Source organism: Dicentrarchus labrax, unplaced genomic scaffold, assembly GCF_905237075.1.
Source record: "Dicentrarchus labrax unplaced genomic scaffold, dlabrax2021, whole genome shotgun sequence".
Lineage (NCBI taxonomy): Eukaryota > Metazoa > Chordata > Actinopteri > Moronidae > Dicentrarchus > Dicentrarchus labrax.
In genome coordinates, this window is record NW_026136718.1 from 28882311 (window position 1) to 29026489 (window position 144179).

The 144179-nt window shown below is 40.5% G+C and overlaps 1 protein-coding gene and 1 long non-coding RNA gene across 2 annotated transcripts; one reads left to right on the plus strand and one right to left on the minus strand.

Annotated features, from left to right (window-relative positions):
- Positions 1 to 11853: 11853 nt before the first annotated feature.
- On the plus strand, positions 11854 to 104054 carry LOC127350795 (cadherin-2-like). The gene is made up of 16 exons (XM_051377791.1): positions 11854 to 12035; positions 18247 to 18388; positions 58506 to 58735; positions 61445 to 61618; positions 64230 to 64385; positions 67096 to 67240; positions 67338 to 67510; positions 68795 to 68932; positions 70675 to 70860; positions 71963 to 72216; positions 74774 to 74916; positions 77298 to 77531; positions 80674 to 80907; positions 85149 to 85288; positions 93271 to 93432; positions 99598 to 104054. Exons 1-16 carry the CDS (start codon positions 11994 to 11996, stop codon positions 99802 to 99804), a joined length of 2760 nt encoding a protein of 919 aa, XP_051233751.1. The 5' UTR covers positions 11854 to 11993; the 3' UTR covers positions 99805 to 104054.
- Positions 58704 to 60639, minus strand: LOC127350849 (uncharacterized). The gene is made up of 3 exons (XR_007880660.1): positions 60602 to 60639; positions 59404 to 59455; positions 58704 to 58782 (listed from the first exon to the last, which is right to left on the minus strand). It is a non-coding gene; the product is annotated as an uncharacterized LOC127350849 (long non-coding RNA).
- Positions 104055 to 144179: the final 40125 nt, after the last annotated feature.

Below are 144179 nucleotides of genomic sequence, written 5' to 3' on the forward strand. Positions count from 1 at the left end.
CACTGTTTATGACACAGGGTGTTAATCCTGTGCTGGAAGTATACCCACTTCTTCAGGCAGCACTACACCACTGGTGGTCACCACTAGTTGGCGCACTAGCTGGTTCAAGTTGTAATGGTGTGTTCCCACTATTGACAATATCTATAATGGACAGAGCTGTGGGTCTGTGAAGTGAAGATAACACAGAAGTGAAACTTGCATTCTATGTAAAGGCCAGCAGGAAGCAGCGCTATTGGCTGCAATAAAAAACGATACCATGCACTCTAACGAAGAATTTTTATTATCTCATTAAACAGTTTCCTAATGAGTTTATGTGATCAAGTCATTGTCAGTAAGTCAGTCCAGCTCAACGCACCAAACTTAGATCAAACTGTCAAACTAGGCAGTGCTGATCAGATAATGAATCAACATTCTGGTACTGCATTGACTATTTCTCACCTAAAACATATTTTAGTGTACTGTTTATATGGAATACAAGATCTTGTGTGACCAAGCGAGCCACCATTGAGTCCCATGCCACCAGTCATCAGAATGACCGATTTCACCTGTGCATCACCCTTATAACCCCTGTGCTCTATTCAGATCATTTGATCCTGGGCCAAATAGTGAAAAAACCAGCAGCTCTCTATAATGAAGGTATAATAGATGCTTTCGAACTGGTGCCAACTCATTAAGGGGATTAAAGTGGAACTCAAAAGTGATTTCACAATGTGATTAACATTTGGCTGGAGAAGTGTCCTTAACATGTTTAATCATGTTATCAGAGGTGGCTTTGCTGGGTTTTGTTAAATAATGTTAGAGTACCATCTGTGCTCTTATTAGATGATGGCTGCGGGTCATTACTGTGCAAATTAAAGAGTCCATTCTGCCAACTGGGTGCTCCCCTGTCATCAAAGAAACTGACTGGTCCATCTCTACGAGACATTATAATAAATGAAGATAAATTATTAATTCTTATTCAAATACTTTTTGTTTTTTACATGTTTTAGAACTAATTGTTCAAACCCTGACACAACAAATATATATTACATTTTTTATATATGTTGAATCCATATTTTAGTTTAGCTTTACAGTCTTTGTATTAGCTCACTTTTAGTAAAATCCTCACAAACCTACGGGTAATGACCTTGACCCCCTTGATCCAGCCTCTAGTGGCCATTCGAGGAACTGCAGCATTTGTTACCTTCCATGCTGGCTTCATTTTTCAGTCATGAGTTGCAAATGAGACCACCAACCAGACACACGCTATATGGAGGAAGATGATAATGTATATATAACTTACATTTATTAACCTTAAAATTACATTTAGACTGTAAAACAGGGCCTTTAGCATATTTCTTGGGCGTTTGCAGCTGCAGCCTCTCCCTCAGAGCAGTCCATGATAGTTGGGCCTCCTTAGATGCTTACACGGTTTGGCATGGTTGAATTTCACTCAGATGTAACAATGATAAATGGTCGTGCAAAAAGTTATCTCAATTCTTACATTGATTACTGTCTGGAATACTTTAAAAGTTTTAGACAGTTGGGAGGAACATGACTGGTCAACATTTTTTAATCGAACATGGCATGAGTCAGAAATCACCTTTAGCGTGTTTCTTAAAGAGGATAATTCCACTGTATGCTGAATGTTGCATGCATCCCTGCACAGGGTTATATTGTCACAGCTCACTGTCAGTAAAAATTGTCTGTATCAGTAGCAGTAGTATTAGTAGTATTAGACTGCAAGAGAGTTGCAAGCCTGTGGTGGTTGGGCTCAATATAACACCTTTTTGTGGAGCCCAAAATCCCTGGCAGCACCCCTGCTCTCAGTTAAAGCACTTTGAATTCCTGTGAAATAACACTAACTATATATATATATATATATATTGTGCAATAACATGTAAATAATGTCCTTTTAATCTGAAGTCTAAGCACTGTTTATACTGTTTAAATACTTCATTCTTTGCACTGCCATGCACTCATGCAAATAACAAACTAAAAATATTACACACTAACTTGTCATGTTTGTGACTTCAATTCAGTGTCTTAAATTTAAACTGACAAATGTCGTGAGAAATAAGGGACTAAAGGTCTGAATTTTGATTCCATGTACCGGAGGTGTACATTTAAAGTGCTGGTACCAACTGAGCTTATGACATGTTGCTATGATGTAAAAACAGCAGGAAACTTAAGCTGCCAACAGACGTGAAGGCTCAACAGTTTGATGGGTATATCTGCTGGGCCGACTGTGGAGAACTGGCCCAACTGTGGTGCAATGGATGGTTAACAACAGTGGAATAATCGGGAACTTTCCCTTGTTCACTTGTTGTGAGGAGTTTTATCAAAGACTAATTTCATCAGTGAAAGCACACAAAAGCTGGAAACTGAAAGGATCAGAAAACAATGCATGAGGTGTTTTTCCTTACTGGAAGATGACGTCCACTTCAGCTTTTAAAGTCATTAAACCTGCTAGTGATGTTCAAGTGATGTCATTTAAGTAACTTTTTAAGACTTGATAAAGCTCCTCCAAAGCCAAACAACGCATGATACATCACTTTTCACAGTCTGAATACTACTCCACGTAATTTAACTATGGCATGTAAAATTGATGAAGTGGGGTGAAGTGCCCCTTTAATCCTTAATATGATAAAGAAAAACTTAACAAAATCCTAAATTAATGCCTAGTTATATACCCAAGCTGCCATGAGAACAAGCCAATAAAGATGGGTTATGGCTCTTCTTCTCTGAAAACACACAGTACTAGGAATAGGAATCACACTTAAGTCCACAGTTCTCAGTTTTGGTTTATTTCATGCATTTTTTGACAATAAGCATATGGAACCTTGCCATACATTCCTTTGAATGGCAGACACAGTCAGCATCTGCCACTATGCATCGTACTGGAAGATTTCTGAAGCTTCTCTGCAGTGACTTCACAAAAAGACCCTAAATCTCTGATTCACTCCTCCTACTGGCTTCTTCTAACTACCAACACCAGTTGACGTTCATTGGTATTGTACTTTTTAGAGCAATCCACCATACTAAAAACATGACTTCTCTCCTGACTCCAGGGAGGATCTTTTGTTGTTGTTGTTATTATGTGCGCCTGTACAGTCCAATTTTGTGTCTCTGTGTTGAATTTTTCTTTCTCTCAGGATACCTCACACTTTCAATTCAGGGTGCTAAAAAAGACCTTTTTCATAATAGTAGTGTAAGAAGGTGTTAATGATACTAATTAAGGTTCCATTTAGTGTAGCACAGCCATTCCAGTGAGCCAGCATGCACACTAGCCGGACCCTGATGGTACTGTTGGGTCTCTGTAAATAATGTTTTAAAGAGTGTCTTTCAGAGGGTCTAGACCTGCTCTATTTGAAAAGTGTCCTGAGATAACTTCTGTTATGAATTGGCGCTATACAAATAAAATTGAATTGAATTGAATTGAATTGAAGTGAATAACACTGATTATCTGGTTATCATGGCACCTGTCTGTGGGTGGGATATATTAGGCAGCAAGTGAACATTGTGTGTGGTCCAGTCCAACAGACGAGCAACTGTAGCTCAAACTGCTGAAAGAGTTAATGCTGGTTCTGATAGAAAGGTGTCAGAACATCACAGTTTGTTGGTTTAGGGCTGCAGAACATTATGACCACCAGGGTGCCCAGGTGGTCTTAATGCCCAGGTGGTACACTGCTTTGACACACGCTCCAGGGTTCACTGCTTTCCATCAACAACAGGTTGTTTATCCTGCAACTCCAACAAACTGCAAATGACTTCTAGCTGGTAGGTTAGCTGTGTTGCTGAAATATCGGTGCATGACATCTCTCATCTCATCTTCATCAGCTTATCCAGGATTAGGTCGCGGGGATAGCAAGTCCAGCAGAGGACCCCAAACTTCCCTTTTCCTGGTCACATTGGCCAACTCTGACTGGGGGATCCCGAGGCATTCCCAGGCCAGTGTAGAGATATAATCTCTCCACCTGGTCCTTGGTCTGCCCCATGGCCTCCTCCCAGCTGGACGTGCCAGGGACACCTCTCTCGGAAAGCGCCCTGGAGGCATCCTCACCAGATGTCCAAGGCACCGAGCTTCTCACCCTATCCCTAAGGGAGACAACGGCCACCCTCCTGAGGAAACCCATTTTGGCCGATTGTACCCGCGATCTTGTTCTATGAGCCATCGCTCATGACCATAAGTGAGGGTAGGAACAAAGATGGACCAGTAGATCGAGAGCTTCGGCTTTCGGCTCAACTCTCTTTTCATGACAAAAGTCCGATAAAGGGACCGCAATACCGCCCCTGCTGCCCCCGATTCTCCGGCCAATCTCCTGCTCCAATCCTCCAGGTTTTGAGACTGCTAAATTCTTACTCAACTATTCATCATACAAATTAGTAAAGGGAACTTTATCTAAATTTCCTTCCACAATCTCAAAGCATTGTAACTGACAAATAAAATAACCATCTGTTTTTTGTTTACAGAATAGAGCCCAAATACAACTTGAATTTATTACATTGTATCATGTTCCATAACAGGGTTGGTGTTCAAGGTCCTATATTGCCAATACAGCTCAATGCTGAACAAACAAAATAATGTTTCTGTTCTCATCTCAGTTTGCAGTCTGTACAATACAAACAACTTTATTAATCCCACTAGGGGCAATTTGTTTGGACCAGCTTGACAACCATAGAAATAATACAATATACAGCAACAAAAAGCATCAAAAACACCAGTATGTGGAATACAAATCCATAAATGAGGTAAAAAAGATCAGATATATCTGTGCGGCCATATAATTAACACACCTACAAAACAGAGGCAGGGCACGGACACATACTAGTAACAAATAAAAATGGTGTTCAGTAGTCGTACTCCTGTAAGGCAGCAATATGGACAGGTGGAGGCACAGGGAGGTTGTCAATGACCTGTACTGGTGTGGTCATCAAACCTGACTCAGATGATTTGTTACACAGAACATTTTGGGAAGTTGCCACTGGAAACTGTTTGGAAAAGGGCAGTCACTCAAAATACTCAGCAGGTGATTGGATGAACCATCTGTCTATCAACAACCAACAAACTTGAACCAATCAGATCAATAAACCATATAACGTAGTCAAACTGACTGAAGTGGAGAAAAGCCTTCAGTGCTGTTCTTTGCTCTTTCAATGAAGAAACAGATAGAACTGATGCTAACAGCAGCTATGCTAACCTTTTTAGCAGCTGCCATTGTTTTGGTTGGTTTTCAAACCACTTTCGGGGCACTTTTCTCACACGTCATCACATATATTTAGAAACCGGAGGGGAATTTTATACTAAACCTGTAGCTATAGCAAATCATTTAAACAGTTATTTTATAAACAAGATAAGTTAAAAAGTTCCATTCAGCCTAAGAATACAGATTTATCACATTTATTAATAGATCATATTGTGGAGTGCAATAAGTGAGGAGACAAGAGACGGAGATGCGTCGAGTCAGCTTTACTCTCCACTTCAATATCATAACACACTGTACAGCGAGTGAGGTCAGAGAACGGCTACACTACGTTAACCCGGAACCGGCATCCCCTCACACCTCTCCCTTAAAGGTACAGTCCCCTGGTGAATGTCTCTTTCAGTCTTACTTGTGGGTCACCACAATATTATGCAAGGCAAAAATTTAACTTTGAATTCAAGGAAGTTAGTGTTGCTAAACTTGAATCAATTTAATGAGATCCAAAAATAAATGACCTGGGGTTGACGATCTTGATAGCAAATTGTTAAACCCTATAGCTTCATTGGTTGCTCCTATGGTCACACATATTATTAATCAATGCTTCAGTGAAAATGTATGCCCAAAACCATGGAAGATTTCCAAAGTGGTACCAATACCAAAAAATAAGAAGTTGCAGTTTTCAGAATCCAATAGTCGACCTATAAGTTTATTACCAATCTTGAATAAGATAATGGAAAGAATTGTATATGAGCAGATCCAATCTTATTTTTCTAATAATAACTTAATCCCTAATTTCCAACATGCATATAGAGAAAAATATTCGACAGCCACTGCCTTGACTCAAATGGTTGATGACTGGCTTGTGGAAATAGGAAAGAGAAAAATTATTAGTTTTTTAAAAAGTCACATATTTCAATGTAAGCAGATGACTCCACAATATACTTAGCAGGAACAACAATAAGTGATTTAAAGACAAATCTAGATCAGGATTTAAAGCTAGTAGTAGATTGGATAAACAGTAATAAACTTTTTTTGAATGTGTCGAAAACAACCAGTGTTGTAATAGGAACAAACTATTCTTTATGTTCAAAACCAAAGCTTGATCTCAGTATTGATTACATACTAATAAAGCAGGTGGAAGAAACCAGACTTTTAGAAGTTATCATAGATAATAAATTATTATGGGACAAACACATACAGAAATTAGTAAGTAAAATGGGAAATATTTTATCTAACAAGTAACTCAAGCCTTGGTTTTAAGTAACTTGGATTATAGTAGTTATATAGTTTGGTTCAATACTTCACTGGGTAATATCAGAAAATACAGTTGGTTCAGAATAAAGCAGCATGTGTAGCTCTTTCTTGTGGGATGAGAACAAACGTTTTAAGAATGCATGAATGTATCTCTTGGCTTAAAGTGGAAAATAGATTAATGTATTCAGTGATGATTTTTATTAGGAATGTCATAACAACAAAGACTCCATTTATGTTCTACAAAAGACTAGCTTTTAGCACGGATACACAGTTATTTTACAAGGCATGCTGCAGCATGTTGTTTTACTTTACTTTATCAGTTTAGAATGGAACTCACTTCCTAATTATATTATTCAACAAAATAATATATATATGGTTTTAAAAAAAGCTAAAACACTATTTAAAGCAAGTAAGTAAAGTAATTAATAAATACTCTTTGGTGTGAGAAGGTCTCACACGCAATCTGGTGATATGTTGATACTTATCTGTTAAATACCAATACTATTTACTTTATATATGCTCCCTTTAGGCAACATTATTAGGAATCACTCCATTAACGTTCACTGTTATGCAGATGATACGCAGTTATATCTATCAATCAAGCCCGATGAAATTAATCAATTATCTAAATTACAACATGTCTTAAGGACATAAAATCCTGGATGACCTGCAATTTTCTGATGTTAAACTCAGAAAAAAACAAAATTCTTGTTCTTGGCCCCAAAAACCTTAGAGACTCACTGTCTAAAAATATAGTTACTCTAGATGGCATTAACTTGGCCTCTAGCACCACTGTCAGGAATCTTGGAGTTATCTTTGATCAGGATTTGTCATTTAACTCCCACATGAAGCAGACCTCTAGGACTGCCTTCTTTCATTTACATAATATTACAAAAATTAGACACATACTATCACAAACAGATGCAGAAAAACTAATCCATGCATTTGTTACTTCAAGGCTGGATTACTGCAACTCTTTATTATCAGGTTGCCCCAATAAGTCCATTAAAACGCTCCTATTAATTCAGAACGCTGCAGCACGAGTACTGACAGGAACTAGAAAAAGAGATCACATCTCTCCTGTACTAGCTTCCTTGCATTGGCTCCCTGTAAAATGTAGAATAGAATTTAAAATCCTCCTCCTCACCTATAAAGCTCTTCATGGTCAGGCCCCTTCATATCTTAAAGAGCTCATAGTACCCTATTACCCCACTAGAACACTACGTTCTCTGAATGCTGGGCTACTTGTGGTTCCTATAGTCTCTAAAAGTAGAACAGGAGCCAGAGCCTTCAGTTACCAAGCTCCTCTCCTGTGGAACCAGCTTCCAGTTGTGGTTCGGGAGGCAGACACCCTGTCCACATTTAAGAGTAGGCTTAAGACATTCCTCTTTGATAAAGCTTATAGTTAGGGCTGGATCAGGTGAGTCCTGAACCATCCCTTAGTTATGCTGCTATAGGCCTAGACTATCGGGGGATTTCCCATGGTGCACTGAGCTCCTCCCTTCCTCTCTCTTTCTGCACTCATTCATGTTCCATTAATGCATGTTACTAACTTCACTTCTTCCCTGGAGTTCTTTCTCGTCTCGCAGGTTCTTATCGATCCTGGTGGAGCCTCCTGCCATGGTCCTGCTAGATTGCCATTGCCAATACTGTTGTTGCTGTGCACCTGTCTGTCTGTCTGTCTGTCTGTCTGTCTGTCTGTCTCTCTCTCTCTCTCTCTCTGTCTCTCTGTCTCTCTCTCTCTCTCTCACCCCAACTGGTCGAGGCAGAAGACCACCCACCTAGAGCCAAAGGGTCTGTCCTAGGTTTCTGCCTTTTAACAGGCAGTTTTTCCTTGCCCCCGTCGCCAAGTGCTTGCTCATGGTGGTACTGTTGGGTCTCTGTAAATAATGTTTTAAAGAGTTCGGTCTAGACCTGCTCTATTTGAAAAGTGTCCTGAGATAACTTCTGTTATGAATTGGCGCTATACAAATAAAATTGAATTGAAAATTGAATTGAAATTAAATCATGAGGAAATTTTTGTTTATTTATGATAAATTAAATCTGAGCCAGTTTTGTTTTTGTGTTTGTCTATAGAGTGAGTGAATTGTTATTGTCTTGTCTACAGTATATGTGTGTTACGATGTGTTGTGTCAGTGTATTGTGATGAATAATGTGAGTGTGTATATTTGTATAGTATTGTCACCATATAAACTGTGTGGACCCCAGGAAGAATAGCGACTGTTATACAGAAGCTAATGGGAATCTTAATAAACAAACAAACAAACAAACACACACCTAGCGTTAAACCCCCTCTGTAACTCATGCTGTAGCTGCCAGTAGTGCCTCAAAGGACACTGATTGGTCCTGTACCAATGTGGTTTGACACAAGCACATACATTGAAGCCTGGAGAGTCTCTTGCGAGTCTAGCTGACTCAAAAGGTTAAGGACCTCCAGCAGGTCTTGTTCAAAGATTAAACCTGCTTTGTACCCTCCCTTGCAGTGGCTCATGATACGGGATGATGATGGCAACTAGAGATTTCCATTCAGTAGTCCAGGCCATCGGGTCCTGGCCGGGGTTATGTTCTCAAGTGGCATGCATCAGTGCCAAACAGGATTGTTGGCCGGTAGCTGCAACCAGTGACCAACCTCATCCAGTTTCTGGGAGGCGGGAATCTAATTATGTCCTGGCACACGGCAGCAATCCTAGTCACTCCTTTGTGCCTCCTTTACCTGAGCGCACACACAGGAGTAGACGATATATGGGCACTGTTCACAACCCTCTTATGTTCCAAACACAAAAAATATTGTAATGGTGGATTTCTGCTCTAACTGCACTCATAAATCATTAGCAGTAGATATAGCAGTAGTAGTATTACTGTGATTGGCTTATTGAATGCAACTTATTTGAATGGTTAGACACCCAATCGAATAAAGTCGTGCATTGACTGTAATCATTTAGACATCTGAGAAAAATGATGTCCATTGGAATGGACCGGTGATCTGAATTGAATGTTATTGAAATGACATACCTGTAAAGAGTATAAAGGGGTACTTCAAAAGCCCAGGACACCAACCTGTAGGACAACCCATGTGCCAGCCAATACAGTTATCAATATCCGTGGCTCACACAGGAGAGGCAGGTAATCCTTCACAATGGCACTTTGCTCTTCAAAGCAGAGGGGCACCGTGAGATTTCTTTGCACATTTTCGGGCAACAAAAGATAGCAATGTAGGATTGTAGCTAGTCTGTACTGACATACAGTGAATATGTTGACTACAGAATGATTAACACACGTAACCATAATGATCACTCCTTTGTGCATGTATTTTCTGTAGGTAAAGGACTTATTTATCCAACAAGTAAACTGTATGTGTGTTAAGTGACTTTGTGAAGTGCATTTATAAATGGTTTTATTTTATTTAGACTTAGACTTCTCTTTATTGATCCTTTTGTGATGACTCCTGCAAGGAAATTGAATTTCCAGCAGCTTACAAAACAGTGTAGAAAAATAAAGAGGTATAAAAAATTCAGTACAAGATAAACAATACACTCTTTGCTAGATATGGAAAGTAGACAATAAACAGTAAACAATAAACTCTTAGCTATATATAGAAAGTAGAGATAAGAATAAACATAAAATAAGATAAAATTCACGGAAAATGAAATTAAATAAGATAAATGTAGAGAACTGTATAGAGGATAAATATAGATAAATAAAGATAAATATATAGGACTGTATATGGCATTGTGTTATTATACAGTGGGTAAATGACATTAGCAGAAATTAGCAGTTCAATTAAATTAAATTATTGCACTTAAGAGGTGGATTAAGTTATTGCACAAAAAAAATAAGTAAGAAGAGTGTCCAGGTATGTATGAGTAGATTATTATTGCACAGTGAGTGGTTACCACTCCTTCCCTTCTGTCCTCTTTACCCTATTTCCTCCTCCCCCCGAGTGAGGAGTTGTAGAGTATGATGGCATGAGGGACAAAGGAGTTCTTGAGCCTGTTGGTCCTACACTTGGGAAGGAGCAGCCTTTCACTGAACAGGCTCCTCTGGGTGCTGATGACGGTGTGCAGGGGGTGGCTGGCATTGTCAATAATATCCAGCAGTTTGTCCAGTGTCCTCCTCTCTGCCACCGTCACCAGTGAGTCCAGCTTCATGACCACAGAGCCGGCTCGCCTGATCAGTTTATCCAGTCTGGATGTGTCCTTCTTGGATATATTTGTTTTATTGTTTATAATTTATGCTGCATTTTAATGATTCAAAGTTGAATGAAAAGGACTGCACATAATGACTCATTATTACCTCCTGGAGCTCACAGCCAATCCTGACAGCACACATAGTTGCTAGGTTCCTTTTAAGACTGATCAGTCACAGTCTTGGTCAATATGATCTCCAAATGGACGACCAGTCTGTGAGCAATCAGGTCACGTGCCTCATCATTGGAATTGCATCACCTGATCCATGTGTATAGGGCTCTGCAGATAATATAATAGAACAGTTACTTGGTGAGATACAATATAATGCAACGTCACCTTGTGTGTGATAAACACTTTCGAGTTTATGCAGTCAAACACATGCACAATATTTTGCCCAGTCTCACATGTAACAGACCTGCTGATCCACTAGAGGATACCGTATCAGTGTCACGTTTTGGTCATCTAGACGTGAAAAGTACACGTGTGTATGAACGTGCAGTATAAAGAGTAGCAAAATCTGTGTAGGGAGGATGGATTGCTGGATTCTCTGGATTTGACTTAATTGATATGAACATAGAAGTTGAAACTACTCTCTGAATGCACGCTGGAACAACGGAACAAAGGCAACCTCCACAATCAATACTGCAGTGAATGAACTCAGTCAGGACATTCAAAGCACCTGTGTGAGCTACTCAGTAAGCACACCTGTGCCTGCTTCAGCTGCTTCAGGGGACTGTGTCCCTCCAATACAGCAGTCATGTGATGTCCACTTCCAACACAATGGATGGCAGTTCAAACAAAAACAGCACCTTCAAGCAGGAGACCACTGTTTGAGTCCCATATGAAGCCATAAGTCAGCTTTGACTTATTTAAGTTAACTTGTTTTTGTTTTTTTTCAAAGTTTCCTGGAACTGTGGCAGTAATTTGGCGACAGCACAGGATAAAATACAATTAAAATGTTCCAGGACAACAGAGATTATTTGGTCATTTTAATCCATTTCCAGGTGTTTCCCTGTCTGGAAAGCTAGTCTCTAAATGTCCAGGTTTTCCAGGGCGCGTGGGAACCCTGGAACTTTTATTTGTTTGGTACCATCCACACTGTCTATGTCCATCCATGAACTGTGTAAGCACACAGTATCTCTCCATCTGTGTCCGTTAGAGGGCAGCAGTGAGGTGCGGAGGGGGCCGGCGTTGAGTCAGTCCCAGGCAGGCTGGAGTGCCGCTGAGCCGGGCAGAGCAGACATACACAGAGGAGGGCTGGTGGAGGGAGGAAGGCTGCTTCATGCCGCCGGGGTTTACCGGGAATTAAAAACAAATCTGACGTCCAAACTCTGTCGCTTCTGGAAGGAGGAATTACAACACAGCAAAAATGCATCTTTTTGGGATTGGGATGCTGATGGCGGCTCTGCAGGTAAAATAATATATTTCCAATTTTACAGCGAGTCAGGCTGCAGATACACAGCGGAACAAACGGACTGGTGCCCCTTATAGGAGCTAAATGCAAAAGAGGACAATGCAATGAAATCTTATCTGCTGCTGCTTCTGTTCGCCTCATTTCACTGATTTGTCTCCCGTCCTCCGGTAAAACAAGGGCCGACTAAAGCGGCCACACGCTGGCTGCACACTCATTTATCAAACCGACGAGAGAAACGCATCCGCAGCCGACGGTTCCTCTGTCGGATGAACCACGACTTTCAGATGAAATGTGAGGGAGAGCAGAAACAATCCATCCGTCCGTCCGTCCCCGGCTGACAGGCTGCTGCCGTCTGGTCCAGCATCTCATCTGTGACACAATTCATGTTGCTTTCTGCTCAAATCACATGCCTGACTTTTGTTGAGCTGTAATCCAGTTCATCCTGACAGAACCCCCCCGATACGCAGCGTTTTCTCTTTTTTTTCCCCTTGCGGCTGATATCCATTTAAAAAGATGGCAGTTTTATGTGTCCTCTTCTAACCGGGCATACACGGTGGAGCAAGGTTTAAGACGTTTTATTTCTTCTCTTATTTGGCTTCCTGTCTCTTCCATAGCTGAATTTATTTCAGGGGTAGATTCTCAAACCCTCCTGGTCCGGTTCCCTGTAACAATTCTAAATTAAATGTGGAAATTCGGCCAAAAAAAACCCCCTTTCCCCCAGGAGGGAACATTTTGCAGCCCTAGGCGAACTATAATTGTGCACTGGCTCTTGGCCCGTGTGCGTCGTGAGAATATGAACCTATTGTTAAAGTGGACGTTGTGTGATTGAGATAAAGTGCACCGCGCCGTCTCAAATCCTGTTACCCAGTGGCTCGGCTTTAAATTGCCACATTTTTGAATGGGGTTTGGCGTGCGGGTTCTGAGAGAAAAACAGGATACACAGGGGGCTTACAGTCCAGACTGTGATGTATTTTGGGCCACCTGCTGTTCAGCCCATTCCCAGAAGTAAAGACTGTAACTTTTAAAGGACCATGCCAAAATTTGTCATGGTTTACTAAATCAGGTTTTAAATAGTAGGAGAGAACGGGGTTGGTTGTCACACGGTTTACTTTCATTTGAATCCCTCAAAAAGTGGCCTTGCTCTTCGTAAAGCTGCAGTAGGACATTTTTAGAAAAATATTTTTTTGTCATATTTGGTGAAACTTTCACTATATCCTGACAGCAGTACACGAGACAGACAATTCTGTCTCCTGCTAGTGCTCCTAATGGCATTTGAAAGAGTTGTAAAGGCCCAGTGTGTAACATTTAGGAGGAACTATTGTCAGAAATTAAGTATAATACTCCTAAGTATGTTGTCAGTAATGTAATCACTTGAAAAGAATTGTTGAATATCTACAGCTATAGCTATAACTAGCTAGCAGGTCTGAGGTCTGAGCTATTGAACCGCCATGTTTCTACAGTCTATCAGGAGGGCCACCCGGCTCTAGATGGGGGCACTCTGCCACGTTTCAGGGCCACCGTAGCTTCTCCTTCGCACTTGGAAGTAGTTTCGTTCTTCACAGCTAGAGGCCATTAAATCCTACAAAAGCTTCATTTCATTGAAATGCAACAACTTAACACATCTCCTGCCATGAGAGAACATAAATAGGACAAATCATTTCTATAAATACATTTTTTATTCTTCCAACTGGGATTTTCTTTGCTAGCGACTAAGCTAACAATCACAAGTTGTAGCCTAGCTAAATAAAACTTGAAAGCTAAACTATAGTTCTTCCTTCTTACTTTTTATTATAAACCCACTGCCTAGAATATAAACAGAAGTGCTGGATATTTACATCTTGATGTAAAAACACCAAAACTATTCTCACCTCAAGTCAAGTGCACCTGAAAAAACCCTGTAGGTGACCTCTGACCCCAATTCTGAATATTGCGAAACCCAATATTTTCTTAACAGCGCCCTCTAGGGAGTGAGAGCTAATGAATGTGACAACCAACCCCATTCTCCCCCACACTAAAACTGAAAAACCAAAATCTATTTAGTAAAATGAAAGGAAGCCTGTAGCAGAATAGAAGATAAACCATTAGAAATCTTACAGACTGCAGGTTCACCACCTCGTTGGCTGACTAAGCTTTGAATTATTACAAATGTTCATGGTTTTGTTTCCCTCATGTTTTTTCCAATGAACTAAACCTCAAACATGAACTGTTGAAGTAGTAGCTCTTTTGTGTGCAGTTCAATTTGTGCAGTATTTTAAGTATTGGTGATATAATTCCAGTTTGTTCCATTGACTCGTTTTCTTTAAATTGACTTTATATCATTACAGAAATGTGAGCCTAAAAATGAATTGGCTACCATTTTGATAAGAGATCAACTGTAAATTGTTTATGTGTCAACTGTTCTGACAGGCAATGTAATAATTTCCGTACTTAAATTGTTGGAGTTAATACATTTAAATGGTTTAAGGTGTTTGATTTGAGTGAAACTAACACAGGTTTTACAGTGAAGTAGCAGTGTAATGGGTGCATTATGTGCATTAAACCAGCAGCACACTCACACACTGCTGTCGCTGTATACGAACAGGATTCAGTGACAGCAGAAAAAGAGGTGATCCACACCATGTGGACAAATCAATAGAGAGGACAGTGCTGTGCCAAGGGGTCAAAGGTCAGGTCCTGAAATAAAGCCATCACCAATGCCTTTGCTCCAAAACAGCAGGGTCAGCACTCTCTGGGGCTTTATCTTAAATCCCCTAAAAGCCTTTTGTTACTTTTTAGCCCAAGTTTTGAGCTTTTTTGAAGACTTTCTTCATAAGTTTTCTATCATACTTGAAGGCACATGCTACTGTATGTAGCTGTGTGATGTGTGGATATCAGGTGTGGTGATTTAGTTATATAGAACCATGAATGGTTTACAGGCTTGCAGATAAAGCAGTAAAAAGCAATGGGCAGAACATTGTTAAAGTTTGCAGAGATAATGATCCCTCTGTTCCCCAGAGCCTGTAGTCAAGAGGAAGAGATGGATATTGGATGTTGATTAAGGTTTGATTTTACCAGCTGTGTCTCAAATTGTAAAATGACCCCCCCGTTGACCTTTTTGTTTCCCCTAAAGGGGGTTGGTTAATGGTTTCCATGGTTGATGGAGATTGTCATTTGTGAATCCTGTAGTTTAAAGTTATTGATTAAGGGTGTAAGAAAACATTGAAAAGTATTGTATTACAATATTTTGTTTTGTGATATTGTCTCAATTGTCAAAAAATGCTGTATGCAGACTCAGATTTTACTGCTCTGATTGTGTAACAAAAGAGCAAACTTTTTTAATCTCAGATTTAATGCATATGGTGGTGTGTTATTTATACTATGACAGTTTTCTTAAAATTTTGATTAAAATTAAAGTCGTAAAGTATATCACCTTGTTTAGAGTATTGCAATATATCACAGTATATTGAACCGTAACCCCTGTACCGTCATGCGTATTGTATGGCCAGAGTATTGCCGGTACACAGCACTAATATTGATGCAGGTTTCTTTTACTCTAGGTTTAGTGCCATTTATTCATCTCACTGATAAAGTTATACTACTTATATGTAGGGTTGAGTATTTTTTGTTTTTTCCGATACCAGCACTAAAACGATATGAACAGTATGGGTGCCTAAACAGAGCCTAAACTAAAGCACAAAATTAATTTAATTAATATTTAGAACGGCTAATTTGAACTTGAAATTGAACATATTAACTGTTCATTAACACTTTAAAGTATACTTAACATGGAGTCACACAAGCAGTCAAGCACGGTGCATCCCTCTGCTTTCACATGTATCCTGTTACCCCCTTTACACGCAGTCTCTTTAAACATTTGTTGCACACTTTTCACTATATCCTGACAATAATACATTCTTATTAAAGCACTGTTACTGGGAAAAGGAAAGGTGATGTTACAGTATCACATACTGTGACTGTAATTACTGTATAGTCAGTCCTGCAGTGTGTGTTGGGACATCAGGGCCTTGATCTTAAAAGTACTGCATAAACTCTAGGTTAAAATAAGAGAGTTTGGTTAAATTTTTTTTTTAAAAAACTATTCAAATGATAAACTGTAGACCTGTGTATTGGTAAGCATCTGCCGATATGTATCACGATACAGGGATCATGATTCTTTATACTGCAACACGTGATACTGTAAAGCAATATATTGCAATAAAATTCTTTAAAACAGTCACATTTGAGAAGCTGAAATCAGATCATTTGGACAGTTGTTCTTAACTCGACTCAAAATGATTTATCATTGATTATTTGACTAATTGTTGCAGCTGGAATTGTTATTTTAATTATTTAGTGGTACCCTTATTTAATTACAACTTAATACCAGCTATTTAGGTGGAACGTGTGTTGAGATTGTTTTCAATATTGTCAAGCTCAACAATGAAATTTCATACTAAAGTCATATTTCATATTGTCAGATCAAAGTACAAACACCAGTACTGCTGTGATTGGATAGATTCTGAGAGGGAATTTGCCCCCCCTTCCCTGGCATGACCCGCTTTTTTCCACCCGCGCTCTAAATGTCACCATTGAAACCTGCATAGCGTTGCGCAGAAACGCAGCATCACACCAGTCTTGCTACGTGTTTACATCCTTCCTCCTCATGCTAATGGAGGGAAGAGATGAAAGCCAGCCTTCCTAAATCCCCCCCTCACCCCTCTCCCCTCACCCCTCATCTTCCAACCATGCCAGAATGGGCAGTGAGGATGTGAGGACGTGAGGGTTTAAAGTTTTTGGGTTAAGTGGAAGCAAATCACAGCACCCCTCTTGGCTTCATTACTTTAATCACAGAAGAACACCCCCACACACTCTCTCACACACACACACACACACACACACACACACACACACACACACACACACACCCCCACACACACACTAACAAACCGCAACAGATGCTTTTCTGCTGCTCTTCAGAGCAGAGGAGCGGGAATATGTGCGTCTGTGTGTGCATGTGGGACAGGAGGTGGTGGGAGGGGGGTTCATGTCAGGCTGGGGCTCAAACAACAGGAGAGACAAAAGTCTAGACGCTAATTATCATCAAAATTAATTGACCCAGTTGTCTGCTGCTCCTCGTGGTGATTAATAATGGTCTCCTGGTTTGGACTGGTGCTGAACTGGATTTTATTTTCCCTTTGACACACAACATTTTTCTTCTGCTTCACCGTTACAAGTTTGAACATCAAACCCCATTAAGAAAATGTATAAAATCAAAATCACTGCTCTGTGCTAATTGCTTCAGCTTCCCATATATATATTCAGCCTTAACAATGGCAGAGAGCCAAATCACTGTCAGTCGGTTCATATGTCTTCAGTCAAAGACCTCAGCTTACTCAAGAAGAGAAGTTAAGATTTGCAAACATGTTTCATTACTGGCTTTACCCTGTCACAGCGTGCAAATGGAGTTTTGAATGAGGTTATGGATGTTGAAGAATAAACGTGCAACAATAAGTCAATTAATTGAGTAGTTGTCAACTATTAAATTAATTGCCAACTATTTTGATAATTGATTTCCTGGGGGGTAAGAAAATATAAAAAATATTGTATTGTTGTTTTGTGATATTGCATTAATTATCAAAAAGACTGTCTACAACAGCTAGTTAGCAGGGCAATGATGTTGGATGTTCTGATGATGTGATAAATACAAATGCAGATCCAAATTTTCTGGTTGCATTAACAAAATGTATCCATATGGTGGTGTGTTCTTTAGACAATGACATTTTTCCTAAAATCGGACCAAAAAAAATGCTTACCTTGCCTACAGTTTCGCAATGTGTTGCAATATATTGAATCGTAATCCCTGTAACATGATACGTATTATATCCCCAGATGCTGGCCAATACACAGCCCTTTGATTAATCGTTTTGAGTACGTTTTTCTTTAGTCCTCTATGGCAGTAAACTGAATATTGTTGTTGTGGATAAAACGAAACATTTGAGGACATCACCTTGGGCTTTGGGAAACACTGATCAACATTTTCACCATTTTATCGACTAAAAAACAAGGACTGTACTGATGAAACAGTGTCAAGGCATAAAAGAGTCAACCTTTAGTCTGAAGTAAAGTCATTAAAAAGTCACAAAAACAATTCAAGAGGTTGTGAGGCCGTCAAGATGTAATATAAGATTCATGAAAAATATTCATATTCTTTTATTCCTCCCCTCTCCAGGTTGTTGTTGTTCTGGGTGGAGAGGCTGAGCCTTCGTTGTCAGGCAAGCAGGGGTTGTTGCCATGCACGAGGGGCTTTACTCAGAAGGAATACATCATCGAAATGGACCAAGAGTTGGCAAAGGGACAGGCCATCTTCAACGGTCAGTACACACACGCACACGCACGCACACACACAGACACACACACAGACACACACAGACACACACACAGAGACAGACTTGGAGCGGGGACAGCTCCAGTAATAATCCCCTGCTGTTGGGTGGGGGTTGTTTAAGAGTCCTGCTGATATTTGAACCATAATGGAGCTCCAAGAGGACTGACCTTTTGTGACGGCTGAGTGTGGAGTAGAATGTGGTCTGGTCTGTGCGTCCTGATTACTGCGGTTTAAATATTGTGACGAAACATGAGTGTGAATGGTGAATCAAGCTTTTTCTGATTGTTTTGTAGAGGCGTCGATGAATGTTTCCGTCCACTTATCATGGAAGGGTTAGGTGTTGGATGCTGTTTCAGAGGGTGTTTATCCCGTCACTTGTGCACAATACTTGGGGAATGTCTATACAAGAAAAGACTGAGTTATTAAATATTGGTTTAATCATGGACATTATTGCTTTAGGAGAGAGAGCCCAGTGAAGTTTGAGAAGTCAAACGCTAGCTTTAATAACACAAAGACTGAGATCCCGGGAGCCAGAGTCTAAGCATAAGAAAGTGTAAGGATGCCCGCCTTATCTATATATAAAAGTAAGGTAAGGAAAATGTTACTTCCTCTTTAAAATCTTGCATAATCTGGCTTTAATTGAACACCGGGTGGAGTATAATTGCAAGTGTTTTTGGAGTCTGTGCCAAATCGAGAACATACTGTATTTAAAGGATCTGAAATGTTGCTTTTCTTTCTTCAATTCCAAAACATGACTGCGGTCCTTCAAAAACCCACATAGGTCAAACTCATGGTTCACATGGGTTACCAGGCCTGCTGATGTTTACCCAGTGAACGAACCAGGATCAATCGGCATGATAGTTCTCTATGCTGTGTGTGTCAGAGGGGTTGGAGTGATCAGTATCATTGACTGGGCCTCTGGCTATCAGCAGCAGACTCATCAATAAGCGAGTGGGTGAGCTCTGCTGAGTGTGAATGGCTGTCTGACAGAGGGCTTTCTCATTGGTGATTAGGGCTGGGTATTGTTAAGAACCTCACGATTCAATTCGATTTTGATTCTTTAGGTCACAATTCGATTCGATATTGATTTAAATGCTTCGATATCGAATCAGTAATAAGTAGAATTACACAAACAATTCATTAGAGTACCTGTTGATCATTTTAAAAGCATTGGGACGGCGCCGTCCGTCATGTGTTTGCGTGTTGGTATGGCGTATCGTGGTTCGAGTGTGTATACCATCTTCTTAAAACCCCCGTTTTCCACGACACTGTACGGTCGTAGGTCCTTACATTTGAAGACGGCCACAGACTCCATTATCTTCTGTGCGCGGGCAGAGTTTGGAGGCAGTTTGCAAAGGAAGGATCTGTCGAGTTGGGTCTGTTTTGAATCCACAGGCTGGTTAACACTGCTGCTACCTGCTTCGGTTGCCATGTTGTTGTTGTTGTGTGGTCGAGTGCGGCCTCCGTCCGTACAACGCAAATCACACACACAGGTGTTGCTCACCGCGCCCCCACTGTCCAGGGGCTTGAATCGATACAGAGGATTTAATGAATCAATATTGAATTGGGAGAAAATATATTGGAATGTATTGATGAATCGATATTTTTACCCACCCCTATTGGTGATGATATTGGTTTGGACGGAACCTTTGGATTTCAATGTCCCTGTGCCTTTTTGTCTTCTTAAATTCTCCTGCATATGTCTGAGGTTACATTAGATGTTCTTGTTGTCTGTCATTCTGATGGATAATACGGAAAATATATACATATAATGGACATATAGCCCTTTTAATAGCACTTGATTTTCAAAAACAACAATACAATAACATTTCATACACAGAACTAAGGCTAATCCTTCTTGACCTCCTTGCTGCCTCTTGCTCCTTGCTCCTATAACATAGCTGCTGCTGGCTGATAGACGTTATCAGTATTACTTGCTTGTCCACAGCATCAACTACTACACGTGGTCTACATGTGGTTATCGACAGTGTTGCATATTAATTACTTAACGTTATGATAGCTCAATGTTAATCCCTCAAAATGATGGCCGGCCTTCAGATTTTTCCGAGATTGTTAAATGAAATGTAGTCAGTGACAGAAAACATTCAGTTCAAGGTCCAGTGTGTAGGATTAAGTGGCATCTAGTGGTGTACGGCTGTGGCTCAGAGGCAGAGCGGGTCGTCCATTTATCGGAAGGTTGTTGGTTCGACACCAGGCTCCTCCCCCCACGTTTTGAAGTGTGCTTGAGCAAGATACTGAACCCCCAATTGCCACAGTGAATGTGGCACGTAGTGTAAAAGCGCTTTGAGTGGTCGGAAGATTAGAAAGGCGCTATACAAGTCCATACAGGTCCATTTACCATTTACCATTCATTTGCAGATTACAACCCCCTTGCCTCACCCTTCCATTATCACAGCTGGAAACTTGCAACCACCCCCTGTGTATGTTGTTTTACAGTCTTTTGGAACCTCCCTGTACTGATTTAATTTAACTAAAATTGTCTTGTATATAGTTTAAAACCTGTTCTACAGAGCACAAGCAATAATTGGACTCACTACTGGCGTGTTTTTCTCAGCGTTGTGTCTACATGTGTCTGTACTGGCAGAGGCCTGCGCTGATGGTGAATATCTCCACACAAATGTCTTTGCTGCCTCTGCTTATTCTCTCCATACAGGAAGTGCCCAGGCCCTTTGATGTCTCTAAATTAGCATGTCAGTGTTGAGAGCATTTTGCCTTTTTTATATCAGTGAATGGGAATTGTAGGCACTCTGTGATAGTTCAGCTTCATTCTGCTCTAACAAGAGTTGTGTCATGGGTTTTGGTGGGGACTGTTGCCAGTTTCAACCCCTGGACTGTAAAATGTGCCTCACCGTCTACTGCTGGGATGCCCTTCAGCTGAACAGAAGAAGCCTGTGGTTATACAGAGCAGCTCCCAGTGTGAACATGTGCAAGTGTGAATGTGAAGCAGGGCTTTTGCTGTGTATTTTCCCCTGGAGAAATAAAGGTCAGAGGGACTCTCCTCTGCCGGAGTGAAATCAGTTTTTGTGTTGTGTTTTTGGTGATTTTATTCTGAGGGAATGTATGAAACAGAGCCGGCCAGCCATACAGGCTTTGTATAACCACATCGAAGCACCAGGCAAAAACCCAACAATAACTCTGAGAGTGTGTGTCAGTGTGTGATCACATGTTTGTGTGCTTCAGTGGACTTGTATGGGAGCTGTGGAGTGTAACACTGCAACAGTGACTGAAGCTGACGGAGCGGCTAGAGAAACAAGAAGAGAGAGTGTTTCTAGTGCGTTCGTCTGCGGCGATGCTGGTGGGGTGTAGGTGAGTGAGTGTGTGAGTGAGTGTGTGAGTGAGTGTGTGTGTGTGTGTGTGTGTAGGTGAAAGGGGTTAGGAAACAAATTACAAGGTCGTGTTGTTTATCCAGTGTAACAAATACTAATTGCTACATCATATGCAGCCAGGCTGCTGGAGAGATGAAGAGAGGAAGATGTTTGTGTTGTTGTCTCTCCAACGGTCTGACTTCCCACATCTTGTACTGTTCACCATAAACATCTCTTCAAATACAACAGTTACTCTACTCATGTGAAGCCACAAATTAATAACGAGGTATCCTGGAAATGATTGAATGAGGCAGAGGCAAAGAACTCTTCGTGTTGTTCTGCTGCGCTGTATACCACGCTACTTACTTAATGCATGGTTGAGTGGACACTATTAGTATACTTTCCTAATCGAAAATATATTCAAATATTAATAAGATACCGTAATAAAAACATATCAATGCTGTCTTACCAACTTTGCAGTCCCGCTGCATTAGCATTGGTCTATTTACAGTAGTTCTCATATTAATTAAGCTTTTTAATGATCTCTCTACTGGCATTAAACCGACATTACAAACAGTCTTACATGTTTCCTACACTTGTGAGTTAACATTAGTGCATTAGCATTAACTTATTAGGAGTGGTGCAAAAGTGGTTTATTGGCTTAAGTCTACTCAATGCAATATTATTGGGAACAAACAAACTCTCATTAGCCCAGAAAACACTAAGTCATGTTCACAAAACACCAACGTAGCTAAAACACGTGGATACTTAAACTTACAGCTGCTCATTCACAGGACAGTTCAATCATGACCAGTCCTACTCTGACTCTGACAACCTGAGCCAGGCCATACATCAATGATAGCAATCATACAGGCTTAGGAGTATATCCTTGTTAAAAAGTAACACAATATTGTATTGTATTGGAAAAGGAAAAATGGTATGGGAAATGAAAAGTTGCCTGATCAGAAATGAGTCAGCAGTTGTCACAGCACAAGGTCAGTTATTAGACAATTCACAAAACTCTTCTTTTTGTTCTTGTCTTTACATTTCTTGTAAGATATACTTTCAAATTAAATATTTCATTTTCATTTCAATTTCATTTTCTCTCCATGAGTACTCAGTAAGACTGGATAATGTATTTAGATAGTTGAGCTCTGTTGGTAGCAGGATATAACGGACTCTTTGAAGATCATTTAAGGACCAGTGCAGGGTGTCTTTGCTGGGTTACAATCTGATGGCTCTGGGCGCTGTTAATTATTTAATTGGAACAGAGGAAGACTGAATTATTAATGAGAAGATGGAGGGGGGTGGGGGGCATAATTATAAACAGACAGGCAGACAGTGTCTCGGGGATGGGTTATGAAGGAAAGGTGGTGAGAGGTGGGTCAGCAGCAGAGACTTGGTCAGACTGAGAGAGAAGACAGGCAGTGAGAGGAAACAGCAAGTAGCAGTGAAGATATGATACAGTCTATTTTTACTGACTTCGCCTTGAACTGAAAACAGATCAGGTTTTAATATGTAGCTGCACAGTTTATCCAAATATTACCAAAATTGCAGTATGGCCATGGTGACAAACAGCGGTATAATGAAGTACTGTAGTGCTGCAGAGATACTCTGGCCTCCAAATCTACTTCTCCAGATCTTTATATTTCTCAAAGTAAGATACTAAAAAAGTTTGAGTTGGTATCAGTAGCAAACTCAGGTATCTTATCGCCACTACTCTTTTAAATGACACCCAGTCCTACTGTTATAATGAATAGGTTCTGGTCTTACTGAGTGATATACGCTTGGCATTAAAGCTAACATTGGCCTGTGAACAAAAGAAACCAGCAAAAAAGTATTCAACACTTACAGGAAACTGCCCAAAAGCAGCCATGGCTGAGTCAGATTTCTGTGGAACGGAAACCAAAATAAATAGGGGAATGGAAAGTTGATTCAGATGCTGTCAGACCAGTGTTTTACTCAGTGGACAGTCCCTCTGTGCTCGTGTGTGTGTGTGTGTGTGTGTGTGTGTGTGTGTGTGTGTGTGTGTGTGTCTGTGTCTGTGTGTGTCTCTGTGTGTGTGTCTGTGTCTGTGTCTGTGTGTTGACTACCTGTCTGTAAAGTAAAAAAATGGATGTGGGAGTTTTGGTTTGCTTTTATAGCCACAATGGAGGTGTTGTCCACTTCCACTTTTGACATCTTGGTTATATGTGTGTGTATTTTTGTATTTGCACACATGCGTATGTGTTTATCACTGCAGTGTGTGCTGTTTTTTCCCTTCTTTTGTGTGTGCACTGTACATTTGAGCTCCAGTGCTGAGTGTGCTGTGTTTGCACATAATCTGGGTGTGTGTGTGTGTGTACAGTATCGTGTGTGTGTGTGTGTGTGTGTGTGTGTGTGTGTGTGTGTGTGTGTGTGTGTGTGTGTGTGTGTGTGTGTGTGTGTGTGTGTGTGTGTGTGTGTGTGTGTGAGAGTCAGGCCGAGGTCAGTGGCTATCCTGTACTTCCTGTGGAGAGCGGGGGGGCTGACTGCTCTGACCTTCCCATTTTCCCATCCATCCTTCCTATTAAGGCAGTGAGTGTTATTCAGCGATGCGGCCTCACAGAACCGGCTGCTGGTCAGCGCTGCCATACACAGCCGTGGAAACCCCCCCCATCCCACAAGCCAGCAGACACTGAGTACATTCATCTCTCCACATCCTCCTCCCTCTAACACACCCCCACCCCCAGCTCCCCCAACCTCGTTCCTCTCCTGTTCTTTTCCCGTTTCTTTCGCTTCTCTCGTCATGCAGGGGATTGCCCTACTTTATTCTAGCCTCATATATCACTGTCTCCCCTCACAGCCGGATTTGGGAAGGGCGGCCGAGATATAGAATGAGAGCTCTCTTTCTCTCTCTCTTTTGCCCCTCTCTCTACCTGAATCAGTCCCACTCATCTTTTTTTCCCACTCAATTGATTCCTGCTTTTGCCCTTGTTTTGTCTCTTAGGGGCTTGTTAACGTCTTAGTGATGAGATGTTCATTGCTCTTATGTGTTTTCACTGAATGTAATGTAGTAGCAGTGTTTGTTACTTGGATTTTGTAGTAGAACGTACTCAGTTTGTACCATTCCAATTTATACATTATTCATTGTAGTTTCAGGATGGCTGGACAGATTCTGTCTCATTAGGTGGCAGTATGGATCAAATCTTTTCATGTTGAATTGTTATTGTGTTATTGTGATACATTTTCTGAAAATTCAGTTGATTCATATATAAAATAACTGCACTGGAATATCTATCTTTGGCCAGTACAGTGAATTAAATCACAATGCTTCATCACATTGATGCCATTAGTATCTCATGAAACCCATTCTCATTGATTTGTTACATTGCAATGGCTGAAAAGATATTACAGGGAAAGCAACCTCAGCAGAAATAGTGTAAATCTTAATCGTTTAACAGATTTCTATCATCTGCCTATCACAGGTGAACTTGAACCAATCAGATCAATAAACCATATAACGTAGTCACACTGACTGAAGTGGAGAAAAGCCTTCAGTGGTGTTCTTTGCTCTTTCAATAAAGAAACAGATAGAACTGATGCTAACAGCAGCTACGCTAACCTCTTTAGCAGCTGCCATTGTTTAACAAACATTGTCTTCTTGCTTCATCATACCTACCTTCCAGTTGTCCCTCAGAGGACGCTGACTGGTCTGGTAGTTTGGCCACAAACGCAGAGATGGAAGCCTGGTCCAGCTGGGTCCATCAGGGCAAGGTTAGAGCTTCTGCACTGATGGTTTCAAATCAGCCTTCTTTGTGGTAACCAGTGGGATATCACAAGGGTCTTTGTTAGTTCATTTGTGTTGGAGTAATAATGTTAGGCTGTATATAACATAATTGTGTTAAATTGTGTTTTCAACAACTCAAGCAATGTGTAGATTAGTCTGATTTCTAAGTTCTTGCAAAAAAGATCTCAAACTTATTGAGATATATATTGCAAAGGGATCAGTACAGTATAGTCGATGTATTGAACATTCTTATGAATTATGCTACATTATAGAGCGGTGTGTAAAATCTTTTGCCTATTTTCAGGTGATATATGATCTGTATTCTATCATCATTTGCTCATGTTCTAACCAACCCTTTGCATCAAGTTGAGCACGTAGTTCTTTTCTATATCTGGTGATCTAGGAAGAAAGCTTATCTTACTGGTGCACTCATTGGAAATGCCTCTAGATCAGAGAGTCAGTTAAATTACTTAAATGTAATAAAGGGGACTGCTGACAGGGAGGTGGGAGGCTTCTGTCGGCACCAATCTGGAGCAGTTTTGCCATTTATTTCAGTGCCAGTGGTCAGCGAGGAGGGAGGAGGGCGCCTTCTGTCACAGCCAATCAGGGGTTCATTCATGTCCTCACTGGCTAAAACCAATCTGTCCTCTCCCATCATCGTCATTATCGTCAGTAAAAAAACACCTACAGTCAGAGAGCAGAAACATATGAAGCATAAACAGCACAGAACTTCATTTCCACACTTGTGGTTGCCAGGGGGGGTTGTTTAAAAAGCACCAAGACTGTAGTGTGGTTGGGGAGTGAACATAAGGTCATGGACCCATCATTACAAGTCATGTTGCTGTCCACAAGGATATGATCTTAACGTATTGCTCTAAACATAAACATGAAAATGTTTTGGGTTCACACTGAACAGTTTGCACATTAGTTCAATATAAACCAGCTGTGGTACATGGATCTGGTCTTGGTCTCGGGGTCTCAGCACGTTCTTTCTGTTATCTCAAGGGAACGTAACCCTACGAACCCCACGCGGTCCTAAAAAACGTTTTGGTCCGCTGAAATGTTAGAGCGTTTTTAATTTGAAAAAGATACAGGAAGTGTTTAGTTAGCATAATGTAGGAACTTTATCAGAGCAAACGGGAGTGGATCAAAACCAGGTTTCATACTTACTTTTACATCTGCATGATCTGTGTGGTCAAACTATAGCTCGCTAGCTACCTCACTAACATAGCAAACAGAAATGATAAGCAGGACGTGTTGTCAGGGACAGGGTTATCGAAGAGTCAGCTACACTAAAGGTTTGGCATCTCTGAGAGCTGCTCCCTGTCTCTTTTTAATTAGCCAGAACATAATTCCACATGAAATCAAACCGGATTGAGCTTGTGCACCGGACCGGACCAGCAGAACCTCAGGTCTAACAAACATGTTGAGCGCATTCTAAGTAAAACATTTGCAAAGCCAATTTTTTGGAATGTGTTGAAACCTGCAAAAAACATTTGTTGAAACTGATTACATCAAAAATTCAGATTCATTATGTATCTTTCCACACTGTAATTAAGAATTAATTTTAAATGCAAATTTGAAAAATATAAGTGTTGTCAAACATCATAATAGTAGCTTGTAAATGAGGAAGAGTATTTTCCTCCTCGGCGATTGTTTCTGTGGTGTCCGAGCTGGACCGCTGGAATGCAGATGTTGTAATTACAACCTAGCTGCAGGAGTTACTGACATCCCAATCTGAAAGGAACACAGACACTTTTTTTCACTTCGCTGTTCATTTATTTGCATGGGGGCAAGAGATTGATACCACCACTAAAATGTGAAGATTTAAGACGACACAGTTTATGACTTCTGCCAAACCATGATGAGATTACACAGTCCCCTCTGAGTTCCCTGGCTGTTGGAAACCACCGTGTGAGGAGTGAATGAGGGGTCAGTCAGGGTCGTGTACGGTGGAACAGGAGGAGTGTTAGCACTGTTGCCGTGCAACCATTAAGCTAATTTTAAAGTTGTTGTTTTTTTTATATCAGCATGCCACTGTCAAATGAACTATAATGAAGTCACAATAAACAAATGAGACCATAGTAGAAATGTCCAAATGAATCTTTCTCATAACAACATTACCTACTTGAATAGCATAAAGCTGTTGGAAGTAATATTGCCGTCTGCCTTAACAAAAACCTGTGCTGTAAAAGGTGTGTTCAGACTTGACTGGGGAGGAAATTAAAGAGAAATTCAATACAAAAACGGGATGTAAATTTGCCCAGGGCTGTGCGAATTGATCCAAGAGATAAAAACGTTTCAACTCGAGTGAAAAATCTGCACTCAGCTCCGGGCTCGTCTCTGTGAAGGTATGGAGAGAAGAGAAAGAAGAGGAATAACTAAGGCTAAACTGCCACCCAACACACTCCACACACACACAGTATATGCATTAGTTACTAACTAATTGACTACACTGACTGTTAGGACAGAATAAACACAGACTGCAAAAACAACCCAGCAGTCAAATTAATCAGAATAATCCAAGGTGAGCGTTTGCTTCACGTTCAGTCTAGACACACCTTTAGTGCAGCACACACTTCAAGTTTACATTAATAAAGCATAATAAAGCCGCCATAAAGCACTGTCCTCTGGTGAGAGCACGCAATTGAGATGATTTCCTGCCTAATATATTCTGGGTTGCATCAAGGACTGTCGAAATGGAGAAAACTGCACAGGTTTAAGTGCGTGTACTGCTTCAGCAGATACTTTTAAATTGAACCTGGTTGGTTTATTTTCTTCCAACCACTTACCGCCAACTGCTTGCTCATGGTGGGAACGGCTGGGTCTGTAAATAATATAAAGAGTACAGTCTATCCCTGCGCTATATGAACAGTGAATTTAATCATTTCTGTTATGATTATTGCTATATGAATAAAACTGAATTTAAAAAAAGTATATTAAATTAGGGGTAGGGATAGAGTTACACAATATGAGGAAAATCTGATATGTGCAAAAACATTGTTCAATATTGTGATTACAATATGGCTTGCATTAAATAAATACATATTAAAGCATATTAGTTATACAGTCCCTATGTCAGCCAAGCTTAGAATTTATTATTTTAAATATAACTAAATGTTGTTCCTAGAGCAGAACAGAACAGCAAAGTCACTATATAAACTCAATAATATCTCACTGGAAACATCTAAAATGTCATGTAAATACTGGGTTTTGGTACAAATTCCTAAATCAAATGATTTTTCTTTTTCGTCGCATCAGTCCTTTGTGATGGGTTTATCACGCATGATCGTACCGTAATGATGATGAAAATATGATTTATTTATTTATTCACATTTGTGCATTAAGTTAACATTAAGATGAAAGGAATTTGTACAAGGGTTAATTTAATAACTGCTGATCTGTATTGATGGTGCTAAAGTTGATTTCATTTAAAGCTGCACTATTACATTTTTAACAATGGATCAAATGACTATGGCTGCGTTCAGACTGCAGGCCAAAGTGGTTTTTGCTCATATGTCTCAGATCAGATTTTTCATGATAGTGTGAACAGAACAAATCACATATAATCTGTTCTTCTCAATTCTGATTCACGCCACTTCCATATGTGGTCCAAATCAGATACAGGTCTGAATTTCTGCAGTGGGACCTGTGTGGACAGTCATATCAGAATTCATGTGGTCTGACATTCATCAGGACAAAATGTTCACTTGCTGCCTGATATATCCCACCTACTGTCAGGAGCCATGATAACCAGATAATTAGTTTTATTCACTTCACCTGTCAGTGCTCACAATAATATGGCTGATCAGTGTGTATGATAGTATAATAATATAATGCTTAGTTGTACAACCACAGTGGAACATGTGTAAGCTTGAGTTTCTGAGTCCTGCACATGTTATATTCCTGCAACTCAGACAGACATATCAAACAGTCTTTAACTTCTTTCCCATGAGACTAAACCACGTCTATATCATAATCCGCTTAACAAATACCATATATTAACAGATTTCCTCAATGATAAATGCCTTTTTTTCTCTCAAGTTGTAAACCCCTTTTTCTGCTGATGCTGAGGAAACCAGATCAGTTTTTCACTCTGCTTTACTAATTCTATTCATCATAACTTACATAAAAATACCCAAAAGCCAGCTAGAGACAGTTATGGACCACAGACTGACCGCACAGTGTAGACAGAGAGAGGCCCACTTTCTCCAAAAGTTGCTTTGTGTGTGTTTATGTACTGTATTTGTGTGTGTGTGGAGGCAGAGATTCCGGGTCTGGTTCTCATTATAACGTCTGTATGTTGAACTGACAAAACCCAGGCAGTGCCACTCTCAGCTCCACAGATATGGCTGGAATGTGTGCGCTGTGTGTGTAAGTGTGTGTACTCCCACGGGTGCTTTTCCAGTTGTGGTTGTTCATGTTCCACTAAATCCTGTCCTCCCATTTGTCTTTCTCTGCTTCCCTCCCATTTCCCTCTCCATCTCTGTCTCTCAGCCATTTTCTGCTAAATGAATGATGGCTGCATGCCTGACCTCACATCTGACTAATGTGTGTGTGTGTGTGTGAGAGAGTGTGTGTGTGTGTGTGAGTGCTAGAGCTCATGGGTTGTGTGGGTACCTCAGCGTTAGTATGAAGGGAAATGCTGTTCATCTGCTATTTCTACATTTGCAGAATAGATTGTGCTTATACAGTTTACACACACGTTGAATGGAATTATGGGATTATAGAATAACTTCAGAACAGTGTCACTGATGACCTCACTGGTGTCTTTTCTTAATTAATATATCAAACAGCAGCAACTGATGTGCTATGCTTGTCAGGATAATACACCCTCTAGACAGCTTCCATTTTGACAGGAAATGGTAGGGTAAACACAGGTGTTACCAGTGTTACTAATTAAGGCACTGTTCCATTTAGTGTAGCCAACATGCACAATAGTAGCACCCTAACCATAGACTGTATAATTAAATATGGATGTAGTCTCCCTGACGTCCCCCATAGGTTTCTGAAGAGCCGTTGTGAAGCTCGGTGTTGACACATGTGAAGGCACCCACCTGTCACTCAAAGCGTCCACACTCTTCATTATGCAAACTTTAAGCCGTAATATAATTTAAACAGGTGAGTTCTATACAAATTCAACCCCTGTAAATTAGCTATAGAGACCAAAACTGTTTACCAGGCTGTAAACATGTTTATTTCTGCTGTAAAGTTGGGCATTTTAATATGGAGATTGACTCACTGCTGGAGCCAGCCTCAAGTGGCCGTTAGAGGAGCTGCAGCTTTTGTTACTTCAGTGTTGGCTTCATTTGCAGCCACAGAGGTTGCTGCTAGACCCTAACGCTTAATTAGTGTCAACACCTGTGTTTACTCTACTATTTCATGTCAAAATGGCTGCTGTGAAAAAGGTCTATTACTTACCTTGACTTATTAATTATGGCCTATCATTTTATCCACTTATCGTTAGATATGTGGACATATAATGGTCATTTTTGCTGAAGTCAATATTGCATGTGTGTTTGTTTACATAATAACCAACATTTTAGCCAACATGATGCTAGAATAAACAGCAGACTTTCCCTACCATTATAGGCCGAATGAACAGGAAAAACTAGACACATTTCAATGTCTGAATATTCTTAGGAATTACAAGTTCATTGTTCATAACAGTTACAAAAACTTTTTACAAAAAAGCTACAACAGTTCAAACTAAGCCAGATGGAAATGTCTCTTTTTGGCGAAACCAGCATTTAAAATACTCAACAAATTAAAATACTTTATCACACTGATTGAGAGATGATATACAAGTCCTTTGTCACAACCAATGTCACATTGCGACATTGGAACAATTGTCTATCTGTATTAAGAGTGTGGTAATATATCTGATGGTTGAATTTATATTGTCTCATGGCCCAACCTGTCCTGTACTGTAGATGACTGCATGTTTCACCAGTCATCTCTCAGCAACGAATATTTCAAGTGACCTAATGATGGATGATAATCCCAGTTTTGCACATTAAGGACCCCCATGAGCCCATCCATCAGAGGCCTAACATTGAGCACTCTGAGCCTTTTATTCTTCACCTCTGACAGAGATGGACAGCCAGATACAAAACAGATCTCCAAATATATTCCTAAATTTAAAAAAAAAAAAGTTTCCTGCTGAATTTTCAATACAGTTTTTGTCCAATTATTTTCTCAGTGAAACCTGAGAGTATGCTGGGATTAAGAGCTTTGATTGTGCTCTCTGGAAAGTAACTCATAAAAATAAGCACAATGAAGTGAAAGACTAGCGTCTATGCCCTGCAGATAAACTCTGGAAATTATTGTTTTCATTGAGCTCAATGTTACTGCACTCACCTTTCAACACAATGACACAAAGCAGAGCAGAGTGTCCTCTGCCAGTGTGTCAGGGCACCGCAGACTGCAGTACCAAACTTTAACAATGGCCACTTAACAAAGCAAACCAAGGAAGGACAGTTTTTTACCTCAGAGTAGTAGTTTAAAAAAATACGAACGCAAGGTCCACTTACTAGATAAAAAGAATAAATAATCTGAAAATATTTTTTATTTCTCTGAGTGACCTGTTTTCTCACTACTAGTGCTCCCTCTCTTCTTTTACTGTATCATAGTTTGGTCAATGAACTCGCCTGGATAGCGCCTAATGTCAGAGATTCAGGCTTTGGAGCAGATGACTGGTCCAATCTGATCTGTATTGTAAAGTCGCTTTGTGTTTCTCTTAAAATGTTTGATTCTGTTTCAGCTGTCCAGCAGCATCTCCTGTGGCCCCCACCAACAGACTAAACTGACTATGGTTGCCTGCAGTTTAATGTACCTGGTGCAATTTGCTACGAGAACTAAACTGTTGACTCTGCCTTTGAGTTGTTCTTACATTAGAGTTTGGTGGACACCTGCCAGCCAATAAGGGACCAATAACCGCATGTAAAGGTCTTGATTGTGTGGAGCCTCTGTGTCCACTGTGTGGCCAAGAACTGATCCATTTTTCTGCCTTGTTTAGATTTACTGTGTCTTTGGGAGGAACTTCATGGTTGTTCCTTATAAAACCCAACCTTCTGTGAAGAATACACTGGCATTGAGGAAACACACTCCTCAATGCTTCACTGACTCTGCCAACACTCCCCATCACAACCCTCTGTTGTTTACTGTTCTGCTACGTTGCCTTTTGTCACCTGAAATTTTCGGTGATGCCAGGCAGCAGGTTTCCCTGCCTGGGTTGCTAGAGAAAGATCTTAGGCAGATTCAGATATGTGTAACCGACTGTAGCTAACAAAACCAAGGATAGTCAGAACAACTCTTCCTCCAGAAAATAGCTGCTCAGACAGCAACCGGTTATGCTGCAACCAGTTGCGTGTCACATGTCTTAAATGTGAGCGTTCTCTGCTTTTTTTTATGTTTCATATAACTGTAAATTTATATCTGTGGGTTTGGGTCAGGAAAAGTAAGCAATTTAATCCCCCCAGGACGTGAAAATGTTTCATTGTTTCTGACATTTCATTATTAAACAAGTATTTGCAAAAATGATCAACAGATTAGTCAGTGATGAAAATAGCCTTTGGACAGCCTTTCTTCAGCCGCAGAATGAACAACCTGAGTTCAACTGCAGCACCCTGTCATGTTATTAACTAAAGCCGTCAACTTGAGTTTGAAGCACTCTGCGGTTCAGGTTTCGTTGACACATTCACAACACGTTCCATTTTTTTAAGGCTGTGCGATGGGGTATTTTGACAGCTACCCTACCTGAAGCAAACAAACACAGATCACCTGGATTGTGCCTGATTCTGAACCTGGGGATTGGCTCGGGACATAGTCTGGACAGTGGATCTGGATCAGCATTATTACAGATACAATGTCAAGCAATTTGGTATAAGCGGTAAACCTGAGTATGTGTTGGTAGCATTGGAAAGGTGTCTCTAATGATTTATTTTCATTATTAGGAATTCTGCCCATTCTCGATAAATTGATTGTTTTGTCAATAAAATGCCCATCACAGTTTCCTAGAGCCAAAGATGTCATCAAATGTCAGTTCAAACCCCAAAGATGTTCTGTCTCATAGTTGGGGGGTGTAAGAAAATATATTGATTTTTGGTGTTGTTGAGAGTGGCTTAGTGGTCCAATGTTATATTTATTTGCAATTTCTTTGATAATTAGCTGTTTTTAGGTACTTTTCAAAGGTAAAGGAGGTAATTGTCTGATTCCAGCTTCTCAAATGTGAATATTTCTGCTTTCTTTAGACTTAACAGGAAACTGAATACCTTTGGGTTGTTGAGAAAACAAAACATTTAAACAGGTCACCTTGGGATTATTTTATGGACCATAACAGCTAATTGTTTGACAGACGAATCGATAAAGTACAAAAACTTAGTTGCGGCCATGTTCTGGTTCCATGAAAAAAGTAAACTAAACTCAGATTTTGCATATAGTGGTGTGTTCCTTATAACATTTATTCTGTTTTTCTAGAATTAGATTTTTTTTAAACAAGCAATTTATCCTCCCTTACAGTATTGCAATATATTGAATCATAACCTCTGTATGGTGATACGTATCTTATCGCCAGATTCTATATTAGATTCAATACACAGCCCTGCCCAGAGTCTACGTCAGCTACTACTTGTATACTCATACCGTATATTCAGCATACAATGATATAAAATAGATAAAAGGAAAAGAAGCTGACGATGTTTGCTATTTTTGCTTGAAAAATGATTTAAAGGGTCAATCTGTTTACAAAACCAGTGCACATTAATTCTATGTTGACTGGTTAGTTGATTGATAGAAGAATTGCTTCAGCTCTAGTTCGCAACATCGAGTATCAAACATTTGCCAAAGGAGGCATTAAATGTGTGGTTTGAATTGTAGCTCATATGACTGGGTTTAGACAACATGCCCCATTTGGAAATAGAGTTTTCCCGATACTGATGACCTGACCTGAGTCAGGCCAAACAAAAACAATAGCAATCATACAAGCCTTGTAATATAGTTTGTTAAAAAATAATTTTATGTATACATGTATTTTGTGACACACATGGTATCAGTAATCGGCAAAGTTTGTATTGGAATCCGTATCGGGAAGGAAAAGATGGTACTGGAACATATCTACTAGAGAACTGTCTTCTTTTTTCAAAAGGAATAAATTAGTGCTGTCAAACATTCAAATATTTAATCGCGATTGATCGCATTAATGTCATAGTTAACTCGCAATTATTTGCAATTAATCGCACATTTTTATCTATTCTAAATGTCCCTTGATTTCTTTTTGGCCCATTATTTTTTTCTCATTTTAATGCTCTTATCAACATGGAACAGTGGATCGGCTTGCTTTGTGCAAATGTTGTTTTTATTGAAAAGTTTGTTCTTAGTTGTGGTATCCATGTGCTTCTGTCTGAAGTCATCCATTGTCGCCTGGCTTTGACGAGGGGGCGGAGAATTCGGATCAGCTGTGTGCTTGGCCATCAAGTGGTATTTCAGACTGGACGTGCTGCGATGATGGCTCAGTTCACAACGGCAAAACACACAGATCACTTTGGTCTTGTCAATGGAACCATTAGGCAACTTTTTAAAAGTAAACTTTCCATTCAGAATATTATTGGCATCCATTTCGGCGTCTCGCGCTCGCCATCCACTCAAAACGTAACGTCTACTACTCTTAAACAAGTGTGTGCGGCGTGCCTGTTGTTTTGTTTCCGGTCTAGCTAGATCCGGTGTGGTGTTGTAGTTTTTCTAATGTTACTAGTTGTTGCAACAGTATGTGAAAAAAACTACAAAGTGTGCTAGGCCATAAAGAACGTTAATCTCGCGATAAAAAAATTTACACCGTTAAAATGGGTTTGCGTTAACGCTGTTAATAACGCGTTTAACTGACAGCACTAGAATAAATGTCTTTAAAGTATCATCCTTTAAGGTAAAAACAGCATTATATTTGTTGTTGCTTAAGAGGACACTAACTGCCCATGATAAAGGCACTGACTGCAATAGTGGGATGACTCTATGTGCGGTGGCGTGTTAGAGCCAGAGAGGGGAACAGAAGGAGACAAACTCCATCAGTCCCTTCTGACGTGTTTATTCAGTTCTGGATGTGTTTAGAGTCAGACAGGTCCGTCTCTGTGCTGCTGTGACTGACAGCCGCACTGTCCGCCTGAGCCCGCTGGCCTCAGGGCTCATAATACCATTTACCCGCGTGTGTGTGTGTGTAATACATTGTGTGCTCCCTTGTAAGCTCCAGAGAACTCTGTGCGCACTGTCCGTGTGTATGTGTGCGCTGCTGAATGTAAGTGAGTGTGTTCCTGTCTAATGTGGGGTAATATAATCAGTAGGGCCTGTCACGGTCTATTAGGGCTCTGCTGCCATCACCCTAGTCATTGTCCTGCCTTAGAAACATCAGCACGCACACACACGCAGGCAGGCAGACAGACAGACAGACAGACAGACATTCCCTCACACAGACTTACACTTGATATGATTAGACAGTAGTCAGATGTGTATAGGAATAATGCTCACATCAGTTAATATTAAGAAACTGTGAGTGTCCTTAGAGATATGGATACAGGAAGTGTTGTCTTTACTACAATTTGGGAAATAAGATATAAGCTGCAGCTTCATAAGTTAGTTGACATGGACACTGTTGCTGTTGCTAATTTGAAATAACTGACACTCCATACATGTCATACATGGAAAAGACTATAACTAATTCCTGACCATGGAAACAGTAGATAACAAAACGTTCTCAATATAAGGTCCATGTACTAGATAGATGTACTACATGGACCTTATGAGTTGCCATGTCATACCTAGACTGTTAGAAGAATATAATACGAAATATTTTCACATACCACATGGGGTGTTTGTGGGACGGGTGGGTTGGGGAGGGTTTGGTGGGTCAGAGTTCAGAGCTACAACCGAGGCTCACCAAGGTTTTTTTTTTATCTGGGATGACAGTTTCCCCCAGCTCTCCACCAAAACACACTCCCAGCCAGGGACAGGCTGTTTGTGTGCGTGTGCTGGGTGGTTAGATCAGTGTGTGGGTGGCTGTGTGTTTGATTCACGCCACATTATCATGTGGCTTTCCCCTCATTATGTTCCTCCAGTTTTTTTCTCCTTTAACCCCCCCCTGAACTTTTGTGAGAGGTTCATTCTGAGTTACAGCAGTATTTCTGTAAGCAAGCAGCCAACCTCTGTTACCAACGGTCAGTGTCTTAGAGTTGGACTTAAACAAGGAAGTACAAACAGGACAAACAGACAGTAATCTAAAAAGTCTGAATAATCTTATAGGTTTGGTCTGTTGGGGGTATTTGAAGGCCAATACTGCTAATGTAACTGAAGGTACCAATGACTGATCTCTTAAGAAAGTCCAAAAGAGTGCTTATTTAGTTGTTGTTTGGTTCATGAACTTCGGTTGAATTAAGTAATATGGAACTTTGGTTGCATAATGATATGTGAGCAAGTTCCATTTAGCACTCCATTCAACCTACCTTTAACACTCCATTCAAAAACTTGGAAGAGAACTCATCTCTTGGAAATTTTGGTAATCCGACCCAGTCCAAATTTTCAAATTTCAGAACAGGATCCCTAGCCCTATAACAAGTCAGAGCCTTCCCCTCGTCTGTACCTTCACACATCTGAATATACCAAACCAGGAGGATCATGTTGGTCAAAGTACTGCCCCACATGTTGTAAAATCAATATCGGCTCCAACCAGAGATTTGTAGTTATGCTGTATCAGATCCACCCTCTACCAACCCCAAAAGAACAACAGAGATATGTTATCCACCCTAAAAGCAACGTATTGCTTTGATTTGATGTGATGCATTGCTTTGACATGCGATTTTGCTGGTGGAGGTTTATTGCTGTATCAAATACCCAAATATTTTGCCCCAGTGTCCAGAGAAGCAGGGTGTGGTCCCATCTCTGGAGGGAAGGCCTGGCTCAGGGAGGATTATGGGATTGTGTGTGAGGAAGAGGAGGAAGAGGCGAGTGATGGGTGTGGGGATGCGGGGGGCTTGTTGATTTTAAGATGATGCAATTTTAAAGCCAGCATTCATTACATCCATAATCCAACTGTGTGGTATATGGCTGGAAACAGCCACATTGTTTTTTGTGGTGTGTGCGTGTGTGCGTGTGTGCGTGTGTGCGTGTGTGTGTGTGTGTGTGTGTGTGTGTGTCGGATCAATCAGGACAGGGCGACAGCTGTCCTATGAAGATTAGCAGTGTGTGTCAGCACTTTGGTCAACTTTGGTTGTTTTAAAGTGCTTAACAAATAAAGTTGGATTGGATTGGATATAGTGTGCACGTCCTGTCATTCTGAGTTTAGTCTGTCCCTCATATACAGACACAGCAACAGGCTGACTGTAATCTTACCCTTCCAGTTTTCAGTCATAATTACTCACATGCACTCACTCAAATGTTTACCATAAACCTTCAGTCTTACAGTCTAGCTTTGGAGTGTGACTCCTAACCTGTCATTAAAGCAAAACTATAGCTCCAAACATAGAAACAGTCTCCAATAAAAACAAGTGTTTCTACAGCAGTACAGTGAGGTGGAGAGCTCTTAAACACATATTTTAGTCATTTTAGACGGCTTTGAAGATGTTGACTCTTTTTGTTTTGTTTTTTGTCTCTGGCTATATTCATGGGTTATGTTTTTCACAAAAGTCTCAGACTCAGAGTTTGTGGGTCGAGTCTTCCTGCTCTCTTTTTTGTCTTCTTCCATCGAGGAACCCTTGGATAATGTGTGCTCAGTAATACCTGCCACAGTGCATTCTTGTGTAAATCTTGTGTTGGACAGATAGGAGGCAACGTGAAAGGTGTTTTCATATGTTGCATGTGTTTCCTGCTGTCCTATAATGCTTGTGACCTCTTAAAAGGAACAACGTCTTGTTGGTACTCCTCATCACAGATTGCATATGTCTACCAACAGTTAGCAAAGAGCAACCTTTACTTCTCACTTTCCCCCCTCAGACTGATGCATTGATTTATTCAGTGATCTTTAGAGGCCTGAAGAAGTAAATTGTTCCCATAATTCAAAAGAAAACAAAGATTACAGTCTGAAAATATAAGTATTTTGTGTTGCAGAAATAGATTTCTGTCTGTGTTGCTATTGTGTTTGTCACCTCGCAACCCCTGACATTTATTTTACAACCCTCTCCCTTGGAGATGACCCCTGGGTTAGCAATTGCTGCAAAAATGCATGTTTTCAGCAAAGGGTGCATTATGCTGTGATAGGGTTGGGCGATATGATGACACATACTGTGAGGTTACAGAAATGTTTCAACTGTCAGTTTTCTATACTCTGTTCAGCCTGAGGTAGTCTTCCCTTTAATATCTCCTTGCTTATACTTTGATTTGTCTGGTATTTAATTTACTGAATAAGCAAAACATTTGAATCTTGTTATTTTATTTATGAAATATCTTACAATTATCTTACAAAAAGGAAATATGCATTGTTTTACACAGTTTATACCTGCCTCAGAAATAAAAATGATTCTAGAATTGGATAAAGAAAAAAAATATGAGGCAAATATTTTTTTGAATTTTGTCTGAGAAATAAAGGAATTTCTTTTAGTTATAATTCAGTTTTTCTTACATCTAATTTTGTAAGCAAGTAAACGTTGCAGCGTTGTGAACTGGTTGTCCCTGACTGGCTGATGGCATTGGCTGGTTTTCCAGCGTAAGGCACATCACCTGTTTCAACAGCCAATCAGCTCATTGTGAAGTCAGCTGGTTGAGTCATTTATAAACTGTCAGCTGGTGGAAATGGCAGAGTTTTGGACAGAGTAAACAGAGAATCACTTCATCAATTAGTTTAACAAAAGCCTTAGAATGTCGCATGCAGCCTTGCATGGTTCTCTACCCTCTCATTGTATTGAGAGTTTTCATCGTTTCATCAATAAAATACAACTGTAACAAGAAACTCACTGTCCTCATTTTATATTTTAGGATGCTACAAATTATATCCAGCTACAAAAAAGCTCTTTAAAGCTGGCAGTGAGAACGGATGTACAGAGATTTGCTGTGGAGATGATACACTGTTTTGTTTTGTTGCATTGGTGTGGACTGGCAGGGATTCACAATGTTGCAGACCTGTGCATTGCAATTTGCAAGTTGATCTTGTTGTGAATCTTTGCTCTGAACTGGACTGGATTACAGTCTTGTACTGCATATACACCATGTGACCAGAGTGACAGCATCCACTGCATTGCGATCAAATCAACATATTGCATATGAGATTTTTATAGTCTCACCTGGTCTGACTAGTACCCCATTTTGTTTTATGAGTTTAATAAAAGTCAGAAGACAGTGCCAAAAACAAGACAGATGGATTTTTGGCTCATTAGCTCATTAATAGTTTGTTGAGGGTGACAAGCTCACTCTTCTTGAGCTCCAACTCAAGAATTCTGGAGTAGATATTGAAGACAGTGTGTTACTATAACCTAGATTTGGGAATAAATCTGCTTTACTTTGATTTAAGCCATGCCAGCACAAAGTACACAAATCAGATCAGATGAAAAGTAGACCATAAGTAAAGTCAGTCAGTAAAAAGACTGCTTTAACATTCTGGGACAGAACTAATTACAGTATACTTTAGATCAGGCCTCAACTTGTATAATAAAAGAACAGCAACCTGTTGTTTGACACCTAGCAGTGAATAAGAAACAATAGCTGATTTGATTTAGAAAGGGTCTGAACTGAGGCATGGATTATGATGGATTATGGATTATGGCTCTGACCAGAGTATAAATGGAAGAAAAAAAAATGTTCACCAAAACACAAGTAGTGTTGGAGTGTATTCCATCCACCAGAAGAAACAATAAAATATCAAATGGAGCCTAGACAAGACAAGTAGACAACAAGAAATCATCATGGCTGGGACAACTGGTAACCATAGCAATCTGAAACTGTGCAGTGACCGGTGCATCAGACTGGTGCTGACTGACGGTAGATGTAGGCAGCGCCGGGGTAGGTCTGATAGGTATGACATTATTTTATGTATATCATGACTCAAATCTGATATATCAGCGATAGAACTGGTGTTAAATGTCAGTTTTGTCAGCTGTCACCTCTCCAGTCAGTCAGACCAAAAAAAAACAAAAAGCCAAAAATGTACCACAAAGAGTATCTCTCTGGCCTACTTGGAAATATATCCGTATGTTTGGTAGATGCATTTCCTGTGTCAGCCACAAGGGGTGAGAACCAGAGAGGCGTAATTGACATGTGACCAACTTTACATTAAAGCCAAAAACAAAAAGATTTTTTGAGCATAGTTTTTCCTGACTTTAGCCCCAAATAGTTTAAGTTATTAGGAGTCTTCTGCACAGGACCCCTTAGGTAAATGTGTCGATTAATCAAGAAATGGATTTCAGGTCATATCGCCCATCTTTAACATGCACTGCCTGAAGGAACTGGGGCCCTCTGGTACTGTCACACTGTTTATCACTGTGATGAATCCCAGGGTCTCAGCCCCTTCCGCAGCAATCGATTTCCCCCAGAAACTATGTCATTTACTCCTCCAGGCTCACAGTCAGTACATAAACACACAGCCATCATACTTTTTGCATCCTACAGTATAACCTGATACCAACCGCCTAAACATCTCAGGTTACTACCTCAAAGATTTCCCTGAAGCGTTCTCCTCGGGGATCTCTCCGTTGCAGCGTGGCTCTCCCCCAGAGGAAAATGGAGATGTGTGCGTCTCTAAATGCCTATTCCTGAGCTGGATAAAAGGTTGATTTCCCACGAAAACTCCTTTTAGTCCACAGATTGGCGCTCTTTATCCAGGGCTATTTCAGGAGATGGTTATGGAGGATTTTGTGTGGGAGCAGAGGAGCAGGAGGAGGGAGCAGACCTGTGAATGGCTTCATTAACACGGAGGAGATGGGTTCATTAACACCCAGCAGCCCTGCCGAAGAGGAGAGCTCCACTGGTAGACTGGGGAGGAACAAGGCATGCTACGCGGGGGGGGGCAGGTGCAGGAGGTGATAATTGGTAGTAGTCTCATGTTTGCTCAGGCACAGATCTAAAAGTAGAGATCTTCACTGTCTCATTGGCTTTGAGAACCCAGATTCCCCCGTGGCTGTCTGCGTGTGTCTTTGTCTCTCCTCTCTTTTCTTTCGTTTCCTTTTTTCTCTCCATCTCTCTTTTGCTCTCGTGTGTCCAAGCCTCTTTTTCTCTCTGATGGGGACTAGGCAGACTTGTGTGCTGAATTTTAACCTGCACTGGCCCTCAAGCATGGTCGCATGGAAATAGAAGAATGCCTGCTGGTATACAGTATGTGGCAGTCTCACAAAACCACACTTCTCTGCCAAAAATGGGCTCCACCATAGTGCAAAGCTGAACAGTTGATGTATCTGTCCAGTCCATTAACAAAAGAAAATGCATTTTTTATTAATTATTTAATTTCAGCCTGGTTTTAACTTCACATATGTAGAGTTTTGCTGCTTTTCTGTGTTTTATTTCAAGTAAGTAAGTTGAATATCTTTGGGTTCATACAAAACTAAACAAAACAAAACAGCAACTCTGGGAAGTTGTGATGTACATTTTGTATTCTTTAGTTTTTTATAAATACATAATTACTCAGTTAAGTGAAAAACATTAAGTTAAATGGATTTAGGATTTAGAGGAATCTGGTGTATTTGAAAACCTGGGAATGGGAAGTGTGTACGATAAACTACGGTGGCCGTAAAACTCAAAGTGTTTGGTTTGTCCATTCTGGCGAGCTGTAGAAACTTGGCAATTCAACATGGTAGACTCCATGGAAGGCGACCCGCGGTGCCTGTAGATAAAATAACTCATTCTAAGCAAAACACGATTCTTATATTCAGCTGATTATACACTAATGAAAACATGAACACCTATGAATATTACATTCCATTTCTGACAATAGATCCTCCTAAATGTTACATGCTATATATTCAGTAGTGCATTAAAATATTTAATCGCATTAATGTCATAGTTAACTCGCAATTAATCGCACATTTTTATCTATTCTAAATGTCCCTTGATTTCTTTTTGTCCCATTATTTTTTCTCATTGTAATGCTCTTATCAGCATGGAAAAGTGGATCAGCTTGCTTTGTGCAAATGTTGTTTTTATTGAAAAGTCATCCATTGTCGCCTGGCTTTGACGAGGGGGCGGAGAATTCGGATCAGCTGTGTGCTTGGCCATCAAGTGGTATTTCAGACTGGACGTGCTGCGATGATAGCTCAGTTCACAACGGCAAAACACACAGATCACTTTGGTCTTGTCAATGGAACCATTTGGCAACTTTTTAAAAGTAAACTTTCCATTCAGAATATTATCGGCATCCATTTTGGCGTCTCGCGCTCGCCATCCACTCAAAACGTAACGTCTACTACTCTTAAACAAGTGTGTGCGGCGTGCCTGTTGTTTTGTTTCCGGTCTAGCTAGATCCGGTGTGGTGTTGTAGTTTTTCTAACGTTATTAGTTGTTGCAACAGCATGTGAAAAAAACTACAAAGTGTGCTAGGCCAAAAAGAACGTTAATCTCGCGATAAAAAAATGAATGCCGTTAAAATGGGTTTGCATTAACGCCGTTAATAACGCGTTTTAACTGACAGCACTAGTTAGTGATTAATAGATTAACTGATGATGAAAATAATTGTTAGTTGTGCCCTAGTTAGATTGAAATGCAGTTGAAAGTGTACTGATTATAAAAGAGGTTAGCATAATATAGCTGATACAAGTGGCTAGGAAAGTAGCTGTAGCTACAAATACTGTGATAAATTGCATTGGTACTGTAAAGCATTTTTCTATGCAAACTGTATCTGTCCCTGTCAAATAAACAATAAATGAAATGACTATGTAGGGCTAGTATGTGAAATGTTGCATAACTAATGCCAATGTAGAGTAAAGGGGCTTAGAGTGGTCGGAGGACTAGAAAGGCGCTATACAAGTACAGTCCATTTACCATTTACCAAGACGCCAGTTTACAGCAACAAGAAAAAACAAGCATACAAATGTGATCAGAAACTTGAATTGAAACTTTTGGCACTTGAAGAGGTTGATGCTACTGTAGACACATTTCAGTCGGTACCAAAAAGTATTGATGCTTGATACCAAGCCTTAATTGTTTATGTTAATTTAGATCCAATACGTAGATTAGTAATGTCCCATGGCGATCCCCATTATCAGAATCTGGACTGATACAGGCATTCATTTCTGGAACAGATTGGATTTTATATGCCCTACAGAATGCTGATCACTGTGTGTGGGTTCCAAATACACCAACTGTCAAAAAAAAAAAAGTATATCTAAATCAGGAAACTATCTTATCAAAGAGTTAGACAAAGATATGACCAGATGTTTGATGAATCTCTGTCCATATTGTAATAGTATTGCGGTGTGATATCCAGCCCTCCAGACATAATGTTTTTTGTATTTTATTACTTAATTCAAGTGTCACATCTCTGCAGGTCTTTTCAAAATGAATGGAAATCAGTATTTACCTGGACGGCAGGAAAAACTAGAGACCTTTTTTCCAATTCTGATCAAACACATAGCTAGCTTAACCGAGAGACAACAGCGCTGAAAATTTCCTTAAAATGGATAGAAAACGAAAAGAATTGGGGCTATGGTTATTTAGGTTTCTGAATTAGGGTACAAGCACTTTTTTGATCCATAATACCATCAGACTATGGAATCTGGATGAGTATGTGGATCTGTGACGTCGGTCCGATATCTGATATGTGAATTAGGTCAGTATCAGCACCGTATACCAAACCAGTATCGGGAATCTAACACACTGTAGCATGCTTTGCTTTGGCAAGCTGAAACATGCAAAAACACAAGTATAGTGCTATAATAGTATGTGTTGGTATATGTTGTGTCCTTGCTGTCCCCGGAGACCCTTTGGTGTTTGTTCCGAAGCACCTCCTCAGGCGCGCTTTAGCTTACCAGCGAGTGATGTTGGGCGGGAGGATCAGCATCAACATGGCTGCCGCACGCTCCTCTAAGCCACTCGGCTAATCTGTCTGTCTGTTTGCATGTCTAATGCGTGTGTGTAGTGTGATTAGAGGCAGATCAATTCAGGGATTGATCAGAGCCTTAACAAACACAACATTAAGAATTGATAATGAGTGGATGTGAATGCTGGTTGTTGCAGTTTGTTTGCTCAGACTGGCTCAGAAAGGCCTTCCATTCTGTCAGACCCACAATACAGTACGTTGGTAAGATGTTCAGGGCCCTTACATAAATAACTGAATTACCAGTAAAATTATTTGTAAAATATACAGAGTACTTCACAAATATTATTTACCTTCAGAGTAATTGCCTTACTCTATTGTGTAGTTATAAAGGGACGGTTTCTGGGATGGCTCTAGTAGAAATGAATTGGAAACATACTTTGTGACCACAGTTCCAGTGGCCATGTTTGATTTCTCCAGGGGCTATTTTGTGGTTCCGTACTGGCGCTGCTACAATTAGATAAAGCAGTATAATGAAGTAAATCTCATTTAGCTGTGAGAGTCCACCAAGACAATCAGCAGTTGTCGCAGATCTGCGCTACTGATATCGATTGTCTGTCCAACACTGTAGGTATAACAGATGGGAGCTCTGGTTAAGATGAGGCTTTCCTTAAACCACTTCACTATGCACTCTGCCTGCAAGCTCACAGGCATCCTGATCTCACTGTGTGTGTGAGCATGTGTGCTAAATGGAAAATCCACCGTAATGCAGATTTATATCACATACATAAAGCAGATTTATATCCCTGAGCAAGTCAGCGATTCGGTGTGATTGTGTTAATTTATGCTGATGCACCACAACATGATGCAGATACAATATAGTATGATACAAAAAATTGTACGGTGCAAAACAGTATGATGTGATACAATACAATACAATATAACACTTAGCAAGCATGCTTTAGATGTAATATAATGCACATGCAGACTTAAGCTCTTTGGGGGCACTGGGCCAAAGTTTGCCTTGGGCCCCTATTGAACCCCCATCACCTCCCAGCCTCAGTGCATTGTTTATGTACCCTTTCACCAGCAGGTTCCAATCAGGAGTGCACAGAGTAGACTGTACATGGCAGCTTCAATGTACGCCCAGAGGCCAACAGTACTCCAGTACTGACATAATATTGTCTGCTAAAATAATAATTAAAGCTACATTTTGATACATCTAACAACCCTATCACCAGATGTTGATATTGGACGATTCTGTGAAACCCAGGCTTGCACCTACTAATAACGTCTTAAAGTAATTTCTTTCCACAATATCTGGCAAGTACAATATGGTTAAGGTTAGGGGAGATATCATGGTTATGGCAAATAAACTATAGTTAGGTCAACCTGTTCTCACTCCCAAGTCATCAAATATGGTATATTGGTTAGTGGCCCGACTCGTAGGTACCCCTCTAGGTACCTTGTAGATACCCCTCTAGCGTAATTTCTGGAAGCATCTCATTTTGATTTTACGTACATTTTGTACTTATTTTAACCCAAACCGCGATCTAACCAAGTCTTGCAAGAGCAAAACTGATGCAAGAGGGTACCTACAGCATCCTAGTTTGAAGCATAGGGCCAGTGACCAAGTAACCATGTTTGATGAGTTGGGAGTGAGAATATGTTGTTGTGGTTAGGGTCTGGCAACTACAACACTTGGTAAAGGTTATAGGGAAAAATCATGGTTAAAAAAAGTAGACAGGCCTTTGATGGCATGCAAAAAAATCTCACTGTAGTCTACATGGACCCACCTTTTCCTGCATTGGCGCTCAACACTGGCATTAGACGTAAATCACGAAGCACAGAATTGTCATAATTTCTAGGGATAATGTGCTGCTCTACAAGACGGGGAATAGCAGGCATTGGTAAATTGTTCTGGGCCCATCTTGGTTGGAACAATACTTTAGTAGTGCAAAGTACTCAATAAATGCTAACCATAATTATTCAATTAAATAAAAATGTGATGTTTTTTTGGGGCCCCTAGGGTCTAGTCCCTCAGGGCAATTGCTTTGCCCAGTTGGCAATCCTGATAAAGTTGAACAGTATTGCGTTGGTGCTATATTGACTCACACTGGGTATGTTTTTAACCCAGGGATTTTTAGTGTGTATGATTAATGACAGTATGACTATATATGATTTAATACACAATTCAATATAATGACACAATATAATAAGACGAGCGATACAATCCACTGAAATTTGAAACTATATTCTGATGGTAAGTGACACATTAAACAGTATGTAGTAAAAGAGTAAAGTGAGTAAATATACGTGCTGCCACATTATCACTCTATTAATTGGTTCTAGTCCCAGTCTGTAGCAATCACTGCAGTAGTCTTTTGCCTTTCAAGACAACATCAAGCAAAGACAGGATGTGATTTTTAACAAAACAAAGACACATCAGTGTCATCATACAGGAACCAACTACTATGCAGACATTTCAAGAGTTGTATGTTAACTTCATTGTTAGAAATTATTTCTTTAATATATTATTTCATTGTCAATATACATTTCCCACTATTTAAAGCAATAGGGGAAAGCTAGTAATATGAAAATCTTTCCTTCAGCTGTGCCAAAAAGGGAAAAAGGAAAACCTCTAGCCACTCAGTTTTTTTAAATTAAACATATTGCAGTCGTTATACAGTTTCTACAGTGATTAAAAATGTATGAACAGCAGCAGTGGAAAACAACCCAGTGTCTTTGTAAATCTGCCTGTGTGTTGGACAGCAACCATGTGTGAAGTGTGTTTAAGGAGAGACTTTTCCCTTCAGCACATATCCGAGCGCATTAAGGCCGCCAGCTGTGGAGCAGGAAGGCATGGCGGGTCAGTAAATGGACAGACCTGTGAACAGCAGGCGATGATAGTGGTAGCCTCTCGGAGGCTGCAAGCTCTTATTGCCTGTGATTCATCTATCAGCCCTGTACCGTCTTCACATGGATATACCCTGACACAGTGTGTAATGCAGGCACAGGAGCTGCAGAGCCCTGACTCCAGACTACCAGCCCGACATTCACTCTGCCTCTGTGTGTGTTTATTAGCAACATATTGGCCTTTCAGGGCCGCGGCTGATTGATTTTGCATGCTTCCCCAGTGTTATCTCTCTCAGGAGGGGCGGGGGTGAGCGATGCAGCTCCGCCCACTGAGGCCAGAGGAAAACACTGGCTTTCTGAGCTGGGGCAGTTGCTAGGAGAAAGCGGGGCAGTTGCCAAGGGAAACCAGGGTTACGCTCAGAAATCATGTGCATTCCACTAGTGAGAGAGTATTTTTTTTGACAAAGAGGTTTTAAATTCAGGGTGGGGGAACACCACATAGTTCATCTTTTAGGTAATTTCTGTTGGAGCAGTTGGAAATATATTGACCTTCCATGGTGTTGTTCCAATACCAGAGCTCAGAGAAAAAGATTAAGACAAAAACAAGTGGGATATACGGGAAAGACGAAGGGGACCTCTAGCACAGAATTTAGGTTCTTCAAAGGCCTCCCAATTCTATTGTTAGCTCATAAGTAACACAAAGACTGGGTGCAAGGGGGGGACTTGAAACCTAGCCTCTCCCCCATTTCCATAATGTTCAAATGTCTTGTTTTGTCTGACCAATCCTCTAAAGATATTCAGTTTACTGTGATATAAATCAGAGGATAACAATTGACGTTGGAACTAATTAGGGCCGAATACAAATCGTGCAAAGGCCCTATTGTAATGATGGTAGGAATTATTATTATTCAGACATTTCAAATGCCTTGTTGGAGGCTTTATCATATTCGAAATGTCCTGAAAATCTGCGCACATGTCAGTCGTGGTGAAACTTGGCGAATTTCATCTATGAGTATGAAAAGTGGTACACATGTAGATCACCTCCTGATGTACAAAAAATCCTCTTGAAGCCATATCCCAAACCAAACAGGGAGTCGGCTTTAGCGGCCATTTTTGGCAATGTATTTTAACAGACTCCTCCTACGGAATTGATCGGATCGACTTCACATTTGTACACTGCAATCTAAAGACATTCACATTTAAAAAGTTCTGTTGTTTGTGACTGTGCGTCAAACAGTGTGGCGCCAAAATTGTATGTTTTTCCATGAAACAGGAAGTTCTCACAAGTTCAGCGTACATGATCTAATCTCAACGAACTTTAACATCCAATCAATTTTCGGGGGCTAAACATGAAAACTCATGAAACTTTGCACAAAATTCAGTCGTGGCGAACATTTACGTGATGTCTTGGTCCCTCCATGGGCGTCGCAAAATGGCTTAGCCACGCACCCCAGAATCAGCCCCCAAGACACGTGTGACCGACATGTACAAAAATTGGTACATGTGTATCATGATCAGACAAGCAAAAAAGCCTCTTAGAGCCATACTCCAAACCCGACAGGAAGTCGGCCATTTTGAATTCTGTGGTCATTTTTGGTGAGGTTTTTTGCCCTTTATTTGAACAAACTCCTCCTAGGGAATTGATCGGATCTACTTCAAAATTGGTCAGTACAGTTAAAAGCTGATTAAAAGCTGTGCTATTTGTGACTGTAGGTTGAAGGCTGTGTCCGTGGCGTGCCATCAAATTCGGCCATTATGAATTTCGCAGTGATTTTCAGCATTTTTTTGCATTGTATTTGAACAAACTCCTCCTAGGGTATTTATCGGATCTACTTCATAATTGTTCAGTACAGTCACAAAATATTGCTGATTAAAGGTTGGGTTGACTGTACATTGAAGGGCGTGCCCGTGGCATGCCGTCAAATTCAGCCATTTTGAATCAAATGTCAAACTGTGTCGCATTTCTGGCCATTTCAGGGCTTCTGTTTTAACAAACTCCTCCTAGAGAATTTATCAGAACAACTCAAATTTGGGAAGCACATTCTAAACACCTCCAGGATTTAAGGTTGTCCTCCTCATAAATATTCATTGAACTGCATGTCTGTGGCGTGCTGTCAAAAATCAGCCTTGACATGACATTGGAAACCCTATCCCTACTGCTAGACCTAACTACAGTACAGATTCTCCATTTGGAACCAAACTTAACAAGTTTGTTAAGAGCCCTGGCCTTAACAGAACCAAGTGCTAATTTTCAGTCGCTGTAATAGCACCAACTACTGGCAACAGGAAGTAAGCCTTGTGTGGCGATTGTGATGTTATTTCTGTGAAATTTGTAGCTTGGTGTTAACCAGGCACACCCCGATGTGCAACGAGTGCAAGGGCCCGATCATCACTGCATGCAGTTTTAATTAGTCTAGATTAGAGTGTTTAGGCTAGATCATGTCAAGGGCCCCCACAAAAGATGCACATTAGACCACAGATCCCCAATTTGGGAGAATTTTGTGTTAAGGACAGAAGAGGAGGAGGCCAAACATTAATTTTTAGGTTTAAAAAATTAGTAGTATTCATCGGCCAATCAGCGGCTGACTATAAATTACAATCAATTAAAGCAGCTAACCTATTTCTTTCCTTGTTCCAACTTCTGTAAGTATGTACACTACTCACAAAAAGTTAGGGATATTCCACTTTCGGGTGAAATTTAATGAAAATGTAAAAAGTTGATGCTACAGTGATATTATATCATAAAAGTAGGGCATTTAAGTAGAGAAGTTCAAATTAAGATCACCTGGAAAGGTTATAGTGCATTTTATGTACATTGTGAAATTTCATCCGAAAGCCGAATATCCCCAACTTTTTGTGAGTAGTGTATACATAGAAATGTTCCTTGCTTCAAGGACCAGCTAGCGTTAGCAGTTTTGTCTTGCTTCCAGTCTTTGTGCCATTCTAGGCTCAGACTGTATTGATATCAGTCCCCATTGGTTTGACAGCAAATATTAACATAAAATGCGATGTCATTGGTTGATGTCTTTGTTCGTGGAGCAAAAGCTCAGAAAAATCAACTTCAATTAGAAAAAAATGATAGTGCTTTTTCACTGTAACATTCACAAAGTACTCATGACAAAAACAAGAGTTAGAAAAAATATATTGATGTCTGAATTAATCACACAAAGAATGGCCCCTGCTGTGTAAAAGCCTTCAGTCAAATTGAGGCCTCACGTCAGCCAGTCCATCGTTCAAGGTGAATAAACCCAAACGTAATAGATCAACACACTGTTTGCTTTCCTCTCATGGCCTCAGTTGATGTTTTTAATCATCAACATTGGTTAATATAAGCAGCCAGCTCCATTATTTATGCAGCATGATTAACTGCAACTGGATTTTATGCTGAAGAGCCTTCTGAAAACATCAATTTAAGTCTAGCAATCAATGGTTGCTTTGCAGCATGGACCGTGATATAGCATGACTGGTTGGTTGGTCCACCATATTGGTCCTCACTTAAATATCTCAACGTTCATGCTCACCTCAGGATGAATTGTAGTTGTTTCCTCTGACTTTTCATATAAAAATCTGTCGATACAACGATTCAATATCTTGCGAAACTATAAGCAAACCAATATATTGCAATGTCTTTTAAATCTAATTTTAGGAAAACTGTTATAGTATACAGAACAAAACACCATATGCATAAATATTTTATGAAACCAGAACAGTGGTCCCTGTAACATCCAACATCATTGCCCTCAGTTTATAACACTGCTATCTAATGGTTGGGGGTTTTAAGAACCAGAATATCACAAAACAAAATATTGCAATACTTGTATATTTAGATATGTTTTCTTACACGTCTAGTCAACATACAGTATATTTAACCCTCACATGGCTTATTCTGCATACATACATACAACCACCAACATCTTGACTTGTGTGGTGACACAAAAAAGGGAATGTTTCCCATCACTAACATCCATTCCATATAATGTGAACACAGCAGTAGATACCCTGAGGGAAAAACAATGCGAGCTGACATAAAATAATAACCCACAGCCGAAATGCTTAAGTATAATGACCAGGATAAGGGCACAAACCTGTTAAAATTAAAATTGTTCCTGCTAACCATGCTGCATACATTGGCCATTTGAATCACTTCCAAAAGCACTGCCCATTTCTACTGCTGAGAAAACCAGCAGTCTGTACAAAATGTCAGTTTCTTACGTCTTAGATAAGTCGTCCTTCTAAATGACAGGGCAAGACCTGGCGGTAGCCTCTTAATTTAATTTAAATTCATGAAATATTATTCTCTCTGTATTCTCTGTCTGCATGGGTTGGGTTGACAGAGAGAAGACGGAAGTTGGCCTCTGGCTTTGCTCCTAGACAGAGTTTATCTAGCAACACCCAGATGTCCCTGCGACACACACACACACACATTAAGAATGCCGGCAGCCTCAAAGTTCAGCAGTGTTTGTGAGTATTTAGCTGACAGAAAATTGTTTAGAAAGATTCACTAGTGAGGCTTTAATCCTGTTTAGTTCTCTTTGTTGTCTTTTAATCTTTGCTCAAGTGTGTGTGTGTGTGTGTTCGTGTGTGTGTGTGTGTGCGCGCACGCGCAGGTTCACATGTGCCTTCATTTGGGTGTCTTCATTTATGTAAATGTGTGTGTCCTTTTATCTGCGTGTGTGTTAAGCCTATCACAGAGCTGCTGCAGCTGGGCCTCCACAGCGTGTCACAGGATTGTGGGGTTGACTGTTAGCCGCTTGTCTGTTTTACCTTTCATGCTTTAATACTGAGTTTAGAATATGGGCTCATATATGCTGATCATTCTGTGAAGCTCACAAGGTGAGCCACAGCAGGTTTAGTGATTCATGCGTTTTCTTGATCAGCAGTCACAGCGCTCTTCCTAAATCTGTCAGATTAGACAGATAAATCCCCTCAGGTCAAAGTCTACGTCCATCCCACTCTAATCACATCAAGTTGACCCTCAGTGTCCTGCAGACACAAGATCAACAAACTGTTTGCTTTCCTCTCATGGCCTCAGTTGATGTTTTTAATCATTAACGTTAGTTCATTTGCAGCCAGCTCCATTATGTATGCAGCATGATTAAAAACCTTCTGAAAACATTCATTTAAGGCTAGCAATCAATCTTTGGTTGGTAGGTTGGTCCACCATATTGGTCCTTACTCATATATCTCAACATTCATGCTCACCTCAAGATGAATTGTAATTTGGTGGATCTGACTTTTCATATAGCGCCATCATCAGGTCAACATCTTAATGTTTCCCATACTTTGGTTTATGACCACCGTTGCTGTTGACGACAACAAGTAAACTCAACTTGTTAGCATTTAGCATCTTCTTTGTATCTCGTTAGCGCCTGTAGAGAGCAGGAAAACTCTTGTGAGCCATTTGACAGTTTCAAGTAGAACACAAACTTCCAAATACATGAATCATTGTTCCCTTGGTTGTTTACAGTGATACAAATAACCTTCAGTAAATACTAAATCAATGTTTTGCTTATAACTTGAATGACTTGACCTTGTCAGAATTTTTCTGGTGCTATTAAATGTCAGACCAGTGAAATCATTCCAGTGTGCTGTGGAAGGATTTTCAGTCAGTAATGAATCGGTCCTCTCCTGCTCGAGGCGCTGCTAACCATCCAAACTGTTTCATTAGCCTGGGTGTCAGTGGAGAGTTTTGGTAGTCCACTGTGGCAAAAATGTGATTTTCGAGGCCTTTATTCTGACATGACTAACAATCTAAGGAAAGCACTGAGCTTTTGTATCCCTTTTGAGGCATGAAAAGGTTATTATTTAAGAATATTGATGCTCCAGTCCAAACAAATCTGTAACCCTCGTATCGGTTGTTATTATCTATGGTGCTGTCCTGTTCTCCATCCCTGTATCTTTAATCTTTTCTGTAAACACTTTCTTCTCCGTCTTTCTTATCATGATGTAAGGCTCATAGCGTGGAGATGTGTGTGTGTCCGCTGGGCTTTTCAGAGTGGAAATACTGTTATGAGCCTTTTTTTCCAGTGAGGATATTGATCAGATCCCGGTAGTGCATTGATCAAGCTGCACTATTGTGGCACATTCAGGTTGGAAAATACTCCACCACCATTACCGAAGCAGTACAGACAGTACTCCATTTACTTGATTGCACTGCCCTTCTTCTGCTTTGTCTGAAAATATAAACTTAATAATTGATAATATCTTTATAAAATACTTACCATTAACGATATGTTGTTATAGGTCAAAGCTCCCTCTGTTGATGTTGTTGAGCTTCATGTGACCCTTATCTCAGCGCCTGTTGTTGTGTTGTTCTGTCTGAAATGAGAGGTTGACTAGGAACCACCCACTGCTGCCCAGCAACATCTAAGCGCCATGCTTAGTTCTGCCCCAGTTCCCCCTATACATTATGGGTGGGGGTGGGGGTTCTTAAACCAGACAGTCCTAACATCATGTAGCAGTATGAGTGTTTTTGAACATGTCCATGGATAATGTATGAGCTTTTACGCCGAGCTTTTACGCCGAGCTGGAGACCCCATCAGAGAGGGTGGAGGATGTTAAAGCTGGAGGGAGGGCTGCCCACTGGGGGCGTGTTTTTCTTTTTTTATGGCACTCCATCATGAGCACTGAGACCATCGACATATAACAGATGGATGTTGTGTCTGCGCTTCCTGCCTATGTACAAAAATGAAGCTGAAATATTCTGGAAAAAGGATGCCAGAGTCTGCGCAGTAGTGATCGGGGTTGGAGCTGCGGTATTACGGTCCCACCAATACACCCAGTCAATTAAATCCCAAGCAGGGCGTGATAAGAGCTACCTAAAATGACAGAAACCAATTTTGGGAAAAATGTATTAACATAAAGGAAGCAGGCTTTATGATCTATACTGCAGTCAGCCACCAGGGGTTGATCAAGATTTTTTGGCTTCACTTGGGGAGCTGTCATGCTGTTCATCTTCTATATGCCAATGTTTTTTGGGGTTTTTTGGTATCGAAATTAGGGCTGCAACTAACAGTTTCATTATCAATTAATCTGTCGATCATTTCCTCGATTAATCGATTTCTTGTTTGGTTCAGAAAATGGTGGGAAATGTTAATCAGTGTTTCACAAAGGCCAATGTGACGTCCTCAGATGTCTTTGGTTTTTCCACAACCCAAAGATATTCTGTTTACTGTACACTGTTTACTTCTACATGGGGACTAAAAGTCAGGATATCTCAAGCCACTACTGCTTTGATTTAGACCATTTTCTTTCAGGTTCCCCAACTTAATGGAAATGCAGGAAATACTTGATTGCAAGAGTATCCCTTTAAATGATGTTTCTAACAGGCTGTGACATTAACTGAGCAAATTCATTGAACCCTTTCCATTTTAGACTCTCCAGAATCGTTCCTGCTAACACCACCTCCAAGCCAAATTGTCAACTTTATACACAAAATATAGTGAGAATAAAAATAAAATAGCCATGTAATGTGCTGAGCACATTCCTGCGTGATAAACCTTTTTGATTTTAATAAAGCCATCCCATTTCCTGTCACCCTCAGTAGAAACATAATATTTTAGCCACTGTTGCTGGTAAGGATCCCAGAATAGCATAATAGTTTGAATGTCACGACAAACACTTGAAAATTGTGAGTAAAGAATATTTTAAGATCAATGGTCAGCTAATGCTTTAGTCTCTTTGTCTATGTCATTATTAAGCAGCTTTGAAATATTTCTGTGCATTTGGAACCAAGACTTGACTAATATACAAAAAAGTGTCATATATATACATTCACAAGTTGTCAACAGAAATAAAAAGCAAAGTGACTTTTTTACATGAAATATGGGATTAAAGAATGATCCTCCTAATCCTCACTTCTAAATGATGATCATGCCCTCATTACGCCTCTACGATATAGTCACACAAAATTGTCCTTCAAATTGAGTCTGATGCGCTTTGTTCTGATGGATGAGATAGAGTTTGATAGATTTTTACTGCAGAGCGCTGCAATGTCAGTGGTTCTCAAACTTTTTTTTGGCTTGCAATGCCTTAAAACAAAGTGACTTCCACACTGTCAAGGCGTACATATGGTGAACAGCTCAACCAGAAAATGATTTTGCCTTTTCAGCTTGTTTGATTTGATTCATCATCACAGGAGGCCCAGAGGCTGAAAACTCTTTAATATTTCACAAGACAAAACAGACATGATGTGAATTTCTAAAGTAGAAGTTTATTTTTCTGTCTTATACATTAACCCATAGAGAGCTTAGGGCTCAGACTATGATCTAAAGTGTGTTGTATCTTGTGCTCAGGCTGCGACTAAGTCAACTAATTTCTTTGGCTGAATGGTGGTTAAATGTAAAGTAAAAAGTTAAATATTGCCTATAAAAACCAACATGTTCTCACTCCCAATTTGGCAAATACTTCCTCTTCGTCAGTTGCCCTTCACTTCAAAATATGACGTACCCCTCTAGTGTCATTTCGGGAGGCACAGGACAGGACTGCAGTCAAGTTAGTAAAAATGAGTATGCAGTGTCCGGTTATACTTTCAAAATAAAGCTGGTGTGGTCAACATTGTGAAACAGTCGCCGTTTGTTTAGGTTTATGCACAAAAAATACTTGTTTTGGGTCAGGAAAAGATTGTAAGTTACATAACATAACTTAAACACATGAATAAAACGTAACCTGACATAACTTAAGTGTATTATGTAAGTTAAACATACAATATGTGATTTCTGCCGTTAGGGGGTCTCTCACATCAAAACAGTAACAAAAGATGAAGTTTGATGAGGTGGTGAAGTAGTGTGGGAATATGGGAGTTGTTGTCTTTACCACCATTGCCGTCACTGCAGTCAGCTTCTCCAGTTAAGATTCCTTCAGTGTTGATGGTTCAGGAGGTTTCTACCGGGAGCCCCATTATCCACAGAGGTCTCCTCCTCTCCAACACAAACAGACCCGCTGATTAAAACTGCTAAGCCGAGCTGCTGCTAACGTTAGCTCAGCTTGTGACCACCACGTCCGTATGGGCTTTCTTGCTCTTTATTTGACAATAAAGCTGACTTTTTTAACTTTATACTACGTCACCTGACTTCAATGGCGAACACATCCAGAATGACACTAGAGGGATACAACATCATATTTCGAAGCGGAGGGCCACAGCAGTAATAATATTGAAAACACATGCATTCACACGTACACATTTAGGGAATCACAGCAGCTCTTATCGCTTTCCCACAGTCACCCGCTCTCGGTTTCCCTTTCTCTGTCTGTCTCTCTTCCTGTCTTGCAAGTGCTATTTCCATCCAGCCATCAAGCACATTTCAAATAAACTTTTTTAACACCACTAAAAATAAACTGTGAATAAGGTGTGTTTCTATCAGCTGAGGAGACGTGAATAAATTAGCATCCTGAATGTGAAAAAGCATTAAAGAGACAACTATGTGCTGGAGAGTATTGTACAATTGTACAATGTATGGATATTTGCATGTTTTTGTTTTAGATCTTAGTGCTGAGTTGGGTTGGATTATGATATCTGGTTCCATTTTGGATCTGGTTCCTGGTTGACTTAAGGCTGTTGAACCCCATAATATTATTGCATAAATGTAATTTATGATAGATATTTCATCAGTTCTATAATGAAATGGATGCATAGCTGCAACCCTATATACAGCTGTAATGCAGAAATCATAATGGAGACTTATGTGAGGCTGTTTCGGACAGACATTCTGAAGACTTTTCAGAATATGTAAGCTTGCCTTTGTAGTTTCTGCATGAAGAACGTATCAAAACATTTTGTATTACTGTGGAAATCTTATCCTCATTTCCATCCTCCCTTTTTCTGGTTTTGTACTCCATGACTTGTCAAAAGAAGTACTTGGACAGAAACCAAATGTGCAGCCTTCATCCATCTCTCTCTCCTCCAGCTGAGGTGAAAGAAGCCATTCTGGATGCACTGACTTGTTGGTAATGTGCCGACTGTGATGAGCTGACATTTGCCGTTGACAGCTTTGTTCTGCATGAGTGTGCTGTGTCTGCTCGAATCACACTGCGGACAAACTTGCGATGATTTCCGGCGAAATGCAGTCACAGTGCTGTGTACCTCCCCCTGGGCATCACAAAAGCTATTTCCTCTCCGAAGGTAGGCTATACTTGGCAAACAAATAAAGAAGAGAAAATTGCAGGGAGAGAAAACCTGCTGTTCATGCTGAAAGCCTGTCCCATTTCTGCCCGTTTATGGTTTTACTTCTGCAAATCCCGCTTCAGCTTTGGAATTTACACGCAGGCTAAACTCTCTTTGGCCAGCTCCATCGATCTTTCCCCTAATGCTCATCTAAAAGCAAGTCAGGTTTTACATGACTTTTTTTCTTCACTCTGCTACTCGAGCATCCTTTTTTTCTTCTTCTTCAACCTCTTAAAAGCCTTTTTATCCCTTACATTTTCCCTTAAGCAGCTTCGAAAGAAAGAAAATGCACTCTGAGAGCTTCACAGCCTATATATTCTGCATCTGCTTTTTAGGTGTGTTTTTTAAGGCTCAGATGGAAATATTCTAGATGTTTTGAGCATCATTTAGTGCACTTTTTTCCCAAAAAATGAGTCTGACATATTTGGTATTTGGGGAAATTGTTGGGGCTTGAAAAGACATTTCCATTGCAGGAATGGTGCATAATTGGTTGACTACTCCCTGTGGAGGGGTTCCAGGCACGTCTAACTAGGAGGAGACCCTCGAGCACACCCAGAACATGCTGGAGAGATTACATATCCCATCTGGCCTGGGAACACTTCAGGGTCACCCAGAAGGAAGAATTGTGGGACGTCTGGGCTACCTTGCTTAGCCTGCTGGGGCTGTTTTTCATGTTTGGGTGTGGTTTCCTAGTTCCAATGAAAATATTAATGTTCAATGTATAGAGAAGTCCAAGGCAAAATTCTTAAAGACATTTCAAGTCTCATTCGAAAGACTTCAGTTCTAACGGACTGGCAGGTAATGAAAGGTCCTTGTGGAGTTTTTGACAAAAAATCTAGCAGCACTGTGGAACTTGTTTTTGTGAGTGGGTCCCCATTTTGTTTGACTTGAGTGAAAGAATATGTAAACATGAACATACTGGTGGTTTCAGTAGGGATGTGAAACAACCTGTGAATAGGCTGCTGGGTGTATTCATCTAACCTTATCGCAATACAGCACACACCACTCACCGCACGTCACGCAGGTGATCGATGGGTTTTCCCACTCCGTCTGATGTGTGTCTCAATCTGTCTCCCTTAGTGAGCTTCGTGGACTGCAGCGAAGGGAAGGTGTGGCTTGAGGTCGGAGATTCTTCTGACTTCAGGGTGAGCGAGGATGGCGTGGTCTACACCCTGCGGCACCTCAGCCTTGCGGCAAAGGAAAAAGCCCTGCTGGTGGTCTATGCTCGAGACCTGCAGTCCAAACAGGTCTGGAAGACCAGAGTGCACATCCACGTCCGTCCAAACGGCAACAGCGCACAACCTCAACAGGTAACGCAGAAGCAATTGTATTCCCACTGGAACAGGTTGTTTTCAATCTTTAATGAATTACAAAAAAAAAAAAAACCTGAAGGGAGTGATTGGTCATTTAATTCAGTGGTACCCTACCTTTTGTAAAATGTAACCCTGTAGTACAGTCCAGTGAACTCAAGTGCCCCTTCATCAACATTACAAATTATGTTCCAAATCAGAGTTAATTAAATTAGTTATTTAACTAATTTTATTTCTTATTTCTTATCTAGTTATTTCTGCAACAGCAGAAGCACCTCCTAGGGTACAATCACTTTAACAGTTTGTGTTTCTTTACATTATTGAATACTTTGAACACAATGTAAAGATGTAACATTAAATTACTGATAAATTATTAAACAATATAATAGATTAATAAATAATAAAAATCATTTTTGGTTTCAGCCCTAATTTGCTCATTAATGCATTTGTTAGCTTGGATTATAGGGTCTGGTTAAGAATACGTGGTATAATATTCATGTTTTATCAGTTCCAAGGTCACAGTTATTCATCCACTATAAGAATGTAATCCTCACTGATTCAAAATGAATGTAGAGTGCACCCAGATCTGCTGTCTCTGAGCCATTAGATATATTTGAATAATAGTGAGTTCATTAATGCATACAGAACCTGACAGCAATAACACATACCTGGATCTCAGTCTGATGATGCCAGCATGTGTGAAGCCTTTCTGAGAGAGAACTGCAATTTTTGACAAGCAGAATCATTAAACAGTCATGATGGGCTGTTATTCCCCCCCCAAGCCTTCAGTAATGTTGGGTGAACTATGTACAGATATAAAATCAGCTTTTCCAGCCCAGCAGGCGTCTGAGGTTGGCCAAGTGCTGATTGCAGAGACAAAGCGAGTCAAACAGCCATCTGTTAGTGTGTTTCATGTACAACAGCGATAATAAGGCCCTCTGCATGTATTTAGACAAGACACTGGCCTTGATTGGCTGTTCTTCTAAACACAGCCGAGAATTAGCCGGCTGCCATATGCTTTAGCTGCTATCGGCGCCGCTTGCTGCAGTCGGTGAGGAGAATCACAGAGAGTGAAAGAAGCTGTCAACAATCCCTCATAAGGAGAACTGGTGAGGAGCAGCCATGGCAGTTAACAGCCAGTCATTTGCCAGGGGAGCAGTGTCAGCACTGTACCCTTTAGCGCAGAGGCAGGACCAGGGATGTTATCAAATGAAACTGAAGAGTGAGACAAACAGGCATCACATTTACAGCCCACCAAGCTCCAAATGTCAGTAAAATCAGTCTTTGGTTGACAGATCAGACTGGGTGACCTTACAACAACACCTTAGTTATATGAAGTATATGAGTCAGTGTCCTTTATGCTGGCCAGCTAATTTTTTGATATGCAAAATATACCTTTGACTGAACTAATATTCCCCTAAATTGTTCTGAGAGCTTTAATTTTCCACTGCATAAAGCTCAACTGCAGAGAGAAACAGGCTTTTGTTTAAATGAGGCATGTCACGATATAATTACAGCTACGATTCAATATATTGTGAAACTGTAAGCCGGGTGATATATTGCAATTTTTTAATTTTAAGAAAACTATTCTAGTATAAAGACACACACTACTGTATGTATGTATGTATGTATGTATGTATGTATGTATTTGAGAATTCATGCAATATCACAAAACTAAATACTGCAACACGATATTTTCTGTATTTTCATACACTCCTAGTTAGAAGCCTCCCTTTATCTGATCTGCTTCTGTTTTAATTTGCTGTTGAACTTATATGATTTATGGAGGACCATGTTTACATGCTGATTAAGTATAATGTATATAATTTTGACATAATTATAAAACAAGCGTCACATCATCCTTACCTCTTAGCTGCTCTGTTTCACCATTTAGCAGAGTTGGTTTCATTCAGTGAGTGGGGATGACTATACAGATCATTTAGTTGGTTAAACAGATACAGATAATGGTGTACTCGCTTATCCCTACTAATACAGATGCACTACATTCACTTTGAGCCTAGATAACACATATTCATATTTGGAAAAGTCATTAAAATAAGAATACAATAAGAATATTTATCACAAAAACTAGAAAGTCTTTGAATTCTGTTTACTCTTTGACTTTGCTTTCATGTAATGACTCAGAACTCTTGTTTATCCTCATTTTGTGTGTATTTTTACAATGTATTCTATAAAGTCTTTCAATGATGGACAATGTGAGATTTATTGTAAATAAATGCAGTATAATGGAATCCAAGACCTATAAATCCTGCTGAAAATACCCATCCCTACCTGCAAGGTCATGGGCTGAACCCCCCATGAGAAGCAGGTGAATTGTGGGTGGGCAGAATAAATTAGACGCTCTTCCTTTTCCTTATTATCTTCTGTGAAGCCTGCAGTGTAGCTGCTCACTGACCAGTCACGCAGATCTGCGGTCGCATAGGACACACCCACAGACACACACACACACACACACACACACACACACACACACACACACACAGTGACAGGTGGTGGTCATTTATCAGACGGACTATAATGAGAGCATTAATCCAAGCCTCTGGAATGAGGTCAGAAATACCCTGAGTCACCAAGCCTTCCCAGCAGGCTGTCTTTGCAACAGCCATGGGGTGTGTGTGTGTGTGTGTGTGTGTGGCGCGTGCGCGTGTGTGTAGCCCAATACACGATGCTTGTTTACTGTCTCTGCAGGTAAAGCCCAGTGATGCAACACTGACTCAGCGGGTACCAGAGATCTTGTTTCCATGGCACAGCGTGGTTGTCAGGGGTGATGGCACTCTGAGGCGGGTGAAGAGGGACTGGGTCATTCCGCCTATCAACGTCCCTGAGAACTCACGAGGACAGTTCCCTGAGGACCTAGTCAGAGTAAGACAAACACACACACACACACACACACACACACACACACACACACACACACACACAGTCTTACAGAAGCTGTGAGGACATAAGGAAATGAGCAAAACAACAGTGATATAGCACATTCATTCCAAAGGAAATAAAGTGTACTTCAGAAAAAAAGCAAAGAACATTAAAGGCACATACACATACAGTCCAATTAATTACAAGTGTAATTAAAATGATCAAATGCAATTTCAAAAAGGCAACCACAGCAGAATAAAGCTAATCAAATGCACAGGAAATAAGGGAATGATATTAGTCTGCTTCCAAATGTTAACAGCGAGCCAGACCTAATACAATCTGACAGAGTATCTAGCAGCTGGGAGCCTAAAAAACTAAAAGCAGCTTCACCAACTTTGCATTTAACCCTTGCAACACCCGAAAGGCCTGCACCAGATGACCTCAGGTCTGACGAGCCTGTCAGAGATACGCTGTGCAGCCAGGCGATGCAGGGTGTTTCAGACAAGAAATCAAATTTAAGCATGAATTCTAGAATTAACTGGAGACTTGCAGACTTCTGAGTGTGGTGTAACATGATGAAATCTTTTTTCTTAAAACTGACAACATTGTGAATGAACTGTAGTCAGCCCACAGTCTTTGTAGGTAGAACAGAAGAAGGGCATTGCAATACACAACTGTATATAAAAAAATTTACTAGTTTGCATCCAGCTGTGACAAGAACCCCTTCTTTTAAAACATTAAAAGCAGTTTTATTTTGCTGACATGGCCTGGAAAGTAAGATCACCTTTAGCAATGACACCTAGGTTTCCAACTGTCTTTACAGGCACCTTGAACAACAGGGGTTTCTGTTTTGTCAGTGTTCAGTTGCGGTAAAACCAATTATTTATGTCTTTAAGGCAGGGACAGGAATGTTTAACTGCACAATTGTGCAACATAAACAAACTGAACAGCAGCAGACCAAGAACTGAGCCGTGAGGGACGCCACATTTAATGTTTAACTCTCTGGACATAAAGTTCTTATGCAAGTGATGTAGAAATATGTTGTCTACTTTAGTAGGATGTAACCCAAGCAAGTATTGACCCGGACAAGCCTACACCCACTTCTCAGGCTTTTCAACTACTAAGCTCTGTCATAGCCACTGAACCCCTTGCTTTCTGCGTTTTATCATGCATCCAGCTTGCTATGTAGCTGTGACTGCTACATTACACACAAATTAACTACGTGATGCTTGATGATTCAATTTCGTTCTTGACGTGGTGAGCAGGTAACAAAATAATCAGCTCAGCTAAAATGTTTTGTCAACTAGTTTTTGGAGCTTTTAACTGCAACTCACGGTGTTTAATCAGCGGATGTAGCTGGCTCAGGTATCATCAGCTAGGCCTAGCTGCTATGCCTAACTCTCAATTTAGATTGATTCCTTTAATTTCAGTGTAAGCTTGTTTTGTTCTAAAGAAAACAGCTATTGGTTAACTAAAGTGGTTCTCAAACTTTTTCTGTCATGCACCCCTTCAGAAGTCGAAAAAGGTCACATCCCACCAACCCGCAATTTTTAGCAATCATTAATAATGAAAGAGGAACCAAAACCAAAGCAAACTTGTGTTTCCCCTGCATAAATCATATTAATTCAACTTTGTTCTACTCTATATTTTTCACCTTGTCATCCACGTCCCATCTGTAGTGGCTCTGACTTAGGCTAATTGTTGTACTTTGGGAGCCTTTGTTCCTGTAGCACGACATGCCAATTTTAGCTTCAGGAAAAGACTACTGGTTGTGCTAACTAGGATGTGCAGCCTTGAAAGCAATGTGTCACTCACATCCTGTCATCCTGAATACATGTCATTAAATCAGCACTTGATCTACTAATGTGTTGTGTAGATCATTTGTGAACGTTTAGTGCTTCTGTTAGCATTAGTACAGGAGTATTATGAATGGTACTTCCATTCTTTCCCACCAAGCCCCACTCAACCTGCACAGAACACTCAATTACACAGTTGCACTTAAACCTGAAATTATCGTTTTAGTTAAAAAATGTATTTGATTTGAATTTGCAGCTCCATATCTCCATAATTCATCCTGCCTTTTTTTGTGTTATGTAAACATGGTTGTGTACATGTCGAGAACTGTCTTTGCTGTGCTGCCTTTCTCTCCTTTGTTTTAATCATATGGACAGCACGCAGGATATTAATGGAGCACCAGGCATCACAGTTTATTTGACTTGAGCTCAAATCTGATTTTCTGTAGTTATGTAGCAGCAGCCTCAAGCATTTGCTGAGTGTTGCCTGTGCAAGCCTAAAGTTATACTGACATGCAAGACACATCCAGGTCAAACTCCGAAAGTTTAGCTTCACTTGAATATTATTATATTTTTACCTTTTAAACAGGCTTACTTGGGAGAAATATCTCCCAAAATAAACTGACAGCAGCAGATGCCACAAACAAGTGAAAATGTTTTTATTTTGTGCGGGCACTTTTACATAGGATATGCTTTTATCCATTTACACTATTATTTACTACATTGTTCCAGCTCCATCTTTTCCTGTGTATAGTAAATTAACTGTAAATAAGTTTCCGCCATTCCCTTTCCTTCTCTTCCCCTGTCTGCCTGTGCTTCAGATCCGCTCAGACCGGGATAAGAACCGGATGCTTCGTTACAGTGTGACGGGCCCTGGGGCCGACCAGCCTCCGACCGGCATCTTCATAATCAACCCAATCTCAGGCCAGCTGTCCGTCACCAAGCCTCTGGACAGAGAGCACATCTCCAACTTCCATGTAAGACTCTCCACACGTCAGTCCAGGTCACTGTACATTTTGGATTCTGGTTGTCTTTTCAGTTCTTACTATTTGCACATCTCACTTTTAGTGCATATTAAACCCAAAACACTATGTTGTGTGTGCTAAAATTCCAAATTGTGCCAAGCACATATATACAAAGAAATCATATTGGAAGGTTATAGGATAAAATTTGGTCCTAAAATTGGGTCTAAAAATGAAATGAGCTGAGCTGCAATAGTAAAAGTGTGGTTACAGCTTAGTTTCACAGAGTGACCAATGGACTCTTGTTAGAAAAAACACCTTGGAGATCAGCAACAGCACAAAACCTGGATGACACACTGTTCCACACTGTAGTTTATTCTCTTCAAGAAAGTTTAGCATAAAGACTGGAAACTGGGGGAAACCAGTCTGCCACTCTGGCTTTGTCCAAAGACCAAAAATACCCCCAGTGGTTCGGACCAATTCATGTCCTATGAGGAACTACTGGCAGCTACAGTATGAGCTATGGGCGTGGTTTAATGCTAGGCGTATGTGTTTTTATTTTCATCTTTGCCATCACTCTGCTGGATATATTCTCTCTCATGCACAGAGATGAAGAAGAAATTCTTTTAAAAAAAAAGACTCTTGGTGTTTGCGCACTATATCTAATATAGTCGCATACACCTCTGAGAGCAGAGTCTAACCTTTTGATCTGTAGGAATGCACACACACAGCTTACACAGGGGAGTGGAAATCTGGAGTCGCAGCAGGGTGATTTGCATTTAAGCCGCCTGATGAATATTCATGTGATTGGATGTAGTTGTCAGAGCTGGGAGGTGGGATTGGCCAGCATGTTTATTCATGAGGGAGGCTTTGGCTCTTTGAGAGCCTCATACAGATGCTTCATTTGCTGTAAAGGAATGGCTTATCGAGGGTCCAAGGCCAATCAATAGTTATATTCAGCATTTTTAACCATTTTATGCTAAATACATAAATCGTACAGGCCTGCTGTTTAAATTAGGGACATCACAGTCTGTTAAAGTTACATTATGTTCACTGAAGTTCTATAAAAGCTGGATATGCTTTGTTCTTATACATGTTTTCATTGCATTGTAAAGATTGCTCTTTTGCTCTTTTTCTGTAGTTTTCATGATTTTGATATTCCATCTATGAGCTGATTGTAAAGGCTAATGATCACAATATTTTCCATCAAGCTTCCATACTCAAACCTGCAGGCTCTACTACAAAACACATCCCGAGCACCTGGCTGCAAACAAGTATAACTTGACAAAGAATGGGGAGCACTTAAGAAGAGGGATGGGAATTGATGAGATTGATACCAATGCCATTGTCAATTCTAAAAATCTGTTCAATTCTTAATCGATTCCGTCATTGATTCTTTATATCGGACCTGAATATCGTGTAGAATTGAGTAGAAAGCGGACTGCAGCCTGAGAGCTAACTGTAGCATTAAGAAATTAAAGAATATTTGTACAGCATTCGGTTTCCTTTAGGTTTTCTTATCCCCCAAAAAATCTGCTACACCTACTAGTGTCCAGCAGCATAGATGCATGATTTTGACTTTGAATTGCAATACACAACTGAAGAAAAACATCCCGGCACTGATAAAGCGATTGATGAGCTCGGAGCCGTACAATTCCTTGGGATCAGACAATTTCTCAACTGGATCTGGTTCTCGATTCCCACCCCTATTTAGAATGAAGTGTATCTGCTAGAGGTGTGAATCTTCTGGCTTCACAATTTGATTCTCCTGTCAACAATTCAAATGTACAATGATACTAGATCTCAACATATCACATTCTCAAAGTTGTCAGATTAATCTGAACTTCCTATTTATTTAGAAAGATCTTTCAAAAATCAGACTACAATAATTATTTATTTATATTTATTATATTGTTGTTATTGTTGTATATGTTATTGGTACAAATCCATTGTGAAGGAGTCCAGGAATCACATCTAATGGCTACTCGACTGCTCTTTGGTTTTGCTGTGGAGTATAGTTTCTGCGTTGTAATTTCACAACACAACTTTACAACTCGCAACCCTTAGTAGGTTCCAATGTTCTGTAGGCTGCAAACTCCAGATTATGTTCTGTCACTCTATCGATGCAGAATCTTCCACATCTGTATCACGATGCATCGTAGAATCGAGATATTTCCACGCCTATTTATATATATATATATATATATATATATAGTATATAGCTCTGAAGAAGGAACACTGATGATCAAACATCAGCTCAAGAAATAAACTTTATGCTGCAAATCTGTAATTCTAACACACTCTTTCTTCCTATGCTATAGTTGCAGCTAAATATTGATAACAACATCCTTTAACCAATAATTTCTACGATCCACAAATATTTGTTAGTTAAATCTTCTTAATGAAGACTTTATCTTCAAACCAAATCAAATCCTCTCAAATTCGGGATGGTCTGATGTACATCTATTGTGAGGGTATTTTATATCAAAATGTTTTGGATCTTTTCTATGTTAAACAAGTAATAACAAAACAGACTTGTGTGGGTGATTAAGAAATACTAAATTAGTACTCTACATTTGTGTCAATAGTGGCCTTACCTCAGCCATTTAACCTAATGGTGTGTGTGTGTGTGTGTGTGTGTGTGTGTGTGTGTGTGTGTGTGTGTGTGTGTGTGTGTGTGCGTGTGCGTGTGCGTGTGCGTGTGCGTGTGCGTGTGCGTGTGCAGTTACGAGCCCATGCTGTGGACCTGAATGGGAATCAGGTGGAGAACCCCATCGACATCGTCATCAATGTCATCGACCAGAACGACAACAGACCAGAGTTCACGCACACCATCTTTAACGGCTCTGTGCCGGAGGGATCCAAGCCTGGTACCAGCACACACACACACACACACAATTAAAACTTATGAATTTAATCCTTCTTCACTGACATATCCATGCTGACTTGCTGTGTGTTTTCCTGCAGGATCCTTTGTGATGACAGTGACAGCAGTCGACAAGGATGATCCAAAAACTGCCAATGGGATGCTTCGATACAAGATCCTCTCCCAGAATCCCCAGAGCCCCTCCTCCAACATGTTCACCATTAACAACAAGACTGGTGACATCATCACCGTGGCAGCAGGCCTCGATCGGGAGGTGTGTGTGGACATTTTGTGAGGCTCGCCCATAAACCCATAAGGAGCAGCTGCTCCTCAGCCTGTGTGTGTGTGTGTGTGTGTGTGTGTGTGTGTGTGTGTGTGTGTGTGTGTGTGTGTGTGTGTGTGTGTGTGTGTGTGTGTGTGTGTGTGTGTGTGTCCAGCCTGCAGTGTTTCCTGCAGTTTGTTGCTTTTTTCTAATCAGATATCAGGTCATCCTACAGATTGCGTCTTCATCTGTGGATGGATTTTGCTCAGTTGTCATCATGTGACCTAAATATGAGACTACTTATTATATAAACAGCCACAGTAGCTAGAGTTCAGACCATTTTGTCAACTGTTTCCAAGGTCAGAAATGACCTTTCATGCTGAGCTTTGTTGTAATTTGTATAGTTTTGGCCATCATTTCAATCAGTCATGGTAACATATGACCACACCTCCACACAACCACACAAGGAGCCACATTGGCAGATTTTCTGTGAATGCACCCGAAGGGCACACTCTCGGTCAGACAGACACACAGACCTGCATCTCTTTATACATTCATAGTGCAGACAGGTAGCAGAGGAGAGGGATAGAGACAGCAATGTAAGCTGGTCGCCCAAAGGTTGATGTCCAGAAACGTCCCGATTGCAGCAAAATATTGAGAAAAAAAAGAAATACAAGCAGAGGACAGGGTCTCTGCAGGTACCACACACTTCCAGTGGGTCATATCTGATGATTCCATACATTGTTTTATAGGAAAATCCAACTCAGTATGCCTTTAAACTGTAATATTGACAATGACTTGTTGTAATTAAGTTCTAACAAATTAAAACTTAGTCATTTTGGAAAAGTAAGCATTACATTTGAGACACTCTGAATGAATGTTAAAGTCTACTTTTACAGGTAGAGCTTTGCAATGGAAATTATATTTTCCTTTTTACAGTTATTAAAAAGGTAATTACATTTGAGCAGGAGGTGTGCAGAACCCTCGTTAAATCTAGCAGTCATTAGCTCTCTGAACACTATTGTTAAGAAGCACTGATGGAGTCATCAGCTGTAATGGTGCTTTGACACAAAGTCATTACACCTTTGTCAAATGCTTTTAATTAGATTTATATCTATGATCTGCGTAGCAATATTTGAACTGTGGCTCATTTAATATATGTTTTACATCTGTCCAAAAAGAATGGGTTGTGGGTCCACGGTATATGTGAACTAAAGCATCTAAAGAAGTCTACAGAATAATTTGAGGTCTTATCTTTCCAGTGGTTGACCCTCTATGTTCTCTGTGTGTTTCCAGAAAGTCACACAGTACACCTTGATCATCCAGGCTACAGACATGGAGGGAAACCCCACCTACGGCCTGTCCAATACAGCCACCACTGTCATCAGGATCACCGATGTTAACGACAATCCCCCTGAATTCACCACGGACACAGTAGGTCCACACGCACTCACACACAATGTAATGGCTCTAAAACAGCAAACGGCTTCTTCTAAACGGCACTGAGGCTCTGCAAGTTTTTATTGGTGGTGGCAGATGGCGGAGGACTGAAAAGCCAATGAAACGTCCAATACGTTTATCTTCCTCGTTGAAGCCAGGCAGGTTAGACGGGAAGGAGCCGTGTTTGTGGGGAAATGTGGTTTTATTCTGGGACACAGAAGCTTTGGTGTGAGACAGAAGCAATCATCTCCACTTCGGTCTCAGTTGTTTAGTCATTTTACCAATCTATAGACAGCTAGAAAAACAAAAACAATAGTGGGGGAGTTTTAAATAAAACTTAATGTAAAAAGTGACAAAATGCTTTGTTGCTGTTTGCAATATTCACTTCTGATAGCTGGAGAACCTCAATACTAAGCCAGTTAGCATTGTTCATAGAGTGCTGCAGAACCTAAAAACTGGAACTGAGTTAGCATTTTAGCCCCTCTGGTTCCCTCTCCTCTTGAAGATTTTTATGTGATTTTAAAAAAAGGCGGTAGCTAACAAGTGGCTTAATGAGACTGCAGTGGTCGTCTACTCTCTAGTCCGCCTTTACAGCCTTGTTGTGTTTATACTCGCTCTCTTGCAAACTATTGTAAAGTAAATTTAACAACTTGGAGATTTTTATTAATTACAAGTTGGAAGCCAGGGTATTACAGTTAACGGAAACTAAATAAAAAACAAAAAAAACATTTTGGTTAATATAAAAATGATTTATTTATTTATAGTTTATTTGATAGGGACAGATACAATAAACATAGACAGACTGAAAGATATGATAGTGTTTTATAGCGGATGCTAATTCGCAACACCTGTCCCTAGAAGGGCTTTTATGAAAATAACAGGTTAAAACAGGAAGCAACAGAATAAAACCCATAAAACACAGAATTAAAGCTAAAGTCACATTTCAAAACTATACAAGAGTGCAGGTTTGTACATAAAAACTAGAAAAAAAAAACACTGAAAACTTACAAACTTACAAAACGAACTAAAATTAAATAAAAATATACAGAAAAGGTCTTGACTTTTGGTCAAGTCTGCCAACACAATAAGCATGAGGAGGTGTTGGTGCATTATCATGCCAACCTGACTGTGAGTCAGTGTGTTTGTATTGTAAAACCTATTCTGAACACTAATACTGAAACTAATGAAAAGGAAACGAAAACTAAACATTTTAAAACATTAAAAACTAAACTGAAATGAGCAACCCCACTCTGGAAACTACCTAAAACTAGACTGAATTTAAAATCAAAATCAAAATAAGTTTAGCTTTTAGTAGAGCTTATTTTCTGCAATAATTCAAAATCCACTGGATAAATCCCATTGGCTTTTTGTCGAAGGAATAAAGGGTGATGCTAACTTCTGGGCTGGCCTATAAAATAAAACCATCATCCCTGCAGTACTCTACAGTCACTGCCATGGTAACATACAACAGTTTCATCCACTCAGGAGGATTCAAAACATCTTTTTTAAACAGCTACTAAGGCTTACCATCTACTGGTAGGAACTGCATTTCATTTATTCAGTCTGACCAGAAGCAGGAAATACACTTATCCCCATGTATAAAAAATGAATGACCACAGGGGGAGATATCAAAAGCAAATCACCACCATCCCCCTCGGGCAGCTCTCACCCAGCATATTGGTGTCAGAAATTCTGCAGAGCGTTAACAAATGTGTCTTTTTGTCCGTGTCTGTCAGTTCTTCGGGGAGGTTCATGAGAACAGAGTGAATGTGATCGTTGCTAACCTGACGGTGACGGACAAAGACCAGCCTCACACTCAAGCCTGGAGTGCTGTGTACCGCATCATTGCCGGAGACCCCACCGGACGCTTCTCCATCCCCACCGACCCCACCACCAACGAGGGCCTGCTCACTGTGGTCAAGGTGGGACTCTACAACACACTCACACAAGCACACATACACTAAAATGAACGAAAAAGAAACGTAAAGGCCTAATTTTATAATACTCTCTCTCCATGCTGTGCGTTTTTACTGATTTTCTTTCTCTGATGTGCACATCCTGTGCATCAGCACTTCTCAACCTGGGGTCTGGGCACCACTAGGGGTCCTTGGGGGTGTTCCCCAGAAAAATATTCTAATTTCACTATTATTTAATTGACTACAAGTTAGCCTAGTGAGAGAATTTATATGAATTATTATTCTATTCAAAGGTTTGACTTCTGCTACTGGCTTACCAGTATGTCTGAACTGCAGCAAGAAATTAGCATCATAATTACAGGCTCAAATATATTTTACGGCTCCAAATTATTTTCTTTTCCAAAAATGTCTCTTTTGATAGTAAAGGTTGCTGACCTCTGGGTTAAGCCATAAGAGGGGAAATAAAAGAAAAAGTACAATCAACCTTACACTTTAACATGAACCGTGGAATGGAGAGAAGTAATTAGGCTAAAGATCTGTGGAGCCTGTAGGTGGAGCAGATCAGAGACATTAGTCCATGCCGGACTTTAGAAACCAATGAAAGAGCCTGAGAATAAATTCCAAATTTAAAGGGAGGCAAGCTGTGATCTCTCTTCTTGCCAGTCAGGAGCCTTACAGCTTATTTTGGATAACTAAAGGTGAGATGAGACTGACTGAGTGAGTCCCAGATTCTATCAAGACAGAAAGAGATAAAACTCCCCAGATCCCTACCACAGAGAAATTTCATTTTGCAGTTGATGGAAAATGGAAGAAGTTAATGCATGTTTTTTTGCTTGTACAAATGGAGAACCTTGATGTCTAAGAAGGTTTAGACTACACACTACGGTGGTCATTGTCCTCACAACCAATATGAGAAAATCAATGGATGAAGAGTTTTCAAGTTGGTCCTAGGAGGAGTCTGATGGAAGAAAACAGCAATATTATTGAGTGCTACGGTTCACTCTTGACCTTGGAAAAATAAATAGTGAAAAAAATGCCTGTGTTGAATTTCGTGGACATCGGATGCGTCATGTCACTAATTATCTTATCCCTCCCTTCTTCTGTGCAGCCCATAGATTTTGAGCTGACGCGTTCCTTCATGCTGACGGTGGAGGCAGAGAATGAGGTAACACTGGCTCGCGGCATTCACCTGCCCCGTCAGTCCACCGCAACTGTCTCCATTCGAATCCTGGACATCAACGAGAGTCCAGAGTTCAGTCCCAACCCCAAGTCTATCAAACTGGAGGAGGGTCTGCCCGCTGGGTCTTTACTCACCACCTTCACTGCCCAGGACCCAGACCGCTTCATGAGACAAACTGTCCGGTAAGACACCCACTGGAAGCTATGACTTGTTTCATTTTGTGATAGTGAGTTCACACAGTTTCAGTCACACTTCAAGCTAAAATAAAAATAAAAAAGTATCAATAAAACGTGTAGTTGAACTAACTTTTTTGATAAGAAGAACCTTTGAATATCTATATGCCTTTCCATCCTTTAACTTAGCCTTGCAGTTATTAGAATTAATTCTGAAATCCCTTTCATTGACAAGGTATGTAAGGAAATTTGCTTATTAGTATGTATTTAATGCAACCTTGGACTCAATATTGTTTTTATCTATTCATACAATGCATAGCATTGACATAGCTGGAACAAATCAAATTAAAGGCAGAATTAACATAAAGCCCTTCTCTGTGACTGCAAGAGTTGTCAGATCACTACGACCCTGCAAGGGATAAGAGGGTATAGAACAGTCGGTTGGTTGCTTGGTTGGTTGGATGATTGGATTAACTGTGGGGGTCTCGGGTCGGGCTCGGGTCGGGTTCGCCCATAAAAATCAGAATGCTTCTCGGATTCAGCTCGGATTTGGACAGAAATACAGGTCCTGAGTTGCACTCTAATGTGAACATACTCAAAGACCCTCAAAGCTGAAAGTCAGCACTTTAACTTACAGTTATAGTTTAATGTCAAATACATTGAACCAGAGCTGACAAAGTGAAACACACACAACTGCCTATATGCTCATATACACATCGTAAAAATGTGATTTTAAAGAGATTATATGGTGATCTTTAAAGGAAAGATAAACATAAAATAATGTTCCCAGTCTCAGGGTTCCTATGCGGTATGGAACAGTATGGTATTTAATTGATTTTGATTTTCCAGGTCTGGAAAAGTATGCAAAACAGAAAAGAGACGTAAAAATGTTTTTCAGACTATTCAGAATTTCTAAAAATGAATTGATCGTGACTATTGTTTAAGTTGAGTAGTGTTTGGAGCCGGCAGTCAGGAAATGTTTACCACTGCCGTCCCTCTCGCCTTACCAAAAGAAAGAAAGAGGTACGTGCCACTGAACGCACACTACTTCAGAGCTGCCTCTACTGCTGAACGTCACAGCCTGCAAAACAGCTCTGCCCCAAGCATCTGATAACTGAACCACATCCAGACATCTGCGGACACATTGGTTTGAAAGAAAATGCAGCAAGATTTTATGCTTATGAGTTCTACAGTGATGTAGTTATTAGAGAAGTAAACAGCCTATCTTTTCTGCGTAAGGACACCCTTACGGCTGCGTTCATTGTTTCCATGGACACAGTGTATAAACGAGCACAGCCATGAAAATTTAATTATTTTTCCAACTAATTTAACCAGTTAGTTTCTGCCCACTGTGGGTAAATGTGTGTTTTCTGCTTAACAATCCCAAATCTATTAGCAATTATTAGTTAGAATGTAACATACATGTTAAACAGTTAATAAATGTACAATAAACATCTATCTCAGATGTCATATATTATCTGAACAATCTACTCTTAATGGAGAGGAGGACTTTGAATTTGTCTTTTCCTTTGTTCAGAATTTCCCTTCACTGATCAAGTTCAACAACACAATTTAATTTTCTCAGCAGAAGTGAACGTTTGCCTTCTCAATTAGCGAGGGCAGCGTGCTGCTCTCTGTTGCAGCCCCATTTTGCGATAAAAGCTGATAAGATGGCTGGATTTATTTATTTTATGTCTAAAAACATCTTGTCTGGGGGAAATGTATATCTCTGCACATCCTGCAGCACTGTGCTTAACAGCAACCAGACCAGAGCGCAGAGAGCCTGCAGGACCGCTGCTTCTTGTCCCCATCCTTCTTTCTTTTACATCCCACTATTTGTTTCTAAATGTGGTGCTGAAGTCTTTGTAGCCTAGCAACAGCCAATGGTGGACGCACACTGTGTTCACAAAAACATGCTCACACACACACACGCTCACACACATAAAGCGAGTGTATTGTGCGCTATAGAGCAGGCCAGGGAGAGCATTTTGGTTTCTGATTTTTCTTTTTTGTTGCGTTGTCAGTGCTGCTCCCACATTAATTCAGAACTGTGCCTTTCTACTCTTTATCTCACAAATTAAAATTATACCAAATAGACAATAATCCCTATTCATGGGTGGTTTACGGTGGCTTTCTGGCAGCGCTGCTCGCCTTTGTTTAAAGCTGTGCTATTTTCCTGTTTATTCACATAATTTCTCAACTGCGTGCTCCGTTTGAAACATGACTTCTGCAGTTACACCAGTGCAGATACAAGAGTAAATTCTGTTAGATAAACACATTTAATCAGCAAGTCACAGGGCAAGCTTCATTCTTTTTATGGGTTGTTTCCAATGACTTACAACAAATTTACACTGACAAATATATTTTTTGAGGTAATTTTCAAATCTGTTAAAGGTGGAATCATTTCCAGTGCGAATAAACGAATGAGTTGTGGTTGCTTCATGAGAGTGCTGCAGCCTCCATATATCAGCTCTGCAGTAGCTGCTTGGCCTGTAGCCAGGGAGGCAGATAAAGAAGCCTCTCTGTGGCAGTTTCTCATGCTGTCTTTCTCACTGGCTGAATCCAGGTACTCCAAGATGTACGATCCTGCCAACTGGCTGGAGATAGACCCGGTTAACGGTCGGATTTCCACCATTGCCATCCTTGACCGGGAGTCTCCCTACGTCAAGAACAACCTCTACAACGTCACCTTCATGGCTTCTGATAACGGTGAGGGCAGTGCCGCCGGTGTCCTGTGGTAACCCCATCCCCCCACATACAGAGGTGGATTGTGTTCACTGTGCCTCCGTGCTCTTTCAGTAATTGCAGTGGTGCTGGTTTTACTTTGGAGTCAGTGTCCTAGTCTGGCTTCTGCAGACTCTCTGCAGTGCTGGGAAAGCAGCTTGAAAACAGACTCAACAATCAACTATCTTTCTCTGCTCTGATTGGTTGTTTTTGTTCAGGCCCAGTGGATTCTTGTAAATATCATCAGGAGCACTAGGAGGAGCCAGAGGAACCGGATTTTTTCACAGATTATCTGTCTCATGTACAATTCAGGATAAAGTGAAAGTTTCAGCAAATATGACAAAAAATATTCTTATACAAATTACGTACTTCAGCTTTAAAGACAAAACAAAATATAGTAATATAGCATTTAGTCATGCTATCTACTAAAAACAGCTCACTACTGATTTTGAAAATAGCTTCCCTACCTGAACACTACTGGGAAATGTTAAACTAGTAACATCTCTACATGTAGCAATAGAACACCCTGTCGGTACCCTAGCAATAGCTCCTGCCTTATTTGTACTGCCCATGTGCAACTCTCAACAGAGATGCGAAGGAAGCAAGATGGCTCACACATGTACTTCAGCTCCGGACAAAACGACATCCTCTATTTCTCTGTATTAACTAACTAGCATTAATAACTTAACAAAACGTTGGCACCACCTCTGCTAACATTAGCTAAGTTATCTGAAGTTTGAAAAACAAAATGTCTGCCTGCAAAAAACAATCGCTTTTGCGATTGAAGGTGGACTTCAAGTGGACTTTAAATCAATTAGTAGAGAGATCTTATTTTATTTTACCCCGCGTATGTTAAGACCTGCTATCTGCTCCACACAAGCCAGTGGTGTAGAGTGGCCACTGGCCAGATTTGATGTGCATTCTTCAGTGAGAAACTCATTGGTTCTCTTTTGTTTTAAAGTGGATTTCTGAATTGATTTTAAATTCGATTCATCATTAAGATTTGTAAAATTGGTTTAAAATATTGTCTTCCCTCAAAACTGCCTAATGATGCTGTGTCACACACAAGCTTTCTGATTAAAATAATTGGTTTGACACATCGCTGTTGAATATAGCAAATTTAGGCTTAGTGTGGGTACCCACATGTCCTGCTTCCTGACTGAAATTAAGCTTAAATTTCACAGAATGGGAAGAGGAAGAATTCTTCCTGTGGACAACAGATTGTACTATCCACCTTTAATTACATTTCAGTTCTTTATTCCCGTAATCAAATATCCTGATCGGGGAGGCTTGTAGGATTAAGCTTGTATCTTTTGGACACAGTGCTCCCATTGATTTCTAATAGAGATGTTTTTCCGCCTATTTAGTGCGTGATTCCCAAAGTCTTTCTCTTGTTCTGATCACAACTGCGCTTTATAGCCATGGAAAAGAGGATTCTCTGTTCAAAGTGGAAAATTGTTCAAGAGGAATGTCATTCAGCAGCAGCTCGGTCCATCCACTCTACCCTGTGCCCTCCTCATACAGAGACCCCGCTGTGCTCGCCAGCTTCCTGCTAACTCACTGTCTTGGCACATTCTCTGCCCTTGCACACATGCACTGCAAGGAGCCCACTGATAAAAAAACAGACACAAGGACAAGCACACGCAAGCTTGTGCAAGAGGTTACATGTCTGCAGTTCCTCAGCGGTCGCCATATGTGCACCGGTCACTGACTATTACTGAGCATACTGCAGTTTATAGTGTCCAAGAAGAATAAGTTTATGATTTGCATTCATTTTGAAATCCACATGAATCCACGTAAGGTGCTATAGTGAGTATTTAGGGCAGCTAACGCTTTTTATTTTGGACTCTGCAATAGCTGCTGTGCCTCTCCCAGGCCAAAATATTAACTTTGTACATGGTATGCCATTGCCTGTTGCATTACATTAATCATCCCAAGGGAATAAACCTTTTTGGTTTTAATGACCCCTTCTCTACCACAATCCACAGGAGAAATGTTATTATGGGATGTAATGAGCAGCTTTTACCTAGGTTTTAGACTTGTACTTATTTTCTTAAGGCTAATAGAAGAAAACAATTTCTACCATGTTTATCTTTAGTAGCCAGTGATGTCGTGGGAAGGGAAATGGGCAGGAGATTTTGGTGTAAAAAGAGTCTTCCAATCATAGTTATAATTCACTCCGTTTAATATACCTGAACTGACTGCTGTCTTTTATATCATAAACCTGCAGTTGAATCAGTTGTGACCTCCACCCAGTGACTTATTGTAATTAGCTATATTGGGTGCAATAACTGTATTGTGCGTAGTCATTGCTAAAGTAGTAAATAGAACAAAATGTTGAACATGTTTCCCCTCTGTGTGTCCAGGTATCCCACCTGCCAGCGGGACAGGCACTCTACAGATGTACCTGATGGACATAAACGACAATGCACCTCACGTGTTCCCCCCTGAGGTGGAAATGTGTGAAAAGCCAGATCCCAATGCCATCAACATCACAGCCAGTGACCCAGACCTGACCCCAAACGCTGGACCCTTCGCCTTCGAGCTGGCCAGTCGTCCATCAGACGTGCGCCGCAACTGGACACTGAATCGCGTTAATGGTCAGTAGGCGATAATTAGGGTTGGGTATCGGTTGGGTTTTATCCGATACCGGTGCCTACACAGTATTCTCAGTTCCGGTGCTTAAACGGTTCTCGAACCGGTACTTAAAAAAACGAAACCACACACACTTTGTCAAAAAACAATACCCTTTTATTTCCACGGCCAAATTGAACACAATATTAAGTTAACGACATAGCACACGTTGTCACTCACGCTGTTGAATGGCAACGGTGTTTGCTAGCCTACTTGACACGCATGATTTGCGGTTGGCATTAAATTACTAGATTTACCCGAAGAGGAAAGGCTGCTGTCATCATCATCATCTGTGATGTCCACCACCACACTGGCAGGGCTGGGAGTCTCTTCAATTTGTCCGGCGAGGCCGACACTGGCTGCAGCTGCTGAAGTGCTTGGCCTTGCGTGATGTAGGTTATCAAACACAGTGCATTATTCGGCTTTAAATAAACTCCATGTGTCACCAGATGTTTCATCAAATTCAACGTGTTACCTCCCTTGCATGCAATTGTTTTTTGGCATCTGTTGCATGTCGCAGAGTCTGCATCCTTAGACGTGAAATGCAGCCAAACCTTGGAGCGGTTTGCCTTCGGCATCTTCATTGATCCTCTCACTATCAGTTCTGATAAACAAGTGTGCTGAGTAGCGGCACTGACGTCACGCAAGTTGACTCCGGAACACCGGGTGGCGGTAAAAAAAAAAAAATCAGGCACCGAAATGTTCGTTCATATTCGGTCTGGTTACTACCGTTTACGTTGGAACCGGGGCCCTATTGGTACCGCGTTTCGGTACCCAACCCTAGCGATAATGTGTCTGATATACATCATCATTCATTAATTCCCTCTCATAGCTTAAGTACCTGATTAAATGGAAGAATACAACAAAACTAGTTATTTACATAGTCACCCAATATCGATGGAAAACTTTGTCTTGCAATGTCCTGAGGGTCCAAAAAGGCGTGATTGACCTCAGTATGTACTGTAACTCCAAGTCTCAGAGTAAATCATTTCTTAAGCTGCACTTACTTACACTAGTGCAGTGCCCGTAGGAAGTATGTATTGCTATAGAAAGTGGGAGGTTAAGTAGCTTTTTCATGGATGGCCAAATGAGGTTGTGTTTGAAGGTGGGACGTCAGGGACATTTAGGTTTGTTGCGAAATGTGCAGATTGATAACTATTGTGTTTTCATATAATTTGTCTTTTAGCAAGGACACTGTAGGGAGATGAACCCCATTCCACTAATGTGAAAGTACCACACCTCATGGTCAGCGCATATAAATTCTGAAAGAAGAAAGTGAACTACATCTGAAATGGGATGAAACCTGGCAGCATAAACAGACTAACTTGTAGCATAGCCTAGTAAATGAACTGGACAGGACATATTATTTAGCCCTGTCACTCAACTTAATAAAGAGAAATGTCCCACAAAGCAACGTTACAGGACCAAACAACAGTAACGTAGTAACTGTAACTGTCTTTGGAAACTTATATGAGGAAAAAAAATACCACAACTGTACGTGGAGAAGCGTCTGTCCTCCTGTCTGTCCTCCCACCTGTCCTACCGACTCTTCGTCACATTTCTGCCCGAAAAACAGCGTCTGTCACCGGCGAAAAGTGTTTGTGATCAAAAATCACCGCGACCGCCAGCCCTCCGGACCGAGACATCAGTTTACTTTCCACCGGAAAACATTCTCTGTCTTGCGAGTGAGGGAGCCAGACAGTGTCCAGTTTACTGCTGGTGATTATGTAGAATTATGTCATTTAGAGTGAAAAACGTAACTTCGTCACTTTCCAGGATGTTTGGTGGGTCAGGATCTCAATTACTACACATTAGGGCTCTGCAGTGATTGGCTCTGGTGTGCACGTGGCTATGGTGGCTATGGTAATGCTAGCAGAATTCTAAATAATTTATGAAATAATTTATTAACTGTATCTTTGTAGTCCAAACAAAGCTGATGTTGCACACCCTTAAACCACACAGCAGCCATGTTGAAACTCTCAGGTCAGTCTGATCCTGATCTGCAGAGATATTTGAGCCACACACACACAGACAGACAGAGATTCCTTGCTTTATAGATAGACAGATAGATAGACGGCTGTGCGATAGAGGTAGAGCGGGTCGTCCACTAACCGGAAGGTTGGCGGTTCGATCCCCGGCTCCTCTTGCTGCATGTCGAAGTGTCCTTGAGCAAGATACTGAACCCTAAATTAATCCCTGTGTATCTGTGCATCGGTGTATGTGTGGGAATGCTTAGTTTCCGTTCTGGTGAGCAGTTGGCATGGTATGAATCTACGCGAATGGCGTACAGCGCATTGAGTGGTCGAAAAGAAAAAGGCAGTATATAAGTACAGTCTATTTACCATTTACATACTACTATTTAATATGGTAAATGGACTGTACTTGTATAGCAATTTGGGGTTCAGTATCTTGCCATATATCCATACTTCGACATGGAGAACCAACAATGTTCTGATTAGTGAGACTCTACCTCTGAGCCACAGGCTCCCTCTGATAGAGGACTCGTTGTCTGAGACTAGACTGACCTCAAACTGATTAATCTTTGAAATAATTTGCAGAGGCCTGTGGACCAGTGGACATGTAACGGTGGTGACCAGCTTGCTGGTTGAAGAACCTCAACTGGGCCGCAATGACTGATGCCACTGTGCCACTGTGTTTTAGTAGCCTTATTGAACAGCCAAGGTTGATTTAGTTCCAAATTTAAACAGGAAACTGTTTTCTCTACCTCTTTATTTTCCTCAGCACATTTCCATTTATAACACAAGAGAGAGAAATGATCCACTTTCTCTGCTTATAATAAAGCTACATAACAGAGATAAATCTGGGTCTGGTTGCATTTTGTTTAGAAAGAAACATTTTATTCTACTTTCCACTTCAGTATTTTGGAAGTACTTTATCTATTCAAGCCTGGTGTAAGGTTTGGGTAAAGTTTCTATTTCCATTTCAATTTTTGTTGGTATTTTAGTAAGAACCCCCAGCTACTCTAGCTGACCGCCATTAGAAGACTCTAGCAGTACTGGGCAGCTGTCGTGAGTGGTGAGGAATTAAAATGCTTGCTTTTGTTTTAATTTCTCCATCTGTCTATCCTTCCATCTAATCATACTCTAGGTGAGTACGCCCAGCTTCGACTACGAATCTCCTCCCTGGCCAGCGGGATCTACGAGATTCCCATCATGATCACAGACTCTGGCAACCTGCCCATGTCCAACACGTCCTACCTGAGGGTCAAGGTCTGCCAGTGTGATCACCATGGAGACTGCGTGGACATGGAGCGGATCATTGCTGCAGGACTGGGCACCGGTGCCATCATCGCCATCCTCATCTGTATCATCATACTATTAGGTAAGCCTCCCACAAACACACACACATACATGTTGCTGTAGCACTTGGTAGACCTCAAAGAATACACAGACATTTGTGTTCCAGTGAAGATGAGTAAGAAAAATTAGCATGCTAACACACTAAACAAAGATGAACATACCTGCAAAACATTAGCATCTTAGTATTATCATTGTGAACATGTTAACGTGCTGATTTTTGCATTCAGCTCAAAGATTTTCAGATTTTGATTCCATACCAATTGTCTGTGTGGAATAAAGTAGCTCTACACAGGTTTTCAGCGTCAACACAGCTGTTTCTGTTTTTTGATGTTTCTTTTTCTTGCCCCTTTGGACCTATTTTTAGCAATGTTGCTGTAGCGATGAACTTCGGTGTGTTGTCATGACTGGTTGAACCAATGGGCCGAGCTATAAAAACACAGCCAAAGTTGAAATAAACCCACATTGATGTTTAACTTGATATGGGCTCACATGGTTCCTAAATAAAGTTGTGTTCAATCGAATACACCACAAACTAATTAAAACGGAGAAAACCTTGGGCCAGATATTGGCTTAGGAGTACTGATGCATTTCTGGGTCTTTGGGTTTGTAATGAAGCTACCATGGTCTATGTCTGTTCTGTGCACCGAGGCAGCAAGGTATGCACACAAGGCACATAGGCTGGTAAGGGGGTTTGGGGGTAGGGGTTTGATAGGGAGCAGCAAAGCTTTGCCTTAGGGCCCCTGACTACTTCAATTTGGCGATGTCCACATCTAGCACCATGGGAAGAAAAGGTATAATTTTACTCATCTATTATTTGCACTGAAAGGCAAAGAATTTATCACTTTTGTTCCATTTGTTGCTGCAAGCACCAGCTAGAATCAGTCACTGTGAGTGAAGCTCCTCTACTAAAGCATAGGTTTACCATGGCAGAGATCCCAGGCTCTAATCCCAAGTGAGAGTGTCAAGCTGGTTGCAGTATTTCATGAATTATGTGCTTGTGAACAAGTAGCACTTCATGTGCTTGGACACTGTGCGTAGCCCTTTTGAGCTGCTTCCTCACCAAAATGCTACAAGGTGACAACAAGGGCTGAGACAAGGAACTCGGCTCTCACTGAGTGCTCAGCTGCAGCAATAATACATGATTATGAACAAGTAGTAATTCACTGGGATTTACTGCACCAGACATCAAAGTGCATCAGCAATGAACTTTGTTTAGCGGTCGAGGAGTGTTCAGATATGTGTACAAATGCAATGATTGCACCACACTTTTAAAACGGAGGGAGCGCAATCAAGATGGTGCTCTGACTCATGCCAACTCACCTGGTGGGTGCTTTTTTCAAAGTTTGCTTTCGACAGCTAGAATAAAAGCACCATGGCTAACCAGGCTTTTTTGAAAACTAACCCAGAGTGAGAGCTTTGCAAGCTGTGATGGAAAAAGGATCAGAGCAACAGGCAGGATTTGGAACTAGAGAAGTCATAGGGAATTCTACAGTTCTCTATTTTAATAACTTCCAATTTCATTGGAAATTGTAATGGCACCTCAAGTTGTACAATAAGAAATGTCTAAAGCATTGAAAAATCATTTTGATGGCTATTTTTGAGGACAAATGGTCCAACAGTGCCTACAGAGGGCAAATGGAATGAAAGAAAAACAGCGCAGTAAGGGCTGCCGTCTGTTAGTATGGGTGTATTCTCATGTTTTCCAGTCAAAGTAGAATATTGATGTATTTCATTACTAAATTGTGATTTAATTACTATTGTTGTTTAAATATTTGTTCTGCATTTTTAATTTTCCATGCATATCTGTTATACAGTGAGGGAAGCTAAACCACTTCACTCTTTAGGACTAGAGAAGAATAAATACAGTACAGACAAAAGTTAAAATTACATTTTAAATGGAAGTGCAGATAGGAGTTGAAGTGTCAATTTAAGGTCTGAATGAAGTCGAGGTGTCAATTGAAAGCTCCAGTATGTAACATTTAGGAGGATCTATTGTCTGAAAGTGAATATAATATTCATAGGTATGTTTTTCATTAGTGTATAATCACCTGAAAATAAGAATTATTGTTTTTTCATTACCTTAGAATGAGCCGTTTATATCTACAGACACCACAGGTCGCTTCCATGGAGTCCGCCATGTTGAACCGACATGTTTGTACAGGAGCCCAGAAGGGACAAACCAAACACTGACTGTAAATAGGACCGTTTACATTTTTTGCATGTTTTTCCACAACAATTCAATTAAATTCAGTTCAATTACATTTTATTTATAGCGCCAATTCATAACGAAAGTTATCTCACTTTTCAAATAGAGCAGGTCTAGACCGAACTCCATATAATATTATTTACAGAGACCCAACAGCCGGTAAATTCTATGACTTTGTTAGCAAGTGCTGTCCTGTATTGTCAAGAAAATATTCTTTCTCTTTCTTAAAGAGTGGGAACCCTGACAGTGTTTGAAAGATACCTCTTAGTGGGGGCCTACATTTTAGTAAAAGCTGCAAAGATGCATGTTTCTTTAATGAGTGAATTTTCAGTTCAAATCTTGACAGTTGCTATGGCACCGCCATTAGGAGCAGTGAAAAAAATTGGCCGTTTTTTAGTTCAAGGAAAGACAGCTTGTGAAGAGGAGAGAAAGAAAGGACAGCAGAAGTAATAGGCTGATGGCCCTTGGGCCTGGTCACCTAAAGACAGAAAAGTTTATTTATGTGGCACATTGACCACATCATGGAATGTGGCCAATTCTTGAGTCGGGCACTGACTCTTCTTATTTTAAACAGACTAGATGTGCTGTCTGTTGTCTCGTTGAAAGGCTGCAAGCAGCCAGCCTTCCCTGTTGGTTTCACAGAGAAATGTTACTAATGGTGACAAGCCATTTTTCAGATGGCCTCTCTGGGGTTTAAATTGTCCTCACTTAGAGTTTCACTCTGCGTCCTAATGTATTTTGGCCCTTGCAGGTAGAGCAGTGCAGGTTTACAAACAGATGCACACACTGAGCTCCTCTGTCTCATGAATCCACCCAGATTAATATGATCAAAAGGAGAAAGATTCACATCAAGTTTTAAAACCCTCCACTTTCTCAAAATAGAGAGTTCTGTCATTCCTTCAAATACTCAGTCCCATATGACGGGATTTCAGTTGTTGCTTGGTATTTAACTAGGACTGTGTGCTGTGTAAGGTAGGCTGAGGAGATAACAGAGGCTTTGCAGTTGTGATACAGATCTTGCATTAATCATAATGAACCAGGACTACTGGAGAACTGGCTTTGCACTGATACAGTACTATAGTTGAAGAAAGAGTGTTGCAATGTGGGTGTAAAAATCACTAACATGATTTCATAAGGAAGCCATGCTTCTAAATGTTGAGAAGGGTAAGCACACTGATTTGTCCAGTAGTATTTTAGAGCAGTGCCTCCCATCCTTTTTGGCCCATCACCTCTTAAAATCAAACACTGTCTACTTGCAGTCCCTTGTCACAGTTTATGGCTTTAGTGTAAAGTGAAGTTTGGATCGGTTCCATCAATGTGTGATTATCCCCTCTCAGATTGTTTAATTTCAATTTGTGTTTTCCGAGGCATGACTTATAATGATCCATTAATGTGTACCTACCCCCGTCAGATTGTCGTAGTTTTGCTGTTGATAACCATGGGCCAAGACGATGATTTCCTCTTTTTTTCACATTTCGGCCTTTGCATTAGCATCCATTTAGAACCACTATTAGGACACATTTTCAACTGTGTTGAATTAGATGATTCCATGGCATGTCCTGTAGTGCCACCCTGCACTATCCTGAGGTGTAAAGAAATATCAATACACTTATTATACACTTAATATCGAGTATTGCGATATTATGTATTGTGATACAGTATCAATTCTCACAAACACTGCAGTCGTTCCTTTTGTGTTACCACTATAGCAGTATTTTCAGTCTCTTCAACTCCAACATAACAAAGTAAACTGAGACAGAAAACACTATTATTTGTCATTAATTGTCATTATTATAAGAGATGGGCAGAGTGTGTTCTTTATACTATGGCAGGTTTTTTCTGAAACACGTGGACTATTGACATGGGGCCATTATGGAACCCGCAGACAATCTCATATAGGGCCCATTTTTTCGAATACCCACATACAGATGTTGGCTGGGTAGTGGAGTTGTAGAATGCTGGTTTTGAGTCTTTCAGACTGTTCTGGAAGCCTTTTATGAACTTGAATTGTCCCTAATATTAAACAATGTCCTTATCTTGTGTTGTCACACGTGCAGTGCTGGTGCTGCTGTTTGTGATGTGGATGAAGAGGAGAGATAAGGAGCGACAGGCCAAGCAGCTCCTCATTGACCCAGAGGACGACGTCCGAGACAACATCCTCAAATATGACGAGGAGGGAGGTGGAGAGGAGGACCAGGTACGCACATGTGCCATCTGCACAGATTACTCAATCTACCTTTATTTTCTTTCTCATTGTTGTTGTGTTGGTATGTTGTTTCTTATTGGGCAAGCTCAATATAGGTTAGTGTTACATTACCTGTGATTGGTGGTTTTGACTCCTGGTTTACCTTAGTTCCACTGATGTTTGACAGAAATCGCCCTCAAGCTGCACTTAGGTTTATCAGCACTAAATATATGCACATCCTCTTAACAATTCACACTCGCCTCATTCTTTCACACCCACACTCCCACCTAGTCACATACACACACAGTCTCAGAAATGAACCATAAAAGACACATAATGTTGCCACACAGACACACACTCTGCTTCTCTACAGTTTTCAATCATCTGTCCTCCAGCTAAGATTAAGTGTACTACAAAAGAGGACCTCGAAACAGGATTAATTGCTTTCTGTTGGAGAACAATTTCCTGTGTCCCTCCACACAACTCGTCTGCTGGTGCCAAGCACATAAGCTGCTCTGCACTTCTGCTGGGAAAAATGTTTAACCCTCATTTACCCAGCCAACTTGACTGAGCATGCTTTTCTTTTTACAGCAGTAGCTCATTAGAGTGGCTGTAAAGGGAAGGAAGTTACACGGTATAGGTACAAACATACATGCACTATTTTTCCTGTTTCCAGATTTTTAACAAACAAATCTTTTGTAAAAGTTGTGTGACAGGTTCATACTGCTTTCAGGATACAGCCACAGCCTTGCACCTCGGACAAAGGCTCACACCTTCACCTGCCTACTTGGCTTTTATCACAAGTAACCGCCGGCATTCACAATGGAAGTATTACAAACTCACTGGCAAAGTTTAACTAGCAGTGCGGGTGATGACTGACTGATTCACGTTTAACCCTCAGGGCTTACTGTAGCTGTTCAGTCCTACAAAACCTCGACATTTCCTGTACACGCTAAACCGCAGCCTGCATGCCGAAAAATACAGAAGAAGCCACTTGGGGACTTCCGGGCTTGCCAGCATACACCAGAGGCAGACAGTAGATTTGATGGGCAGACAGATTCTTTTCACAGAACCAGTTCCTTCAAGTTGACACATGTAAATGTATCAAACCTTTCAAACCTTTCGAGTTTTGATTTAGGGTCAGTTTCTCCATGACATTCTCATAGTGCTGCCTGCCTCACAAAGCTTTTTTTCACAGGTGGTCTTTAATCCTCACTTATAATAAATACTTGTTTAACCTTAAATGTTAAAGGTTAAAGGTAACATAATGCAGTTGTCCTGGAGCAGAATATGACCGGTAAATATCAGCAAAGGTTTCTGATTGGTGGAGAGTGAAACAAAGTAAATACTCCCAGAGAACTTTCAGCAGTGAATGCTGTATTTCAGAGAACAGGCAGGCAGAGGGTGTGCTTCAGTTGTTGTTCAAAGGTCATCCCACCCAAAGGCCTCTACACATTTTGTGATAACAGTGTTCTTGCGGATCATGTCATGTCACGCTGTGTGAGATGAGTCTGATAATATTTTGGTCTCAGGACTGTCAGGATTTCGATACAAACTGACTTTGGTCACCGAAGCTCTACAGAAACATTCCACCACAGTTATCTGATGTTTTTCAACCTTGGCCTGGTACAGTGTGTTTAGACCTTGAGTTGGGTAGCCTTCTGTGGCCATGGAATGAATACTCTCAAAAAACAAGCTCACACTCAGTTATCAAAAAAATATGCAAAGTATGTATATGTTGGCCTGGTAGCTACCTAATTAGGCTTCTAACTTCCAACGATTTTCTTTCGCTTTATTTCCGAATGGGAGGCCTTTCCAAACGCTGGTGCGCAAAAGTCTTCCCATCTTCTTGTAACCCAGACTAACCCCCCATTCACATTTGTGGACTCAAATACAGTAGAAGAGGCAGGCGGGCAGTAGTTGTGAATTGAATCTGAATACAAATGCTGTCGCCAGCCGCAGAGACTCAAAAGATGCCCAGTGGCATGATGTGAAGGTGTTAATAGAAAGTTTAAACTTAATGTTCGCTGACATGTGGGAGAGGCTGCCTGCATAGTGCTCGTTTTGATCCCCGACAACGCTGCAGAGACCAGCTCGAGTGCAGATACAGGGCCGCAGTGCCAATCAATCTTACCTGCTCTTGTGTCATGACTGTACAGTGTGTGCACAGTTTCAATAACACATATTACAAAGCACATATAGCCTGCTGCAAAGGTGGCAGCTGTTCTGTATGTTAAAGTGAACTACTTTGTGACAAAACAGCCGCTCAATTAAAGCTAAGTATGTTAATGAAATTCTAAATGCTAAACATGTCGGACAGCCTGGCATTTATTTATGTGTTTGTGTCAATAATTGTGTCGTGGTTGTGGAAATCTTGTGAAAGTGCAGTAGGAGTAGGTTTACTCTATGGCTCACCAAAATGTGAGTTTTGAAAGCCAAGAAATGAATCGTGTGCTTCAAACACAATGCATAGGAAGATATATTATATTATATATGTATATGTACATTTTATGTATATGCAAATATATGTGTATATATGTGTGTGTATATATATAGTGTTTATATGGGTGTTGTTTTTTTTTTTTTTTTTTTTTTTTTTTTTTTTTTTTTTTTTTTTTGTTTTTTTTTTTTTTTATTTTTTTTTTTTTTTTTTTTTTTTTTATATTTTTTTTTTTTTTTTTTTTTTTAAAATTTTTTTTTTTTTTTTTTTAAAAAGGAATGCCTTTTTTTAAATTTTTTTTTTATATGAAATTTGAATATAAAGCAGGAAACCTTGTCTTGAGTAAACTTTATAAAATATAAAATCAGTCATTGATCTATGAATGAATGTGGGTGATAATTTACAACCTGGTGAATGTGGGCCAATATTCACTAGCAGTAGTTCAAACACAAATGCATAGGAAAGGTAGGGTTAAAGCAGGAAAGTCAGTAAATCAGTCATTGATCTATGAATGAATGTGGGTGATTCTTACAGTATCTGCTGTCCACAAAGGCTGTATATTGTATGAAAAGCTTCTCCTTCCTTCTCGCCGGATATGCTAAGTTGTTTTAAGTGCAGAGCCCGAGCACAGTGTCTTTACACACGACCGTTCGCTAAGTTTACCTTCATTAAATCGCCTGAAAACAACAGCAGGTTGCTACAATATAACCATACAGAGCTCTACACACACCAAACTTGTCTGATGGAACTCGATATTCTGCTTTTTATGAAGGAGACATCCGGTTACCAGGGCTTATCAAACCTTCATCCAACTTTATGTTTTGGCATTCTTAGCGTCTCATGTTTTATCTGTGAAGCACACTGCAATGCAAACGCTGTTGTGTAACATTAATTACTGAACTATATGACCATGTACCAGGTGAGATACATGATAATTATTACTAAAAGAGCATCAGTCAGATAGATTATAATAATACAAATCAGGGTCTTTATTTTGATACAATTTTCAATAATCACCACCTATGATCTATATCCACCTTCACCCAGCCCTTTTGCAGGTTGCACTGCTGAACATACATGGACCAAATTAGAAGGTGCGCACAGAGACGCCATACAGCCTATGAGATCACCTTGCACTTGGCATTAAGGGTGCAAAAGTATTAAACTCACGGTGCAATGCAAGTTTGCACCCTGTTAGAACCGGGCCTGAATATAAAGCGACTCTAATTACACGTTACAAAAAACATTCATTCATTCCATATATTCATTCAATTTCCTAAAGGGCATGCAATATATAAACATATGTGTGTATTTTTTATGAAGTAAATTGTAATTTCTGTTTTTTCACATTAGTTGAGTTACTACACAATCTTTTTGTACCCCTTGGCAACTACCCCCTGGGGTAACAAGTAACCCTGGTTGGGAATCACTGCTTGCTGAGAGTACATCAGTCTATCGTTGGTCCTTACGAGAAGCAAACCGCATTTCCTTTCTCCCTGTCAGGTTATTGCAGGGCTCTCAGCTGCTCTTCAGTGAAAAGTATTCTGTTGGTCGACCATTATTGTGAACAAAGCCCAAGGTCAGTCCAGAGCATGCTGTTATTGTCCTGAAAAGGCTGCTTTAGTCGATTTCCCTGGAGACCAGAGAGCACGAAATGGTTTCTGGATGGTTGCTGCAGTGACTCAGACAATACCATTCAACATGAACAGATCAGAGGCTGTGACACACACACTTCCCCTCTGCCCGCTGACTGTGCTAATGTTGTGTAAGAGAAGGTGAAAGAGAGACTGCGTTTCTCTAAGTGGATGCTAATTAAATAACAAGAGTAGGGTTCACTCCTCCCTCAGGACAGAGGATGCAGGAGAAATGGTTGCATTAGAGGAACTCATCATGCCCATTTGACTCATTGAAATTCTCTCTGCATCAAGTGTTAAATACAGCTGGAACATAAAGGTAGTGATAGGTCAATGTATTGTAAGTGTATGTATATGTTCTTGAAAGTCTGCTACTTTCATGAATCAGTCAAGTTTATTATGAGCACCTGTGCTATTTTTATAGCCAGAGGTAGGGCTGGGCGATAAATCGATTTTATCAATTAATTCGAATTTGTAGTTAAACACGATTTATTTTTAGTTAAAATCAGTTTTCTCTTGAACTTCCACATCACCGGCGCTCCCTTTGGGCTCCCGTAGGTCAGAGTGCGCTGACCCCTCCCCCGCCTCTCCACAGATAAACACAACACGGCAGCAAGCCAGGATGAGATCGTCCCCAAAAAAGGCACAGTGTCGTCAGTTGTTTGGAACTGGTTTGGTTTTGTGGCGTCCGACAGCGAACAAACCACGACCCACTGCAAAATTTGTTTGAAAGCTGTTGCAACCAAAGGTAGCAGTACAACAAATTTATTCCAGCACCTCAAGCAGAGGCATGCAGCCGAGTGGGAGAAATGTTGCTCTCTGCCAGATATACAGGACCGCAGCCCACAAACACCCGCTTAAAAACAGTCTACAAAAAAATCGATTAAATCGTAAATCGGGTTTGGTGTGAAAAAATTGGAGATTTTATTTTTAAGCCATATCGCCCAGCCCTAGCCAGAGGCATGCAGTGCACCTGGCATTAGGAAGAAGGCATTATTGTATATTTGTAGGTAGGTTAGTTAGGGTTTGGTAATATGGTTCGAGCCAAGAACTTATTTTCTCATTTAGCTTGAAGGGTTAGGGTTTTTATCTACAGGTCCTCTTCTTTGGAGTCATGTTGAACTGGCGTGTTTCTACAGTAGCCCAGAATGGACAAACCAAACACTATGATTTTGTCCAAGACTTGCTGAACTTGTTGACTTTCCTAAAACCACTAAAATATTGCTTTACCTGACCTGTTATTAGAATTAATGCTAATAAATACCTTTTCTAACTAAGAAAGGTCACTCTCTGTGCTTCTATTCAATTCAATTCAATTAAATTTTATTTGTGTAGCGCCAATTCATAACAGAAGTTATCTCAGGACACTTTTCAAATAGAGCAGGTCTAGACCGAACTCTTTAAAACATTATTTACAGAGACCCAACAGTACCACCATGAGAAAGCACTTGGCGACAAGGGCAAGGAAAAACTGCCTGTTAAAAGGCAGAAACCTAGGACAGATCCTCCGGCTCTAGGTGGGTGGTCGTCTGTCTCGACCAGTTGGGGTGAAAGAGAGACAGAGAGAGAGACAGACAGAGAGAGAGAGAGCGAGAGACAGACAAACAGACAGACAGACAGGTGCACAGCAACAACAGTATTGGCAATGGCAATCTAGCAGGACCATGGCAGGAGGCTCCACCAGGATCGACAAGAACCTGCGAGACGAGAAAGCACAAGAACTCCGGGGAAGAAGTGAAGTTAGTAACATGCATTAATGGGAAATGAATGAGTGCAGAAAGAGAGAGGAAGAGAGGAGCTCAGTGCACCATGGGAAATCCCCCGATAGTCTAGGCCCATAGCAGCATAACTAAGGGATGGTTCAGGACTCACCTGATCCAGCCCTAACTATAAGCTTTATCAAAGAGGAATGTCTTAAGCCTACTCTTGAATGTGGTGAGGGTGTCTGCCTCCAGAACCACAACTGGAAGCTGGTTCCACAGGAGAGGAGCTTGGTAACTGAAGGTTCTGGCTCCTGTTCTACTTTTAGAGACTATAGGAACCACAAGTAGCCCAGCATTCAGAGAACGTAGTGTTCTAGTGGGGTAATAGGGTACTATGAGCTTTTTAAGATATGAAGGGGCCTGACCATGAAGAGCTTTATAGGTGAGGAGGAGGATTTTAAATTAAATTCTACATTTTACAGGGAGCCAATGCAGAGTAGCTAGTACAGGAGAGATGTGATCTCTTTTTCTAGTTCCTGTCAGTACTCGTGCTGCAGCGTTCTGAATTAATTGGAGCGTTTTAATGGACTTATTGGGGCAACCTGATAATAAAGAGTTGCAGTAATCCAGCCTAGAAGTAACAAATGCATGGATTAGTTTTTCTGCATCTGTCTGTGATAGGATGTGTCTAATTTTTGTAATATTACGTAAATGAAAGAAGGCAGTCCTAGAGGTCTGCTTTATGTGAGAATTAAATGACAAATCCTGATCAAAGATAACTCCAAGATTCCTGACAGTGGTGCTAGAGGCCAAGTTAATGCCATCTAGAGTAACTATATCTTTAGACAGTGAGTCTCTAAGGTTTTTGGGGCCAAGAACAAGAATTTCGTTTTTTTCTGAGTTTAACATCAGAAAATTGCAGGTCATCCAGGATTTTATGTCCTTAAGACATGTTTGTAATTTAGATAATTGATTACTTCTAAAACCTTTTGCATTAATGCTCCCCCTTTGACTGTTTTTGCCAAATACCTTCTGACCAAAAGCTTATATAAAAAGGTACAGTACAGGTCTGCACTATCAGTGTCTGATTTATTAAGGAAAGCACAAATGCTACATTTCACTGTTTAGAATGTAGCAAATGGCAAATGTTTTTTTTTTTGGTCATGATGCAAAAACACTAAGACAACATTGAAATTGCATTTACTGCATTTTGATAAGTTGCAGTTAAAATGTAGTGAGATTCATGAACTTGTACTTTACCGAGGATCTTTTTCTTTCTTTTAATGTGGCAATCAGTGCCATTAAATCAGTGAACTCTTTTCCGGATTTTACTGCAGTTTACGGGTTTACAGCATGTGCATTGAAAATGGAAACATTCAATATAAAATGTGCATTTTTATTTTATTTTTATTAAACTTAGAGTATGCATTTTTTTTTAAATGTCAAGTATCCCCTGCAGTACTCCAAAGTTCCCCTAGGGGTACCACCATTTGAGAAACCTGAACATGAACAACAACTAATAGTAACAAACTAATACCATATTACAAATTAAATGTGGGCAAAATCAATCAATAAATCCAACACTTACTTTCATCCACTATGTTTCCGTGTAATCTATCGACAACTCAACAAGTTGTGTAACAAAACTTTTGTTTTAAACATTTGAATGACATTCCTATCAGCCTCCGCTCTACCTTGTGTTTAGTGCTCATTAGCTAAAGCTAACATGGTGAACATGGTAAATATGTTCTAAACATCAGCATGCTACCATTGTTACTGTGAGCATGTTGGCTGTAAGTGCATTGCGCAGAAGTACAGTCACAGAGCTGTTAGTGTGGCTGTAGACTCTTAATATTGTTTGTGTGCTTCACCTAAAATATATTAACCAGAAATCATTTGTTTTTTCACAATCATTATTATTAATTCTTTTTCACACCAACAGGAAGAGTGTTTTTATACCATTCCCTTCAGAAAACATCATGATCTGAGATCCGGGTCCTGGCGGTCATGTGATTTAAGAACAGTGTTGTGGATTTGTAGTCAATGGAATGTCTTTACAATTAATTGAGGGTGTAAGGATAGAGGGCGTGCTGTACAGACTGTTAAGCCTCTTTGAGGGAGATTTGTGATTTGTGATATTGGACCATATAAATAAAACTGACTTACAGTGTGTGTGTGTGTGTGTGTGTGTGTGTGTGTGTGTGTGTGTGTGTGTAGGACTACGATCTGAGTCAGCTACAGCAGCCTGACGCCCTGGAGCCAGAGTGTGTCAAGGTGGGGATCAGACGACTGGATGAGAGGCCCCTCCATCATGACCACCAGTACCCCCTCCGCTCTGCCGCCCCCCACCCAGGAGACATAGGAGACTTCATCCACGAGGTACGGCAACACACTGTTTCCGTTGGACAAAAACATCTGGGATCAATGAATCTCAGCGTCTCTTACCAATTTAAATGGGAACATCTTTGTGTAAAACGTCTAAACCAGTGAGTGTGAGCACAGCAGAAGAGGGTGTCCCGTCCTCACTAACCGACATTCAATGTGTTTGCCCAGATTAAATTTTGGTGTCGGGCACAGGCAGTTCTCAGCACACAGGAAGTGATGAATCACAACTTGAGTGAAATACAAACTGTGTGTCGACAGCAGTAAGCTAACAGTGTGTCCAGAAAAAGCTGGATTTGACAACTTTTAGATCTTTTGCTTCTCTCATCTCTTTTCTATCCTTTCGTATAAAGCATCAAAGACTGGCAGGGATGTGTGCAGTTTACCTCATCACCTCACAGGATTTAGGAATATTGAAGTTCAAGCTGTTTTTTTAAACAGTTGCTTTTTGTTGCTATCCAGAGCTGCCAGTAGATGAACTAACCCACTGTAACATTCAAAGACTTTGATTCCTGCCAATTAAAACATAACCCAATACGTATGTTCAAACAATGAAGTACACATGCAGATTTAAAATGTATTTAGCTCTAGGCTCAGTTGTACAGCCTGTTCTCCTAGTATATATAGCTTAGACGAGTGTCAGTGCTGTATCGGTGATATGTGATGATGTGTGGTTGGCAGGAGGATGCACACTAACAGCCAACACTAGTTTGTTTAAGAAAAGGACAGAAAAGTAGAGAAACACAGTACAGTGCAGTGTCTGTGTAATTCTTAATTAGCTTTGCTAATGGTCAGGATTAGCTGGCCTCAGACATGGCCACAGCCTGGCTACATAATTGGAGGTAAATCCATTGAGTTTAGTTAATCCTACAGGCTGGCTGCAGGCCATCCTCACTTCCTTAAAAAGTAACTAAAGCCCTAAACCACTATTTTCACTTGAAAATTAATGTATATTGAGTAGTGTTGTTGATGGAATCACGTATAAATATTCAGTGCAAGTATTTAAACTCTACATATTGTGCTGTGCACAGCACCCCTACTGGCCGGTTGGTACTGCAATTGAATTTCCCTATTGGCTGATCTGGTGGAAGGTGGTGTATATAAACCATCTTGGTCATGAACCAAGAACAAAAATAGTAGGGCTGCCCCTTAATAGTCGACATAACTGTTAGTCAAAGAAGAGTCTTAATCGAGCCACTATTCATTAGTCAGATAGTCGCCGAAAAACAAAAGCAACGTTAAAACCTGTTCTGGAGCTGCACCTTGTCCCTGGGACCAAAGTATCAGGGTATTGTTGCAACATGGACCTTTTCTTTTGTAACACAGGGAGTCACTTACCGGTGCACTGTTGCATATGCTATCTGTACTAGCTGCTGCCACTAGCTAGTTAGCGGCCCTATTAGCTGACCCCATCATTAACTACTGGTCGACTAGGAAAATCTTTAGTTAGGGACAGCCCTAGAAGAAAGGAACCGAGGTTGCCTGTTAACAAACAGGAAAGGAACGCTGGCGTCCAGTGTCAACGTCATGCTTTGTTGACCCCTCAGTTACACATCAACATAGGCTGTATCAGGTATTGAAACAAATGATTGACACTATCAGTTACATTGGGAGGCCGGTCTCGCCAAGAGTATTCAGTCTGTTCATAGAAGGGTTTGCATCAGTGGGCGCCCGGTTAGCTCAGTGGGTAGAGCTGGTGACCCATGTATCGAGGCTGAGTCCTTGCTGCAGCGACCCAGGGTTCAAATCCGACCTGCGGCCCTTTGCTGCGTGTCATCCCCTCTTTCTGCCCCCCTTTCCTGTCTATCTTCAGCTGTCACTATAATAAAGGCAATAAAAGCCCCAAAAGAAATACTTAAAAAAAAAAAAAAAGAGGGTTTGCATCAGTACTTTGGTTGCTGATACGCATTACTAGTAGCAAAAAATCCTAAAATGTGTTGCCACTATCTATTTAAATACTTCCAGTTACAAATACTGTAACATCTGCCAACAGACGTCTGTATGAAAAAAGATAATGAACAGCAAATTAAGCGAAGGAGCTTCAAATGAACTAGTTCGTAAGACATGTGGCCTCACCACATCACAAGGCTTCCTAAGGCGAAGCGGCCACCCTGATCTCTTAACAATTCTTTTGTTTGTCTCTGACGCAGTGAATTGTTGAACAGAGGACAGTCTCTCCTCAAAGAAACTTGGGGTGTTGCACTCAATTTTACACATAAAAGGGGACAGAAGTGGTTGTGTGAAAAATGTTGAAAGCTGGCTTACTTTCACACCTCCGCACACCTGGCCAGTTATTGCGGAATGTGGGCGAGATTGTCGGATTGTCTTTCTGAGAATGTTAAAGAACAGCACCGACTACACCGACTGGTCTTGAACATTATAATGTTTAACTTGTTTAAAACCCACCTGCCTTCCGGTGCCGAGCTTAGGGTTATGCAAGCGTGGTTGGGTTAGGGTTTAGGGGTAGTGGGGGATGTCTAAAACTGTTATATTTCACAAAGAAGAGTGGAAAGCACTATACAGGCAAGCATGAAAGAGTATGAAGCAGGCCAGTCCACACTGCCTGCGTCTCATGACAGAACGTCTTGCCTTTTAATTCGGTGCCCATGTTAACAGGTTAGAGCAGCCACACTGCCCACATGAGCCATGCTTCTATTTTTTCCCAGCTAAAATACAATGAGAATGAACTTTTTCATATAGACATTATACAAGCAACATGCACACTACTACTTCCACTAGAGTTCCAATGCCTATATCTGAACAAGTCACAGGCATGACTCAACACCTCCTGTATCAGTTTAATACTAAAGATTTTTGAGCCTGTGGACACAGTCCATTCATTTGTTAACAAGGCTTTTAACTCTGTGTAGAAAGATGGGGCTGGCAGCAACAGTGCAGCAGCAGAAGTGTCTCTGTGTGCCACCACCGGCGTGCGAGCCACAGCCGTTCAGCGAGGTAACTGTCACACTCTGCTCACATGGGCAGTGTGGACCTACACTCTGTGCAATGTCACTAGCACGCCCACTCGCTTGCTCCAGACAACGACCTGCTCTATTCACACATGGGCTCACTCGGACATTACACAGACTCTGTACTGGGGAGCCGGCAGGCCTTTTAATGTCCCGTGCAACTGATTCAGACATTTGCTCCTGCGGGTTGTAGTGCCTGTGTGAAAGGGACCCAGTACTGCCCCTGTACTTGGGTTCAGCCCCAGTGAGAAGGTGGACATACTGTATTTGAATATATATCACTGGTTTACATCAGCGCTTTCAGAGCTTTAAGCCCTCCTAAAAGTGTTATACTCTCTCAGATGGATTAACGTGACTCTCAGAGTTAATCAGATAGGCTTCTTGAAGAGACTGAACTCTTCCTTTAACACAGCTGATAACTGTCATCACATCCCGAGCACACGGCGCCACGGCAGCGGGGCATCTCGGGCATGAAGAGTCATCATTGTCAATGCAGCCGATGCGCGCTGCTCTCTGGGTGCTTCTGTATTGTTTGTGCGTGCGCAGGTGTGTGTGTGTGTGTGTGTGTGTGTGTGTGTGTGTGTGTGTGTCTTTCGGTCGGGCTGCATAAAGACATCTGCCAAGCAGAGCTATGAATAATGAGTGGGAGCTGTCAGACATGGCAAGCTGATCTAGACAGCTTAATCCGGCAGACATGACAAGCTGATGCTTCTCGGCCTGCCTCTCCCTCTCTCCCTCTCTCTCTGTTAATTCTCTCCTCCCATTGAGCTTTAGAGTGACAGGAGTGTCTTGAGTCAGACGACAGACGTGGCCCACAAAACATTTCCGCAGCTTATCAGATTTACTGCTTTCATTTTAACCATTCTGAACGGCGGTGGGAGGCAAAAACCAGCCATTTTCCAGACTGTTAGTTTAAGCACCCTTTTTGAGATGTTAATTTTAGATGGTACTTGTATTCTTCATAAAAGCCAGTTTGTAGAAAATAAAAATTGCCTACGTGTTAAAAACGTGTGTGTGTGTGTGTGTGTGTGTGTGTGTGTGTGTGCAGGAGGGAAGGGGGTGGTTTTAAGTTCAGACTATGCTGGGTAATCTGCTGAATCTCCTCCTGGAGATAGAGGCAGCATCTGTCCAGCCTGACCCAAATCCTCCTCTCTTCTACGCTCCTCAATAATCCCCCCCCCCACTCCCTACTGTCCATCTCAACCCCACCGCGTGCACACACGCACAAATAAACACATACTTAACACTCCCTCCCTCGTGCTCTGCCTACTTTGATCTCCATGTCCCACTCACTCTGTAGGGGCTGAAGTGGTTTTGGTGGTAGGGTGTGAGGTAGAGGTTAGAGAGGCTGGCTTGTGATTGGAAGGTTTGAGTCCCAGTCCTTTGAGAAAGTGAGCTCCTTTCAGATGGGTCAACGAGGGTCATCAGACGTGGTTTTAGGGGCTTAACATGGGTCTTACACTGCTTTGCTTTAGTATGACAGCATGAACACAGGTTCCCTTAATACCCTTAGTATATACTCTACAGTTGCTATAGAAATATTACAGGATTACTATAATCCCGCACTAGATATCGTCAGAGTCTTGTAACTCTCTCAACCATAAATTCTGCTTTTCTCAGTGTCGGAGATGCTGGCAGTGCAGTTTGGGTTGTCGCACTGTTGTGTGGAAAATCCGGTGCATTGTTCACTTTTAATGAACCAAAAGTTGACAGCTCTGCTTAGCAAACACTTCATACACCATTCCCCGATTTAGAAGCGATGCGTATGGAACTCCGAGGAATAACCTGTGACACAAGCCTGGTATGAATGTGCAGCATATTCTTTATCCCACATCAAACACAGGCTCTGTGTGTGAAGGTGTATCAGTGATATTACTCCTCTGCCTCAGCAGCCGCTGATAAGGTGACATCAAGCAACAAATTGAACCCCCAGCTGATCCAGCTACTCAGTCAGTCATAATGTATGAACTAGGGATAGACTGATTATCCGCCTGGTCCATGATGGTTTTTTGTTGCTCATAAAATAAATAGAAAATGAGGAAAGCCCCCAATAAAAATGTGTACATTATTTACTTCATAAAACTTTGGGAGGCTATATTTATTTCTCTAAATTTCCAGGTAACTTTCTTCACTTTTTTTAAATATAATGTTGAAAAGTTCAATTCTGAAGCATTTAAATATATTCTTAAAGTACCCAGATCTTTTACTCAAAGGTCCAGCATTTAGTATTTAGTTGTGTAGGTGCAGATTGCAGCCCCAGTTCACCCTCCTCTTCCAAGCACAAAGGAGCAACTACAGTGAGCACAAAATGTCCATTCTGGGTTACTGTAGAAACATGCCGGTTCAACATGGCAGACTCTGTAGAAGAGGACCTGCTCCTTCTGTAGATAACGGCTTATTACGAAAACAACCTAAAAAGATTCCCTTTTTTAGGTGATTCTATGCCAATGAAAACATTGAAGAATATTATATTCCATGTCTGACAATAGATCCTCCTCAATGTTAGTTTCTCCTTAAGGCAAGGGTGAAGCGAGGGAGTTGTGATCTGCAATTAAACTGCTAGATGCTGCTAAACCCTACACACTGGACCTACAAAAGTATTAGCATCAAAATATACTTAAAGTATAATTTATACTTTTGGATTATAATCATTAATGCATTATGTGTTCATCACTAATGTTGCAGCTGATTAGGGCAGAGCTCATTTAAATGAATATGTAATAATAAATCAGTTGATTTTTATTGTGTATTAACAATGTGAATCTGCAGATTTAGTTCAAGTACCTTCAAATTGTATTTAAGTACAGTACTTAGTAATGTAAATGTACTTAGTTACACTTACAACTGGTTATTTTCATTTTTACTGCAAATGTGTATCTGTTCCAAATATCTGTTATCAGTCTCCTTGGTTACTAATACTCGGAATCGGCCCTAGTATGAATGAGCAGTCTTCTCTTTGCTTACCTTCCTGTCTCCTCCATATTTATTTCCAGTAAACAAGGTTCATAGGAGAGCGCCAATCTTTATTCAATATTCGCTGCCTGTGTAAATGAATGTACACTCCTCCGCACTCTGGCAGTCTAAATAGTCATTTTATATTCACCATGGAGCTAAGGATGCCCTCTCTGTCACTATTATTTGCGACTGCACCTGTCTTTTCTAACCCTTCTGTCTCCTCCATCTTTCTTTCCAGGGCCTGAAGGCAGCAGACAACGACCCCACCGCCCCCCCTTACGACTCCCTGCTCGTGTTCGACTACGAGGGCAGCGGCTCCACCGCCGGCTCCCTCAGCTCCCTGCACTCCTCCTCGAGCTGTGGAGACCAGGACTACGACTACCTCGGCGACTGGGGGCCGCGCTTCCGCAAGCTGGCCGACCTGTACGGCGGAGGGGACGATTAGCATCCCGAGCCCCCACCGACAAGACCCACCCTCCCCACCCTACCCTTGCTCCAAGGCTCAGGTGTTGGGCGGGGGTTGTAAGGAAAGAGGATGCGGGGTAAACATGGGGTATGGATCGGCACTTCTGTATTACCAACGGGACAGCTTGTAAAGAGACTCGCTGCCCCTTGACGACGGTTGATGACACTAGGGACCATTCTGACTCCTGGCCTAGCAAGGCCTGGCACCGGCTAGCATTCAGGCTAATGGACATTATCATCTGAGCGTTAGCCCCTGTGCTAACAAAATGTGAGCAGCCAGGACAGTGCGCTCAGAGGGGATGTTGTCTCTTTGATGGTTAAGAGCTACGACAGCCATGCTACAGACGCTCATTTACACTTGAATCTCACAGTACAGGAGCACTGGGGTCAAATGTGCCTTTTTGTACATTCTTTTTGATTGTGTTAAGTCTCAATTCTGTACATTGCTTTAAACCTCCCAGTGTTGTTCATTGGCAACTGGAGGAGCACTTCGCCATGATAATGAGTGTGTGTGTGTGTGTGTGTGTTTGGGTTATACGTCATTACCTTGTATGTGTGTGTGAGTGTGTGAGTCATTTCCACAGAGACACACTGGATGGCAAAGCCTGCTCTGAGACGCTTTGGAGGATCCTACCAGCAAAAACACGGTTTTACTGTATAGCTCTGGGTGTTAAAGGTTTTCTCATCTGATTCAGTCAGAGAATGACAACTACAGTCCCGACACATGACGGTGTGTAGATCTCAATCAATCACAGAGGTTAGCAGAGTCAAATATGTATATTTCGGTTTACCTACAGTAACCACACGTCCCAGTTTGTCCCAGTTTTAAGCTAAGTGTCCCAAGTCAGTTTTCACCATAATTAGTATAATAATAATAATGATCATATTATACTTGTTTTTTTGCACTTGCATAGACATTTATAATGTTCTATCCCTCTCCTAACCCAATCTAATACTATAAACAATGCACAATTCAACACTGATTTGTCTCTATGGTGTGCTATGCTAGCTCTTTCTAATAGAACATGTCAGTATGCTAACGGTTAGCTATCATGCTATAGAGAGAGTCTAAAGAGCCCTCGGAGGCTAACTCCTACGTCAAGTACCCGGCAACAAAAATGCTGCGTTCACGACATCCGTGGTTTGGAAAGGTTCGCTCGTTAGGAGTTCTAAGCACTGAAAAAATTGTCCCCTATACTAATGGAAATGCCTATGGTGCATACATGTGCACGTGTGGGACACTTTTAGCAGTGCAATATGTAATTTCTGCCACTAGTGGGCCTCTCACATTAAAACAATAACAAAAGATGAAGTTTGATGGCATTGTGAAGTAGCATGGGATCATGGGAGTTGTTGTCTTCACCACCATTACCGTCATTGTCGTCAGCTTCTCCCGGTTAGGATTCCTTCAGTCTGCCGGGAGCTCAATTATCCACAGAGGTCTCCTCCTCTCCAAAACAAACTGACCTGCTGATTAAAATCACTAAAAACACTGAATAAAGCAGTTCCACCTTAAAAATCCCTGTTTCTCCCACGCTGGACAGACAAAGGACGTCCCGGAGGGGCTGCGAGCCGAGCTGCTGCAAACGTTAAAATCCTTCATCCGGTTCAAATCTAGAGTTAAAAAGCACCAAGATCTAAACAGTGGATGGTAACAATGTGGCTTCAGACTGGATCAACAGTCAATGTATGACAGCTTCTGGCAGACAACCACAACGCTGACGCAGGCACAAAGGGGATATGACGCCATCGACAGGCGCAGCGTTACCTGAATAAAATGACACTGATCTCTCTAAGGTTTGAAAATATGGTTCACCCTAAGCACCAGAAGCTCACTCACATCTGTGGTTATTACGTATATAAGGCAGTGGAACATATTTCCTTGTGATACAACAGACACTTGTTACATGGTTTCTGTGTTTCCCAAGTGTTTGTCTACTTGCATAAACAGCAGGCTCATTTCACCACACTGCTCTGGCATTAATATGACTGACTGCCCACGTTAACAAAGCTGCCCGAGATCAGAAGTTTAATTTCCTCTCTGCTCTCCCACCCTGCAAACTCTGATCATTCAACATCACATCACGTCAAAGCTTTGATTGAATTGCTATAAAGAATTGCTGCCTCCCCTGGCTTTTCAACACCGTTAGATAGTCGAGGACATTTAGTTGCACAATGAATTTAAATAACTTCTTTTTCTGAAGGTTTTTACAAGCAGAAAATGTTATTTGTTGTGCTGTATAAATATTGTGGTTATGTCCTTGCTGCACTTTCAGAAATGGGAACTTTAAATGGGATGTAGTTTAGCTTATTTGCAGGATGACAAAATGCAGACGCAAAGACACAAAATATAATTTCCATGTATGTGTTTGTGCAGATGAAAGAAAACTGAAAGCAAAAACAGCAACAAGGAATTAAGGCCAGAAATCAAAAAACATCTGAAACACTTTAGGTTACGGAGCAACAGTACGATCTATGAAATGAAATAAAATATGTCCATCATGAAGGCAATTCATTGAGTAATGAAATATGTAATGAATATGACAGAGTGGATATTTGTCCGGTGTACGTAGAGCACACACGTTCTGGATGGACTCCGTATTTACAGATGAATATGAACAGCTTGTGAACGGAATATAAAGCGAGGGGTAACTAATATTCAGGTCGGTTGCTTAAACTGACCAATCCATCACCCCTCCTTTGTTGTGTCTGGGTCTGCAGCAGAATATGAAACAGAGGCACAACAGCCATTTAACCAAACCACTATCTTTACTCCTGCTGATGCATCTTCCTAACAGTTAGGGGTGGCATACATGAATTTTAGGAATTAAGCTGATGTTACGTCACTAATTTTGCTTATTGCAGTGGAACAGTTGCATATGTTGCAGCTTTTCTCTATTGCTTTTTTTTTTGAGCCATCTGGAGATATTTTTGCCATGGCAGGAGAAAAATCCAATAGTTTGTTCTAGAGCGAGTTCTTTTGACAACTTCGGGCCATTTCATGACACATTTTAATGGATATTTGAGGTCCCTGCAGGGTAAACCTGAAGATGAAAAGTTCCACTTTTACATAAAAAAATTAACATTACATTATTTTAAATCTAGGTATACTGAATGTACAGTACACAGCATCTGAAGTTACACAAATTTTTAAATACCAGTTAAAGTGGGTTGCTATAGCAATACACAAAAATGGCACAGTGTAAGGTAACAGGAATCGCACAGCCATAAGCTTTATATCTGAGCCAGAGGGGTTTTCAACGACTAGAACTGAAAATATCAGATCTAAACCCTGTCGTCCCTAACAATAAAACCAAAGGGGAAAATCTCTTTGTATTGAACTCTGATAGACTCAGTATACCTGACAGGAATAGACCGGCTTTATACAGGCTGAAACAAAACACTAATATCTATAAACAGATACGTGTATATGAATACAGAATCACCTGAAACCTATCACCAATTACTTATCTTATCTACAGAGGGATCAGGTTTAACCATGTTGAACCCCCAGTGTTTCTACAGTAGCCCTGAATGGACAAACCAAACACTGGCTCTATTAAGGGGCTTTTGCGTTTTTTCCACAGGTTTTGCAGCCACCGTAGTTTCTCCTAACTGCTTGGATGGAGAGAGGTATTCAAATGGTTGCCATCTGCCACGTCACTGCTAGATGTCACTTAATCCTACACACCTCTCCTTAAAGGCTTATATACAATATCAGTGTTACTTAGTAGTAAGGCTGTATCAGTGATTGTGGGAGGTTTCTGTTAGTGGGAGGCAGACGTTGGTTAAACCCAGAGCTGTACAAAAGAGCCGCATATTTTTGCTGGTTTGGTGTTCCAAAGCTAGTAAGAAGACATGTACAGTAATGCTAGACTTTAGATAGATACCTTCTGTTTATTTGTTTTGCTTTTATCACAATGTAACTTATGCAGCTGATTGCTAATAAAGGGAGACACCAGTCCTTGTTTTGTAGCAAAGATACTTCTTGATACTCTGCTGTGGTGGATTAAATACAAAAAAGGCAATGTTTCTTCTGTCTGCTGATGATTTGCCTTAGTGTTCTCTGGTACTCTTCAACTGGCTACTCACTGTAAACTGAAATATGTACAGATTGTTTTTTTTTCTCTTGTTGTTCTTTTGGCTGTGGTCTCTGAAAATGACATGCTAATATCCTGAATCCTTGTATATGTGTAATTTGGATTACAAATTAAAACGTTTTTGCATGTTTTTATCTTTTCATTATGGGAAAACCGTATTTTTCAGATCTCTCGCCAACACCAATCACACACACACTCATTTGGCTCAGTAGGGCGAATTCTAAAGCAGCATTATTAAATTTTTTGGCCACCTGAGGGCAGCAGCTATAAACTATATAATAACTATATTAAAATTGACATATTACAACATAATAAAGCCATTATGGCTAACATGTTAGCAAACAGTTGTTTGATTTACTCATCACAGAGCAACATTATCGCTTATTTAGAGTTGTGTCCACTTAAAGAACTTGTTTAGCTGTATTTTTGGTTTCTTCCAACTCCTGATGGAATTATCTGCCTCTTTAGCTGCTCATAAATGCTCCAATATATTTACTAGCTAGTCTCTAACTGTGTCTGTCAGCTGTTTGGTGCTGAGCAGGTCGAGTACAGTGGATTTATCTGAACTTTTTCACTGAAAACAGCTGCCTGCTGCAGCTGGAAACCAGGTTGGGGAGAGTGATGACACTGAGTCAGAACAGTAGTTGCAGGACAGGAAGACAAGTTTGATATTGCTGCAGGAAACTAGAGTAAATGCAGAAAAATACACTACTATTTAAGTTGGTGATATGTTAAAGGAAAGATAATGTGTATATCTATCTGTAGATTACAGACTTGATCTCTGACAGATTTTACTTTTATTTTTATATGATTTCTATATGACTTACATATACATACCTACATTTCCAGGCTATCTAGATCGACATTCGACATGCAGATCACTTTAGGACCTTGACCTGTCACTCTGGAATCTGATATGAGCCACATTCAAAAAGTAATGTGTACAGCCAAATAGAAAATATCAGGTCTGAGCAATAAATCAAATTGAGCGTTAGGCTTGCAGTGTGAACATAGCCTATATGACCTACATAAAGACAAACAGAGAGAAGATTCTATATAGGTATTCTTAATGCCTGTCACTGGGTCAGATTCCCTTTGAAAATAAGGAGGTAGAAACACTACTGCTTTTGTCTAGAGGGGCTGCCAGAATCATTACAAAATGAAAGTTCCTATAGTGGCTTTAATATAACAATAATAATAACTGCTTAATAACCTAAATTGCCATGTCAAAGTGCATTTATAACATTTTTTTTCCCAGCTGCAAATGAGTAACACTCATGAAGAGTGAACTGATGTTGGTGTATAATCTTTAAAAATGCAGATTCACACTAATCCTTTCTGGAAAGCTGTTGGGAGCATTGATTTTCACTCAGGGATCAATACATGTGGTCATCACATAGAGGTCAGATCACTCACTGTACGATATTATTTTGGTGTTGAAATGACTCAGGAGTATTTGGATCTGCCTGCTCTTCATCCATTTCAGGTGGTTTGTACTCAGATCAAAGTCATTTTTAGAATTCAGTCTGCTCAACTCTGTATATTATATAATTTATAAGCACAGCCTCCAGCAGGCATTCAAATATAAATGAGCGGGAAGTATCTGATGTACAGGCCAGAGACCTTCAGTCAACTGACACAACTTTGATTACCTTATTGTAGCATTTATTGTTTACAGTGAGCTAAGGCTGTGTATTGGCAAGAATCTGGCAACAATAATACATATATACAATATATATAAAGAACACACCACCAAATCCATAAAAAAGAGTTAAAAAACTTTTTTATGCAACCATAAAAGTGGGATCTGCATTTGTATTTATCAGTCCTTGTAACAGCCAACACCATAGCTCTCAGTTTACATTTACAACACTGCTATTTAGCGTAGATATTTTCTTAAACCCTATTCATACACAATTCAGGGACAATGCATTTAATATGGATATAATGTGTGCAATTTGATTCAATACAATCTGCTACAGTTCTTAACATTTGTTTAATGTAAACATTTATTTTACATTCTAAATTAAAATTGTGTAACATGGATTACATTCAAACACATATTTTATAAAATACCAAAGAATCCCAAGTATTTATTTCTTTATGGGAAAAACATGGAAGACAAATGTTGTGAAATATAAATCTTAATCTGTTTATACTCATTGACAAAGGTTCTTCTTTAGGAAAATCAACTAGTCAACATGATGATGACAGAGTACGCTGTGGTGCATGGAAACAATATCTTCTGCAGTGCTGAAAACTCCTTCTGATGCCACACTGGTGGCGGGTATACAGAGGGATTACAACATTGGTATGTCCACCTGTGCTTTCCAACACTGTAGTGGGTTATCATTGAGGGGCAAAGGATTCTGTTCTTTGTCCGTTATGACTTCCTCACCGGCCTTCTCCCTTGAAGATCTTCCTGCTACTCTCACTTCGAAGGTCTCTCTGAACAGAGAGAGCTGGTCCAGTGCTGCACTTTTTTTCTTTGTTGCGGTCATCATCTGAAATACAAAACAATTTCTGTATATGACTGGTTGTTTGCTCTGGACACTCTTGAGCTTTTCTTTCACCTTACTATAATGTTTACCGGTTCTCCAAGTCACTGTTAAACACCTTCTCCATCTCAGTAAGGAGTGCAGTGTCAACTGATGGCCCAAAGTCCTTTTAATGTTTTGCTATGAGGGGGGCAATCACTGAAATTGTGGGCTGCTAGTCCTCACACCCTGCTCCTCTGGCTGGATGTCGAGGTGTCCTTGAGCAAGATACTGAACCCCAAACTGCTCCCGATGCATGGGTGAATGTGACATGTAATATAAAAGCACTTTGAGTGGTTGGAAAGACTACAAAGGCGCTATACAAGTACAGTCCATTTACTATTTACCATACTTGTCCCAACTCGGACAGGTGCCATCACCCTGACGATGTTCTTCAGCGGTGCAGATGTAATTCTCATTAAGAGTGTTCACCTCCTCTCCTTTTCTGAGCCCCAAGGGGAGCCTTGTGTTGCGATGCAAAAGCCCAACAACCTTTCTCACTCTTCCCTGCAACTTTGCAGCAGTGTTCACTTGAAAAGCTTTCTGTGAAGCCAGATTTAATGTGTGAGCAAAGCATCCAAGATGAGGGGCCATCTCTGCTCTGTTTCTGGCATCAGTCACCAGGGCTGTTTCTGTACCAGCAATGTTCCAGTCAACACATGCTCCATTCAATAAAACACCCATATTCTTTCCAGTGTGTGATTCATTGAATACTCTTGTCTGTAAGACAGGACTCTTTAATTCCCAGTCTGGAGAGATGTGATGGTCACATAGTTGAACATGACGGCCAGGCATCAGTTGTTATTGCTACTTGCTCTGCACCTGCTAGTTCTTGTTTAACTTTGTGCTTTACTTTAATATACAGCACAGGCAGCCATTTGTTGGTGAAATGCTGCTCTTCTACCCCTACTGTATTTATCATAAAAGCCATCATCCTCAACTACACTGTAAGGTCCTGAGCAATTAAACGGGCTATAGATGCCATGATAACCTTAGACCTCACCCAGTTGGAGCTAAGTAATATCTTGCGTGTTCTTCTTGCGTGTTCTTGCTTGTGCTAACTGTATTAGCTTCCACAGACTCCTTGTCGCCTGCATAGGTCACCATGCCATCTCATCAGATGAGTGTTAAGATTTGTCGGTCTGCCACTGTACTTGTCCGACAGATCTTACAAGTAGCTAGACTTTTTTCCAACTTTCCTTAATTTTTGTAGAATCCAAATGTCTTCCAAACTTAAAATTTTAGATTTGATGGCGCACTGATAATCAGATGGGCGTTCTCGGTTTGTGTATGGACCAACCTCGCAAGCCACACTTGTTGCGAGACCCTCGACTTAACCAAGTGTGAACCTATCATGACGTCACTCATTGGTTTGTGGAGTATTGTTTTGAAGCCTTGAGTTTGGCGTTATGGTCATCGCCAAGACAGTTTGTTGGAGTCAGCAGAGGTGACGTACTGCGAGTTGAGCTGCTCTCATTGGCTGCACAGTAAAGATACGAAGCAGAAATTGGTACATGAATCAGTTGATGGTCTGATTCTTAAGTTATGAATCAGTTGATTGAAGCTTTGCTACTAACAGCGTCTCCACTCTCGTGAAGGGTAACAGGCCAACGCCATTGACAGTATATATAATGGACACAGCAGCAATAAAATTGGCTGCAATAAAAACTGATACTATGTAGTCTTATGGAGAAATTACTCTACTTCAGACTTGATTTATGAGCTTAGTAAACAGTTTGCTAATGAGTTTATGGTCTTAGTCTCTAGTTTCAGTCTTCTTCCATACAGCATGATGTTCATTTAGTAAATTATGGTCCCATTTAGAGTAAAATAGACAATAAAGCATACATTTTCAACTCATCTGTACCCGGAAACAATGGCGGCTCGCCTGGTCACACACAATCTTGTATTCCTCTTAACTGTACACTAAAATATGTTTGTGAAAAGATTTGAGGAGAGAAATAGTCAACGCAGTAACATAATCTGGATTCATATTTGATCAGCACTGGCTAGTTTGACAGTTTGATCTGAGTTTTGTGTGTTGAGCTGGAAGGATTCCCTGAGAATGACCTGTCAATCACAAGGTAGCCATGCCCTAAAGCATACCCTGCTTTATTGTGTATTTTACTCTAAATGGGACCATAAATGTATATTTATGACAGTCCTGCACCACAATATTTACAGCAATTATCAGTCTTTAACCTGGCAGAAAATGACGTATAACCTTAGAAAGGTGATGATTATATATATAATACTAAATACTAACTATAAGGAATTATACAAGGTAAGATAAGTTACCTTAGTAGGGGATATTCAAATTTGGCAAAGCAGCACAGGGGAAATGTGGTGCAAGAGTAGAGAAAGAATAAAATACAATAAAATATAATAAAAATATCTATAAAAAATATATACAGAATATACAATAAAATGGAAACCTGAGGCAGATAAACAGCCCTCTGAAAATAAACATGTGTGTCACACCTTCAGCATGGAAAAATAAGGGACACCTTGGCAGTGGCCTCATGCCTGGGGGACACTAATCACAAATCATCCATGGAGCAAAGCCTGCGTCGTTAGTTCAGGCAGTCAACTCGAGCTGCGCTGTTATACACATGACCAGCCTCACTCCATAACCACTAACCAAGCGCACCTTTCCAATCTGGCGGTCTATTTAAACTGCACAATTTCCCAACTCTCCCTCTGCTCTGTCAATGCAGTTGTTGCCCTGCATCCGTATTGCTGCTGCTGCTCTGTAAGCTATTGCTGCCTGCTGCGCTGTAAGCCCCACCACCACCCCAGCATCCACCTGTAGGCTCTGGGCTAGGGGTTAAGGTATTTGCTCATCCCGCCCCACTATCTCTATGAAAACATATCTGATACATATATAAAGCATACATTTATTATAGCAGTATATCATATTTAGATTTTGGCGTCCAGGCTCCGACCTCATCATTCGTCAGAGTATATATTTATATATATATATATATATATATATATATAAATAAATAAATCTAAATATGATATACTGCTATAATAAACATTTCAAACATGAGTTGTCTGACTCTTCATTTCCTGCATTCTGGTGAAATGCCACTAATTCCTACATACCGGACCTTTAACACAGAGACATGATATTAATCTTTCCATTTTACACTCTTAGAATGTATTTCCAAGCATCTTTCTCAAGTGTTCCTATAAAGATAAAGGTTGTATGCAGCCCTGGATGGCTTATGTACGTATTCAAAGCAGATAGAAAGGAAATGTTCAGTGAAAAGCATCTACTTTCAACTCACAGTTAACAAATTATTTAAATGAACTGTTCTGCTCATAAGTCGCGATGAAAGTGGTTGGATATGATTATTAACAAAGAGAACAATTTAAGATAGGAGAAAAAAGGGACAGTTGGAGAAGAATGACTAGACCAGATGTATTTTTTTAGGAGGACAATATCAATATTATATATTAGGAAATCCTTCTATTATTCTAATCCTTGTGTTTGTGTGTGTGTGTGTGACAAGTTTTGTCCACATTATGGGCCAGGAATGTAGGCCAAGCAGAGCTATTTGAGCCAATTACAGGCAGAGGTGCTGCTAATTGCTGCTGGCTGCAGATGAGTTTAACGTTTTTTTTTAAGTTTTCGTCTGCAGCAAACCTTTTAAGGGCAAGAGACGAGATGAAGGAGAGTGAGCCAGCATGAAAGTCTTTAAAAATCATTAGCAGGCCAAGTGACTGTGGGAATCTCCTTTCTTAATTATCCACTAAGACAGGCTTGTGTTTTTTGGCCACTAATGAGATGCAAAGCCCTTGTTTTGGAAGTCACAGCTGAGCTGCTTTACTGAGCTACGAGGTGGAAAATGACAATAAAGTTGATTAGTTTCTCACTTATTCGGACTCAACTTTACTCAGGTGCATTTCAGTTGATATTATATCAGTGCAGCAGGAAACAGGAAACACTTTCTGCAAGGTCATCAAAATCCATGTACAACTGGCTGCGCATTTGTGACATGTACTTTGACATTTTAATTTGTCCCATCTGCTAACATGGAGACAGTGGGCTATATGAGCTGTACTGCAGTCAGCCAGCAGTGGACGATCGTGATGTTTTGGCTTCACTTTTGGAGAGTTGTCATGTCATCCATCTTTATACATGTACCAGTGTGTCAAATACGGCAGCTTGGTCAGCAGCCCTACAGGTACCCCTTTTGTCTCATTTGTGGATGTGTGTCTGGCGTAACGTTTTGATGTGCTGTTGAATTCAAGTGACGTAGACTTCTATAGACTGAGAAAGTTTGCATATGGAGGTGGTCAGGGTGGATTAGAGTAAAGTTAATTTACGTTACATATGTAGCTAATGTAACATGTTTTAACCCAAACAACGATCTTTTCTTAAATGACCCGAAATGCAACCGTTTAAACTTATAAAATGTGAAATGTCTCTCAGCAAGCTTTATTTTGACCAATTTGGAGTGAGGACGTGTAGTGTGTACCATCATCTCACACAGCTTATAGTGGCTAAATACAAACGAAAAGTTAACCACAGCATCTCCACCATCTGCTGCTGTTTCATTATAAGCTGGTAGAGATACAGCATCATACCTGCTGCCTCACATGTCACCTGCACTCACTCGAACTGCCATTGCCACAATGTAACAGGTGGCATGACAACACGTCCAAACAGAGCAAGCCACTAACACTGGAATAAATGCACAAAAATATGTTACTATCTAAGGTGATGATACATTTGCATTCTCCCTTTATCTGGACAGGACACACAGATTGACAATGTAATATCACACTGATACCACATGAGAGATACAAACATACCCTATATAGATATACAGTATGCTAAAATGAAGATAATTCGAATTAAGTCCCAAGGTGAATACTGGCTGATTAATCTTGGTAGAATTGTGTTAAACTGATGATGTCAGTAGCTGAGATGGATGGTAGAGGGACAACACACAGTTCATTATTTTTAATGAGCGCCACCTTTTTAGTCTTGTTACTGCCACTTTGTACAGACCACTGCTGCTCTTTCTTTATGACCGATTTCTAACCTCCCCTTCTTTTCTAAGATTCTGGAGAAAGTAGCCGCCAAACAGTTGTGTGACTTTCTACATAACAATAGCTTATTTAAGGATTTTCAACAGGATTTAGAGTTCATCACAGCACAGACGCAGCTCTGGTTAAAGTTAATAATGACCTTTTGATTGCTTCCGACAATGGACTTGTCTCTGTACTTGTATTATTAGATCTTAGTGCTGCATTTGACATGGTCAACCATGATATTCTTTTACAGAAACCGAGACTTCTCAGTTTATACACGTTAACGATGAATCCTCCATAAATACTACAGTTAGTCATGGAGTTCCGCCAATACTATTTACTTTATATATGCTTCCTTTAGGCAACATTATTAGGAATCACTCCATTAACTTTCATTGCTATGCAGATGATACACAGTTTTATCTATCAATCAAGCCCGATGAAATTAATCAATTATCTAAATTACAAACATGTCTTAAGGACATAAAATCCTGGATGAGCTGCAAATTTCTCATGTTAAATTCTTGTACTTGGCCCCAAAAACCTCAGAGACTCACTTTCTAAAGATATAGTTACTCTAGATGGCATTACCTTGGCCTCTAGCACCACTGTCAGGAATCTTGGAGTTATCCTTGATCAGGACATGTCATTTATTCCCATATAAAGCAGACCTCTAGGATTGCCTTCTTTAATTTACCTAATAATACAAAAATTAGACACATCCTATCACAGACAGATGCAGAAAAAACTAATCTATGCATTTGTTACTTCAAGGCTGGATTACTGCAACTCTTTATTATCAGGCTGCCCCAATAAGTCCATTAAGATGCTCCAATTAATTCAAAACGCTGCAATACGAGTACTGACAGGAACTAGGAAAAGAGATCACATCTCGGGCGGCTGTGGCTCAGAAGCAGAGCGGGTTGTTCCTTAATCGGAAGGTTGTGGGTTCAATCCCCAGCTCCTGGTGCCACATGTCGAAGTATCCTTGAGCAAGATATTGAACCCCAAATTGCTCCCGATACCGTGCATCGGTGTGTGAATGTGTATGAATGTTAGTTTCTGTTCGATGGACTTTGCCATCACTGTGTGAAGGTGTGTGAAAGGGTGAATGTGGCACGTAGTGTAAAAGTGCTTTGAGTGGTCGGAAGACGAGAAAGGCGCTATACAAGTACAGGTCCATTTACCATCTCTCCTGTACTAGCTTCTCGGCAAAACTCTCCCTGTAAAATTTAGAATAGAATTCAAAATCCTCTTCCTCACCTACAAAGCTCTTCATGGTCAGGCCCCTTCATATCTTAAAGAGCTCATAGCACCCTATTACCCCTCTAGAACACTACGTTCTCTGAATGTAGGGCTACTTGTGGTTCCTATAGTCTCTAAAAGTAGAACAGGAGCCAGAGCCTTCAGTTACCAAGCTCCTCTCCTGTGGAACCAGCTTCCAGTTGTGGTTCGGGAGGCAGACACCATCTCCACATTCAAGAGTAGGCTTAAGACGTTCCTCTTTGATAAAGCTTATAGTTAGGGCTGGATCAGGTGAGTCCGAACCATCCCTTAGTTATGCCATAGGCCTAGACTATCGGGGGATTTCCCATGGTGCACTGAGCTCCTCTCTTCCTCTCTCTTTCTTTCTGCACTCATTCATGTCCCATTAATGCATGTTACTAACTTCACTTCTTTGCCGGAGTTCTTGTGCTTTCTCGTCTCGCAGGTTCTCATGGATCCTGGTGGAGCCTCCTGCCATGGTCCTGCCTGACTGCCATTGCTAATATCACTGATATTATTGTTATTATTATTATTACTATTTATTACTATTGGCACTGCTCACTGTCCCCCATCGTTGTTGTAGTCGTCGTCATCATCTTCTTCATGTTCATCATCATCAGTCACTACTATTAGTATAGTTGTTGCTACTGTTGTTGCTGTGCGTCTGTCTGTCTGTCTGTCTGTCTGTCTTCTCGCTCTCTCACCCCAACTGGTCGAGGCAGACGACCACCCACCTAGAGCCGAAGGGGCTGTCCTAGGTTTCTGCCTCTTAAAAGGCAGTTTTTCCTTGCCCTTGTCGCCAAGTGCTTGCTCATGGTGGTACTGTTGTGTCTCTGTAAATAATGTTATAAGGACCTGCTCTATTTGAAAAGTGTCCTGAGATAACTTCTGTTATGAATTGGCGCTATACAAATAAAATTGAATTGAATTAACTGAATTTCCACCAGCACTTAATGCCATCATATACAGTGAAACTGGAGGCCGGGGAGTCTTAATGGCTCAACAAGCCTTTATTTCGTCATCAGACTAGTACACCTGTACCTCTATAGGTTCGGCTCACTACTATTGCCCTCTTGGAAGACCACAAATTAAAGCTACTGTACAACCCACTATCAAGGTACCAAACAACAGTCTGTCATTATAAAATAGTTTACAAACTGTGTAGCTGGAAATAGATCAAACCTTTTTTTTTCAAACTAATTATTTTGACTGTGGCCTAAGAAAATAGTGTATATTGTACATATGTGCTGCTGACTTGCAGATGTTCCTTTCTAATTAGTGTTTGCAGAGAGGGCTGTTTTCTTAGTTTGTGTTTTTAAGGCTGCATTCGCACCACCTGGTAAAAATGCTATTCATTGCAAACGTGTGGCACTGACCAGATCTACATTACGAAGATGAGAACTGGAGGGGAAAAAAGCATGTAATATAGCATGTATATATGGAAATAAATCTAAAAAGGTATTATTTATTTGCTCATAGAGCCCCATTGATACAGACTTTCCAAGTACCAACACCCCCACTCACAGGCTCCACCTATAGACTGTATGAATAAAAATGGATGTATAGTTATCATGAACAGGTAAATTAGCTTTAGAGACAAAAAGCGTTTTTTTGTACCAGGCTGAAAACATGTTTATTTTTGCTGCAAAATTGGGCATTTTAACATGGGGCCTTATGGAGATTGACTCACTGCTGGAGCCAGCCTCAAGTGGCCGTTAGAGGAACTGTAGTTTTTGTTTTCTTACTTCCAGCTTCATTCCTGTCTCTGAATCCATTGCAAAGTGTGGTAACCTCACAATTTGTGTCCACTACCAGTGCAGCAGTGTTCCCTGTATATAGTTCCCCCACTGTATATAGTGAGGCTGAAGGCAATAGTGTGGATGCAGTGGCCTGGCTTTTTATTAACCATAACCACAGCCTTTTCCTCACCTTAACCAAGGGTTGTAGTTGCTTTGACCTATCCATACGTTAAACACAGTATATTTGACATAAGCACAATCCTTCCCTCACCATAACCATACAGTAGTTGCTATGCATGCATTAAACGTAATCTGTGCTTTTTCAGAATCATCCAATATGTTGTTGTCTGGTGATACGGTTGAACCTGGGTAATCCGGGTAAACACTTTGAAATGTAGTCAGTGACTGAATACAAATTTCATGGCAATTTTTGTAATTAGTAACTTAATCCATTGGAATAATAAAAAAAATATATATATATATATTCTTGCATGATTTCAAAATCAAACAACCTCTATACTAAAGAAATGGACGCAGCCACAAATATTCTTTGTCTTCTTTAAACAACCCAGAACATTTTCAATGCTCAGAGGCAGAGCGGGTCGTCCACTAATCAGAAGGTTGTTGGTTTGAGCCATCCGTCAAAGTATCCTTGAGCAAGATACTGAACCCCAAATTGCTCCCGATGCTGTGGATTGGTGTATGAATGCGTTAGTTTCTGTTCCATGGGCTTTGCCATCACTGAGTGAACATGTGTGAAAGGGTGAATGTGGCATGTAGTGTAAAAGCACTTTGAGTGGTCACAGTACTAGAGAGGCGCTATACAATTACAGGTCCATTTGCCATTTACCATCTATACCACCAAATATAACATTCTGCCTTTGGAAATAAAAGTTCTTTTGACAAAAATGGTCCTGACTGAACTATAGAAGTGTAACTGCAGTGGAAGTCTTATACAGTCTGCACATTAAGGCCAATAAAAATGGACTGCATAAACCATTCACAGATAAAATAAATTGAGGTAAAAATTCACTTCAGTCAAAACCTTAACAAAGCCTTAGCCTTAGAGTTTTGGATGACACTGCACAACAGTGTGAAAACACTAAATTCAAAGGGCTCATCCTCTGGAAAGAATGAATGACCACAGTAGATTTATTGGCAAATCTTTTCACATTTCTCAGCTATAAGTGGACATTTTGCAGCAAGCGTGTTGAACGGAACGTCAGACAGACTATGAATATGACACTATTAGCAATAAATATTTGCCAAAAAGCTGTAAAGATGAAATGCTTGTATCTGTGTGACTGCATTGAGGCATTTTAATCTCACTTTCACTTATCTTGGCAATTGGAGGGAGGTGGAAATGCTTCAGCAGGTCACCAACATTACATGCTACCTCAGAAATTTATTAAAAGAAAAGGTCATGTAGTGACCAACACAGACGAGTGAAGTGCTGAGGAAAAAAATAGAATGAGCTGGAAGGGATTTTTTTCCCTTAGATTGAAGCATAGCGGCCAAGGACGGATTCCCAGCTTAGCATGCTAATGAGTGTGTTTCTTAAACCTTCCTCCAGATAGTGGAGAGAGTGGCCCAAATCCCAAACAGCAGCCCCTGCACGTCCTGTTATCAGCCTCCTACTTCACAGGCAGCAGAGGAGCAGTGATGAGATGAAGCGTCTGTTTCATCTCTTGCTGAATTACTTTCTTTGCTTTGCATGAGGAGCGAAGAGCTGCTGCCCTGCTGTGAGTGGGAGTTGATCGTGGATGTGCCAGGGGTCAAACATTTATCTCCAGGACAGGAGACCAGCCTCCAGCATGCATGTATACACATTGTTGTTGACAGATGGGCTCAATATGGTTGTTCCATGGAAAGACAGGGCAAAATGATGAAATGTGTTCTATGATAGAAAGTACAAAGTACAACATAAACCATGGTCAGGCCTGACAAAACCACAACTTTATAATTTTATTAATTTGGTGAAACTAGTGACATGGTTCACTGAATTTGATGAATTCACTAACGCTCTGACCACCTGTCAGACCACAAATGATACAGGAATTAGGCTGGCCACTGATCTAGAAGGCAATAATGATAAAGGTTATTTGGCCTGAAGTGGACAAATTGCAGAAGGAATAAATGACCTGGAGTTAATCAGGTAAAACATACTGACACCTAAGATGTGCTCTGGGAGACTGAGTATGAACACCACTGTTCTTATTTGCTGGTCATGAAAATATCCCATATCCCTGTGTTTCTTACCCCAATAATCTTGGAACATATGTTGCTCAGGTTTTTTCTGGGCTGCACCAATGAGTTATGAAACCAGGAGATCAAGAGAAGGTCAAAGACTTTGAATAAAAGAATGAACCAATAACTGTGCTTAAAACCGTTTTCAAAGCAGGGAAACTCTCTGCCAGCCACACAGTAATCATGTCAGTGTTTACGTACTACGTTAGCTGAGTGTGACAGTGTACCCGAGTCCTTACAAGAATCAATTGATCATTACAGCACTTTACAAAAGCAAGTAGAGCACAGCTATGGTGTTGTGGACCCTGAAGGAGAGACGGCAGTGCAGTATCATCAAAAAATTTAACAAGGTAGCTGCCTGCTTTACAGCTCCTGCAGCTGTCACGCCACATAATAACAAGTAAAGGAGGTAAAACACTTCCTGGAGGGGAACCCATGAATCTGACTACAGTTTCAGAAAAGATGCCACTCACAGGAACACTCTGCTTTTTGTCAGTTTAAAAAAAGTATAAATTGATTAAATGTGCCAACAAGGTACTTTAATATCAGAACAGTGGTGAGCACAGACTGTCTAAGGGGCAGGGGTAAAAATGTTACGTGGGGACCACTTTAAAGCAACACCATGTAAGATTTGGCAGCCCACTTTGGTGCAATTTTACAGGGGTGAATATGGAAATTTTTTATGATTACATGTCTTAGGGTCAAAAACTAACTTTTCTAACACAGACAAACACTTGCTAATTACTCACAAAAAACATATATGACCATTGGTCAGTAAGAACCAGGGACAGAGCACTGACTTATATGGCGGTTTGGTTGGTGAACAAAACAGCAACGATCCTAATGCATGAAACCGTCAGAAAGCAACCTTTTAAAGGTCCAGTGTGTAGGATTTAGTAGCATCTAGCGGTATAGTTGCATTATGTGCAATAAACCATTTTAATTCCATATCCTCATTGCCGTGGCCTTTGTTGATAAATTATCAATATTCTGAATCAACCTCTTTGGCTTTCACCATTATGATGTAATTTTCACTCATGGCCACAGTGGTTGCTGCTTAGCAAAAGTTGCATAGCCTGGAAATGCTCTAAAGCAAACGGCTGTCTGAAGACATGTCAAGCGTGCAGTTGGCACGTGCAGTCAGACATATGTCACATTTACGTCACACTGACAGCTTTACAACTATGCAGACACAGATGTATAATTTGAGCTATACTCTTTCATGATTGGGTTGAACATGAAAAACGGAAAGCTGAACAATATTGAGCTGCAGGAAAAAGTTGCAGGAATAGGCAGTTTCTATCTAGAGACAGCAATATTTGAACAAAGTCCCAAAAACAAAGCAGTCAGGGAAAGAAGAGCACAAAAATTGAGAATCTCAGAGTTAACGGGAAATAAAGAAATAATCCACGTAATTCATTTAAAACCAGCATATCAGTTAGAGAAGCAGCAGTGGGACGCAGCTCATTTGTCACTTAATAATCTGAGGATTACTGCAGTCGATGCTCACATTTAAAACATCAAGTTACAAAATTCTTCCTTGTTCAGACAAAAGATATTGAATATTGCAAGATATCATGTACCAGCTGTTTGACTTAAAAAACATCAGCATCTGTTTTCAACAACCCACATCAGTCAAACCTTTACACACACACACACACACACACACACACACACACACACACACAAAGAAGAGAGGGAGACAACAACAGAGAAAAGGAGAGAGGATTAAGATAGGAGCTGTGTTGTATGTTCATCCCCTCAGGAGTTCATTCTGTTGGGTTTTCTCTGTGGACACAGCCAGCACTCAGAGCCGAGGGGTTTATTTGGACCCTATCTGTACTGCAACACCTTCAGACACCATTGTACATGCAGGAAATGACACAGGAATTGCAAACAGCATGGAAATGTTACCACATACATCTGCAAAAGGACAGCACGTAATTAGCTTATATTCTTAACGGAGGAAAGGAAAATCTTGAGTATCATAAAGTAATCCAAATGTTCAGGGACACTCTGACTTGGCTGGCTTGCTTGCTCTCTTGTTCTTGCTTTTCTATAAGGCTGGAATAACTATACCTAGCCATGTCATGAGCAACTTGAATGAGATATTGGGTTTTCCCCTGCCATCTACCAACTCTTCTGTTGTCTTAGAGGCGATTATGCGATCGCATAATTCAATGCATAATCAGCCAAAGTCTGCATATCTATGCAGGGGCTGCATTTTTTCATATACGCCGCACTTTTGCCGCATAAATTGTCGATTTCCGCGCAAAATATGCGGGGCTTGCATGATTTCATAATCCCCACATTTTCGTTGCAAAAAAGTCACATATATCTTAGCAGAAAGTTGAAAAATGTTGCGTTTACTTCACACAAGAGCAGCCATTTTCCCCTGTTGCCATGGGAATGTTATGAACTGACGTAATTACGTGACGTGAACATCATCGAAAAGCTGCAAACCCTGCGATGAAGCCATGATGAAGCCCGCAAATCAGTCTCATTTGCCAACAAAAATAAGTGCAAAAGACCGCGCAAAGCAGTTTCCCGGTGTGTTGCATGACAGTGGGGGCAAATTATTTATTATTTTTCACAGAAGTTGTAGCATATTCCTTTTGTAAAGCTACAGAACTTGTTTGACTCATCAATGTTTTGTAAGTTTGAGCCATGTGTTTATTAAGGTCTGAAATAAAACAAGATGAGAACTTAAATATTCCCAGCACTTTCTGTGATGTAGTATGCTTGCTTATCATAGAAAGTAATAAGAAATGACTTTTTACATTAAGGTAGTAGCCTAGTGAGAACAGGGTGTTGGGGGAATCACTTTTATTTCTCTTTTTCATCAAAGCGTAGTTTTTGCATAAAATTGCATAAATATCCCGCATATTCCATCACATTTTTTAAGCAAACGTGCCGCATAATCAAGGATTTTTGCCCGCAACAATAAAAAAAAACCTCCGCATTTTTCTGGAAGGACTGTCTACAGTTATGTGTGTTCCTGCCATTCCCTGTTAGCTGACTTCCCCCGCCCGCCTGTATACCTGTTCCCACTGTCCCATCAGCCTAGTAATATACATACTGTCACTGTAGAAAGTAAGTAGAATTGTCCTTTTCTGTATGATGCATATTATAACGGACTGTCAGATTTTTGTAAATTGTTTGGGGGATGTTATCTTAAAGGGTTAAAAAGGCATTTTTCATTTCAGATCAATTTCTTTGTATTTTTAAATTGAAATCAAATCTTAGTAAATGGATGTACCTGTACTTATATAGCGCCTTTATAGTCTTCCGACTACTCAAAGCGCTGTTACACTACATGCCACATTTGCCCTTTCACACACAAAGGTGAGACAAAGCCCATTGAACAGAAACTAACTCATTCTTACACAGTCACCCACCGATGCACAGCATCGGGAGCAATTCGGGTTCAGTATCTTGCTCAAGGATACTTCGAGCTGCGGATCGAACCAACAACCTTCTTATTAGCAGACGACCCGCTCCGCCTCTGAGCCACAGCCACCCACAGTCTTTTTTCTTCTAAAACAAAATGGGCTGCCTGCTTTCGTAAGCATGAACCAATCAGTTTCAACCAATAATATCACGGCATCCACCTATCAATCATTCAACTTTTAGTGACACAGGCTAAGATAAATTAGTTATTTAGCTAGCAACAGTATGGCTTTCTATCAGTGATTCTGGTGTACAGGAACACAACTTTACCAGTGATTTGGATGAAACTGGATCATATTTTATGGAGAAAATATTGTCTGGTTTTCCCTCTGATGTTCTCCGGCTGCTCTGCCTCAGCCTCGCTAACTGCTGCTGCAGCTTCTGTTGCAAGCGTGCAAGAGACCAGTTTGACGACTGTGGTATTTTGGGGCTTTCCTGACGGACTTGTTGCTTAAAGTAGCCAAGTGTCACTAATGGTAATCTCTTAGCTACTGTTGATTACAATTGTCCATCACTGCCGGAGAGTTAAGAATATCAACACTCAGGTCTTCCACCCTTTGCAAGACCAAACCAGTGGCTATCCTGACTAAGGAAAAAAGTTAATTGAGGAGGGGTACGCAGCAGGCTGAGAAGTTGATCTTTCAGACCTCCTCTTTCCTCTATCATTCTGTCAAATGTACTACAAGATAAATGCATGGTAGAAAAGGACTAAAGGGGCACCTGCATCAGTGCTCTGGCACGATGAGGCTCTCTCAGATGCTGAAGTCAGCCTCAACACCTTTATTATCTTCAAGGCGGACAGAACAAAGCAGTCACGTCAAGTAAAGAAAGGGGTGGCGAAGTCTATATTTACGTTAATCCTTCAAACCCAGGGTTTTATGAAAAGTAGAAGACTGTAGTTGGAGCAGCAGTTACAGGAAATGAAAGACTCAACTGCAAATCTACAGGTAGAACTAGCCAGCACAGACAGGGATATTAATCAAAGAGATTTATCTTCAGGCTACAACAGTTCTGAGAGCATGCTGCCCACATGACCACATGTGTTGAAACAAACAGTGAGTGCAAGACATGTATTGGGGAGTAGAGGAGATGACCAAGGTTTGGCCCTACTACATTGCTCTGGTGTGCTATACCTGGTCTGTGGAAAGAGACAATAAGCGGGATGCTTCCTTCGGGACGTTTAAAAGAGGTTCCTATAGAATGAAAATGAGTTCAATTTGGGCATTGATTTGATTAACTAGAAATATCAAGTAATTGAGACTAACTTGGCCAGACCGGCTGCACTGGCACAGCAGTGGAACAAACGATGGGTTATTCATTTCTCTTAAACCAAGAGCACACTTCAGGGGCAGCACTTAAATAGATAGATTGCTTTTTGGGGGAAATTATATAGCAGAAGGGCCATAAGGTTGGTAATGCAGGTGGGTCAGTCAGTTTGTTCTCTCCCTGTCCAACACTTTGGTCTAGGGCAAGATACAGTACCTTAACAACTACTGGCCCAATTGTGATGACATTTGTGGATATTCTCGGTCCCCAGAGGATTACTGTAATCACTTTGGTGGCCCTGTTACGGCTTTTCCGCTTGCTCCATTAAAGGTAAAAATTTCCACCTGCAGACAACATATTGCCATAAGTTTGATTTATTCAAGTGAACGCTGTCTATTCAAGTATGCCGTTTGAAATGACTGAATTGAGTTCAGACTAGTTACATGTGCATGACCGTCAAAGACATAAAAATTAACCATGTTCTGGCCCTGGAAATATGGTACAGTTCCCTTGTTCCCTTACTCCTGTGGATGGGAAATTGTGTGGTGTAATGTAGTGCTGGGTCAGCAATTGGCTTTTGTAGGTAGATAGCATATTAGATGGAGTAATATCCCCTACAGCCTAATAACTTTATATAGTAATTTAAAACTATAATATAAAACTCTACTACAACAGTCGATTTGGGCATGAAATGACACCTTTGCAGCTCTCCCACAGTACAGGTAATGAAGTGGGAGAGCAGTTATTACAACTGGATTTCCTTCTACAGATCATTGCAAGTGTCAATCATACATAAGACTATTTGTTTTAAAAACCTATTGATCTCTGAATGGTGATGCATAACTTCATATTAGTGACAGTATTATTAGCTTCAATTGAGACTAACATGGGCATTATAGTTTTGATAACTGAAGAAACGCAAAAAAAACCACAAATACACTCCTGAACAAAATTTTAAGACCGGGAGAAAAATTACAAGTATTCGCATTTTGCTTTGGTGGAACATAACAAGGTTGTAAGTAGAGCTTCAAACTGCAAAAAGAAGAAACAGGAGCAAGAGACAAAAAAATAGAGAAGGCAATTTATTGAAAAATGCATTTAAACTCAAATAGGCTGTTCATCAGCTGATCAAAAGTTTAAGACCATAGCCTTAAAAAGTCCAAATCTGTGCAAAAATCTGGCTTCTTAAAAGGTCCTGAGGGTTATGGGACAAAAATGTCAAGTGGTAGACACAAAATAATTTCACCTGCGCTGAGCCGGAGGATCCAGCGGGCTTTCTGTGAAGACACAAACCGATCCTCGACCCAGATTAAGGCCCTTACTGATGCTGACTGTAGCCCAATAACCATCAGACAGCGTCTGTGACAGAAGAGCTTAAAGAACATAAAACGTCTTCAAAGGCCACATCTCCTCCCACACCACAAACCTGCCCGTATGCACTTTACAAGGTAGCACCAAACATGGGACACTGAAAGGTGGAAGAAAGTTTTATTCTCTGATGAGAAAAAAAATTTAACCTGGACGGTCCTGATGGCTTCCAACGTTACTGGCATGACAAAGGAGATCCCACTGGAGATGTTTTCTACACAACACAGTGGAGGAGGCTCCATCATGATCTGGGGTGCTTTTTCCTTCAAGGGAACAATGGAGCTTCAGGTTGTGCAGGGGAGTCAAACCGCGGCTGGCTATGTGGAGATGTCTCAGTGGGCATCCCTCTTGACTGAGGGCCCTCGTCTCTGGGGTTGATGATGGTCTTTCAACAGGTCATCACTGCCAACGTGAAATGCGAATACTTGCAATTTTCCCCCCGATCTTAAGATTTTGTTCAGGAGTGTATTTGGTTAAGCAAGTTTTGTTTTTTAGATTATTTTTGGGGGGCTTTTATTGCCATTATTTTGAGAGAAAGAGAGTCTGAAAAGTGGGAAAAGGTAGTCAACGACATGCAGCAAAGGACCGCAGGTTAGAATCGAACCTGGACCGCTGTTTTAAGAACCTTAGAACATGGGGCGCAGGCCTTAACCAAGTCACATAAAATAAATTAATAATATTATTTTCATGTTATCAGATTTTCACTGGTTCAAAGCACATGTTATTCAAATTTAAAATTGACGATTGATGATATAACACTAAAATTCCACTGTGGACATTAATAGGTTAAGTTAAATATCTGAGGACTTCTTTTACCACTGCCTGCCTGACATACCAGTAAAAGTCAAGAACAAGATGAAAAGTAAAACAAGCTTTTAAGGTGGGACCTGCATGCAAGAACATGATTTATACAGTATAATGATGACAAATAAAGGTAACATTTTGGTTAAAATAGGTTTGTTCTTACTGGGACTAACCTCTTGCAAATATACAAACTACACAAAATAGTGTAAGCTGATTTATAAGTGTAGCCGACTACATTCAATTCAATTCAATTTTATTTGTATAGCGCCAATTCAAGTTATCTCAGGACATTTTCAAATAGAGCAGCTCTAGACCGAACTCCTTACAACATTATTTACAGAGACCCAACGGTACCACCATGAGCAAGCACTTGGCGACGACGGCAAGGAAAACTTCCTTTTAAGAGGCAGAAACCTTGGACAGACCCCGACTCTAGGTGGGTGGTCGTCTGCCTCCACCAGTTGGGGTTAGAGAGAGAGAGAGAGAGAGAGAGAGAGAGAGAGAGAAGATGCAACATACTGATATTATAATTTGTTATAATATCAAATATTATTGTTGTCTACCAGAATAGATCACTTACTCTGTCAACCTCACCTAAGTTTGGAATTAAATCTAATTTATCACACAATACCTTTTGGCTGATTTCGGCTCTCCAGCTGTGGATCTCCATGTTTCATAGTTTTTGATGCATCTGCAAAAGCTCTGCATGCAGACAGACACACACAGTGTGCTCTGATAATTGCACATGCACAGACAGAGCAGTGCAGCAGACATTTTGTCTAATTGTGTGTGATATCAGGAGAGGGACTGGGTTTTTTTCTGTTTCCTTTGCCTTCATCGCTGTTGCTGTGCCTGTGTGGATGGCTGGCTGCTGGGGAAAGATACTGCTGACGTACCCTTGGGCCTGGACACCACAGACACTCTGTTCGTTTCATGTCGGATTGGCGATAAAAGGCCAGAGGAGGAAGAAGAGGATTTAAAGTAGCCAGAGAGAAGCAAGACGCTGCTGAGGACTGGACTTGAATGAACAATGCTGGGATCTGTGTTGGTCTGTAGTTTGGTCCAGTGTAAGACCTGGTATAAACCCACTCATATGTGAGTCAGTCTCTCATGCTATCACTTAAAAACAATGAAACTATTGAAATGAAGCCAGTTTATGATCAGAGTTAGCATTCAACCTATCCCAGAATGCATTTGCAACGGGCGGCTGTGGCTCAGAGGCAGAGCGGGTCATCCACTAATTGGAAGGTTGTTGGTTCGATCCCCGGCTCCTCCCGCCACGTGTCGAAGTGTCCTTGAGCAAGATACTGAACCCCGAATTGCTCCCGATGCTGTGCATAGGTGTGTGAATGTATATGAATGAGTTAGTTTCTGTTCGATGGACTTTGCCATCGCTGTGTGAAAGGGTGAATGTGGCATGTAGTGTAAAAGCACTTTGAGTGATCGGAAGACTAGAAAGATGCTATACAAGTACAGGTCCATTTACAATTTACTATTAACCATTTGGTAAGGGACTGGCTAAACCCTAGATAGGTGCCCGTCTATCATAGTGCTAAAACATACAGACACAGTTACACCTACAGGCAATGTAAACTCCAAATTCAGAGGCTGGGTTCTCTGAAGGATGTGGGCCATGAAAGACCTGAAGGCCAGGCTGAGATCTCTTACCCAAATAAGACTCACAGAGACCAGAACTAATGGTGCATTAAAGCTGCAGTATGTAACTTTTATAAAAATAACTTTTTGTCATATTTGCTGAAACTTTCACTATAGCCTGACAGTAGAACATGAGACAGGTAATCTATGAAAAACGATACAATTTAAACAACTAATCAAAGCCGAGGAAGATAAAGAGACACTTTGAGTTGGAGTCTGTTCTTTAGTGTTGTGTTTTGCTCATTTTTCCTTGTTTTTGCAGCATGGATTAATGCAGTAGGAGTGTTGGGTGGAGTAGGCGTGCAACACCCCTGTCCCACGTTCCTATTAGTTTTATACTGCAGGGTCCATGCCTGAAATACAATCTCTTGATGAACCATGATGGAGGCTTGACGAAGCCGGGGTGCAACCAGAAAAGCTTGCTGCTCAGTAGTCTAGATTCCTAAATAATCTGTCCCATCCCAGAAAGAGTGACCACAACCCGTGGATGTCATAGGGTTGATTTTCTGTATTGTTGGAAAATGAGCACCAGGATTTAATCTATCACCTCTGTGTGAATGACCACAACTAAGTCTCAAACTGAACAACTAAAATCCGAAGGTCTACTGGTAGGGCTGCCACCCATCCCATATAATACGGGATATTAAAAAATGTGAAATGCACTGTCCTTTATTGAATCAATACAGGAAACAATCTGTCCTGCATTCACCACCTACAGTGCAAACTTTAAGTATTGCACTGAGTCGTATCATCTGCAGAAATACTCTGATGACACGGCTATTGTGGAGTGTCTGGAGGGCAGAGGGGAGTACAGGGACCTGGTCGACCGCTTTGTGAAGTGGTGTGGGGAGAACCACCTGCAGCTGAACGTGGCAAAGACAAAGGAGATGGTGGTGGACTTCAGGAGGAACAAGCCCCTGCCCTCTCCTGTCAACATCGGTGGGACAACAAACTGGACTGGTCCACTAACTCAGAGGCCATCTACAAGAAGGGCCTGAGCCGGCTTTACTTCCTGAGGAGGCTCAGGTCTTTCAATGTCTGCAACAGGATGTTGCAGATGTTCTATCAGTCTGTTGTGGCGCGCACCATCTTCTTTGTTGCGGTGTCCTGGGGTGCGGGCATCAAGGCAAAGGAAGCCAACAGACTGAACAAACTCATTAAGAAGGCCGAGTCTGTTGTTGGCTTGAAGCTTGTCACCCTAGAGGAGAGGATGCTGGCAAAACTGCTGGCAATCATGGACAATCCCTCCCACCCTCTCCACACAACACTGGACAAGCTAAAGAGCAGCTTCGGCAACAGACTCATTCATCCCCGCTGCTCCAAGGAACGATATAGAAAATCGTTCCTCCCCACTGCAATAAGACTTTCTAATAATAATTTACTCTTAATCAGCAGCTATAACATTATAATTTGCCTTCAGGGATAAATAAAGTATTTCTATCTATCTATATCCAAACAGAACCTCTTTGATTGTGTTCAGGGCTGTTGTGTACTGCTCTGTTACACACTCTGACCTCTTTCACCTTTTTGTGCTTCCAGTCTATTTTTCAAGTTTAAAAATGGACCTGAAGTACATAAGCACCATTAAAACTCTATGGAAACTAATTTCACACTTGGTTACACACATACCTTTAGAACAACAGTGTGATGAAGCACACAAAAGTTCTCAGCCATGAAGCAACAACTTCGAGACTCTGTGTGTTCATGATGCATTGACAAATTTAACTGTAGCTCCTGTGTAAATTAACTTGACTGCCAGGTGTTTTGTTACACAGAACCATCTGGGAAGTTGTCATTGGAAACTAGCCAACCTAATGAACCATTTTTCTATCACGTCTATAATGGGCAAACTTTAACAAATCAGATCAAGACCTGACTGTCCAGAAAGGTGGTGCTGTCTTGTCACATGTCAAGAGTGTCAATAAGTCTAATACCCAAATGGATCCAAGCTGACTCATATCAGTTATCATCATGAGGTGTGTCTTCATCCCAGTAGAAAAATTAGTTTTTTGAGGCAAACACAGAGTGTGAACTGCTGGGAAAGTACTACTAGCTACTCTTTTGGACTGCTGTGAATTGGTGGAGAATCATGCTGCTACCAGTGCTGGTATTCTCTCTCTGTTTGGGTCTGTTATCAGACCACTGAATCAATTCAATTCAATTCAATTCAATTCAATTTTATTTGTATAGCGTCAATTCATAACAGAAGTTATCTCAGGACACTTTTCAAATAGAGCAGGTCTAGACCGAACTCTTTATAACATTATTTAATCACCACCCATATCTCAGATTTGCTTAGTGATACAAACAGGCCTGATGTTATGCCCACCAACAGTGTATTTAGAAAGCTGTGCAAGTTATAGAAATATCTCTAATGAACACATTGATCAATGTAAAAAGCATTGAGTTCACTGACTGACTACTACCCCTACCAACAGGAAAATTGCTAACATGAACAAAAACATTCCACAGACCTGCAGGGAGTATAGGTGACTTGTGACTTCCAGCATCTGCCAGGTGTACAGTATAAACTGAAACTATGTCTGACACTAACACCATGGGTGGCATATGAAAACAGGTAACAAAAGGGCAGGATCCATTAAGCTCAATGAACTCAGAGAACTCCAGTAATCCAGCCTACTCACAGCAGAAGCCATGTTTTATAAATGGTTTTGTCAGAGTCAGATGAGATAGAAAGGCTATGGCTCTTGAAGTGTTTCTCAGAAGGGCCATAACTCCAAGCACCCATAGTTTTGTACCTAGTTATTGCTTAAAATAAGAAAAAGTATGAATAGGAACATAGTTTGAATAGAAATTGGGATGTAAGCCATCATCCGCTCTGACTGACAGGCGGTCGGCTGGCTCCAGTACTCTCCTCTGGGATATGATTTTGCTTTTTTGACTGCTGGAGGATTTGTTTGGACACGGCACCACTGTCTCTGAGGCAGCAAGGCACCATAATCTGTTTTGCATACCATACAGCAGAGAGTGTCAGGAATGATGCGAAAGAGGGGGCAATCTAGGGACAGCTTTGCATTTTTTTTCATGAAAGACACCAGAAGACTGTGAGGATTTATTGGAATCAGTGAACCATACTTAACAATAAAGCTGTTGTTTTAATATTTCTCTTTTTTTTCTTACACACATTAATCAGGATGGCTAAGTGATTGATGTTGTATTGATTTTATGATGTCTGAAGAAACATCAAGAGTTTGAATTCCACATTTTGGATACTTTTTCATGAATAGTTAGTGGTCTGTTTGGTTTTGAGTTCAATATTTGGCTAGTGTACCTTCGATTAGTGGCTCTAGGCATAGCAATGCCAGTCAGTCTTATCTTAAACATTATACCTGCCAAACATCAGCATGTTAACATTGTCATGAGCATGTTAGCGTGGTGTTCTTAGCATTTAAGACACACACCTCTGCTTAAGTTCAGATATTTGGCAATTGTTATATATTTGATTAGTAGCTCTAGGGATAGCAAAACCAGCGTCTCTTCTTTATGAGCAGACTCAATAAGGCCCACCTGTCTCCTCAGATTCTGGTGAACCACTGCACTATCGAAAGCATTCTTACCAACTGCATCACAGTCTGGTATGGAAACTGCTCTGCCTCGGACTGGAAAACTCTGCACAGGGTGGTGAAAACTGCCCAGCGCATCACCAGTTCACCTCTCATCACCATTGAGGCTTTCCAGAGCAAGCGGTGTCTGTAGAAGGTGCGCAGCATTGCTAGGGACACCTCCCACCCAGGACACAGTACATATATCTATAATGTTTTTATTTTTTGTATCATATTTTTGTACATTATGCACATTACTCTGAACTTTACTGCTTTGCACTTCTGGTTAGATGCTTAACTGCATTTCGTTGCCTAGTACCTGTACTTGTGCAATGACAAGTTGAATCTAATCTAATCTAATCAATATTCATTGATGCAAAATGTATAGCTGTATCATCTGCAAAAAGGGTAGCACTGGACTCATCCAAAACATAAGGCATGGCATTGGTATATATTGAAAAGAGTAATGGCCCAAGGCAACTCCCCTGGGGTACACCGCACGTATTTCTGGGAAGAAAAATTACCATTATTACTGGACTAAACCCATATGCAGTTAGTTTTGTTAATAAATGGGCTACAATATCAAATGCTGCACTAAAGTCAAGTAATACAACTCTTCTTGTCAATATAAGATAGCCATTGATCTGTCATCACTGTAAGTGCACGTAGAGTGATCAGCCTTACAGGCATGCTGGAAATCTGGAGCTTAATTAATTAATTGAAAAATAGTCTAATATCTGTTCAAGAAGAACTTTTTCCATTAGCTTGTTCAACACTGGAAGAATACTAATGGGTCTGCTATTGGCAGCTGAAATACTTTTCTGTTCTCTTTGGCAGATTTCCAAATTACCCCCTTCAGACTCAAGTTGAAAGGCGATGAGTGGAAATGATATGATGATATACTGTAAAAAATTATATGTAACTTTACAGGGTTGTGTTTTTATTTCATGGAAATATTAAGAAAATTATAAAAATAGCCTGTGAATTGACATGTCTAATGTAAAATAATGTGAAATGTGTGTTAAAGAAAACTCCATCAAAGAAGTTGGACGCATTAGCCCTATTATAGCATCATGCACCTGCTACTATTCTTTGCTCAAAATGTCTTATTCAAATCAGTGTCGATTAATACCAACCAGTGTATTATTGATCAACTCTACAATAAATATGTCTTGTGTAAACTAAATGATATATAACAATAGATTTTTATTATAAAAGGAAACATTGGCTTCACCGATAAAGCAAGGCAGTTTTCTCTTATACCTGAAGCAGCAGAGAAAGGCCCCACACTTGGCACAGTGTGAACAAGTCCTGTATGCAAACCCTTATATATAAAAAGCTTTAAAGTCCCTGAAAGATGAAGGCAGACTCCTGGCAGGTTGACTTTCTGTTCTTTTACGCCTGACTTCACTTGAGTATCTAAAGGAAGTATTTCATCCTGCTGCGATGTGAACATCATCCCTTTCATGCAGACTTTTTAAACATTACAGGCTCACTGTAGGTAGAGTGGGACGTCAGCTCTGTGAACTCTGCCACAGGAGGTCGTGATTCTGTCAATTACACGAGACAATGGTGAATCCAGTGTCTCCTCACAGCCTGCTGCTGCTGCTGCGTCTGTCAGTGGGAACAGAGCCCACCAGCGTCTGCCTAGACCATAGCCCTGACATTTACTAAATTCTGTGTGGGCGCACTGGTCTGTGTGTGTGTGTGTGTGTGTGTGTGTGTGTGTGTGTGTGTGTGTCTGTGTGTGTGTCTGTGTGTGAGCGAGAGAGAAGCAAAGCCCAATCTCCAGGCTAATGAAGGAGGTTGACAGGCTTTTTAGCTTCTGGACTCCAGAGAGGCAGGAGGCTGAACACTATGACACTAATTGCAGGTATATAGTCACTGAGTGGACCAATCAGAGCTCATTATCTCTGCTGGTGTGTGTGCATGTATGTGTGTGTGTAGGTGGAGGGTGGTTGAGAGTTGAGAGGGGAGATAATAAGTAATATAATAAGTAGAGCATTTACAAAAACTATAAATTGGGTTTTATTTTTTAACATCATAATGTTATTGATCCAGGATTTAAATAATAATAATTACAGATTAACTTCAGTCTGTGTTCATTTTACCTGAAACATTTTGGGGGTGGAGGGATCGAAAATAGCTAAATGAAGTTGAGAATTCAAATGACAAAAAAGTATTGATTAGGTAATTCAGATTTTTAATGATGTGATTATCATCAATTAGTCATAAAAGTACACATAATTATCATAAATTTAAGTTAAATATTTATCTGGACAATTTAATAAAAAATTAATTTTCCTCTTTAATTTGATAGAGAATTTGAACATGAAAAGAAACGTGTTGTATTGGATTTAAATTTTAATGTCATAGGTTTTGACTGTTATAACTTACACAGACCAAAAATACAACAGTTTAATACAATTTTATTTTGTAAAAGGGTATAATTTGAATACATAAACCTGTCAGTGGGGAAATATTTCATGGCCTTTCCATTTCCACCCCGACTGTTAGAGAATGTGCATGAACATTTTAAACATGTAAACGTCCCTATACGCTGTGTGATAAAAGTCATTTTTAAGGTTCACTGCATGTCACACTGTGCAAGAAAGATCTAAAAAAATCTGTCACACTGTCAGTTGTGTATTTGTGTATGAGTGTATTGCCTGTGTACTAAAGAGTATGTATAGAAACAAAGAAGCCCTCTCCAAACCTCATTAATGTTACTAGCTATATTCCAACATTAAAATACTATTATAAGATATACACTGAAATACACACTTCATGCACTTCTGGACATGCAACAGGGAGAGTGATGGTGGAGTGATGGGCTGCCACGTTAGCAGTGCCCATGAGCAGTTTCTTGGGGTTAGGTTGCCTTGCCCAAGGGCACCTCGGCAGTGCGCAGGAGGTGAAACTGGCACCTATCCAGCTACCAGTCCACACTCCATATTATGGTCTGTGGGACTTGAACCGGTTCCCAAGCCAAGTCCGTACAGACATCACCATCTTTAAAGGTTATATTTATCAATGTCACTTGCCACTGGATGTTTCACTTCACCAGCTTCACCAGTAACTGAGACCAAATGGGATAGAAAAACAAAATAAAACTCACCAAAACTGTCTCTGTTAGTCCAAACGTCAGGCTTTTCTCCGTAGTTCAGAATCAATACTGGCACATAATAAAATAATAGAATGTAGAAAGCTACAATCTGTGTGGATTTAATTGGTAGAGATACACACACAGTCCTCTCAGAAATCACAAAGACTGAGCCTCATTCATTTATTTTGTGTGCATGCATCACAGATTGAAATGTCCATTAATGCAAGTTTTAATGTGATTAAGACAGATTCATGTCTGAGTGTCACCAATATAGTTCACACGTCACTGAATAATCCAGGCTTTACAGAAACAATAGTAATGATTGTCTGTGTTGTCCACAAATGTTGTATGTAGGATTCTTTTATGTATGTGCATTTTCAAATCAAAATCAAATTAGATTAATCATCCACAGTTCTGTGGTTAAACTCAAATTCTGGGAAAATCCTTGGAAAAGAGTGCTATATTTACAGGAAGTCATAGTTTGAGAATAATTTCTTCCACAATGCTGGAGTCACATCAGTAAGCATATTGTGGATCACTCCTGTGGAATGCCATTGAAATCCCCTGAAATAAATAAAAGTATATTTTTTTCCTTAAATCCTTAAGTCCTTAAATGAAAACCTATTCATTTATTCACTGAACTAAATTGAGTCATTAATATATTCATATTTACATTTATTTCAGGATTTATTTCATAGACATATTTATTTATTTGTTTAATACATTTTATCTAAAAAGGCATTCCGATGGGTTGTAGCAACAGTCACATTGTGAGAAATGCATTTCTGTCATTTTCAATACAGGCTGTCTTTGTTCACTAAAGCTCTAAATCGGGTGTCAGTGAACGTGTCTCACAGTGTAATCTAAGACCACAAATTTCCCCAACTTTTTCTCACATTCATATGGAACAGCTCAAAATTGCATAACACAAACAAATACAGGGAAATCCCTAAATCAGGACAAATTGAAAGGGATTCTTCCAAACAGACTGTTGAACCTGTTTTGGTGGAGTCTCGAGTTTGGCATTATGGCCGCTGCCATGTTGGTTTTTTTTGGAGCCAGCAGTGGTGACGTGCATTGGCTCACTGGCTGAACTTTTTTTTTCATTCATCATAACAGGAAACAATGGCGGCTCGCCTGGTCACACACATATTACAGATAAACGGTACACTAAAATACATTTGTGAAAGGATTTTAAGTGAAAAATAGTCAACATAGTAACATAATCTGAATTCATAATTAATCAGCACTGCCTAGTTTGACAGTTTGATCTGAAGGTAGTCACGCCCTATTGCATACCCTGCTTTATGGTCTATTTTACTCTAAATGGGACCATCATATACTAAATGAACATCATGCTGTATGGAAGGAGACTGAAACTAGAGATTGAGACAATAAACGTATTAGCAAACTGTTTACTGAGCTCATAAATTAAGTAAGAAGTAGGATCATTTCTCCATAACACTCAATACTATCAGACTTCTTTTTTGCAGCCCATGGCACTGCCCTGTGCTGGCCAATAGAAAAAATTGAGGTTTAAGACACTACTGTGTTCCCTTCACTTCACAGATCCAGAAGCTTTGTCCACTAACTATATACTGTCAAATATCCATGGTGTCCACAGCTGCAAACATCTGTTTGGGAGTATACTGGAGCCATCAGAGACGAAACAACTGACCTTTAATTGATACACAGTTGCCCCTTGTTCATTCATAGCTCTATCTCATCTTTCCTCCCAAGGATAGGTATCTGCCTTTATCTGCTGAGAAAGGGTTGAAGGCCGAGTCCCTTGATAACATTTAACAACTGTTTGGAACTGCAGTTTGAATACTTTCACACAAAAACAAAAATGACAAAGTATCAGCCTTTGTTCCTAACCAAAGACAGTGTAACATAAGACAGTGCACATAATCTTAAAACAATAGAAACAATACATTTATGTTTCCATACACACTGGTTGCACATGAGTCCTACCCTGTCTTTGATAGTGATTTTTAGGGTAGGAATGTCAACAACTTCATCTTCTGTGGAGGCCAGAGGGTGGCCAACCAGAATATTGTCTCATTGTCCTCAGAAAGACAGAAACTTGCTTTTGTCCGATGACTAGAAGAAAATTAGCAAGGATAAGGAAAACCTTGTCCAGGTTTCTGTGACACCATATGATGTTTACATGTCCAAGCAGGACAAAAACTCAGTCATAAAGCAGGATATCAGTGTGCATGTGTAACATTACATAACATGTTTTGCTGTGTTTTTATCAGTATAATAAAGACTGTATCCAAGTCTGGATTTGATTATTGCAATATATATGCAATACAAGAAAATCTTGCAGGAAGTCCCTATGGGGGCAGATTGTGATTTTCAGGTGCATATGTGATGTGTCCTTCTGCAGACGTGTCAAACAGAAGAGCAGGAGAAAAAACAGTGCAAAAAGCAACAGATAAGATTGCGGTGGAGAAAGAAAACAAAATTAACCTCTAGTTAAAAATAACTAATATAAAGCAACCCTTTTCACCCCTTTTGGGTGAAAACAGACCCTCTAATTTGACTGGCGCTAAATGCAAATTCCAAGGTCTTTGCCAATTTCATTCCATAAAATATGAAAACCGTATTGATTTTCAGCTATAGGAGAATAAATCCTATAGCAAGTCAAGTAAATAATTATAATTTAATTTAAGCAATAGGGGTTGATGAGTGTCCTTTCAGTCTAACTCCATTGCAGTGGACGACTTTAACACATTCAACTATTATTGAATCTCATATTTCTGATATCTGTAACTGTTTCTGTCGTTTATTTTCTGTTTTGGTCGTCTGTCCAATGTTATGTTACTGTAAACTAATTGTATCGCTGTGGTGAAGCGGAACCACTGTTTCTACTTATTAATCAAGACAAATAAAACAAAATTACTTTATGCTGTTTACAAGGTTCATCATTAGAAGGTAGGTCAGCTCAGTTTATGTGAATTATTAAGGTTAAAATGCCCTCTGCTCCACACTGTCAAACCAAACTCCATTTCAAAAGCGGCTGTTTAATGAGACTCTTCCTGATTCCTCTTCAATCTACAGACACAATCAGCACACATGTCAATCACCCTGTAACATCATAACTAACCTGTGATGAAGTGCCTGCCACAGACGGACACACAGACTGTCTGTGTCCCACAGTTTATCATTTTTATGCTCTCTGCGGAAGGCCTGAAGCCACAAATCTCTTTTTTTAAACTACATTAAAAAACTGTGTTTTTCTGTTGTCTGATGTGCAAAATGTGACACAGCAGCTTTTAGACATGGTGCCACATAGGCACTTTTACAGCGTTAGTTTCACCCAAAAGGGGGCGTGGTCGTTCTGAAGGCAAGAAAGTGACGTATGGCTGCTCTCATCTACTGTTAGAAAGAAGAATGTGCCCCCCCCTCCCTTGAGTGGCTTGTGTATACTTTGTGCATCTTTGATGCATCTTATGATGTCACTCCATCTCATTTTCCCTTAAAGCTTGTTTGTGTGCAGTGTTGTGTGTGTGTGCGTGTGTGTGTGTGTGTGTGTGTGTCTGCTGCTTCCTCCCCGCCTCCAGGTTCCTGTGCACTCTTATTAAACACCGAATGGAAACCTTGCTCTCTGGTGTCAATTCTCTGCACTTTATGTACTGTAAAAACACTGACCTCCTACAGCTTCCGTGCAGTGCTAGAATACAACAGTGTGTGTACACTACACATAATCCAGACAGAAATGCTTCCGCCTGTAGATAAAACAGCTCATTCTAAGGTAACAAAAATAGATGATTGTTATTTTCAAGTGATTATACACTACTGAAAACATATAAAATGAATATTGAAAATTAATATTATATTACATTTCTGACAATAGATCCTCCTCAATGTTACACACTGGTATATACAAGGTATATTCTATACAAGTTTGTAATACATCTTTTCTCACTCTCTTGCTCTTATTCTTCCTCTTTTCTTTTGTTCTCTCTCTCCACTCTCCTTTCCCCTGTTTGGATAGTTTGGTCAACTGAAGTCTTTTTTTCCACAGCCAAATAGGATTTTAGCTTCTGCAGCAGCTTCCATCTGCAGCAACAGCTTTTGATGCATCAGGTTGAGCCGAGGGTAATGATGTAACAGCATGCACACACTTGCATTTACATTCACGAATACTGTAAATGCTCAGTAGATGCTGATTATGTTTACACGCTGTAAAGAGTGTTGAGAGTGTTGTAATGTGTTGTTGTTTGTTTCAGGGAGTCCTTGCTCCCAGGCTATGGAGCTCCCTCAACAAGCCGTGCAGGTAGAGGGTATGAAATACTGCAGCTGAGACATGAATTGATCCTTCTTATTGAGGGTAATGCAAATCCTGTGTGTTTTAAATCCTTAAATCCATTTACAAATTAATGGTGTACAGGCAAACATTGTTGAAGCCCACAGATGTTTATTTTAAAGTCTATTGGAGATCCCAAAATCTCCAAAGATACCAAATATGTCAGGATGAATTTGAAATGTGTAAAATGATGCATAATAACATAGTAGAGTAAGATGGAACATTTCAGCAACTTTAAAGCTACTTAAAGGTCCAGTGTGTAACACTGAGGAGGACCTATTGTCAGAAATAGAATATTATATTCATAGGGATGTTTTCATTAATGTGTAATCACCTGAATATAACAATTGTTTTAAGTTGTTAAGTTTGTTACCTTAGAATCTTCAGTGGAAGCGGGTCCTCTTAGTGCTTTCATTCTCTGCCTGAGCCCCGAATGAACCCCACATGACATGCCAGGTTGGGCAGCAGCAGTTTTGATAAAATATTATAATGCTTTTTAAAGATGTAATTCAGTTTGAGCCCGACCTACAGCAGTAGTTTTGGGCCTAACACAACCCAAGTTTGGGCTGGGTTCAGGCACAAAACTACTACTGTTAAACTGCTAAGGCAGGATTTTTTGGGGCCCGATCAGAGCTCTAGGTACTCTTCTACGGAGTCCCCCATGTTTCTACAGTAGCCCAGAACAGACAAACCAAATACCGGCTTTAGAGAGGGCCTTTTGCCTTTTTTGCGGCCACCGTAGTTTCTCCAACACTTGGAAGGCTGAATTACATTCAGTTCATTGCAATCAGCAACTTCACCACTAGATGCCACTACATCCTACATACTGGATGTGAATGTTTTAAGCATTAACATGTTTAAAAGCAAGTTGGTGTTTTGAAGTAAAGCCTTAACTTTATTTCACCGCTTGTACCAGTGTACCTTTAGTGGATTATTCTAAGCAGAAAAGGGTGATGATCGGTCAAATTTACAAGAATTCTTCCAATTTGACCATTTATGTGAAATTTTGCAAAGACTAAACCATACTGCAAGAATTTGCATTAACTGTAGAAATTTCATGCAGGGACATGCAGCAGAGCGAGGTTTAGGATATTCATCCTCACTGAAACCCTCAAAGCTGCTTCCATAGGCACACCCAGCAGGCATACTCACAGCAGACTGAAGCTCTGAATAACACAGATCCTATAGAGACCTGCCACAGTGTGTTACAGCTGTCGTCCACCGCTGTGGATGTGGATGAGTGTCTAGCAGTTTTCTATTCACACCAGGCTCTGCCTCCTCCTCATCTCCTCCTGCCTCCCCTTGACTTCCTGTCAGACACAACACCTGACAGCACTGACAGGCACTGGAGAAGGAGAAACGTTCAGTTATTTCAAAAGTCACTTGCATTTTCGTACTGTATGCTGTAGATCCATGCTGGAGTTTTTATAAACAGAAGTGTTAATTAAGTAAAAGGTAAGAATCCTTGAAGCTTTTATCTGACATTTTATAGCACCTTTCAAATTATTGTAATGGCACTGTATTTAGACACAAAGTTGCGTTTTGCTAATTGTTGTCATCAGCATGCTAACATGCTTTTAATGAGAATGTTAACACACTGATGTTTATAATGTTTACCAAAATCCGTATCTTAGCGTAGGGTGTTAGCATGCTAACATTGGCCAATTAGCAGTAAAGACCAAGCTGCAACTTCCATGGCGGGCAATAAATCCAACACGGCCACAAATGGCCACTTGAATCTGGCTCCAGCAGTGAGTCAATCTCCTTAAGGCCCCATATTAAAATGCCCAACTTCACAGCAGAAATAAACATGTTTAGTTTACAACAGTGTATGTCTCTATAGCTAATTTCCCCATTCATGACAACTGTATGTGATGCCTACAAATGTATAGTCACAATTGTTGAAATGTTTTGTGTATTAGCCAGTGAAAAAGGTCAAATATTAATGAATTGTTACAAGGTATTTGAGTAGTAATTTGAAGGTGCAGTTTGCAAGTTGTGCCACAAGAGGGAGCGTCCACCGTGGTGAACAGCCTGCTGAGCGGTCACAAGTAACATTTCCCGTCTCTGTTTTTCCTGCACAAAACAGGTTAGTAGTGTGTCATATCTTGTCACAATGCATTTATAAGGACTTTTAAAACCTTCATTATGTTGTTTTGAAAACCTTTGATGTGTAAAACAGTAGTTTGCTTAGTTAGGAAACTGAGTGTTCCTGCAGTGGAGTCTTGCTAGCCCCCCTTGAAAAAAATTTAAACAACATGGCCTTACTGTCGATGCTTATTTTATTTATGGTCCCTGCTCCTTGACATACCCTCTCTTGTATTTGTTTTGCCAAAGCTTTCTGAAGTATGGTTATGTAAAGTTCAGTCAGCCAACTCACGTTTGAAATGTTTATTACAGCAGTATAGCATATTTCGATTTTGGCGTCTAGGCTCCGACCTCATCATCCCCCACAGATATGTTTACATAGAGATATTGGGGTGGGATGAGCAAATACCTTAACCCCTAGCCCAGAGCCTACAGGTGGATGTTCGGGTGGTGGTGGGGCTTACAGTGCAGCAGGCAGCAATAACTTACAGAGCAGCAGCAACAATACGGATGCAACAGCGGCATTGACAGAGCAGAGGGAGAGCTGGGAAATTGTGCAGTTTAAATAGACCGCCAGATTGGAAGGGAGCGCTTGGTTAGTGGTTATGGAGGGAGGCATGGCATATATGTATAACAGCACAGCTCAAGTTGACTGCCTGAACTAGCTCGCAGGCTTCGCTCCATTTGTTGTACATTTTTATAACTCACCTGTTTCAATTATATTTAGGCTTAAAGTTAAGCATACTTAAGGGCATGACCGCTTTGAGTGACAGGCTGGTGCCGTCACAGGGGGTTGGTTTCAGCAACCAGGCTTTTTTCGGCCCACCTCAGCTCCACCCACGCTCCATTTCTTTGCCCATTTTTGGAATAGTTCAGAAACCTATGAGTGAGGTCACAGAGACTTTTAATTATACAGTATGATAAAAACAAAGTACAACTGAGGTTGATGGGATTTCATTAGTTTTGCAGGCATTTGGTCACAAACCATAGTAATGGACACATTAAAATGTTGACCTAATGATGGCGCTAGATAGATAAAAAGTCAGGGGGTCACCAACCTTTTATGGAATCAGAGTCAGACCATGACTGCGTGTACAAAATGTTGTGCCAATCCATCTAGTAGGTGTTGAAGTAGTTTAGTCTGAACCAAAGTGGACTGACCAACCAACCAATATTGCAAACCCTAGAGCCACACTGCTAACATGGCTAAAAAGGATAAAGAATGAAGATTGCTTGTTGGAACAACCAACATGCTCAGGGCTCTGCCAGAAATAGGAAAACAACATACAGGGAAATAAAAATAAAAAGAACAAAACAAGATTCCAGAATAATAAAGGATCAACAAAATAAAAGCCGCCACTTTTAGCCACTGTTTGGCTTTCCCCAGCCCCAGCACTGCCCTGGTTTCAGCAGCAATATGAAAGAAACTCAGTAACAATGTCAGCTCCATTTCTTGTTGTCTGCCGTACAACTTCAGTCAAAAGTAAAAACCTGTTAGAAACCTTCACAGTTCTTAGGATTGATTCTGTTGGCTGCTATTTTCAGTCTGTAGTTACTAATGCCTATACTATTCCTTTTTCCCCATTCAGTTGCCAGATGGTCTAGTGTGCATTCAGCCTTTGTTTTTCTGACCTACTGCCTATTATTTTGATTGATGATTCAGCCTGTACCCTTTTAACTTAAGTAAACTAGAAATATCTTTATCAGTTTACTGTTTTCAGTTTCATCCAAGATTATAATTAGTTAGCATAACCTGAGTTAAGTTCTGTTTAGTTGACCTCTTTTATGGGTGCAGAACATTGTTTGTATTTTGACAATTGTTATACTTGTAATAAAAATCCTATTTCCAAAAGTCCATCTGTGAGTCTTCATGCTGACCCGGTCCCTCACATGACCATTTTGTCCATTTAATGTCAGAATAAAGGATTGGAAAGTAAATATTTTGTTGCTGATTTAGTCTACACTGACCTTTCAAAAATATGTTTTGATCCAGAAATAGTCCTTGGTTTAAATTCCACACATCCCCATAAATGTTTAGATGAGAAAAATGTTAAGGTTGATTAATTTTTTGTGCTTTTTTCTAAGTTCCCAGCTCCAACAGTCCAGTCGAAGTGTCCTTGGGGAAGATAGCCTACCGAATCCCAAATTGCTACCGATTGCTGTGCTATCGGTGTGTGAGTATGTGTGTATGACTGACCTTAGTATCATTGTCAGTACATTAGATAGAAAGCACTGTATCGCTCCAGATGAGCAGGTTGGCTCCAAGTGTGAACCTATTGTGACATCACCCACTGGTTTATGGAGTACCGTTTTGAAGTCTCAAGTTTGATGGTATGTCAGTGGTGACGTACAGCAAGTTGAGCTGCTTTTATTGGCTACGCAGTTTCAACTGGTCCGTAGCAGGAAACAATCGCAGCTTGCCTTGTCATACACAAAATTCAACAAAAATATTTTAGTTTTTAGGAGATAAATTGTCAACGCAGTAACGGAATGTTGATTCATATCTGATCAGCACTGCTTAGTTTGACAGTTTGATCTGAGTTTTGTGTGTGGAGCTGGACGGACTCACTGAGAATGAGCTGTCAATCACAAGGTAGCCACGCCCTAAAGCATACCCTGCTTTATGGTCTATTTTACTCTAAAGGGGGCATCATTTACTAAATGAACATCATGCTGTATGGAAGAAGACTGAAACTAGAGATTGAGACCATAAACTCATTAGGAAACTGTTTACCGAGCTAATAAATCAAGTCAGAAGTAGGCTAATTTCTCCATTAGAGTGCATGCTATTAGTGTTAGCCAATGGAGCTGCCCCCTGCTGGCCTTTACAGAGAACGCAGGTTTAAGACACTTCTGCATCGACTTCACTTCACAAATGCAGAAGCTCTGTCCATTATATATACTGTTAATAGTTGGCACCTTGCAATGCAGCCTCATTGTGTGAATGTGTGTGTGTGAAAAGGGGAATGTGACAAGTGTAGAAAAGCGCTTTTCTGGTTGGTAGGCCAGTATAAATACAAGTCAATTTATCAACCATTCAATTTACTCTCAGTGCTACAACCCACAGCCAGGCTAATGGCTCTTAAAATGTGCTTGTTTTTTCTTATAAAGAGTTCAGTCTAGACCTGCTCTATTTGAAAAGTGTCCTGAGATAACTTCTGTTATGATGCTATACAAATAAAATTTAATTGAATTGAACATTTAAAAAAATGACTGATGGGAAAATTGCTTGACGAGCTGCTGGCTGCTGGTGTAAAACACTATTGTTTGAGCATGTGAAATTACACTTGATATACACAGTCTAAACACAGCTTCATTTTGTATGTGAGGATGCTTGTCAAACTGTTTAGTTCTAATGTGCAAACACAAATCCACATTCTGATTCATCTTCTGCGGGAGGACATACATCACAATTTACAAAATGTAACAGTGTGTCTGTGCTACCTAACTCTTCAGTGCAAACTCCACGTTGAAGCTTGCTAACAAGTGATGTAGCTGCACAGTTGTTGTCAGTAACTGATGTCAGTTCAGATAACATGTCAGGCAATAACATCTCATTTCACAAAATATATGTCGCCTGGATTCCTCTTTTTTTGTTTTTCTTAAGAGATATTCATCCAATTTATTACAACTTGGGTCTTATATTTGTATATATTGTATATATACAAATATATACAATATATGTATATTTTATCCATTAGTTCTATTAGTGATAGTTCTATCTGATAACATTATATTCACCAAAGTAACTGCAATCTGAGAACACAGCGACATCACTAGTGAGTAAGTAAAATGTTATTTATAAACTAAGGGTGTGTATCTCTGCCATCTAAGACGATGACGACGTAATCTCTACACCCTACTATATACTGTACCTTCAGAAAAATGTTTCAGAAAAAAGACAATTAAAGCATTTGAATAAATAATTAAAACAAACACAAGTCATAACTGTTTAAGAAATACGAACAGGATGGAAAAGCTCAAATGTAAACCACAAGTCCGAACTTTGAGAACTTTGTTCTGATGACCTGAGAGGTTTGAAGTAACTTGTTGATACATGGCCAAATTATGCATTGCCTTATAGAAATCAATCTTAGTTTAACAGGAAGCCAGTGTGACAAAGCCAGCAGAGGGGTAATATGCGAACACTGTGGAGTCTTTGTTAGTAATCATGCAGCAGAATTTTGTAGACATGCTCTTGTTTCTTGGATTATACACGCAAGGAGATGAAAAAGCTGTTGGAAAGATTTTATGAGGTCTAAATAACAGAACTGAATAAATGAAAGGGTTTCTGCAAATCAACTTTGAGTTATAATTCAGAGAGCCTCAGAGCTGTTGAAAAATGTCGAAGGTCTGATTTGGTGCAAAGAGCAGAACAGATTAGTTGTCATTTAACTGCAGGAAATCAAAAGACATCCAGACATTAATCTCATTAAGACAATTTTGTAAAATGCCCAAATTGGAATGTTTGCCAGGACAACAACTGAACATTATCAGCAATGAAAGTAACGATAATAATCCCTAACTTCTTATAAAATCACAGTTACACAATTGTGGCAAGTGAAAGTTGGAACAGGAATTATAAATGTTGCTGTTGGCCTTCACTTTCTCCTCCAAATAAATAATGTCTGATATAACTGCTAGTGTTTCTTGCCAACCTGGTCTCTTAGAGAATACTTTTATATACAATTAATTTGCAACAGAAAATACATTTTGAGAGAAACATAATGCCTTGGTCACGATGATACATAACATAATGAGGAACAATTGTGATCTGAGTCTTGTGATGTTCTGTATTTTTTGTGTGATCAACAAATCCCATTTTCAGACCCAAATCAACAACGAATGTATCTACTAACAAGTACTTTGTGTGTATCAAAGCCTGATAGATCTCCTTCGGATCAATGTGGATTAATCCGTTGCTGAAAATAGTTCCCAACAAATCAGCCAACATTAAGGAGTTTATTATGTTGGGAAAACGGAAACCCTACAGCCACAAGGTTATCTACTGTAACTTGGTGTCCAGCAATTCAATTCAAACATTTAACACAACTAAGGTGACTATTCTCTGGCAGATATGAAAGACAAACTCAGACTATATATAGTTTGGACAACATGATTAAATATGTAATGTCCTGTGTGGCAACCTTCCCACTGGTGTGGACAGGCAAGAGAGAGAGCACCCTAGTTCCCCTAGCAGAGGCTGTGTTGACCTAACCAAAGTGCTTCAGCATGTGGGACACATAACCCAAACCATTAGTGTCTATACATCCTACTGTACAGCAAGAAAACAACACTTCCTGGACTATACAACACTGTCTGCCACATAATCCAAGCAGCAATTATTGTTCCTTTAGAATTTACTTGGCTAAACCATTTCATAGTAAAGGTATGGCTGTTTAACATATCAGGGTTCTGTGGGCAAACATTAGTCTCTATTAAGCCCTATTTCTTGTACTGTGCAAGATGGTTTGTTACACAGAACCATCCCCGTCTGTGTGAATTTTCTACAGTATTTGTAAACTGGATTATTATGGTAAATGGACCTGTACTTGTATAGCACCTTTCAAGTCTTCCGACCACTCAAAGCGCTTTTACACTACGTGCCACATTCACCCTTTCACACACATTCACTCAGTGATGGACAGCATCGGGAGCAATTTGGGGTTCAGTGTTTTGCTCAATGACACTTCGACATGCAGTGTGAGGAGCCAGGGATTGATTTGCCAACCATCCGATTGGTGAGCCACATAATGTGGCCATGGGTTTGTTTTTGTTGTGGTTTGTTGTGTGGTGAGATCCTT

Bases quoted from the DNA above. Each gene is read 5' to 3' on its own strand.
- LOC127350795 (XM_051377791.1), top strand. From the start codon at position 11,994: ATGCATCTTTTTGGGATTGGGATGCTGATGGCGGCTCTGCAG. The intron at 64,386-67,095 runs GTAAGACTCTCC...GTGCGTGTGCAG, and splicing joins AGCACATCTCCAACTTCCAT to TTACGAGCCCATGCTGTGGA. The intron at 70,861-71,962 runs GTGGGACTCTAC...TCTTCTGTGCAG, and splicing joins GCCTGCTCACTGTGGTCAAG to CCCATAGATTTTGAGCTGAC.